The sequence below is a fragment of the Carcharhinus amblyrhynchos genome, chromosome 14 (assembly GCF_965287045.1).
Source record: "Carcharhinus amblyrhynchos chromosome 14, sCarAmb.v2.hapA, whole genome shotgun sequence".
Taxonomy (NCBI): Eukaryota; Metazoa; Chordata; class Chondrichthyes; order Carcharhiniformes; family Carcharhinidae; genus Carcharhinus; species Carcharhinus amblyrhynchos.
Window position 1 is genome coordinate 61,077,150 of NC_137337.1, and position 144,179 is coordinate 61,221,328.

A 144,179-nucleotide genomic window follows, 5' to 3' on the forward strand; every position below is an offset into this window, starting at 1 on the left:
TGTTAGTGTAAAACTGTTGTACCATTCAATAAAGCTTTTTTAAAAAATAACATATTCATGATTGCTTCCTCCAACTCTTTTGTTCCTTTCTTTCCAGTTTTTATCTTATTTTAAGTAGTTGTGCACTCCAACTTGCAGACAATGATTTATGGTTTATAAACTGAGATTTATGGGCTGTCTTGAGGTCTGGTTGACTCACCAGAAAACAAAATTGAGCAGAATGATATATTCACTCTCAAACCTGTTTGCTTTCCCTTTCTCCAGCTGACAATCTTATGAATTGTCTTAAGGACATTAGGTCTTAATTCTAAGCCTAGTAGCAATGCAGCAATGCAGATCTGAGCACTGAGACTGATATGCAAAATCCTGGGGATGTTCTGTACCTTCTAAGTTCTGCTAGCCTGATCCTTACAATAATCAATGGCAAATTGTTGCGTGTACTTTTTATTCTTTTTTGATCTTCAACTATTATTTCCCCATTGTGCTCCCTGAAATACCGTTGAAAGGCATAGATTTAATTCATGTGCATGTGAGCATACAAAATCCCAGCTCACCGCGCACATGCACACACACACACACACACATACACACACACACACTTCAGAATCAACCCTTCACACTTCATGTCACTGCACTCCTTTCCTTTGAATAGGTGCCCTGCAGAGGACGGAGGTGAAGGGATGCCGAATGACTATTTTAAATTCTTCCGTTTGAGAAAAAGGAAAATTTAGCAAGAAAAACACAACTGCCAAAACCTAAACACCTCTTAAAAATTATGTTGGAACAAATTCAATCCCATAACTAGACTTCTTCCATTGCATTCAGCTACACATGCAAAATACATCCCCATTCATTTGGAGCACGTTTTAGCATTCAACTTTTTGGTTGTCTGTAGCCAAAAGAACATTTCTGCACCATCATTTTTGGCTCTCTTTTCGCCTGAAAATACAATGAATGGAATAAGATTCCAGTGGTATCATAGCCTTCCAGTATCTTACATGGCCAAGACAAGAATTTTACCCAACAGTTGCATGGGCATCTGCTTAGCCCAAAGCAGATGGGAAATGGTTCTGTACTTGTATAAAAGTTGCATGAGTATGTGGAGATTTAAAAGTGATAGAAATATTAAGTGGCATGGCATACAATAATTTTTTTCAATTTAAACTAGACTTCAGAGACAAAAAGTGACAAGATACACCCAATATTGTTCACATTTAAGGATTCACGATCCAAAATAGAACCATCAAATAAACTTCATAATCTTTATACTATCATAAGCCAGACGGTGTAGTATGGAAAGGTGTCCCATACCAGTAGTGAACATGCCACTTCTACATAATGCATCACTGAGTATTTTTTGCATGTAGATAAAGGCACACAACACACACAGCCATTGAGATGTGTAAGTAAAAGTCAGGAGCTACAAACTGAAGAATGTTACGAACAGAGGGGTTAGGTAAAAGGAGAATAAACTCTCAGAATGTCACACCTCTTCATAAGAAATTTAAGGCGGATTTTTTTTTTAGCTGCGCTCGCCTCTAAATTGGAAAATTCCATAGACCACCCCTCGCCTGCCCCAATTCCTGTGGCGGGTGGGAAGGTAAAATTTGCCCTTTAATCTCTGGTGAAGTCTAAAAACCACAAATGTGCTTTCAGACTCTGGGGATGTGCTCTTATGTAGTGCAACTGTCTTCCATGAAATGACAAAATTCAAATATACAACTTACACACAGGAAATAGCTTCCAGTTTTTCAGCAACTCCCCAATGCAAGCAGAAAGCAGACATGCCAGTAAGAGTATCTGTACACAATTATTAATGAGGTTAACAATATATTACACAGTGCATATCACATGGCCACTCATCCTCCAACGGTGAGTCAGGTCATGAACTGAAAGTTCATCTTATTCAAATGTCCATGAGAACAAAAAAAGATCTTGCATCCTGATTGAACTGACACACTCACGTCTCTGTGGGACAAACACTGCGGTCTTTGCAGCAGAAATAATGGACCACAACTCCATTGGGGTAACGCGCAAAAGCACTGCAGGAGAAGAAACAACATAAATAACCAGGTGAATAAACAGTTTAAAAACATCATAAGTATGTAAAGGATGTTTGTATGGAATGTCAGATACACTAATTCTCTGAATTATTCTTTCTATTCCAATTTTAAAGTCAAGGAGTTTTCAAGTGTTGAATTTATCTGACGTGCTGGTTCACCCAAACTTGCGTTTTTTTTGGTTGGTGGGTCTATAATACACAAACATTTTGGATTAATTTACTTTTCCCTGTCCCTATATCATTTCTGCACTCCTATCTTTGCTGGTGCCGCAGTACCAGGCAACAGATATGCTACCAGATCTCTAGCAATGTTGGTTCCCCATGTAATTGGTATATGTCAGTAGCTTAAAACGAACTGTCTCTGGCAGGGCTGATCCTTAGCCTTTGCACAACAATAAAGTTGATAATGCCGTTCACCCAGAAGCCAGCAGCTCTACTGAATGGCAGCGCCGCTGGGGAGGTGGTGGCTGCTACCAGTATGACACGTACCTGAGGCCTAGAATAATTGCTAGACTCTGGCTATCTTATTTATACATTGATAAATTCAAGTGAAGAAGCATGATCCATAGTGCAGGGCAGCATCTGATGATCATAGAAAGTGGAAACATTATTAGGAAACTTAAGGAGTATTCACGTCAATACAGGTATTTAAAAACTTGATGACTGCACAGTGTGTAGGTTCAGGAAATAATGCAAAGAACAGATGATTGTATAATGAATCTAGATGTCAAACAAGTGGGAACATAGAAATGAGCATGTGAAACAGTGCATTTAGACTTTAAAATCCTGTCGAGTAAGTTTCTTGTGTAATGTTCTTAATTCATCATTGCTGATTACTTCTCTCAAAGACCCTTACTGTTAGCTAAAATGGTTCTCTACGGGCACAAGTCACACTTGGAAAGTGTAAACATATATTCCTAATGCTGATGTATTTGCAGGACAAATGGATATTTAACAGCATTTTTATTTTTGGTGAAGACTTGTCTCCACAAACTGATCGTTACCTAGGAATCATGTTAAGGTTAGATTTTAATAGGTAAGTATTAACACTGGGGAAAGTATTTGAAGACTGAACCTGTTTCCAATTTTCTTCTTGCAGACTCGGCAGATTTTCTCCTCCGTTATGATGCATTTCACCTCCTGATGATAAATTCTCTGCTCCTGAATCTATCAGATAAAAAGAACAGAACTTGCATTTGCAACAATTATAACTTCAGTATGTTCCAAAGTGATTTGCAGCCAATAAAACACTTTTGAAATGTAGTCACTGGTGCAATGCAGTCAAATACAATGCCTGTTTTCTGCACAGTATTGGCCAATACACCAGGAGACTTCCCTGCTGTTCTTTAAATAGTATCATGGGATCTTCCACATACACTTGAGGAAACTATCTGAAAGATGGCATCTCCAACAGTGCAGCACTCATTCAGAACTGCATTGTGCACTGAAGTATCTGACTAAATTATGTTCTCTTTGTCAATGAACTTCTTAACTGCAGCTGAGATTGCTGGTACTGAACTAAGCCTTACATCAAATAAAGCAGACAAAATGGTTTTAAGCTAACACAGACTTTTAAAACTTTTCCAAGGTCAAGAAGCCACACATGGTCCTGCTTCCTAATCCCATTATTTTTCTTGAAAGTTTTCACTTATCAACATCAGAGATGTTAGTGAAGAAGAGAGTAATTTCATTTTGGGCAACCAGGTTAGCACTAAGCAATTCAAGGTCAAGGATAGCAAGGATGAATGTAGAGTACAGTTTCCTCTGCTTGACCCCACAGTTTAAAGGTAAGAGAATTTCACCATTTAAATGTGACATTTTTCCCATAGAAGACATGGATTTGAGCCAGTGTCTGGCAATTCAACGGGATATTGATAGGCTGGTATATTGGGCAGATATATGGCAAATGGAGTTTAATCCGGATAAATGAGAGGTGATGCATTTTGGCCGGAATAATGTAGGGGGGCGTTATGTGATAAAGGGTATGCCCATAAAGAGTATAGAAACGCAGCGAGACCTGGGGGTGCAAGTGCACAAGTCTTTGAAGGTGGCAGTACAAGTGGAGAAGGTTGTGAAGAAAGCCTATGGTGTGTCAGCCTTTATAGGAAGGGGTATAGAATATAAGAGCTGGAGTCTAATGTTGCAGTTGTATAGAACGTTGGTAAGGCCGCATTTGGAGTACTGCGTCCAATTCTGGTCACCTTACTACTGGAAGGACATGGAGACTCTGGAGAGAGCGCAGAGGAGGTTTAGAACATAAGAACATAAGAAATAGGAGCAGGAGTAGGCCATCTAGCCCTTCGAGCCTGCCCCGCCATTCAATAAGATCATGGCTGATCTGTCGTGGCTCAGTTCCACTTTCCCGCCCTCTCCCCATAACCCTTAATCCCCTCTCTTATCAAAAACCCATCAACCTGTGTCTTAAAAATATTTAGCGAGGCAGCCTCCACCACTTCAACGGGCAGAGAATTCCAGAGATTCACCACCCTTTGAGTGAAGAAGTTCCTCCTCATCTCCGTTCTAAACCACCCCCCCCTTTATCTTGAGGCTGTACCCCCTAGTCCTACTGTCTTTTTTGAGCGGGAAGAGTCTCTCCACCTCTATCCTATCCATCCCATTCATCATCTTATACATCTCAATGAGATCTCCCCTCATTCTTCTAAACTCTAACGAGTACAAGCCTAGTTTATTCAGCCTCTCCTCATAGCTCAACCCCCTCAACTCTGGTATCAGCCTAGTAAACCTCCCCTGCACTCCCTCCAAGGCCAAAATATCTTTGCGCAGGTGCGACGCCCAAAACTGCACACAGTACTCCAGCTGCGGCCTCACCAATGCCCTATACAGCTGCAGCAAGACCTCCCTACTTTTATATTCAATCCCCCTCGCTATGAAGGCCAGCATCCCATTTGCCTTCCTGACCACCTGCTGCACCTGCAAGCTGGGTTTTTGCGACTCATGCACAAGGACCCCGAGGTCCCTCTGCACCGTCGCCTGCTGCAGTTTTTCGTCACGTAAGTAATAGTCCTTCCTACCATTATTCCTACCAAAGTGGGCCACCTCACACTTGCCAACATTAAATTCCATTTGCCATTTCCTGGCCCATTCGCCCAGCCTATCTAGATCCTTCTGCAGACTCTCCACACCCTCCGCACAATTTGCCGTTCCCCCAATCTTGGTGTCATCAGCAAATTTCGACACCCTACACTCGGTTCCCTCCTCCAGATCATCTATATAAATGGTAAAAAGCTGAGGCCCCAGCGCCGACCCCTGGGGCACTCCACTAGTCACCATCCGCCAATCCGAATAGCACCCGTTGACCCCCACTCTCTGCCTCCTATTTGACAACCAATCCTCTATCCACGCTAACACCCCACCCCCAACTCCATGTCCCTCGACCTTCTGCAATAACCTCTTGTGAGGTACTTTGTCAAACGCCTTCTGAAAATCCAGAAAGACCACAACCACCGGCTCTCCTCTATCCACCGCCCTAGACACATCCTCATAGAACTCCAGTAAATTTGTCAGACACGACTTCCCTTTAATGAAACCGTGCTGCGTCTGCTCTATGAAGCAGTTCCCTTCAAGATGCCTCGCAATTTCCTCCTTAATGACGGATTCTAACATTTTACCTACCATAGACGTTAAACTAACCGGCCTATAATTCCCCGCCTTTTGCCTGGCACCCTTCTTAAACAACGGCGTAACATTAGCCGTTTTCCAATCATCCAGCACTTCCCCGGAATCCAGCGACGTCTGGAAAATAACCACCAAGGCATCCACTATCACCTCCGCCATTTCTTTCAGAACCCTCGGATGCATTCCATCCGATCCTGGGGACTTGTCCACAATCAGCCCCTCCAGTCTGTCGAGCACCGCCTCTCTAGTAACAGTAATGTCATTAAGACCCTCCAGTCTTACCACCTTTCCATCACTAACACCCGGCAAATTATTCACGTCCTCCTCCGTGAAGACAGAAACAAAAAAGTTATTCAATACCTTAGCCATATCCCCATCCCCTACCACTAGGTCCCCTTTCTCATCCTCTAAAGGACCAACATTCACCCTAGCCAGCCTCTTCCTTTTTATATATTTATAAAAACTCTTGCCATCCTTTTTTATATTAAGCGCTAGCCCAGCTTCATAGTTTCTCCTACCCTTCTTTATCAACTTCTTTGTCAATCTTTGTTGACATTTAAACCTCTCCCAATCCTCTTCTCGCCCACTACTCTTAGCTACTCTAAATTCCTCCGCTTTTAATTTAACACTTTCCTTCACCTCCTTTGTTATCCACGGCTTATTACCTCTCCTCCTACTGTTCTTTTTGACCATTGGAATAAATTTCCACTGAGCACCAAGAAAGATCTCCTTAAAGATCCTCCACTGCTCCTCAGCAGACCCTCCCTCCAACGCGCTCCCCCAGTCCACATTCGCCAATTCTTCTCTCATCCTACCGTACTCCCCTCTATTCAAACAAAGTACGCGTGTCTGGGAACCCACTTTCTCCTCCTCCATCTGCACCAGAAACTCCACCATATAATGATCACTCTCCCCAAGAGGATCCTTCACCGCAAGGTCCCTAATTCTACCCGCCTCATTACATAGCATGAGATCCAAGATAGCTCTCTCCCTCGTCGGCTCCAACACGCACTGTTCCAGGAAACTATCCCGGCAGCATTCCAAGAACTCCTCCTCGAGCCCACCGCGTCCAACATGGATCGACCAATCAATATGCAGATTGAAATCCCCCATAACTATGGCCGTCCCATTCCTGCACGCCGCACTTATTTGCGCGTTAACAGCCCGCCCCACCTCCAGATCATTATTCGGGGGCCTATAGACGACACCCACCAGTGTCTTCCTCCCTTTGCTGTTCCTAATCTCCACCCACAACGATTCCACGTTCTGCTCCTTGGCTCCAATATCATCCCTTGCTACCACCTTGATGCTATCCTTAATCAGCAAAGCTACGCACCCCCCCTTTTCCCTCCTGCCTATCCTTCCTAAACACTTGATAGCCCTGTACATTCAGCTCCCAGTCCCTGTCACCTTGCAGCCACGTCTCTGTAATGGCCACCAGATCGTATCCATTTGTGTCGATCTGCGCCACCAGCTCATCCACTTTATTCCGAATGCTTCGTGCATTCAGATTTCGTGCATTACCAGGATGTTGCCTGGTATGGAAGGACTGGGTTATGAGGAAAGATTGAACAAATTGGGGCTGTTTTCCCTTGAAAGACGGTGACCGAGGGGGGATCTAATAGAGGTGTATAAGATTATGAAGGGTATAGATAGAGTAAACACAGGCAATCTATTTCCTATGTTAGAGACACAGAGTACGAGGGGCCATGGGTTTAAGGTGAGGGGGGAGAGGTATAATACAGATATTAGAGGGAGGTTTTTCACACAGAGGGTAGTGGGGGTATGGAATGCTCTGCCAAGTAAGGTGGTGGAGGCAAGCACGCTGGAGTTGTTTAAGAGCAACTTAGACAGGCACATGAGTGGGTTGGAGATGGGAGGATATAGGAGATTGTTTTAAATAAGGTTCATTAGCATTGGGACGTCCCTGGTAATGTAAAAGGATATGGTATGATAATAATGTTTTTTCTCTTTTAATTCACAGGTTTTAAGTCAGTCCGCCTTGTTGTCCGACGAGGGGCATACACGCGATGGGTCGTACTTGGGCTGCTCTTGAATGTTCGAGATTGGCCTAGTGCTTCATGTCGTTAGTGTGTGCTTAAACTGGACCAGATGCTGGGCAACACAACAGCTCAGTGACTATCACTGTTTGCTGTGCAGACACATGGATTTGGGCCAGTGTCTGTGGGAGTTTGCGCATTCTCCCCGTGCTTGCGTGGGTTTTCTCCGGGTGCTCCGGTTTCCTCCCAGACCCCAAAGATGTGCTATTAGGCTGATTAGAAGTAATAAATTGTCCCTAAATTAGTTTCCCTCAATGTGGATTGCCATAAAACAATAGATAAGGGTCATGGGTGGAGGGGGGAACTGGTAATGTTAAAATGGCGGTGCAGGCTCGTTGGGCCGAAGGGCCTGTTTCCCGGGGTGTTTTTGTTCTTTGTTCTAAGACATCCTTTATCCTTTAGCTTGTCCAAACAGATTGCCAAATTAGGGGCACTTGTGCAACTATGCCTGAACTCATTTCTCTCAAAATTCTTGCAGCTGGAGGAGACTGCGTTTTTATTAGTGTGATAAGAACACAGTCTCCTCCAAATGCAAGAATTTTAAGAGACTAGTTACGATTTTGAACTAGTCTCAGAGCTGAATGGCTAGTGATTAATCTATTGCTTCAATCTGTTCCTGCTAAAGATTTTATAACAGGACAAAATAAAATGAAGACTATTAGCCTAGTTAATCAAAGGTGCTCAAAAATGCACTAGATTAGGACTGAATGGGAAGTGATTTTACTCACTAGAGTTCGATTAAATGCACAAGTTCAAGATATAGCTTAGCCCACTGGAAATAGATACAACAGCAGTAATGGAACTCGTTTTCTTGTCACTGGAATTTGACACAGAAATAGGTAATGGGAAGTACTTTTGTTTGTTGGGATGCTATTATGCTTGAAATAGGAATGTCTATCTAAAACCAGTACATTTAATCTTTAGGTTCTAGTACTTACACGAAGGAACTCTGCATGAAGGAGACTTTTCATAACTTGACTGCAGCGGTGTCTCTGTGCATTTCCTTCAAGAACATTCTCCAGAAATACTTGGATCTCCCGGATTTGGGTGTTGGCAGGAAGCAGATTCAAAGTCTACAGAAACATTATTTTAAAATTACAGAAAGGAAAAACATCTCTGCATATAAACCATGAAGTACAGCTTTGTAAATATAACCTAACACAATATTTACAATAGTGTAACACTCTTCCCAGTACACAATAATAGTCATCTACACGGTCATCGGGATCATTGAAAGATCTTCAATGCACACATTTGATACTTTGTGCATGTTGGCCTCGACTGATACATGCTTGGATAAGAAAAGGATTAGGCTCAGCTCTGAGGCCTTTGCTAACTGAACTGGTTGATAAACTGACCAGGCTCACAGGAATCACAGCCAGTTAGGGGACTGGGATTTTTCTGAGCAGGCAATGGTTTGAGGGTTAATTTATAATGATCTTATAGCGTTTGTGCATTCTAGGTAACTTTTATTGTAAATTATCTGAACTTTAAAGTTTGGATCAGGATTCAAAGAGCAATGACCCAATCTTCCAAGATGAGCTTTCCAATTTTTCTTGATATTTCTTTATCAGATTTAGATGAACTCCAGGAACTATCAAATAATTTCAATTTGTTCCCCCAAAGCAACAATTCTCAGCACTGCACAACAGTACTGGGTGCACTCTTAGACAAGTACAATTCATTAAATCATACACAAACCATGTACCATTTCTCTGAACAAAAATTAAAGACATTTAAACCAACCTAATATATAATCTTATCAACATATTCATTCTTGTGAACATAAATAGACTTGCAAGAAACTACAAAAAGCTGTTTGGCAGATTGATCAATTTCAACATCTAGAAATGGAGCCAAGCAACTCATGGGATGCCAGTGCATCTCAGCAAAAATCTGGATACAGTTACAAAAATGAACTAAAGTTCCAAAGAACCATATACATTCATCATTCCACTTTTTCATATTGGGTGCCCAAGAGTGATAAATATTCAGAGCATTGTTCCAGTTAAAGCGGTAGAATGAAACATTTACCTTTACCTTTCTGTCCTCAGTATTGGATTTGGGGGGTGGGGGGGGGGGGGGGGGGGTGGGGGGGGGGGGGAGGAGGAGGAGGAGGAGGAGGAAACACCCCAAAAATGCTCTGAGGAATACCTCTTTAAGGTTCCCAAGTAAGGGTTTACCTGGCAATTGTCCTGACCAATTGTATTGGGAACTATCTGACAAAGCGATTTACGGCTCTAAACTTTGGATGCTGCTGCTAGTAATACACCAATCCAAAAGAGTAGAAAGAATTAAAGCACATCTAACTTTAACATAACTAGTTTAAAGACCCAGACCAAGCCCAGCAAAGGACACCTCAAACATCCCCAGGGGACTACCCTACATCCCACCAACAAAACACCCCAACCCCCTTCTAAATGGGACTCACCCTTTTCTCCCCAACCACCGACCCAGGTCGTATCCTCTCACCGATGTCCCAACTCTCTGCCCCCACCCCATTGTCTGACTCTCCTCCCCAGCCCACCTCCAACGTCTGACTCTTTCACCCATCCAGCATTCACTGAACTTAACACTTAGCTTTTCCGTGGCCTGTTGTTTGCAATTGGACATTTAAACTCACCTGCTTTATTGCTTCAATCTCACCACCTAAGTCAGAAAGATCAGGGCGAGGCAGGCACTTAAGAATTTTAGTGAAGACAAGTCACTGATTACCAGTTGCAAGTCTGTTGCTGACTGTCACTCGGAGAAAATTGTGGCTCAATAAGTGTGTACGATTGTTACCAAAAGTGACTTTAGTTCTTCAAACTTTTGCTGGGTAACTATTGGTGACTGTAATGCAGTTGGAATCATCTGAAGTTTGCAATTTATATCACATTTTCGGATGGTTCCCAATGCATGCCAATTGCCCAGGGGAAGTGTGCATTTTTGGTCAATTGCCATGCAAACCTTGTGTGGGAAATTTCAAAGGGGATTCTTCAGCAGATCTTTGGGGTACCTCCCAAAACAACGCTGGGAGCTCTGAAATTACAACCCAATAAATCTGAAGAAAACAGTAATCTTGTTTTGGTGCCCCTGGCCATGTATTATGAGACTCACAGTCACTACCAATGACACATCCTTCCGTTCAGTACAGAAATGTTGTTCTCTTGGGAGTATCCTCTCCAATAACTCTACGCTCCTGACAAAATCAACCATTGTCTGCCAAAAGCAAGCTTAGCAATCAGCAGGCTCACTTACAAACTTTGGAAACAGCATGGAGTTTGTCTCAGAACAGAAATCAAAGTCTACCAGGCTTTAACATTGCTTCTTTATAGGTGAAACTTGAACAATCTATCAGCATCATATAAAACAACTGGAAGCATTCTTTCTTTGTTGTCTTGAGGTCTATTTGTAAACTCAGATGGCAGAACAAAATTTCCAACAGTGAGGAAATATAGGCCGGAATTTTACTGCCTTGCTCACCCTAGAATCGGGGTGGGTCAGGCTTGCAGAATGGCATTCTCTGTTGGCCTCGGGCAGGATCTTACGAGCCTCGAGTGAGCAAGGCGGTAAAATTCCTTGCAAAGTGTTGCATACCTGACATTAAGAGTATGGTCTGTCATGTGGTTTACAAGAAGGATTCCTACTTATCAAAGAGAGTTACTCTACAACTAGCGCAGCATGGTAACCCACACCACAGGATGTTCCAAACTTAGATGTAAAGACAATCTGAAAATCAGCCTCAGGGATTGCAAGCTGGATCCCAATGCAGGGAAAGAAATAACCTTGGAGAGATCTGTCATCAAGCAATTTTAACATTTGAGGAGAATAGCCTTCACAGCAAGCAAGCTAAAGTCAACACCTCCAAGCATTCCACCAATGATTTCATATGCGTATTTGCAATCAGTTATTCAAATTGAGACCTGGCTGAACGTCACACGAGACAACACCAACCCAGGCACAAACCATTTTTAACTTGCCAAACACTCATCTGTTGAAGTGACAGGAGAACCCATTAGTACTTTGTAGACATAAATCTTCCAACGTCACTATCTGTTTTTGTTTAATTATGTATGATGACATTCTATTTGTCCAAAGGGTGAATTAATTATAAACTTGCATTGGGCAGAGAATGGTTGTGAGGAAGCGAAATACTACATAGTTCCACAACCGAATATTGGCTACGTCATTTAACCATGAGCTGTTCAGCTCTGAAAACATTGGAGTTACAGAATCCTATTCAACACATTACCCATTTAGCCAACTGAGCTCATATACATATACATACACTCAAGTATATATTTGTCCTTACTAAATTGAGGTAACGTAATATACATGTTGCTTCTTTATTGTGGAATAGCACACTCCAAAAATAGTTAACTTGCCTCATATAAAATTCAATGTCAGCCAAAGTTCAGTGCAATAATTCTATTATGCACTTTCGTATTGTTCACAAACAAAAAATTGGTGCTGCTGATTCCAGATTTGGATTTTCTGACATGTATGGTTTTGCCTGTGTAGATGTAACTTTGACAATACCTTTGTGGTGTCCAGTTTACTGTGGTGCAGCTCCAGTACTTGCAGCGCAGCCTGCAGATTTGCTTGTGGCTCGGGTATCTCCATCCTGATTGGTCCTACACAGTGAATGTCAGGTGGTGACAGGTACATACGTAGTAGAGAAAGGTACACCTAAATGAAACAATGACATTGTTTGTAAATCATTCACCTTTCAACCTTCTATATAAGCTAGATTAAGCAGCAAACTTTAAAATATTTTAATACATCTCTGATTGACTTAACCAACTATATATAACACGCAAGTACACAAAAACCTGCTGCTCTCTGTCAACAAATTCACTAAATAGTATGGTAACCAACTGCTGAATACAACAACAATGACCACTGTTTAATGATGTGTGCCCATCATAAAGGATGGGCACACATCCTCCTTCTCTTCCACTTAAAGTACGGCAGGCAATAGCTAAACTGTTCATCTTCATCTCACTAGGCTCTCAACTGAGGGACGGGGCATGTTTCTGCTCAGCTTTTGTGTGGCAAGTGTTGTTGAGCAAGAGCTACAAGGCTGTTCTTTACAATTTGAAACAGTAATCTCTGCTATTTGAGCTCCACATGAAATAAAACCCTGGAACTCTGCAGGGAGGATTACTAGTGTGTGTACTCACGTCTTTGTTGCCATCCCTGTTCTGATCGTAATGTTTGTGACAGTATCTGAAATCAAACAGAATAGGCACTCATTAAAATCAACAGGTGTAAACTAAGTCCAGTTTGATTTAATTTGATAAGGATGTAAGTGAACTCAGTCCAAAAAACTATTTTATAAAATGAACAGAACTTGCTGAAATTAGTTAGAAATCAATCCAACAGGCAGTGTTCCAATATATTAATTGCTGGTACCTTGCGCTGATCATGTGAAGATCCAAGTAAAAACCTGAGAAAATACATCTATTTTCCCTCTGGCCCTAATTCTCTCTTCTCCTGGACACTAACTGTTGGTCAGGTACAATTCAACAAGTGGTAGTAGCCTCAAGCAGCCAGTTTTCATGTGCAAGCCAAGACAGCAAGAGTTTTTACTTGAAGCAAAACCACAAAATTGTAACCAAAATGTAATAGAGATGTGTTGATGATATTACATTTCACACTTGCACCAAGATTCATTTGGATAATCACAAACTTAGAATCTGCGCATTCAGAAATCGTAATAAAACTTAATTGCTTCTTTTATGCATTGCAAAGTAGTCACCAATGGTCATGCTGAAATACACAGATGCATGGCCACACAACAGCCCGAAAGGTACAGTGCAGGTTTTGTTCTGTGATAAATAGCACACGTGGTGGACAAAAAGGTAGAGAGACCGAGCACCAAAGAAAAAGTAGGCAGTGCACAGCTTACTTTGGTGGCAACCTGATATAGCCCACTTCAGTTTCAGTTTTCTCTTCCTGCACAGATGTCTGTACCTGGTCCAAAGAATTTACTTTGCTGAAGCGCACCCATTCCCAATCTGTGCACATGCAGAAATCCATAGCGTGTCAAGGGTTGGAGTTCACGACCTCTGCTCTCAACTCTGATTTTTCTTAACATTTGCCACTGACAGGAAGATCTAAATCCATGCATATCAATGGTGGTCAGTTTAGCTTAGGCATGGAGGTGACCCAGGCTGAAGAGTTTTCCATCGAATCTGTGTCTACAATCTTGCCAAGTTTTGTATCATTTGCAAACTGTCTAATACTGTTCTCTACACCCGAGCTTAGGCCACTTAATGGACGCACAACTTATTCTTGGGGAACATCACTTCAAATCATCTCCCATTCTTAAAACATCCAACGCCAACAGCCTTTGTTTTTCGATTTTGTATCAAACATTTGCCTGTTGAATTCTACAGACTGTCATCTTCCTAACACTAATTAGTTGCTTAGTAATTTAAATATATCTGATTTGAAAATAGTTTTCAAATGTGCCCACTACTCGACTCACCCCTAGGAAAATGAACACAATTCAAAGAGTATTCCTGAATTAGTGTGCTCTCAATTTCACCCTGGAGAGTGACCAATTTTGTGGGTGGGACCAGGATTCATGCAAAATGAATATTGAGCCAGTAAAAAATGACTGCAGAAAACACTTTTTGGTATAACACAACTACATTGAAAGCACTGGATTTGAGTACAGGACAAATGTAAACCGCTCACCCTCACCAATACTCAGCAGGTTTGACCTCCAGATGTAGATGCAAACAAATGTTCAAGAGGTACATCAAACTCATTCTGCTCTCACTTGGTGGAGCAGCTAGGCACATTAATTAGTTGATACTGGATTTGAACCCATGGAACCCAGCATTGCAGGCCCAACACTTACATATTTAAAAGCATCCAGAAACCCTCAAAGTAAAAAAAGTATTAAACGCAGTAATTTAAACTCCTGAAATGGATTGTGATATACTTACTCTTCTGCCATTTTAATATTCTTCAGTATGTGAACATAAATAAAAAGGGCTTGTTCGTGTAGGCCCATCTGACCCATCAGCAATGCTCGTTCCTCCAGCAACCCTGAAACGTAATCAGAAAGGTCATTCAGAGCATTCACTTTCGCCCTCCCTTTCCCACTGAGCAGTCCAAAATGAAGACCAAAGTGCAGAATGTATGAAGTTACCAGGATTGAAGAGAAAAGATGGGATAAATTAGAAAGCAATATGAATCAATGTCAAGTTTTGATTTCAGGAATTGAAGATCTATGAAAAGAATAAACTACAACAGGGAATGGTACAGAGTGTTTTGTGACAGTAGGAAGCAGGCAGATCTCTTAGGACACAGAAGAAACTGACAATAATTTTTCAGAAGAGCAATAAATATGGCATTGTTAAAACAATAAACTAGGGCAGAAAAAATCTGAAGGTCAGATAGGGATTGTGAATCAGGCCAGCAGCTTGCTAATGTACAAGTACAGGTATGCTGAAACAAGGCTAAAAGATATGGGAGCAACATTTATATCTCTTTTCTAATTAGTTGAGTTTCAGAAAGAAAGTTGAATAAATAGTTTCCAGGTGAGGTGTATCTGAAAGCAGGGGATAATAGCCCAGAGTATGCGTGCACAATTAAGTTTCTACTTTAACATTACATATTTTGTCTTAATGTAACACTTAAGTAGTAGAAGCGGTTGCAACACTGTCACGACAGACCCACTAAAGGTGGCGCCACAGTGATATACAGTGAAGAGGGAATTACCCTGGGAGTCCTCAACATTAACTCCAGACCCATGAAGTTTCACAGCATTGGGTCAAACATGGGCGAGGAAACCTCCTGCGGATTAGCCCTACCATCCTCCCTTGGCCAACTATCCTCCATACTGAATATTAGTTTAAGAAGCACTGAGTACAGAAAGGGCAGAAAATATATTCTGGGTGTCAACTTCACCAAGAACATCTCAGTAGCATCATTACTGGTTACGTTTTCCAAGTCCTTTTATTTTTGTCCTAAACTGGGTGACTTCTAGACTGGGCCTGTGGCTAGTTGTGAAGGAACCAACAAAAGGGAAAAACCTATTTGGCCTAATCCTCACAATTTGCATTTTGCATTTCCATTCCTCTGATAGTATAGGGAAGAATGACCACTGTGCAGTCCTTGTGGGGATGGTGTCCCATCTTCACACTGAGGATATGCTCTATTGTGTTGTATGGCATTAATGTCACATGAAATGGCACAGATTTAGAACAACTCCAGCAACTCAAAACTGGACTACCAGGAGGCACTGCAAGCCATCAGCAGCAGAACTATATTCTACCAGAAACTGTAATCTCATGGTCTGGCAAGTCGCTCACTCTACTATTAACATCAATGGATCAACTTTGGTTCAATGAAGAATGGAGGAGGACCCGCCAGGATCATCATACCTAAAAATAAGGTATCGGCCTGGTTTAACAGTACTTTAGAAGAAAACTCATATTGGACTTGAAACATTAATTCTGTTCCTCTCTTCGCAAATGCTGCCAGACCTGCTGAGCTTTCCCAGCATTATCTGTTCTTATTACTACACAGGACTACTTGCATGTCAAACAGTGGAAGCAACATGCGATAGACACAGTTGAATGATTCCACAACCAACAGATCAGCTCAAAAGGTCTTCGGTCCTGCCACATTCACTCATTAATGGTGGTGGATAACTAAACTAACTAGAAGGGAAGGCTCGACAAATATCCCCATGCTCAATGACAGGGACGCACAACACATCAGCACAGAAGTCAAGGCTGAAGCATTTGCAATCAACTTTTGCCAGAAGTGTCGAGTGGATGATCAATATCAGCCTTCTCTTGAGGTCCCCAACAGATGCCAGTCTTCAGCCAACTGTATTTATTCCACATGACCTCAAGAAATGGTTGAAGGCATGAAGTATTGCAAAGGCGATGAATCCTGATAATGCTTCGGCAGTGGTACTAAAGACACGTGTTCCAGAATATGCCATGCCCCCAGCCAAGCTGTCCCATTACAGCTACAACACTGTCCAGTAATGTTGTAAATTTCCTTGGCATGTCTTGCCCACAAATTGCAGGACAAATCCAATCCAGCCAGTCATCACCCTGGTCTCAATCAACAGCAAAGTCGTGGAACATGTTGTTGAGTGTAATCAAGCGGCACTTAAACAGCAACAACCTGCTCTTTGACACTCTGTATTTGGGTTCTCAGGGGCCTGTCAGCTCCTGGCCTGATTAGAGTTTTAATCTTGACATCAAGGCAGTATTTACCCAGGGTGTGGCATCAAGGAGCCATAGCAAAACTGGAGTCAATGGGAATTGGGGAAAAATCTCCACTGGCAAGGGTAATATACCACACAAAGGAAGATAGTTGTGGTTGTTGTCAATCATTCAGTCTCAGGACATCAATACTGGAGTTCTTCAAGGGAGTCATCAGTTAATTCACATCAATGATTTTTCTTCCACCCTAGGGTCAGGCATGGAGATGTTCGCTGATAATTGCACAATGTACTGTACCAGTCACGACTCCAGAGATATCAAAGCAGGCCATATCCACATGCCTCAAGACTTGGACAATATTCAGGCTTGCATTGATAAGTGATAAGTAATATTCCCACCACAGAAGTGCCAAGCTATGATCACCTCCAAAAAGAGAGAAACTAACCATCTCCCCATGACATTCAATGGCAGTACCATTGCTGAATTTCCCCACCATCAACATCAGAGGGATTACTTTAGACTGCAAACTGAACTGGACCAGCTATGTAAATATTATGGTGACAAGAGCAGGTCAAAGGCTGCGAATTCTGCAGCAAATAACTTGCCTCCAGACTCCCTAAAGCCTGTCTACCATCTACAGGAGTCAGGAGAGTGCTGGAATATTCTTCACTTGCCTGGAAGGTGCTGCTCAAGAAGCTCGACACCATTTAGGACAAAGCGGGCTGCTTGATTGGTATCCCATCCCTCACTTAAGCATTCACTCCCTCCATCACTGATGCACAATGGCAGCAGTGTGCATCATCTACAAGATGCACCTTCCAAATCTGTGACCTCTACCATCAAGAACAACAAAGACAGCAGGTGCATGGAATCACAACCACCTAAAAGTTCCCCTCCAAGCCACGCATATCCCACCATTCTGTCACTGACACTGAGTTGAAATCTGTGAAATTCTTCCCTGGTGGTTTGGTTGTACCTATACCTCATGGACTGCATCAGCTTAAGAAGGTGGCATACTACCACCTTCTCATGAGCAACTACGGACAGGCAACAAATTCTGGTCCAGCCAGAGATATCCATAGAACCACAGAAACCCTGCAGTGCAGAAAGAGGCCAGTTGACCCATTGAGTCTGCACCGACCGCAATCCCACTCAGGCCCTACCTCCACATCCCTACATATTTGCCTGCTAACCCCTCTAACCTATGCACCTCAGGACACTAAGCGGCAATTTTAGCATGGCCAATCAACCTAACCCGCACATCTTTGGACTGTGGGAAGAAACCAGAGCACCCAAAGGAAAGCCATGCAAACACGAGGAGAACGTGCAAACTCCACACAGACAGTGACCCAAGCTGGGAATCAAACCCAGGTCCCTGAAGCTGTGAAGCAGCATTGCTAATCACTGCGTTACCATGCCACCCATCCTGTGAAAGAATTAAAAAAAAAATCAATATATCCTCATAGGAGGATCTGGGAGGCTCAAAACTGTTGGTCCACAAGTGTCTCAGATTGCAGTTATACCATGAAGGGTTTGCATAAGTAGCTTCTGTAATAACCATGGAAACAGGAACTTATGATGGAAAACTTGATTGAAAAAGTTATGACAATAAATTAATAGAGACAGTAAGAGACTAAAACACCTAGAAGTCTTTACATCTTAATTCTCTTATTTTGACCAAAACTAAAGTTAATGTTAAAAACTGTACCCTACACAGGTTTGGACTTACCCAAACACGTTGATGCTCTTCAGGCTTCAGCTGGCCTGAGCCTGTTTAATCTAGTTTTGCTGCATGGAACCTAACAATGCCACTATATATATCAAAATCTAGATGAGTGATGTCTAGAGTACTGTTGATAAAAACCTAAATTTGTGCACAGTGCAAGACCCTTGGAAGGTTCAAAGATGTAAAACAGATCAAGAAAAATTGGGAAGCTTGACTTGAAGCTAATAATTTGAAAGGCTGGACAGTGCAGGGAACAACACATCTGTTATTGATGAATGTGCCAGTATTATTTCTAAATAAATCGCTAATGTACCTAAAGGAAACACAGTTTGGAATGAGTAAGAGATGATCAGTACCTGCTATGGAACTTCATCAGTTTTCTCCAAATTTAATTCTTTTTAAAATTATATAGTGACACGTGCTCGCATTAGGATTAACACTTCATTGCTTTTGCAAATTATATTCAGAAATTTAACAAAACTTCATAGTAGGCACAACCAGCTACCTCAGATACTTACAATGCATGCTTTACCAAAGCAATGAAATATCAAACATTATTATTAATATTTTGTCCAGAGATTTCACCACTCACCATCAAAAGGAAAGTCACTGATGAGTTTGCTGGGTTGATAATGCGTTGAAATTTCTAAGAAACATAACAGCTTGTTCCTATGCTCTCCCAACTCTCCTTCCTCCATTCCAGCAGGAACAGGAATTTCATCTAGAAAAGTAACCAAGGGTGATTATAATGTAATTTTTACAAACCACATCAAAGCATCATAAGTTTATTTTTTAAAAGAGCAGTTCACTGATGAAGCTTTTTGCAATATGTTTAAAAGGTTGAGATAGGGGAGAAGATGGGGAAGAGGGGGGTTAATTTTCCCACCCCACTGTGCTAAAAACATTAGTGCAGTGGGCCGGGAGAATCTTGCGGCACACATGCAATCCCACCGCAACAGTGTCTCCCAGCGCTGGATTTTTGGTAGTGTCTGCTCCGTGTTGGTAATTGGTGGAAAAGGATTTAAATCTACATTTTAATCTCATTTAAATATCATTAGCAGACCTAGGACTGAAGTCTCCAGGCCCAGTAGCATCTCCCTCACCCACCACAGTATTTCGCTCCAGCAGGGTTTAAGTAGCTTTCCACTTGCAGGTGGCCAGTGGCCTGACCCTACTGGGGGGGGGGGCAATTCAGACACCCCCAGAGGGTCAGGTGATTGGGGCGGGGGGGAGCTCCTAGGCCCCCCTGGTATTGCCCAAAGGGCAAAGTAGCTAGGGCACCTTGGCACTGCCCAACAGGCATGGAGCAGTGCCAAGGGGATTGGGCATATGGGAAGGGTGGGGGCCTGTTGGGGGTGATTAGTGGGGCTGGGCCCACTGCCACTCTGCCTAGGGATTGGTGGGGGAAGGAAGGAGGCCAGCAATTGGGACAGTGATCAGCCTACTAGGGGGTGGCTTCTGGACTGCGGAAGGAAGGGTTGGGAGGGGCTGGAGATCTTGGAAGGCTAGGGATGGCCAGCAATCGGGTGGCCATCACTGCAGGGACAGTATGCATGTACCAATTTTGGCACATGTGCAGTGGCCTGCTCAGCATGCTGATTTCAGCCTCTCCGGTGGGAATAGGCACCGCCCCCTGAAATTTAATGATAAATCATGCTGGTGGTCTCTGAAGTGCACAGAATGTGGGAGATTCTTCTCTGAACTCCCACTGCAAAAAAAAAAGTCTGAATTACTCCAGTTTTTATGCAAATTTCACACTTAGAATATTTTGGAGAGAATTCTGCTTAGAACCCTATCAAATAGGCTGCTCAGAAATAATAAAATGAATTAGACAAAATATGTAGGTGGACAGAATTGAATACTGTTCTCAAGGTGTGATCTGATCAGATCATTATACAGTTTGAGCACATAATAGTTAGAACTGTATTGCTACGACCATACAGAACTAACCCTTGCACTAGTTGACTGCTGTTCAACCCTGGTTGCACATATTCAGCATCACCAATACAAGACTCCTTGGCCTCTTTCAATTTCATCCTGAGCAATAATGCAGCAATATTTTATCCTTAGTTTTCCTGCAATACTTTACACTTGTCTGTATTAAATTTTATTTTCTGGATAACGACAGCAAGTACCTAGCCAAACCAACAAATGACTGCATTTAAAAAAATAGGGAACATATATCGAATGAATGGTGTTGAAAAAGTTAAGGAAGTCAAAAATAAACTCAGTCTTACTGAAGAAAGTGCATGAAAAGGTGAACACAGGTTTGAACCAACGGATTACAAATTTCAAACTAATTTCAGGAGACGTTTTTGCAAATAAGGGAAGGGCAATACGTGGAATGTGTTCCAAATGGAATAATGGAAGCAAAAACTCTGGAGTCACTTAGGAAACAGTTCAATGTTGCAAAGAAGGGACTGTAACCTTTTATTCGATGGAAGATTTTAAACCCAAGAACACATGTAATTATTTTGTAAACTGGATCCGAAAGCGTCAGCTTCGTTTAATAGCACTTGTTGTGCGTTTAAGCATCACTCCAACAATGCAGCACAAAGTTTAGCCTAATATTCCAGTGCAGTACTAAAGGAGTTCTGCATCACTGATGGGATCTTCAAGCAAAGCTGAAGTGCCTGTTTAGGCAGATGGAAAAGATCACGAGGCACTTTTCCAAAGAAGGGAGTTTTGCCATGGCTTCTCATCAATTTTTATTCCTCCAGCAATATCTAGAAAGCAGATTTACCAGTCTTGGCTTAATACTTCAGTCAGTTTTCATTATCATCATCATCAAAACCCACCCCCTTGTTCCCACTCCTTTTGCAGCATTGAGAATATGTGGACTTTTTATATACTCTTGAGTGAGATCCAATCTATTCTATAGGTGTTCCGGATCTCAAACAATGACAGTAATTACTAGAGAATTGACTGGAGCTGGATTATTGATCTCCTTGAGGACAGCATAACAGAGAATCTGCAATTTCTTGTGACCGCACAGGCCATCGGGTATCTTGATCATAGTAATAGTTCATGACCTGGGATTCAGCACCGAATCACTGAGTTATGCAACTTAAGTTTATTTCGAGATCCATATACGTTTTGCCTTCTGTAGCCTGACTATAGTCAGTGCAGCCCTTCTTGGATGATAAGCCACTAATGATAAACAATCACTCCTAAACATAAACTGCCACTCCTGAACAGTGCTATGAGCCAAAATCTTCATGTCCTTATGATGGGGCCCAGGCTCCCCACACAGGTCTTAAGCTTTTTTTGTTCAGCCGTTTCTTCATTGTCAGGATTAGCTGTGAAGGGCTCTGTCATCCATCTACTACAAAGTGACATGCCAGTACTTGAAAATGAGCCACAAAGTGACTGCTTCAAGAATGAACTTCAATGTGCATTTAATTCAAAAGCACAAACCTACAACGATTGGGATGAGTCTCCAAATGCCATAAATTGAAGTTTCACAGCACGGCTCGGAACATATTACCAATGATACAGTCATAACTGTCCAAAGTAATTGCTACAGCTATACAAAATGCTTTTAATTTGCATATAGTAGCAATAATTTGCTAGGAAGTCAGCAAATGTAAAAATCTGATGACAAATTGACAGAAATCTGAAAAATTATGGTTATGACACAAGATGGAATCTAATTCTCCAAAAATGTTTAAAATTGTATTACAAGCCGTGGAGCTTTGATTAAATGTGATAATTGCCTCTTCAAGGCCAGCATTTTTAGCCATTTTCTGGTTCAGTATTGGTTGGTTGTGCACAGGTTGCTGGCAATCTTCCTGTATTACAGTAGGGTATTCCTTAAAGAGCTGAATGTTAAGGCAACATCTAAGGATCACAAGATTGTCAGAAGTAACTAGTGGAATTCCAGGTTTTATCACAAGGTATAGAACATAAAACCAAGAAAGAATAAGCCCATAAACAACTCTGAATAATGTCTGTAGTACTGGACTCCATGTTATAGTAAAGCTTTAGAAATTATAAAATACAGATTCATCAGGTGCTGCCTGGAATAAGGAAATACCAAAAAAAACTTCAAAATTTGGGTCTCTTTTTTATTAAAAGAGCAGATAATGGAGGTTTTATGATAGAAATGTTTAAAATTATGAAATATGGAACAGGATAGAAAACAAAAAGATCATTTTGTGTCCCATTATAGGATACTGTGAATGAGCCTAAAGAGTGGTGCATACTGAACTGCTTAAGCAGCGCCTATGTGATGAACATTTTTGGTAATGCAAATAGTTAATGTCATTTGCCAAATAGAGTGGAGTAAATGGGGATGCTGCGAGCTATAGTGGCACAGAAAGAGGCTGTTCAATCTATCAAGTCCATCCTGGTTCAGTGTAGAGAAATCCAGTCAGCTTTATTCTCCAGCTCTGGACGTTTATTTCTCCCAAATGAGCTTTGAAATCATTCATCATCTTTCCTTTCCAGCTCAACAACACTTGCTTCAGATAACATTTCTTCCTCACACCCCGCACATCTCTTTCCAAAACCTAGCTCTCATGCCGTCAACAATTGGGAACAGCGTTTCTTTGTCTACCCTAACTAAACCTGCCACAATCTTGTGCCCCTCTATCCAATCTCACAGATCATAGAATCCCTTATAGTGCGGAAGAAGGCCATTCACCCATTGAACCTGCACTGACAACAATCCCTATCCCCTTAACCCCACGTATATACCCTGCTAGTCCCACTGAAGTGGCAATTTAGCATGGCCAAACAACCTAATCCACATATCGTTGGAGTGAGAGGGAAAACCAGAGCATCCGGATGAAACCCATGCAGACACGGGGAGAAACTGCAAACTCCACAGAGACAATGATCTGAGGCTGGAATTGCACCTGGCTCCCCTGTGCTGTGAGATGGCAGTGTTAACCACTATGCCACCATTGCACCCTCATTCTCCTCTGCTCCAAGGAGACCAATCCCAAATTCTCCAACATAATCTTGTAGCTAAAATCCTTCGTCCTTGGAAAGATTCTGGCATCTCTTCTGAAACCTCTCAAATTCTTCCTAAAGTGAGCAGAATTGGTCACAATATTCTAGTTGTGTTCCTAACCAGAACTATATATGGGTTCAGCATAGCTTTCCTGCATTTGTAGTTAATACCACAATTCATGAAGCCCAAGATGCCATTTGCTTTGCAAACTACTCTCTCAGTACAACATACCACCTTGAAACCCAAGTCCCTATATACTCTTTGGAACTATAGTCTATGTTGCCTTCATCCTGATGGCTACACCTCCAAATTTGGCATCACTGCCAAATTTTACTTGCATTATTCAATTTCAAGTCATTTGTATATAACCAAAAAAGTGTTCACTTGGAGATCACCACTCAATACCATCCGTCTGAAAAACAACCATTTACCGTGACTTGCTCTTTTCTGTCCTTAACTATTTATGTTTTATCCAAGTTGAGACTAACTGTCTAAGTTGTATGCACTGTATCTGGTTCTATTCAATCATATTGCTTGTTGAGACAAATAGGACCAAAATTGATCATGGAGTGTAAAGATGGAGGATAATGGAGGAAAAAGATTAAAAGGAAAGGAAGACAAGCCATTGGAGAAATCAAAATCATTAACAAACTTTGTCCAAATGGTACCAGATTTGATGCTGTCACACAGTAACAATATCATTGAAATAATCTGTGAGATTTCTAGGACAAGGAAGCAGAAAAGACAATGTGACAACTCATGTTGCTGCTGGTGTGATGAAGAGTGGGCTTTTTTGTTTTCTTCCTTACAGCCTGATTAAACCAATAGCACTGAAGAATGTAAAATGGCAGGATAAGGTTATATACTCCTGCCTTCAATAACATGCAATGAAAGCAAGGGAGGCCAGTGCAATGGCCCTATGAAGCAAGGTCAGTGAAATACTCCAAGCAGAGGTTTTGAGGGGAGATGGGGAGAAATAAATTGCAGAAAAGACTGGTCAGATAAACCAAAACATGTTTTTCATAACTCAGAAGAAAATACCCTGGTCTGCAATGTAGAAACTTTGCAGGCATAGGCCTTACCCTCAGGCAGAGAGTTGAGATATTCCTTCATGAGACCTTGCACCTTCTCACGGTACAGCTGGATCAGGCAGTTGTGGAAGACTGGCCCTGTTTCATCCCAGATATAAATAATGTGTTCCTAGGAGGGAGGAGGACAAATGCAGTTATCATTAGGTGATTAATAAGGATCTCTCATAATAGCTGACTAAGGAATATCTCAGTTCCATGGACCCTATGATAAAATGCCCTGTCAACACTTGCTGTCACTTTACAAGAAGAATAGAGTGCGCTGGAATCAGTGATCAATGCCCAGTACACCCTCAGAAGAGTTGAGGAGAGCAGACAAACGGTGGAGCTCCCTCTTAAACTGCAGTAGCACCTCCAGATATGTTTCTTGGTTTTCATTTAGTTTTATTCTTTACTACAATCTGATTTATATGAGGTAGTTAAACAAGAAATGATAGCAGTGGAACAAGGTGAGATGCTCAGAGAAGGAGGAGATTCCACAGAACTAGAGGGACAGCACAAGGAAATGATCTGTTGTGAAGAGTCAGTTGGTACTTTGGTAGGGCAAGTGGTATACGACGTAGCCAGGAGGAGGGACTTCACTAAAGAGGAAGGATTCTGCAATAATCCACAATAAGCTCAGGATTGCAACAACCTGGTTCATAAATGAACAAACATCCTGCAGAGACAGACCCTCTGCCAGCACGCTGGATAGGAATGTCACAATGAGATTAGGATTGGACAATTGGGGTTGTTGTACATAAGGAGACAGTGAAGAGTGTCTCAATGGGCTCTTCAGAGGATGCCAAAAGGACACAGACAGAAGTTGTAGACTTATTTAAGTGGGAATCAACCTGGGAAGGTAGCCGGAGAGTAGGATGGTCGAGAAGTGTGGAAGGTTTGGGTAGGTATTTGTGAGAGCAGAGCTTCTCAAGGAGAGAAAATGAAATGAGATATGACAACAGGAGGCCTGACAGGGTTAGAGAAAAGGAAAAAGGTTAAAAAGGAGAAACAGCAATGACAGACTGAATGGACACAAGGAAATTCCAAGTTACACAGGCACAGGTACATAAAAAGATTAAGATTGATAAGCCCGATTAAAAAACAGGAAATGGAATGAAAACTATAGGAGTCAAGAGTTTGAGTCAGAAGTTGTGCGATATTTGGGCAAAGTACCAGAGGACTGTGCAATTAATTGAAGAAGAGATTTAGATGGGACAGCAAAGGGGATTGGGAGGAATGATCATTGCTTGTGACAATACAGAATGCATATTTTTTATAATACTATGTTACTTGTTCAGAACGATCAAACGGAGTTTTGACGTTTTAAACCCAAATCACCTGATCACTCTTCACCTTCCTCCTCAACTAAATATCCAGTGGCTGAAATGTTTTCAGAAGAGTGGTAATATAGAGGGTAACATCGCTGGTGTATAATATTAGGGCAGCTTACAAACAATCATGGTTCTTACCAGATATGGAATAGCAAGCTCCTTACAGCTTTCCTTTAAGAAGTCCAACACTTTGTTTCTTGGTAGGTTTTCCACCTCAGGCAGATCCTCTGTAAATATCTATACACAGAAGGAAAGAAAAATCACAAATTCAAAATCAATATGTTACACTATTTGGAGCATTCAAAATTCAAGTGAATCTGCTCCCAACAGTTAATTGAAGGAAAGATGTAGATGAAGCATGCTTCTTCTTTTCATGTCACACACTGCTCCGTCCACAGGACTTCGTTCATCGCTCTGCTAAACAGTCCCTCTCATCCAAAAATACTGTTCAAGCCAGCATTAAACATCACTTTCATGAAGTACAAGTGTATAGAAAGGTGCCTGCAGAACTGTGCCTGATAGATTGGAATTGATTATCACAACGTAGTCATGAATTTTAATTAAAAATAAAACTTTAAAGAACGTTCTGAATCCTTACCTTTAACCCATCCTCCGGACATGCTTTCAGGACCCAAAGAGAAAATTCGAAAATAATATTCAAGTTCTCTTTCCCTGATTAAAAAAACAGAAACAGGTCAGGGAATACAGATAAACAAAAGACTCATGTACAACAACACTTGCAAGGGTATTAACCGATCAAACCCCAAATAGCAAAACTTCAGAGTTTCTGGAAGACCTCGAATGACTGCCTAAATTCTGATGCTTTGAAGGGCTTTCCACATCAGTTTTCCCAATTATCACATTTCAGTTTTAATCAGCAGCATGTGTAAAATGCCAGTGCTGACAGAACGTACGTCCCTCACAAATACAGCTTAACATCAGAATCTGAGCTGCAAATGCTTGTGACAATGCATCAAAACAACCCTGATCTATCACCCTATATAAATACAATGCAAAAATCAAAGTATCATGATAAGCCACAGTTTTCTTCTTCATAGTCAGTAAGTGGTCAACTGCAACATTATCACTTTGCTTTGGCTCAGATTGGGTAATTCACCATTGTGCAGTGATTAAGCTCTCATGAATGTTTGCCCAATGTCTGTACTAATTCAGTTTCCAGGGTTGTATATTACAGGGGACAGTTAGGCATTGTGCATATTATATGATCATAGTAACTATTACTAACCCAGTCTTTGGAGATACTGCACAGTTCGCTCATGGCCTTTCAATGGCGAATTGGCTTTTTTTGCCTGATCTAGTAGAACCTGCAGGGCTACAGTAGAAAACAGGGATGACAATCATTACTTTACATGAATAATAGTGAAAAGCTGGAACACTTTCCCGTACAAATCCCACTCCCCCCAAAAAATGTTGAAATTGAGAGTCAATTGAAAATTGCAAAGCTAAGGTTAACACAACTGTGTTCAGAGAGGGTATTAATGATTAGAAATTGACAGGATTCAAAAGATACAGGTCAACCTTGGTCTACCAGAATAATGGAGTAGAATTAAGGGTTTGAATAACATCATCCTGTTTCTATGTGCCTAGTAAGGAAAATAAAATAATGAACAAACTCTCTCACCTTTCTCATGCAGGCCCTTCTTTTCATACAGAATGATCAGCTCACTATACTTGTGCGCTTTTTTCAGTACGTGTTCGCTCTCTTCAATGTGACAGTGATTGTTCTCCAGTCGTAACAAGGGGGCCACGAGTGCCACATTTGTCTGAAACACACAGAACCAGCAAAGAACATAAATTATCAAGAGAATTCTGAGTGGAGAGACCATTGTCTGATTATCCCTTCTATTTGTCATCTACACGCTGTTCTTCTTCAACATCATCTGAAAACAAAGGTCAGGTTCCATATTTGCCAATGATACCTTACACAGCTCTCTTTGACTCTTCTACAGTGTCTGATTCGGCTTGCTATTTATATGACATTCAGGACAGATTCAGTGTGTATTTTCTTCAACTAATGCACTGGGAAAACTAAAACTATTGCCTTTGATCCCCAACCAGTAAGTTCATCCTTTTCCCTGACAATGATCTGAGGCTGAACTAGGCCATGCTTACACCTTGGTGTCCTATTTTGCACAGAGGCCAATGACCCCAATATTGGTTTCATTGTCAAAACCACCCAATTCCATACCAACATCTCTGACACTGCCTCAGTTCATCTCTATTGAGACCCTCATCCACACCTTTGTTAATTCTCTCCTGGTAAGCTGTCTACCTTCCATCCTTCATAAACTTGAGCTCATCTAAAACTCTGCTGCCTGTATCGTTACTTGCACCAAGTTCAGTTTATCCCTAATCCCTGTGCTTGCTGATCTACATCGGTTCCCAGTCCAAAAAGCCTGGATCTTAAAATGCTCATCTTTGCTCTCAAATTCCTGCAGTCTTGCTTCTTCTTATCTTTGTAACTTCCTTGGGCTTTATAGTTCCCTACGGTAATTGACTTCATTAGTTAGTATAGAAGACTGTGTGCCAAAGAAGCACACAGTTTCCAACCGGAAACCATGGATGAATAGGGATATCCACTGCTTGCTGAAGTCCAGATCTGAGGCATTCAAGTCAAGCGACACTGACCTATGCAAGAAAGCCAGATGCGATTTAAGGAGATCCACCAAAGATGCCAAAAGAGAGTACCAGACCAAGCTAGAGTCCCAGACTAGCCAGTGATCCTCACCGACTATGGCAAGGTCTGCAAGACATAACAGGCTACAAGATGGATGCATGTAAAAGTGCCAGCTCCAATGCAACCCACCCTGATAATCTCAAAGCATTCTACACATTTTGAGCATGCCCTCCACCCTGGAAGCCCTAGATGAACCTGTATCTGGGTTCACCATAGCAGATGTCAGAGAAGCTTTCTTGAAGTTCAACCTGGGGAAAGTGACTGGCCAGGATGGGGTACCCAGAGGAGCTCTTAGGTCCTGCGCAGATCAGCTCATGAGGGTATTCAATGTCACTTTACAACATTGAGGTCCTTATCTGCTTCAAGAAGATGACCATCAAGCAGCGTGCCTTAATGTCTATCGGCCAGTGGATCTGCCATCCGTCATTATGAAGTGCTTTGAAAGGTTAGTCGTGGCACAAATCAATTCCAGCCTCCCAGGCTAGCTGGATCCACTACAGTTTGTCTACCGCTGCAACAGGTCCACAGTGGCACCATTTCTCTGGCCCTGCACTCAACCCTGGAACACCTAGATAACAAGGACAGCTATGTCAGACTCCTATTTATTGATTACAACTCAGCCTTCATAAGTGGTATTTTCTGGGTTCAAAGTGCACAGGAACAGCAAGAGATTCTGCACTCAAAGCGCCCAAAAACCCAAGACTCAGTACAATACTCAAGGAATGCTTCACTTTTGGAAGTACTGCCTTTCTGATGTGACAGTACTTTCTGAGTGAGCTCAGAGTGCTCACTCAGATATGCATAAAAAATCTTGTGGCACTATTTTGAAAAATGGAACAGTTATCCCAGTAGCTTGGCTGATATTTATCTTTCAATCAACATCACAAAAAAAGATTATCTGGTCATTATCAAATTGTTGCTTATGGGAGTTTACTATGTGTAAATTTGTTGTTATTTACACACCTTAGAAGTACTGTATTGACTGTAAAGCACATAAGAGGCACTACATTATTGTCCTATTTTACTCTCAATGTCATACTGGTCAATATAGTTATAGTAGGATAAGACTATATAGTAGGATAATGTGTTGCTGGGAAAAACGTGCAAGAGGGAGGAAGAAGAAAGCACAGGCCGAGGGCACGAGTGAAATACTAAATGAGGACTGAGCATTTGACTTCACAAGAGGATGTTGCAAATGTAGTAGTAAAGGAGGAGGCAGTTGCAATATTGGATAGGATAACAATTGCTGAACACGTACTCAAAAGAAGTCACCTGGTCAGGATGGAATGCATCCTAGATTACTGAAGGAAGCAAAGATGAAAATTGTAGAGTCGCTTGCCACAATCTTTCTCCTGGATATTGGGTGGTATCACAGGATTAGATGGTACAAACGTTTCATTTCTTTTCTCTTCAATAAAGTGGGAGAGGGATAAATCCAGCAACTACCCAACTTAATGTTGGAAATGAGGAAAACTTTTAGAGATAATAATCCAGGACAAAGTTAATTGGCATTTAGAAAGCATAAGTTAATGAATGAGTCAGCATAGACTAATTAATTAATGGTTGATCATGTCCAATTAACTGATAAGAATTCTATGATAAAGTACTCCACTCCATTAATAAGGATATTGTGCTTGATGTGTACACGGACCACATAATAGACATTAACAAAATTAGAGCCCATGGGTTTAAGAGATAGTGGCAGCATGGGTATAAAATTGGATTTAATATATAGAAAGAAGAAAACATAGTGAATGGTTGTTTTACAGGCTGGATGAAGGTACAGCAGTCTTCTCCAGGGGTCAGTATTAGTACCTACGTTCTTTACAATATATATTAAGGACTTGAATATTCAGTAACACCTTTATGGGTAAATGGACCATACATAAAAACATAGAAAATAGGAGCTTGCTCTGCCATTCATTATCAAGGTTAATCATCCAACTCAACAGACTAATCCTACCTTCCCCCCATATTCTTTGATCCTCTTCGCCTCAAGTACTATATCTAACTGCTTCTTGAAATTATACAATGTTTTGGCCTCAACTACTTACACCATCTGATATGGTACCAGGTTACACTGACCAATCGAGTGTAGGTTATGAATTAGCTGATCTCAGTCTTGCTTATACCAATCGTTTAGATTTAACCACGAAGAGTGGTTAGCAGGGCAAGTGTCAGAAGGAAGCTTACCTCACACAAACCACACTCATTACAAGTTCAGAACTTAAGAAGAATGAAGAAAATGCAACATTCGTTCTTGTCTTTAAAGTTGTCTGTACTGTCCCAGTGAAGCAAACTACTCACGTGAAGGTAACACTTCAATAATGTTGTGTCGATGATTTGGAGCAATTTTTTCTTTGACTTGATGATTGGAGTTCCTTCCACAAGGGGTGATGTTGTAGACGGTTCTGAGTCATGCAGCTGTTTTACCAAATGGGCTCGTTTCTTGAAAGAACGACAAGAATTAAAAATAATATATAAAAATAACAAACAAAATAACATATAAAAATAACATAAATAAATAAAAATACCTGTGTCAAGTAGTCTATGAGTGCTAAATGTGCTTTCTCCAGTTCTGCAGTAGATAGTGTGGGAAGAGGATTTGGGTATTGAAGTTGTTTCCTGTAGTCAGCTGGCAATAGGTCTGGGTACAGCCCAATTACATGAGTGGGATCTAAAAAAATCAAATGCAGTACAAGTTAATATAAACCACACACATTGAATTTATATCAATAAATTTATTGATATAAATTTAATGTTGATTTATTGAATTTATATCAGTTGCAGATGGAAACAAAGACTATCCACTAATCTCAGCAGCGATCAAATAATTAAAAACTGGAATCAAAACCATTAAACAGTTTCCAACTCCATATTTCTCCTCAGGGCTTCGAAACGACGACACTGTCTTACTTCTTTCACTCTCTCCCCTTCATCAAAACTCAAGTTTGGCGTAACCAATCACTAACGTATGATTATAGAAAAGGAAGTAAGAATTATAAATATTAATTCAACATGGGCATCGACCCATTGTATTTTCTTTTGAATCTCAATTTTGTACCCCGCACTGTGGATCATAGATCATCAACAATTAGATAACCATGCTCTCACCTGTGCCGAGTTTAGCGAAAACCTGCATGGAGTCATCAAAGCGCTTTTGGCAGAACAAATTGAAAGCAAACAGGTTCTGAATATGGTGAATCTGCTGCCACTTATCACTGTCTGAGTCATCTTTCATTTTCTGAAACACACATAGCAACTCTTTAGACAAATATTCAAGGATGGGTAGGTTGTCACTTCTTTTCATTAGCAAAGTATTTTAGGACATCTAGTACCCAAAGAAAAAGCAATTTAATTACGGAGATTTTGGATTGGAAACAGTAAATGCAGGAATCAGCCTTCCTTTGTTCACATTTCACAAACTCCAACTTGGCCCAAGTGCTGTCTGCATCCTACTCCATAAGCCCTATCCTGCATGATATGTCCACCAGAGGACATCTAACATAATTAATTTCCTACCAAACATCACACAGCGGGAGACAACGAGTATTGGTGCACTCCCTAGAGCATATACCCATGGCCACCGAGTACTTCACAATTCTGTAGCAGCAGAGGACAGCATGTGCACTATTTCCATTTTCCTGCCTCACTGCAAACAAATTCTTGATTGTCATGCACTCCACACTTGCACAATTGATTTTATCACCCCATCACTGGCAGCCATACTTTCAATTGGCAAGGCACCAAACTATGCATTTCTGCCTCTCAACCTCTGATTCCTCCTTTAAGGTATTCCTCAAAGCCTACACATCTGACCAAGCTTTTGGCCTAATATCTGACCTAATATTTGGTGTAATACTTTTTAAAATATGGTGTCCTGTGAAACTCCTTGGAGTGTTTTAGCGAACTAATTATGTTAGATGTCCTCTTGTAGGTGTGTCATGCAGGGTAGGATACGGACAACACGTTTTAAGAAAGTAGGTGTTATGAGGCACGAACAAAGGAACGCAGAGAACAATCTGAAAAGTAAGTGACTTGGAACATTTTATTAAATTTATCTAGCACCTTTAACATAAGTTATTGCTGTTCATTTACATGGGTAATAAGAGATGTAAAAGCTTCAAATATTATGTATCCAATTGGGTGAGTTCTGAAACCAACTTGTTTTACAGAAAGTAAAGTTCAGTTTATCAGGCAAGTGTACAAGGGATAAAATGAAAGCCTGTAGCTCCTTGGGGAACAGGTGATGCCACCAGCTTAAATCATTCCAAGCACAATCAGATATTTTCCTCAGGCAGGAATATTCAAGGTGGCAACTAGTTGCTAAGTTGTGGCATAATTCTTAAGGTACTCAACCAATAAACCAGAGAACAAGAGTTCAAACCCCATCATGACAGTTTGAGATTTCGAATTGAGTTTTTAAACAACGAAAAATTTAAATGTAGGATTGCTGCATAAAAACAACTTAGTTCTCTAACATCCTTTAGCTGGTCTGGCCTTTACAGAGTTCCAGCCCCACACTGAAATTGTTGATTTTGAAGTGGCTTGAAAGTCATTTAATTCTATCAAACCAATAAAGAACAGAACAAAACCTGCCTGACAGTCATACTCAAAGAACACCATTCCTACCAGGCAATGTCACTATCTCCAAAAGGGCAGAGCCATCAGAATCTGCACAAATGCTGTACAACCATGTGGGACTAGCCAAAGGAGTTCTTAGCAGTGACTATGCACCCCATGAAATATCACAGCTTCAGGTCACAGGCAAGAAAACCCTCCACTGATTATCACCGCCTTCAGTTGATGATTCAGGATTCCTCCATGTTGAGCATAATGGTGGAACTAGTAAACATATCAAGGGCACAGAGTATACTTCATCAATCTGAGTGGTTCAGTAGTATCACTACTGAGCGAGTCCTGACATAGCTGTCAGACTGGACTTGCAGCTGGCAGTGAGACAATAAACAACAGAATAATCTACTTCACTTTGTCCCGCCAGCCTACTTGCCATGTATTCATCTGTCCACTAGTAGAAGTAACCAATGCACAGTCCTTGTGGAGACTAATTTTTATCTTCACAAGGAGGAAACCTTCATACTGTTGTGTAGCACTACTGCAATGTTAAGTGGAATAGATAAAGAACAGGGTTATAGTTCAAAACCGGGCACCTATGAGGTGCTGCAGGTCATCAGTCATCTGCAGCAGAATTGTATACAACCAGACTGTAACATCATGACCAGGAATATCCCTCTCTTCTCATCACCATCAAGCCGATGACCAACCCTGGCTCAATGAAAGTGTCGAAGAGCAATGCAGCAGCAACATCAGGCATACCTGAAAATAAATTGGCAACCAGATGAAATTACAACACAGAACTACAAGCATGCTGAACAGTGGAAGCAGCAGAGTTACAGAGTTAAGCAATCCCACAAATAATGGATTTGGCTAGTTTTACCACATCAGTAAAACGATGGACAATTAAGCCAGTGACAAAAGGAGAAGTCTTCATGAAAAGCACCATCTTCAGTAATGGTGGAGTTCAGCACTTGAGATCAAAAGACAAAAGCTGAAGCATTTAAATTATCTTCAGCAGAAGTGCAAAATTGATCAATTTTCGCCTCCTCCTGAAGTCGTCATCAATTCAGATACCATTGGTACTATTGAAGATGATGTTCCAGAATTAACTGTACCTCCAGTCAAGCTTTTCCAGTGAATATCAGCAACTACTCAATAAGATGGAAAATTTGCTATGTACAATTTGTCCACAAAAAGGATGAATCGGGCAATTATCACCCTATCAGCCCACTCTCAATCAGTGGCAAAGTCACTAACAATGCTATCAAGTGTCAATTGCTCATCAATAACCTGCTGACAAATGTCCACGTTGGGTTCTACCAGGATGACTTGTCTGAAGAGCCCATTACAGCCACAGTCCAAATGAGGATAAAAATGCTAAATTTCAGAGGTGAGGGGGGAGAGTGATTACCTTAATGACAGCATTTGACTCAGTGTGGCACCAAATAATCTGTGTAAAACTGAAATAGAAGCTGGAGTCATAATGAAGACAGCTGCTGTTGGAGATTAATCCAGACCATCACAAATGGACTCCTAAAGCAATATCCAAGGTCTAATTATCTTTGACTGCTTCAATTACCTTTTCTTAATTGTAAGGTCAGAAGTAGGTTTGTTTGCTAATGATCACAGTGTTCAGTTGCATTTACAATTCCGCAATAATGAAGCAGTCCGTGCCCAGATGCAGCAGGTTGACGTAATAGGAAGAGGACTGTGCCAGGCATCACAATGGAACTAATTTTGACTCAGAGAAAAAGACCCACCAAAATTTTTGCAAATGAAATAATAATTCCTCTGGGATAGTTTCGATCCCAGGATAGAAAGGAATGAGGTGATAATGCTGCAGTTGTTTTAATTATCTTCAAAAGTCTTTTCAAAAGTTTTCTCAATTCAGGAACTGCTCCTTTAGATTGAAAAAAAGGTTCATGTCTCTCTGTTATTTAAGAAAAAAGACAGAGGGAAAGTACAGAATTATTGACCAATTAGCCAAATATGCGTATTGCAAAATTGCTACTCTATAATTAAAGGCAAGTTCACTGTGCACCATGAAAACTTTCAGTTGATTGGAGCAAGTAAATGTGGATTTACATAGGATATGTCAGGTCTATCTTAGGAAAGCAAATAGAAAGTTGAAATAGTGACATTTTACTGCATTTTTACAGGGTCATGGTGCGATCACATCAGGAGTATCGTGTACAGTTTTGGTTTACTTACTGGGGAAAAAAAGAGATAATCACTTTAGAAGTAGTTCACAGAAGCTCACTTGACTCATTTCTGGTTTATCTGATAAAGAAAGGATGAACAGGTTGAGCTGAAATGCCTGGGAGTTGAGAAGAATAAAAACTGATTTATTGAAATATACAAGATCCTGAGGGCACCTGACAGGGTGGATACGAGGAGGATGTTTCCACTTGTGAAAGGAACTAGTACAGTTTTAGAATTGGAGATCTACCATTTAAGACTGAGATAAGGAGACAGTTTTTCTGTCAAAGGGTCATTAATATGTGCAAATGTCTTCCCGAGAAAGCTGGGACATTGAATTTATTCAAGGCAGATTAGACAGATTTTTCATAGACAAGGGTGTTAAGGGTTAGGGAGGGCAGACAGCAAAGCAGTTGAGACTATAACCAGATCAGCCATGGCTTTATTGAACGGCACAGCAGGCTCAAAGGGTAAATGGTCTAATCCTGCTCTGAAATCCTATCTTTTTCCTAGGCCCAACATACTGCCTAACTGAATTTTCTTGAAGACTCAGAGCTACTTGACTATCCAAAGGCCTCCCATGGCCGAGGTTCATGTTTTGTCTGTCTTGTATACCTTTTATGTTTAAATAAGTTTTTAGTTACTTCTTGAACCGAGGCCTTTGTGAGTTTAATTCTTAAGATTTTAAGAGAATCAGGCCGCCGACAGAGAAACCCCCAATAGCGTTGATATATTGAGTATTTGGACTCCTACAGAAGCAGAATTAGAAGAATGCATCAGTATCCTCAAAAATCATTAAATATAAAGCTACAACAGACAAAACATTAATTTCCAAGATTTAAAGATTATTTAAATATATAGGGTATTTAAACTGACACAAGAAAACAATCGACAAAAGCTAGCAACCAAAGATTTTTTCCAAAATAACCGACATATACTATGACACACACAAAAGCCATCATCCTGAATACATCTTGTGTGGTGAGGTCACTACCCTTTTTACTGCATTTCGGATTCCAATTCAACAATTGATCCAGTACTGATTTTGTTCGAGCATCAGTTGACATTTGCAAAATCAGGCAACACAGTGACTAGCACCTGCCTCGCATTGCCAGAGAGCAGGGTTTGATTTTAACTTTGGGTGACTGTGTGCAGTTTGCATCTCCCTGTGTCTGCGTGGGTTTCCTCCGGGTGCTCTGGTTTCCTCCCACAGTCCAAAGACATACAGGTTAGGTGAATTGGCCATGGTAAATATGTGGGGTTATGGGGAGATAGGGCAGGGAGATGGGCCTGCGTAAGATGCTTTCAAAGAATCGATGCAGACTTGATGAATTGAATGGAGTCCTTCTGCAATGTAAGAATTCTAGGGTTCTAAAGATTAAAGGAAGGCCCAGATTGTTTTACTGGGAAGAAGTAAAGATCAGGACATAATGGCAACAACATCTGATTTCACAGTGTCAGGCTGTGAGGATCCAAAGTCCAAAGTATTTTATAGTAAACAATTGTGCTTTAAACATCCATTTGATTCCAAATAGAATAAATTTTAGGTCTAAACAATAGCTGATCAGTATTTCTACCTAGGTATGAGGGCCATGTAATTCAAGTCACCATGCTGATGGGCTATTTCCATGTTGAAAGGAAAAAGGTTCAGAAAAAACTATTGTGCTATCAGGTTACAGGCTTTCCTAAAACGTTATGAGATATCCTGTACAGGTTACTGCCAGAGTCTGAGAGAGACAACAATTAGAGGCCGAAATCTATGGTTCACTGTGCACGAATGTGGTTGGGAGTTTATGCTAGGATTGAAAGATCAAATTTGTGAGAGTTTGTGATGAGGCTGGAAGATTCATCTAGCTTGCACCAGAAGAAAAAGCCTCACCGTGAAGTACAGTTCTGAAATTACCAGTCACCAACGAAAAGAACAGAATTAAACTTTCAGGTGCTAAAAATCACTGCTTCCTCAAAAAAATTGTAAAGTATACCCACCAAACGTATTTTCTTCAGTTTTATTAAAAGAATAAAATGAAAAGTTCTGTTCTGTGGTTATACTGTAAATTGACGACAAAAGCGAATAGTCAATAGTGCTTTCTTCTCTCCCCTTGTTTAGTCTCTTCACATCTACATTGTGATTCCTCTGATGCCCTATGTCTTATTAGTTTAATTTCTCTCGCCCTAACTGCCTCGTCTTTACTATAGATGTCTAATTTCTCTACACCTCCATTCCCCACCAACAGGATCTGAGGACTATTCACTTCTTCCTTGAGCAGAGGCCCGAATAATCTCTGTTCACCACCACTATCCTCCATCTGCCTGAATTGGTTCTGTCACTCAACAATTTCTCCTTTAACTTGTTTCGCTTCCTGCAAATATAAGGTGCGGCCACTGCATAGGGCTCAGTTGTGCCTGTCTTTATTGGATTATGTTGAACACTCCTTGTTCTAATCTTACTCCTGCTCACTCCCGTGACTCTTTCTCTCCAAGGGAGATCAACGCATGCGCACCACCATCATCAGCCTCCTGATATCTTCCCCAACAGTTTCCACCCCCCCCATCCCGATTGCTGTCCTTCCCCACCTTTCCCCTCAGGCCCAGTGGACAGTGCCAGGGTCAGGCTGGCACTGTTTAAAGAGCACCACCCCCCGCTCCTGATCTTTTGGGAGTGCCATCACAAATGGCCTCCATTGCTGAGAACCAGCTCTAATCTCCGCTGGAGAGAACCTCCCCGGTGGGGTCAGAAACATTAGTGAGCCTGAATGATACCATCCCAGGCTCACTAACGAGCTTCAAATGCTAATCATAATATTGTAATCAGCCTCGCGCTGTTTCCTGGTTAGGCTGCATTTGGAGTATTGCGTGGAGTTCTGGTTGCCGCACTACCAGGAGGACGTGGAAGCTCTGGAGAGAATGAAAAGAAGGTTTGGCAGCACGCTGTCTGGTTTTGAGGACGTTGGCTGTGAGGAGAGGTTGAATAAAGTAGGAAAATGGAGGCTGAGGGAAGATCTGATTGAGGTCTACAAATTATATGAGGCATAGACAGGGTGGATAGTCAGAGGCTTTTTCTCAAGGTGGAAATGTCAATTACAAGGGGGCACAAATTCAAGGTGTGAGGGAGAAAGTTTAAGGCAGATGTGTAGGGGAAATGTTTCATGCAGAGTAGTGGGTGTCTGGAACGAGCTGCCAGGGGAACTGGTGGAAGCAGGCAACTTAGCAACATTTAAGACGCATCTGGATGGATACATGAATAGAGAGGGAATAGAAGGATATAGACTGAGTAAGGGCAAAAAGTTTTTTTTAGTTAGGGCATCATCATTGCCACGGGCTTGAAGGGCCAAAGGGCTTGTTTCTCTGCTTATCTTTTTTTGTTCTAAAGGCTTAAATGTGAAATCTCATTGGGCCATAACTTCCTGGCATTCCAGGGTTGCATTTGTGAGGTACCCCAAAGAGTTTCTATGTAATCGTTTACCCACCAATTGTCCAGAAGGCCTAATTTCCCCTGGACAATTATGCTGGGCAGGAAAACATTCAAAGAGATCTAAATTGCTAACCTTAAAATTTCAAATGGTTCTGCCAATTTTACACTTCAGTACTTTGAGATTTGGAAGGAAAAAGACACATCTAATTTTAGAGTAATTGCTACGAACATCCAAATGAAGCCCACACGGGAGACCCCTCCCCTCCCCTGGGAAGGCATTACAATTCCTTGACTATGCAAACAATACTGTATTCATCAACCATAACCTGCAAGGGATTTCCCGACCACAACCCACCACGACGTGACTGGGCCTGGCCACAAACCCTCCTGAACTGAATGACACCTATCTGACACCCTCCCTGGCCCATATGACACTCCCCTGACCAGAACAACAATCCCACTCCAAACGACATCTCCGACCCCACAACACTCTCCCTAACCCCAGACTCAAACAACACCTCCTGCGCCCTCCTCCTGCTCCAAACAACACCCCTCCTGGACCGAAATGGGTGGCATGATAGCACAGTGATTAGTTAGCATTGCTGCCTCACAATGCCAGAGATCTGGGTTCAATTCTAGCCCCGAGTCACAGTCTGCGTAGAGTTTGCACATTCTCCATGTCCATGTGGGTTTCCTTCAGGTGCTCCAGTTTCTTCCCACAGTCCAAAGATGTGCAGGTTAGGTTGATTGGCCATGCTAAATTGTCTTTTAGTGTCAGGGGGTTTAGTAGGAAAATATGTGGGGTTATGGGCATAGGTCCTGTCGGTGCAGGTTCAATTTGCCAAATTATTTTCCTTCTGAACTGTAGGAATTCCATGATTCTACGACATCCAGTCGACTGCTGATTGCCACGCCAAGCAAGCTATAGATCAACATATTATCTTTACTATTAACTGGAAGTTTGAATTTGAATTTTCTTTAAAGTAATCTGGTTCTACAGGGATCATAATTACATTAAACACTTGGTATGAAACCAACAATCACATTTGCCTACTGATATCTTTCCCAATTGCACTCTTTAAAGATCTCTTTTATTTGCATCCTTAGACTTTTATTCTTCCATTCTATTACAACAAAATCTTCTCACTTTCCTTTCACCAGATTGTGCTGCTTCACATTTCTCTGCATTGGATAGCATTTGCCACCTATCTGCCTTGCATATTGCTTGGCCGTGTCCTCCTGGAATATGCATTATTCCAATTTTTAGGCACAAAATTAAAACAATCGCAGCCAAAGACCACACCATTTTCTTCATGTGCCAGTGAAAATTGTGTAGAATAGTTTAGCATATTTTACAGCTCTCAACAGAAGGAACAAAATACTTTTTAACCCAATTCACATTATTCGATGTGATATGTTTAAAACTGCAGTCAAAAGGTCATACCACAGTCATGATAATCTCACTTTCCCATTTCAGGAAGGCAAGTGGAGCAAAAATTTTGCATATAGATGGTGCTTTTTGAAGTCATTTTAAAAAGCATACAATATTGAAAGCTATCTCTTGTAAGTACTTACAGCAAGCTGTAATGCCAATTCAAACTGCTTGTCTTGAAGAAGTTGTCGAATCTGAGTTGCAATTGAAACAGGTACCAGTCGCCATACAAAGTGATTGCTGGCCACATAAACAATGTTAGGCCTGGGAAGTGAAGTTGGAGCCCAATGAGAGAGAAAGAGAAGGAAAAAGATCAACTTCCATTTTATCATTCATTACAACTGCCCAATTAGCTGGTTTAATCATAAATGGCAGGAGGTGCAACTTTGTTTGATCATTAAATTAAAATATTTCTGCAAGAAAATCAACTATCTTCTTGAAAAAAAATGGAGATCAGATAGAACAAGCTAGCTACTTGCATGCTTCTAATGCACATCAACTCATTACTGTCATTATTGCATGTCCTTTCATTACAACGAAGTCACTATAAGTAGAAACAGACATTCACAACAGTGTTTCTCTTTTATTGGTAAGACAATACAGGTCTTATGACTGAGGGGAAAGAATGGCAGAAAATATCCACGAAGTGAAGAGGGCTCAGAGATTACCACAAGTATTGTGAACAGAGTGGTGTTATCAGCATTGAACCAGGAAGAAAGTGATGGGTATATAAGAGGTATCAAAAGTCAGGTGACATACTTTAGTTAAAAAACGTAATACAATTAAGCTTAAACATTGCAGAAGCACGCAAAGATTTGGTACATGTTCACAGGGCACTGAAAGCAGATTCTGGGCTCAATAAATTAAAAAATGTAATGGAATTCGAGATTATAATCACAAAAGATATAGAATATAAAAACAAGGGATAATATGGAGTCCTTACAATACCTGAATAAGTTTTCAGTTCAGTGCTGCACACAGTATTACACCCCACACTACAGGAAAGATATCACGTTCATATAAAGAGTGCCATCTGCTGTGCATATTTAACAATTTCAGCTGCATTAACATGCAGCCTGCATGCAATGGTAACATCATGTACAAGCAATATTTCTACTAAGTTGAGCATGTGCATGGCTGCAGGGGAACTTGGAAGATACATGTAAATCTGTCATATTAAATAACGTAGCTATAAAGGTACCACACATTGAATAAATTAGCCGCAGACAAAACAAAACCTTAAAATGAATAACAGGGAGAACATTTTTTCAGTATTTTGTGGCCATGCACTCAAATCGCAATGCCACATGGTTTACTTCAATCTTCCAGCTTCAAAATGTTTTCGTTCCCAGGCAAGTGAAGTAGAATTGTGGAAAGATTCACTCCCTGATGGCCTTTTTGGTGTAACATGGGCGAGTTTTTGCAAGGCAATGGACTGGTATGAAGGTATGTTCACTTACCCTCCTGAAGTGATAAACCGCGGCCTTTGCAGCTCCACACTCTGTACTAACAGGCGTGGCTCAAAAGTACGAATCTCTACATATCGTGGCAGCACTGCGATGATATAAGGGGACTGATGCTCTATAGGAGACAATCAAATAAAATGGATATAGTTGTTGAGAAACATTAGCTTTCTCTGAGCAATTATGGTCAATCTTTTTCAGTTCCTGTAGAAAGATCTATTCAGTACATTTTTATTTCCGGTTTCCCCCCAGAAAGTACTCTCACTGACCTGACAGCAGGTTCAAAATCAATTCTCACGATAAAGCCATTTTCCTAATCTCAGCCAAAGTATTTCTGGTGCTAAATTAGCTGCAACATGTTCGAACAGTGAGCATGGTAAGCAATGCCTGTGGGAAGTATCTAAGCAAAGAAGGCAGGAAAAGAGAAAAGAGTAGGATTGGTGATAGAAGCCAATTTCCTCACACTGAAATATGTGCAACCACCTTCACTGATCTTTTTCAAAAAAGGTAATGGAGAGAATAAACAAGGATAATGTAATAGATGTAATGACCAGAAAGACTTTGATAAGGCACCACATAATAGACTGACAAGTTGGAGCATGTGAAATTTGGGGAATAAGTGACAGAATGAATAGACAGCTTATTGCAAGCAGAGTAGAGAGTAAAATAAGCTTTTCATAAGGGCAGAAGATAGCAAGTCATGTCCCACAATGATCAATGCTGTGGCCATTACTGTTTATAATTTACAAATATGATCTAAACTTTGGAATCAAAAACACAATTTCTAAATTTGCGATGACAAAGAATTGGTGAGCATGGCTAGCTCAGTTGGTAGATGGGGCAATGTGGCACAGTGGTTAACACTGCTGCCTCACAGCGTCAGAGACCCAGGTTTGATTCCCCTTGGGTGACTGTGTGGAGTTTGCACATTCTCCCCATGTCTGTGTGGGTTTCCTTTGGGTGCTCCGGTTTCCTCCCACAGTCTGAAAGAGGTGCAGATTAGGTGCATTGACCCGAACAGCAGAAAGAATGTAGCGCCCAGAGGAATTTCACAGTAACTTCATTGCAACGTTAATGTGAACCTTACTTGTGACTAATAAATAAAATTTAATTTTAGACAATGGAATTTTTTTAATAAGAAGCACTGGGATAAATTACAGGATGACATTAATAAAAATGTAGAATCTAAATTGTGTAGAGTAATCAAGGGAGCTGGGAGCACAAATACAAAAATCAGTGAAAAGTAGTGACATAGACTAATAGGGCCATATAAAAAGCGAACCAAGCACCAGGGCGTATCTCTGGAGGGATAGATTTGTAAAGTAAAGAAAACAATAATGTAGACAGGAGCAGAAAGTTGCAATGGCAGACTGACCAAGTGAATGGACATTATGGGCAGAATTTTACGGCCTTGCTCATCCTGAAACTGTAAACCCCACCCGAGGTCAATGGACCTTCCCATGCTCCGCCCCTCATCCATTCTGATTCCCGCGGCGGTGGACGGGGCAGTACAATTCTGGCATGCATCAACTTCAAAGTCAGCAAGTTTCGGATCTTGGTATGGCAGTATTTGGAGTACTGTGCACAGTTCTGGTCAGCATATTATGAGAATATACAAAAAGGATTTACAGAGATAGCAAAACCACAAATTTATGCTGATCAGGACAGAACAAACAAGTTGGGTCACTCTTCTTTAAAAGAAAAGAACGAGTGACCGAACAGCGGTCTCTGAAATTGTGAAAGGTTTGATAGAGTAGACAGGAACATTCTTTACCTATAATGATAAAATGCTTATCCCTAGCGTCACTGCTTTGAAAACCACATTAAGAGATGAATATAAGATAGTCACCAAGAAATCAAATAGGTGAGACAGTAGACAGAGTAGGGATTGACTATATACTCATATTGGCAGAATGTGCATAGTGATGTATCCCCAGGATCTGTGCTAGGGCTTCAGCCTTTCATTATATCTATCTAGAACTTAAGATAAAGGAATTTAGAACTATGTATCCAAGTGTGCTGACCACACTAAGCTGGCACAATAAATAGTGTAGATGGAAGCAAGGTGTTGCAATGGTACATTGCTAGATTATGTGAATGGATAACATCATGGCAGATGGAGCTCGACATACATTCAATCACTTTAAATTTTAAATAGGCCAGTGTATCTTCTATATATTCAGTTAGGAACCTGGAACACAAATTTAGGGGTCCAAGTACATAAATCACTAAACATATAAACTAGGAGGAGCAGTCCATTTAGCCCTTCAAGTCTGTTCTGTCATTCAATAGGATCATGAATCATCTGATTGTGGCCTCAATTCCATATTCTTGCCTACCCCCGATAACTTTTGACTCCCTTGTTAGTCAAGAATCCATCCACTTCTGCATTAAAAAAAAAATGGCTCTGCCTTCACCATTTTCTGGCGATAAGTGTTCCAAAGATAATCAACCATCAGAGAAAAAAAGTTCTCATCGCTGTCTTAAATAGAAGACCCTTTATTTTTAAATGAAAGGCCTCTTACTTCTAAACTGTGTCCTCCAGTTCTGGTGTTTTTTCCACATGGTTTGAAAATAGTAGTTATGGATTGGAAAATGGCTTATGTCACTCTGCTTTTTAAGAAGGACTAAAGACAATGCCCAAGGCGTTACAGACCAGTTAGCCTAACATCTGCGGTGGGGAAATTGCTGGAGTCTATAAGCAAGAATAAGGTAACACCTTGAAAATTTTGAGAGAGCCAGCATGGATTCGTGACAGGTAGGTCATACTTGACAAACCTCATTAATCTTTTGAAGAGGTGCCTAAAGAGCAATGCCTACAGATGTTATTTATGTGGACTTCCAGGAGACCTTTGATAAAGACCCATATAAGAAACTGTTAACTAAGACGGAATTAACACCGAATTGAGGGCAAATTTCTAGCATGGCTGGGAAATTGGTTAAGTGGCAGAAGACAGAATGTAGGGATAATGGGTAGGTACTCAAATCAGCAGGATGTAACTAGTGGATCTGAGTTGGAGTCTCAACTGTTCACATTATCATTAACGACTTAGAAAGGCATTGCATCTAAATTTGCTGATGACACAAAGTTAGGTGGCATTACACATTGTGTAGATGGTAACATAATTTTATGCTATCATAGGTAGACTAGGTAATAGGCAAAACTCTGGCAGATGGATTTCAATCTAAGCAAGGATGAAATTATTCATTTCGGACCAAAAAGGAGAGATCAGAGTATTTTCTAGATGGAATGAAGTTAACTACAGAAGATGTCCAAAGAAACTTGGGGGGTTCGGGCAAACAGGTCTTTAAAATGTCATGAACAGGAGCAGAAAATTATCAAGAACGCAAACGGAATGCTGAGTTTTCTGTCCAGAGGACTGGACTATAAGAATGCAGAAATTATGCTGCTGCTATACAAAACCCTGGATTGACTCCACTTGGATTATGGAGCACACCTTAGGAAGGATATAATAGCGTTAGAGGGGGTGCAGCATTTGGGTTTACAAGAATGATATCTGGACTTCAGGAATTTACTTATGAGGAGAGGTGATACAAAATAAACCTGTTTTTTCTGGAATTTAGAAAATTAAGGAGTGATCTGATCGAAGTCTTCAAGATACTAACAGGAAAAGACACGGAATATAAAGATAAGCACTTCTACACACAAACGTGATAGAAAGTTGGAACTCTCTTATGCAATGCTAGACCATTTGCTATTTTAAATCTGTGACACATAAATTTTGTTGTTATTGAAGGATATGGACTGAAGGCAGGTGTACGGACTAAGGCCACAGATCAGCCATAATCTCACTGAATGGCAAAACAATGATGATGGGCTGAATGGCCTCCTCCTGTTCCTATTAAGGTGTGATCTAATTTAAGACGTAACATTGTTAGGTAGAAATTACAGGGCCAAGGAACACACCTGAAGGCTGAACAGCCTAATCCTAATTTCACACTCCAAACTGACATTGCTCCTCTCCATATTGGAAATGCCTGCCTTCCTTTCTGCATTTTTCCCTGATAAAGCTGTTGAAATTAAGAATTCAGCCTATGTCGCACAAGAGACATTCACTTTACACACAGGCCTGTATTTGATAATCTTGTACAGTGAGCTACAATTCCAAGATACTGTTGCATCCCACTTCCAGCATAATTCAAACATGGGCAGTTAACAAATTCTTTACCAAAAGATGAGATAACTGATCGTTAATTTTGATTCGATATATTATTGTCACATGTATTAGCATACAGTGAAAAGTATTGTTTCTTGCATGCTATACAGATAAAACGTACCTATCATAGAGAAAGAAACAACAGAGTGCAAAATGTAGTATTATAGTCATAGCTAGGGTGTAGAAAAAGATCAACTTAATGCAATGTAAATCCATTCATAAGTCTGACAGCAGCAGGGAAGACGCTGTTCTCGAATCAGTTGGCATGTGATTTCAGACTTTTGTATCTTTTTCCTGAAAGGTGGTGGAAGAGAAAATGTCCAGGATGCATGGGGTCCTTAATTATGCTGGCTGCTTTGCCGAGGCAAAGGGAAGTATAGGCAAAGTCAATGGATGGGAGACTAGTTTCTGTGATGGATTGGGCTACATTCACAACCTTTTGTAGTTCCTTGCAGGCTTGGGTAGAGCAGGAGCCATACCAAGCTTTGATACAACCAGAAAGAATGCTTTCTATGGTGCATCTGTAAAAGTTGGTGAGTCATGGCTACCATGCCAAATTTCTGAGAAAGTAGAAGCGTTGATGGGCTTTCTTAACTATAATATCAGCATGGGGGAGACCAGGACAGGTTGCTGGTGGTCGGGACTTCTAAAAACTTGAAGCAACATAGATAGGGGATGTTCTGCTTTATGCTTCCTGTGGTTGATGAAATCTCCTTCGTTTTATTGACATTGAGTGATTATTGTTGCTGCATCAGTTCACCAGATTCTTTATCTCCTTCTCGTACTCTATCTCGTCATTGTTTGAGATCCGAGTGATGTCATCAGCAAACTTGAAAATTGAATTGGAGGGGAATTTGCATCACTCTGTTTGATTTATTTGAAACTAAATCCTACTTCGGTTAAAACCTTAGCATTGTTCCCCACAGAACTAAATAAAAATCCTTGGATGAAAGTGCAATTCATTTTGGCAGAATGCACATTCAGTGCCACTGCCAGTGTATGTCTGGTTTTGTTTTCCCTCTCCTGGCTCCAGAAACTGAAAAGGCCTGCCCGAGGTCAATGGATCTTTCCATGGTCTGCCCCTTGCCTGCTTGAATTCCTGTGGCGGTGGGTGGAATGGGAAATTCACCCTAAAGTCTCCATTGTGCATTTACACAGTGGGTGGAAGCCAATCAGAAAATATGAAGTTGAGGGTGGCAGAAGACGCGTGGGGGTTAGGAACTTGTTTGGCCATATTTCCGTATAATCTAAAGAAGAGCAATATAATTTATGAACACAGTTTTGTCACTGTAAAGTTTTTAAAGTGACAATGTAGGACAAAGTATACAAGATGAAATACTGGGTGCTTGTGATAATGGGAAGGCAATACTCATAGGTTATTTTTATAGCCTGCATGAGGACTTCATTGAATGTTTTTGAGATAGTTGTTTGGAGCAGCATGTTCTGGAACCAACCCAAAAACTGGTTATATTGGACTTGATATTGTGTAATGTGACAGGATTAGTAAATGACCTCAGAGTAAGAGCACCCTTAGGTAGCAGCCATAATATGAATACGCCTGGTTTAAAAGGGCAAAGAGTGGGTCCAAGACTAATATTTTAAACTTAAAAAAGGCAACCATGAGGGTATAAAAGCTGAGCTAGCTGAAGTTAACTGGGGTACTAGGCTAGGGGATTGATTAATAAAGGAATGGCAAGCGTTTAAGCAGATATTTCAAAATTCTCAGAATAGGTACATTCTCTCGTGGTGTAGGGGGTAACACATTAGCATGGATTGAAGATTGGCTGGCTGGCATAAACAGGTCTTTGTCTGATTGGCAGGAGGTGATGAATGAATTCCTAAGGGGACAATGCTGGAGCCTCAATTTGTTACAATTGCATCAATGACTTAGATAAGGGGAGTGAAGGCATGATAGCTAAATTTGCAGATGATACAAGGATTGGTAGGAAAACATGCTGTGACAACATAAGGAATTTGCAGACAGATATAGATAGGCTGAGTGAATGGGCAAAAATCTGACAGTATAATCTAAGAAGTTGTCCACTTTGGCAAAAAGAATAAAAAAGCAGAGTATTACTTAAATGAAGAGTGACTGCAGAATTTTGAGGTACAAAGGGTTCTTGGTATTCTAGTGCATGAGTTACAAAAAGCTAGTGTGGAGGTGCAGCAGGTAACCAAGAATTTTAATGGAACGCTATCTTTCATGAGAGGAACTGAACATAAAAGTAAGGATGTTATGCTTCAGTTATGTAGAGCATTGGTGAGAGCACATCTTGAAGTGTTTGCACAGATTTGGTCTCCTTATTTAAAGGAGGATGTAAATGCACTGGAGGTGGTTCAGAGGAGATTTACTATATTGATATCTGGAAAGAGCAGGTTGTCTTATGAGGAAAGATTAGATAAACTGGGCTGGTTTCCACTAAAGTTTAGAAGAGTGAAGGGTGATTTGATGGAAGAATATGAGATCCTGAAATGGTCTTGACAAGACTGACGAGGAAAGTATGTTTCCTCATCTGAGTGAGCCCAGAACTTGGGGTACTGTTTTAAAATTAGGGGCTCCCCTTTTAACTCAGATACGAGAAGAATTTTTTTCTCTGACGGTTGTGTGACTTTGGAACTCTACCTCAGAAGGTGGTAGATGTGGGGTCATCGAATGTTTTTGAGGTGGAGGTAGATTGATTCCTTTGCCTAAAAAGAATCCATGGTTATCGGGGTAGATGGAAATGTGGAACTTGCAACACAAACAGATCAGCCATGATATATAGAGAGCAGGCTGGAAGGGCCAAATGCCCTGCTTCTGCTACAAGCAAAATACTGCAGATGCTAGAGTCTAAAAAAATCTGAAATGTTGACTCTATTCTCTCTCCATAGGTGCTGTCAAACCTGCTGTCAAACCTGCTGAGATTTTCCAGCATGTTTCTACTTTCCTCTGCTCCTATTTCATATGTTAATTTGTATAAATAGTTTTACAGTTTGCACTGACTGGGCTCTACCATCAATTAATAATCATTCGAGCCCTCAAAAGTATGAAAGAGAAACATACAAGTATCCTACAAATTATTCACAGGAATTCTAGAGCAGAAAAATCAATTATAAAACAAGAATAGATTTGAATTTTCCATACCCATGGCAAGAGGGATGTCTGTCCAGTTCAGGGCACATTTCTGAGTGCAGACTCCATCCTTATTCAGAACCACTGTTAAATCGTCTTGCCCGACTGCCACCTTCTGGTCCTCCAAGGGAGTTACAAGGGGCTCCAGTTGCTTCCCAGTTGGGAAAAGCTCTTTTATTGAACCCTTTCCATCCAACTGTTTAGCAAGGAGAAGAAAAGGTTACTTGAGTGGACATCACTGATTTAAAATCATTTAACTGACAATGTAACAATATAACCTTAGCCTCTGAGGAAGATAGCTTTTATGTATTTTACGCATTTATTATTTAACAAATAGTTTATTTAATAAACTCTTAATCCATAGTAATCTACTGTAGAAATTACAAGGGTACACTTCTGCAACCACATTCTTTCATGTGTCACATTTCCAATAGCTGCCTGTGCAATCAAACAGTGAGATTACATTGTATTTTGGGAAATGGCTATCAGTTGTTTTAAATATTTCACAGGATGTGAGCATTGCTGGCCAGGCCAACATTTATTGCCCATCCATAACTGACCTTGAGAAGGTGCTGGCAAGCTACTTTGAACTACTCATGTGGTGCAGGTACATCCATGGTGCTGTTAAGAAGGGAGTTCCAGGAATTTAACCCAGAGGCAGTGAAAGAACGATTATATAGTTCCAAGTCAGAATGGTGTGTGCCTTGGATGGGGACTTTTAGGTGGGGTGTTCCATGCATCTGCTGCCCATGCCCTTCTTGGTAGTATAGATCATGGATTTGGAAGGAGCCTTGGCAAGTTGTTACACTGTTTCTTCCAGATTGTACACACTGCTGTTCTTGTGCGTCATGGTGGACAGGCTTTGGAAAGTCAGCTGGTGAGTTACTTGCTGCAGGCAACCTCCATTACAGCACAACCGTTCAGAAGACTTAAATCAAGGGTATTTTGTTTAATTCGAGTATGGTAAACTCCTCCCTAGTGACCATGACAGATAATTTTAATGCTGACACTCTGGCACAAACAGCTGGAGAAGTCCATGTCACCATTTTAATACATCCTAGAAATGGAGATCCAACAACTATGGGATGGTGGTGGTGGCTTCTGAGAATTGTTGCATCATTTTGTAGATAGTAATACAATTATAGATTGAGGAAGAACAATTAATATGGGAATAGTTTTAAGTTTACAGCAATGCTGTTATATTCACCAATATTTGGTGCATGTATTTATTCTGTTTTATTCACCCACTGAGAAAGGTTTTTAACTCATGAATTGTACTCAACTAAAATATATTAGCGAAGAAGTCAAAATAACTTCTTCGATCGGGGGATAGCCCGAGTCTAACTGATCAAGAAACTTGTATAGTTATCAGAAGCAACAGATTGGTCAACCATCCAGTGAAGCAGTTGACTTTAATGACTTGGAATAATAGCTTTAATCACATTTTGCTTCACAGTTGTAACACCGCTTTACCTTCAAACTGAACTTTAAATGCTTGTATGTTTTGAATTAACAAAGATTAGTAGACAAGTAAATTAAGGCAAGTTTTCCCATTTTCTGTAATGTTATACTATCTTTGTAATTCATTCGTTTATATTTAACTGTCAGAGGCCATTCTAAATTTGATAGGTCGCAAATACACAATGGAAAGCATGAATTAACTTCATTGCCTCTTTGCCACATGTTTCTGCCATTCCACTGGGTTTTGAATTATACACTTCAAAAAATTCACATCCAATTTACAGGCATGCTAGCAGTCCATCAAAACTATTTTATTTTGCAAAAATCAGTGCTACTGAAGCTTCAACCTACATACCCGAATGAGATAGTAATCCCTCTTAAAGCCCACGCAAATGGAGTTCTCACACCAAGCCATGGATTTGGGAACATCAGGAACACTGAAATCCGCCTGTAGCAAAGACTGGTTATAATTAGCTTAGATTGCTTCCTTGAGCTTTGAATGTACTTAAGCTAATAAAGATATGTGCAGAACCAGCAGCCAATTGTAACTCAGCAGGTTGGCTCTATAATTTAACAAAAAACACTTCCTTCATACACTCTTTTTCCTTATGCATTTAAATCATTTCTTTAATTTATAACAATAATAATAAAATTTATCAGCACTATCTGTCTTTGCTGCCTTGTTGAATGGTCTGGTTTGTACACCTATGTGAACAACACATGCAAAAAAAAAGACCATCCTATAAACAATGAACAGTTTTGCTTCATTTTGGATGTGTTTTAGTTGTATAGGGCTGGTATTAATATAGCCCGTTGTGGTGGGAATCATGGGAGCCAGGCATTGCAGAAGAGGCCTTGCAACTGTCTCTCAGTAGAGACAAAAACTCATGCATTTTCAGAAGGGCTCATGAAGGATTCTTGTCTGCCAGTTGAATTTCAAGTTGAAAATGCCCCTTTTCCTTATTTGTTTCTTTCCCATTAACAAATCCTCTATCTATAATATTACCCCAAATTCTAATACCCCATCTTGCACATTAACCTTTTGTGTGGCACCTTATGGAATGTCTTTTGGAGATCCAAATAGTACATATCTACTGGCTTCCCTTTATCTACCCTACTAATTACAGCTTCACAAAAACTGCATAGATTTTTAAAATTCGATTTCCCTTTCGAAAAGGCAAATGTTGATTTTGTCTAATCATACTGATTTTGAAGAACTGAATATAATAGTAAGGATGTTATGCTCTAGGTATGCATGCCATTGATGAGACCACATCTCAGATAGTGTGCGCAGATATGGTCTCCTTATTTAAGGAAGAATGTAAATGCATTGAAGGTGATTCAGAGGTGGTATACTAGATTAATATCTGGAATGAGCAATTTGTCCTATGAAAAAAGGTTAGACAAATTGGACTCTTTTTCATTGGAGTTTAAAAAGAGTGAAGGGTGATTTGATTGAAATATACAGATCCTGAATGGTCTTGACAAGGTGGAAGTGGAAAGAATGTTTATTCTTGTGGGAGAGTCCAGAACTTGGGGGTACTGTTTTAAAATTAGTGGGTCACCCTTTTAAGATAGGGATAGGGAGAACAGTTTCCTGAGGGTTGGGAGAACACGTCCCTGAGGATTGTGCAGCCTTGGAAAGGTGGTAGAAATTGGGGGGGGGGGGTCACTGAATGTTTTTCAGGTGGAGGTAGATTGATTCCCTTGCCAAACAAGAATCTAAAGTTATCAGGGTTGAAGGAAACATAGACTTCAAACAAACAGATCAGACATTATCTTATCAAATGACAGAGGAGGCTGACTTCTGTGCTTGTACCATGGTACAGTACTTCTGTACAATGGCCAACTTATACTCCCATTTTTTGTTTACATGATTGCAATTTCCAAGTGTATTGTTGAGACTTCTTTCTTAACAGATTAATTTCTTGACAGGCGATGTCATGTTAATGGATCTGTGGTTTCCTGTTTTCTCTCTCCCTCCTTTAGCGAGTAGCAGTGCTACGCTTGCTTATTTCCGATCTGCCGAGACTTCATTAGAATCTTGGGAATTTAGAAATAATATAACTAGCATCTCTGCAGCTAACATTTTTTGAACCCTGGGACATATGCCATCAGGATCTGGGAATTTGCCAGTTTTTTGTCATAGAACCATAGAACACTACAGCACAGAAAGAGGCCTTTTGACCCTTCTTGGCTGTGCCAAACCATTTTTTGCACCTGGATCATATCCCTCCACACCCCTCTCATCCACGTACCTATCCAAGATTTTCTTAAATGTTAAAAGTGAGCCCTCATTTACCTCTTCATCTGGCAGCTCATTCCACACTCACATCACTCGCTGTCTGATGAACCCCCCCACTATTCCCTTTAAACTTTTCCCCCTTCACCTGTAACCCATGTCCTCTAGTTTTTTTTCTCCCCTAGCCTCAATGGAAAAAGACTGCTTGCATTCACTCTATTGTACTCATCATAATTTTATATACCTTTATCAAATCTCCCCTCATTCTTCTACGCTCCGGGGAATAAAGTCCTAACCTATTCAACCTTTCTCTGTAACTTAGTTTTGCAAGTCCCGGCAACATCTTTGTAAGCATTCTCCATAAATGCATCATCTGCCCTTCATCTTCTTGGAGCTTCCCTCAATTGAGGACACCTCACCTGGGTTTCATGAAACTCTCGGTCCCGCCAGTAGTAAAGCTGAAGTTTCTTCTTCACAGCTACACACATATTGAGAATCAGCTCATCATCATCAGATCGCTGAAAACAGAATGCATGTTACCAACTGATCCAAAGAAACACGTAGTTCGTCCGATGTAGAATATATATATTTTACACACCTATTCATATGTAATATGGTGTACCATGTAGTATAATTTCAGGAGTTAAAAATTCAGTTTAAAAACTGCATTATTTACATTGAAGCTACACCAAATTTATTTTTCACTATTGTAACAGTGATTGCATAATAAGCACTATAGCCAGATCTTCTTTTCCTACAATCAGAAGCAACATAGCAAATTAATATTCAACTCCAAAGGTCAAACTTGAAGTCAACTTTAAGGTGGGCCATACAACCAAGTTTAATGAAACAGTTATGTATTGGGATTTGCTGATCTCAGGTATGAGGGTGATTTGATTAGCATCTGTACCTGAGTTAGAAAAGGGGAAAAATGGAAAATGACCCCTACTTTTGATACATGAACATTTGTTGTGTACCATGGATGATTAATTTGGCAGTTTCTAGGCTCATGCAAAAATAGTTCATTGGTTTAATTACCAGAGGTGACTGGTAACCACAAAAACATAACCCACCTAAGAATCAATGCCTCTAGAAGAGAAGGGGCCGGTCAGTTAAACACTAAAATTAACGTACTTCTTTCCTTCGTCTTCAGAATATTGTCAATTATGAATTTCCAAGTGACAGATACACTGAGCCCAATAAAAGCAACGGAGGAGTGCAGGAGAACATGCCAGGAGTAGCTTTAACACAATTAGGAATGAGCAACAAATGTTGCCTTGCCAACAATGCTCATTACCCATGACTGAACATAAAAGCAGAGAAATCTACCTGTCGGTTTTGTGGATGGAGGATATAGCTCTTGGCTTTTAAAAGGCTATCAAGGTAAGAGATGAATAAGAATGTGTTAAGAAAGAAGAAACTGCAGTTCAGTTTACTGGATTCCCTATAACCTGATTCATAATCTTATCTGCCGCAACATTGAACCAATTTCTCATTCCTTTCTCAGGAAAATGAAGCATAAATACTCAAGGAAGGCAAAATGACAAGGAATCAAAATTAAGAGGGACAGCATGGAAGAAATATAAAAGTTTAATGAGGTAGCAAACATTAGCACTTAGCGTAGCATACAAATGTATTTCAAAGTAAAGACACCCCATAGGCCTCGGCTTTTTAAACAATGATTGGTTGTACTCGGATCACTTCCTAATAACTGATTGTCTATGGCAAATTAGCTGTTCACATCCATACATTCTGTGCCAGTATACCAAAATATAATAGCAAAATACAAAGCAGCATGGGTTCATGAAGGGAAAGTCACGTCTAACTAATTTGGTGGAATTCTATGAGAACGTTACATGTGCAGTGGACAGTGGGAAACCTGTGGATGTGGTGTATCTGGATTTCCAGAAGGCATTTGACAAGGTGCAGTACCAAAGACTGCTACATAAGATAAAGGTGCATGGTGTAATGGGTAATGTATTAGCATGGACAGAGGATTGGTTAACTAACAGAAAGTAAAGAGTGGGGGTAAATGGGTCACTGGTTGGCAATCAGTGACTAGTGGTGTGCTTCAGGGATCAGTGTTGGAAAAGCAATTGTTTGCTATTTACATAGATGATTTGGAGTTGGGGACCAAGTGTAGTGTGTCAAAAGCAGGTGACACTAAGATAGGTGGCACAGCAAAGTGTGCAGAAGACGCTGAAAGTCTGCAAAGGGAATTAGATAGTCTAAGTGAGTGGGCAAGGTCTGGCAGATGGAGTACAATGTTGGTAAATGTGAGGTCACGCATTTTGATAGGAATAAGAGCAAAATGGACTGTTATTTAAGTTATCTGCTGTTGTGCAGAGGGACTTGGGTGTCCATGTGCAGGAATCTCAAGGAGTTGATTTGCAGGTGCAGCAGGTAATTAAGGCAGCAAATGAAATTTGTCCTCATTGCTAGAGGATAGAGTTTAAAAACAGCGAGGTTATACTGCAGCTGTATAAGCTGCTGGAGAGGCCACTGTACAGTTTTGGTCTCCTTACTTGAGAAAAGATATACTGGCACTGGAGCGGGTGCAGAGGAGATTCACTAGGTTGATTCTGGAGTTGAGAAGGTTGGCTTATGAGGAGAGACTGAATAGACTGGGGCTCTACTCATTGGAATTTAAAAGAATGAGGGGAGATCTTATAGAAACAGACAAGATTATGAAGGGAATAGAGAAGATAGAAGCAGGGAAATTGGTTCCACTGGCGGGTGAAATTAGAATTAGGGGGCATAGCCTCAAAGTAAGGGGAAGCAGATTTAGGACTGAGTTGAATGAAACTTCTTCACACAAAGGGTTGTGAATCTGTGGAGTTCCCTGCCCAGTGAAGCAGTTGAGGCTACCTCACTGAATATTTTTAAGGCAAGGATAGATACATTTTTGAACAGTAAAGGAATTAAGGGTTATGGTGAGCGGATGGGTAAGTGGAGCTGAGACGACAAAAAGATCAGCCACGATCTTATTGAATGGTGGAGCAGGCTCGAGGGGCTGGATGGCCTACTCCTGCTCCTATTTCTTATGTTCTTATATCCTCTCTCTTTAAATTATTGTTGACACCTAAGAGAAAGAGTGCAAGTTACCCCAGCATCAAAATTACCTTTAGGTTTTTTTTTGAGAGAGAGACTTGCTGTACTCATGAAAACCATTAGCAACACCACAGTTTTGCCACGTACCTTCAAGTCACAGGAGAACAGAGTGGCACCTTTGGCCTTTGTAACCATTGTAATTTGTTGGAATGTCAGCAAGTCATGAACATAAATATTATTTTCTGCAGGGAGAGAAAATATTGAAAAGTAATTAAAAACCACCTTTTTCCACTAATACCACTGCCAACAGTGGTACTTGTTGGCTGCCTTTATTTTGTAAGAAAACCTCACTCCATTCAATGCGTATTAATGTTGTGTGATAATCTTAACTATTTTGCCAAGCGTTAATGCTCAAGCACTCACTCCTTTTTCAAATGTCAAAAATCCATAATTATACTACTGGCTGTTTTTCATAGTATAAGACAAATGCAGAACAAAACTGACACAATATCAACCAAAATCCAAATTAAGCCTACACAAGTGCATACACATCAAGCTGACTGCAGCATCTCCTACTCAGTTTCCAGAATCTCAAATATCCTCACCACCTCAGTTTTCCCTGCTCCTACAAGAGAACAATTAAAGCAATTTCTCTACTTCCTGATGTCCGTCACTATGATTTTGCCACTTTATATTGACTTCTCAATAGTACATTTGTTGTACAATGTTTGATTTCACACATGCTGGAAGATACCATAATGGTCTCCGACAGCAATAAAATTAAACTCTTATTAACAAGAAAATTGTATTATTGTATTCATCCTGTGCAAACATTCATTTGCAAATAGGTCAGAACTGTTAATCCATGAAATGTTCAACAGAACAAAATAAAACATGATTCTATAGCTGTGCTTTAGCATATACTCATGTGCACATTCACAATGAGGACTGTTTTAAATTTTTTTTTAGGAAACTTCACTTATCCTACATTTTGTGGAGGGGAAAGGGGAAAATGTACTGGTCAAAGATGGGTACCAGTTTATTGTTTTAAGCCAAGTAATGGAATATCTCACTCAAGCAGTATCAGAGAACTTTCAGGCACATTTCCAGTCACCAGATTTGTATCACTCACAATGTGGTCTGTTTGTAGCAATACCGCAAACCATTGTCACATGATCATAGGAAGTCACAGAAATTGAAGTCATGTTTGTTACATATTTGTGCATGGAAAAAAAGCTGGATTTTGTGCAGAATCGTGATTACTTTTGTTACATAAAACTCAGTTTCCAGAATCTTATGTATTTCAGAACGTCTGAAATACATACAGTATTTTTGTTTATATCCAATTCAATCCAAAGTCCAATTCAAAGTCTCAACAAATGAGACATTCCAGATCCAAGCTGACAAAACAGGCTCACCACCTCCTGTCTTGGGCTCGGCTTACATGATCCAAGCTAATTGGAGCAGACATTGCACTCCTCTAAGGCTTGATCTCATTTGCATCTCAGCCACAAGGCCTAGATGCCATTTTAAAAAGACTGCTTCAAATAAAGTTTCAATGTAACGTCATGACTTCAACCAAGCAAAACTATACTTGATCTTAGTCAAAAGGCCCAGACCAATATGATCAGACTTAAGGGGACAGAGAAGACATCACGTGAATTAGCTGGTCAAAGCCATCTGCAACAGAAGGCCTTGAGCTCAATTTTTAGTTTGTGCTGGCTGAAGTGGCAATTAAGGAGCTCAATTAACTTCACCTAAGTTGAGTGTCTATTTCTAATTGCAATCTAATGACTTTGGTTGGAAATGCACATGTGAACATTTGGTGAGGACAGGACTGGGGTCAGGCGTTGTGTAACAAATTCTCATATAATTTACCTATGCATCTAGTTCTTAAGACTGACTAGGGCCCATGCAATTTTATCAGAGCCCAATAGCAGTCACTGTTTCCAGAAGGGAGAAAAAAAAACAAATCAAATGTAAGACTGCCTTCCATCAGAGTCCTGGGCTTCTTATTTTCAATAACATGCAAGTTTAAATATTTCATCACTTTTAATATTCCAAAATTTCATTTAACATACATGTTGTGTTAGACAGTAACCGGCTTGCTTTCCAATATTAAAGGGATAAGTATGAGGGCATGTAAGATAGGACGCTTTAGTTATGTAAGAAGACCTCAGAAGACCTTTCAGAAGTAAAAACAATCCTTACTAGATTAAAGTCATATGCACACAATACCCAAGCTACAACACAGAAACAGACCTTCAGCCCAAACAGTCCCAACTGTTGTTTATCCACATCAGGGGCAAATAGTCCTAATCACACTTGCCTGCCCTATCCCCATAACTTGCACTGCTCTATTCAACTGAAAATGTTGCCTTAGGTTTGACTTCAACTAATAATCCTGGAAGTGACTCCTACAGCCAAACACCCTGCCTTGTGAAGAGGTTCCTGTCTTCAGTATCCAAAACGTTTAATTTTCTATCTATGGTCCCTTATTTCTGACTCATTTTGACTCCTTGGAACATTCTACTCAGTCCCAACTTTTCATAAGTTTAAACACTTCTTTCACAGTGCCCTGTAAACCAAGAACTATCTCAGGTATTATCACCACAATTTCTTACAAAGAACACAAAGGACAAAGAATAACAGTTAAAAGCTGAACCACATTGCCAAGGACAAGTGGTTGAGGCCAGAACACGATAACAGCTTCATTCAGAAACGGCTGAGTGCATGAATGGAAAGCAAGTTAAGTTTAGCATTTTTAAGAAAAACAAAATGATCACTTGGATTGGCTGGAATCAATTTCATCTACTTCATAATATGTTGTAGAGAATAACTTCATACTTTGCAGTATACTGAACTGAGAGTAACTTCATACTTTGTAGTATACTGAACTAGTAAACCTGGTATGTCCATTAAAAAGTTATTGAAATTTGTGATGTTATTTCAAAATATTTAATTACTGAAATGTTTATATGCGTTAATTACCAGGACATGGGTATATACCCATTCCTCGTTTAATACAGCAAATGCGTTTCTAAAAAGCGATGTGCTAAACAAAAATCATTTTCCTGTAAGAAAACGTACAAGGGTGAGGGGTTACTTTCCTGACCTGTAATTTTTACATTGAAAACCTATTGGCTGCCTTGAACCTAATTACCCAAAAATCCTCTTGCTAATTCCAACTTACTAATTCTTAGTAAGTTAAGAACTCTTTAAAAACTTACAAACTCTTTCTTCTTACCACTGATTCCAATCTCCAGCTTGCTGCTTTCCACTTGCTGCCTTCTTTCCTGACCTGCCTCCTCTCCAGCTTCCTGTACCGATACTTTTGCTCACTAGTCCACTGCTTTGCTGCCTCTCCCATTCACCAACTCTCCTCATCATAGAGTCGGAGATTTACAGCATGGAAATAGGCCCTTTGGCCCAATTTGTCCATGATTTTTATAGAACCCCTAAGCTAGTCCCAATTGCCCATATTTGGCTCATATCCCTCTATACCCATCTTACCCATAAAGCTGTCTAAACACTTTTTAAAAGACAAATCGTACATTCCTCTACTATCATCTCTGGCAGCTTGTTCCAGACACTCAACACTGTGTGTGAAAAAACTACCTCTCTGGACCCTTTTGTACCTCTCCTCTCTCACCTTAAAACTACGCTCTCTAGTTTTGGACTCCCCTACCTTTGAGAAAAGACATTGACCATCTAGCTGAACTATGCCCCTCATTATTTTACAGACCTCTGTAAAATCGCCCCTCCACCTCCTACGTTCCAGAGAAAAAAGTCCCAGTCTATCCAGCTTCTTCTTATAACTCAAACCATCAAGTCCCAGTGGCATCCTAGTAAATCTCTTCTGCACTCTTTCTATAATGGGGTGACCAGAACTGTATTCCAAGTGTGGCCTAACCAATGTCTTGTACAACTTCAACAAGATGTCCCAACTCCTGTATTCAGTGTTCCGACCAATGAATCTAAGCATGCTGAATGTCTTCTTCACCACTCTGTCCACCTGTGACTCCACTTTCAAGGAGCAATGAACCTGTACCCCAGGATCTCTTTGTTTTGTAATTCTCCCCAGTGCCCTACCATTAACTGAATAAGTCCTGTGCTGGGTTCAATCTACCAAAATGCATCACCTTGCATTTATCTAAATTAAACTCCATCTGCCATTTGTCAGCCCACTGGCCCGACTGATCAAGATTCCATTGCAATCCGAGATAACCTTCACTGTCCACTATGCCACCAATCTTGATGTAATCTGCAAACTGCCTCCTATATTCTCATCCAAATCATTAATATAAATGACAAATACCAGTGGACCCTGCACCGATCCCTGAGGCACACTGCTGGTCACAGGCCTCCAGTTTGAAAAACAACTCTCTACAACCACCTTCTGGCTTCTATCATAAAGCAAGCCAATTTTGTATCCATCTAGCTACCTCACCCTGATCCCGTGAGATTTAACCTAATGCAACAACATACCAAGTGGTACCTTGTAAAGGCCTTGCTAAAGTCCATGTAGACAATATCAACTGCATTGCCCTCACCTATCTTCTTGGTTACCCCTTCAAAAAACGCAATCAAATTTGTGAGACATGATTTTCCACTCACAAAGCCATGCTGCCTGTTCCTAATTAGTCCTTGCGACTCTAAATAACTGTAGATCCTATCTCTCAAAATACCTCCCAACAACTTACACACCACAGATGTGAGGCTCACAAGCCTGCAGTTTCCCTGCAACCCCTTTGAAACAAAGGCACAACATTTGCCAACTGTTTGCTGCTCTTCCACTCACTCTTTCCCATACCTGACCTTCCCATTCACTCTTTCCCTCGCTGTGAGTGAGTGCTAGAGAGGCAGCAAGAAGGTGACATGGGTGAGAGGAGCTGAGTACAAGGGAGGGAAGGTTGGAGAGAAGGAGGTAGTGAGAAAGGCTGGGAAAAGAATGGGAAAAACAGGAAAAATGGTGAGTAGAACAGTGTTGGCAGAGGGAAACAATAAAGCAGCACTTTGGGCATGCTTAGTAACCAGTATAAAATGAAAATGGAGGCAGCGCTATTTGGAGCACATCCCTAATTTAAAGAACCCACTAAAACGAAAAAGCGCTTTAGAACGCACTTTAAACTTTATACCTATGCAGGGTATAATTTCACAACTTGCAGATGACATGGAATTCTGAAATATGGTAACCAATAAGCAGGTTTCACTAGGACATTGACAGACCAGAGAAATGTAAAGGCACATTTATTACAGAGAATTGTAAAAATTACTAATTTTAGTAAAAAATGAAGAGATGCAATATAAACTAAGGAAGCGAGGGATCTGGGGATTTACAAACACAAAGTTTTGAAGATGGGAGGACAAGTTCATAAAGAAAGGAAGTTCTATCCTAAATTTTTATAAATTATTGGTTTGGAATGAGTTCACGCTCCATTTTGGACACCACACTTTAGAAAGCTTTGAGCAGAAAGCAGAGGAGATTCACTTGACTACTACCATGGATAAAGGCCCTTCGGTTTTATGGGGAAAGTAGATCAGCTGCAATTATTCTCCTAAGAGTAAAGGTTTAGGGGAGCTTTAATACAGGTGTTCAGCTTTGAGTTTTAATGCAGTAAATAAGGAGAAACTCTTACATTCCCAGGTCAATTAGTAACCAGAAAACACAAACAAAAGGCAAAATTACCAGTTGGGGAAGATTGTGTTTTTTTAATGCAGCAAATTACACTGCCTGTATTGGACCTCTACTTAAAAAGGAAACATTTGCAGGGCTTGGAAAAAAGAGAATCGGACCAATTGGGTAGTTCTTTCAAAGAACTGACACAGACAGGATGAGAAGAATGGCCTGCTTCTGTGTTATATGGTTCCAACTTCTTCATTTTGGGGGATATTCAGTTTTACGGAATACTTAAGATCAGAGCACACTACACACAAATTAATGGGAATAATGTATAGTACAGTTCCCAAAAACTACTGATGCGAAGCAAAAGAGAAAGAACTGTGTAGTCAACATGCCTGATTACAAGCAATTTTATACAATGAGCATAACATGGAACAGCTGTGATACTGGAATGGAACATAAAAATTAATATTCCATGAATGGCATACAATAATGCCACTGACAATACAAAATACACAAAACCATGAGATATCACTTGCCTGGCATAAAATATTCTGGAATATTACAGCAAAATCAGTACTTCCTAACTTCGCAAAAATATTTTAAAAAGGTTTGTGATTTCTCAGTTGGCAAAAGTGGTGTTTAATCCACAGGAGAACTTAAATCAACTAGTGGAACAGAATCAAAATGATTTTAACTCTTAATCAGATGTACATAATTACAATAGATGCACATAAATATTTCAATGCTATATCCAATGTACACACAAATCCCATTTTAATCATGCTAATGGAGCAAGTATCAGTTACAAGTCCATTCAGCATATTCAGAATGCATATTCCATCACTGCACTCTCTTTAGAATCCTGCTCTTTATCATACCCAGAAAAGATACTCCATCTTTACATGCTCCTTAATAATCACTTTATAAATTGTACTTAGAGCAGATACACAATCTCTGGATCTTTCGTAATAACTTACTCTATCACTCCACTCAGTAAGTATAGACTATTCCTTTAGTACTGTGTCTAAAACGAACATTTAAACATTTAAATCTCCTTTAAATTTGTAGTAATCACGTTTTTCTCAAACAAAAACACCCGTGACTTCACTATCCCAGCCATTAAGATGAATTATGCTGCTTCAGTAATAGGGATTGTTGTGTACAGACAAAATGGCACTGATAATAAAACAAACTGCTACAACAGATCATGCACAAGAAACATGACCCAGATACATTTCTTAAAGGCACAGCATCATCACAAGCATTTCTTAAAATCTATTTCTTTGACCAAGCTTTTGATCATCTGATCCAACATCTCCTAGTGTGGCTCAGAGCCGCATAGAACAGTACAGCACAGTACAGGCCCTTCAGCCCTCAATGTTGTGCCGAGCTATGTCCAAACCCAAGATCAAGCTATCCCATGCCCTATCATTCTCGTGTGCTCCATATGCCTATCCAATAACCGCTTGAAAGTCCCTAAAGTGTCCAACTTCACTATCACAGCAGGCAGTCCATTCCACACCCCAATCATTCTGAGTGAAGAACCTACCTCGGACACCCCTCCTACATCTTTCACCATGAACCTTATAGGTATGCCCCCTACTAACAGCTACAGCCACCGGAGGAAATTGTCCCTGCATGTCCACTCTATCTATCCCCCTCATCATCTTATAAACTCTATTAAGTCGCCTCTCATCTTCCTCCGTTCTAAAGAGAAAAGCCCCAGCTCCCTCAACCTTTCCTCAAGCTAGGCAGCATCCTGGTAAATCTCCTCTGCACTCTCTCCAATTTTGTGATACTCCTGTGAAGCACTTTGTGATGTTTTATTAAGTTAGAGGCATTATGTAATTGTTTGCAGTTTTTGAATGCAAAAATCAATTATTGCATCTATTCCCATGGCCAAAATAACCAATCAGCTGCTCGAAATAACAAACTCTCTCAAGCACAACAATGCATTATTCCAGAATGCACAGCACAAATAGTTTATTACACCAGAAACATACACGCATTTAAATAGTATGTGCATGTACCACCACTCTAATCTCTTTGGGTACTTTAAGCACTTTGCAATGAATCCAATGCTTGATGCTCAAGGCTTCTTGTCCTTCTCTTGCTAGATTCCTGTTATGAATGTAGGTCTGCCATGGATACATTCTCGGATAATATCAGTTGTTCCTATCAGTGGTCTGGGTATCATACTTGATGGATTTTGTTTCAAACTGCCCCTTATCTTTGAAGGTAGCTCAGGCTGACAAAGGATGAGATCACTTAAGATGCTTAAATTGTTAGACTTAAGTCAGCATACCAAGTTTTAATTATGATAAATTCACTTGGCTCAACACAATTTATCTCCATAACACAATAATGAAAATGCTATGTTTTCACATCTCACCATGTCATCTAGCCTGCATGAGACAAGAAGGGTAAGGATTTTCTGGACACACTCACCCCAAGATCAGAAAATCCCACCCAAGGTCAATGGAACTTTGCATGGTCCGTATCCTGCTGGCTACAATTCCTGTGGCGGATGCAATGGGAAAATTCTGCCTGAGGACTCCAAACTTCTTTTTATGCTTTTCATCTCAATGAAAGACCCCACAGCTTTTCCCTTGGATTTCCCTTGCAGCAGTCCTGTTTCCAAATTCTGCTTATCTAATTTCTTAGTCCCTACTCATCAACGGTAGCAGAGTACGATTCTGAAGATGGCAACTTTTGGCGGATGGAGTGTGTCAGGGAGAGAAATGAAGCCAAAAGAAGCGAACAGTACAAATATTTGTTTTTTTTTGGATCTTTGCATTCTGACAATTTGAAATAAAGCATCAAGGACATCATTACTTTTTTTTTGCAAAGAAAATCTTGATGAAATAAATTTGGCCATTAAAGTTCATCAGGTAATGATGCATAGATTGTTATATATGAGGGGACTGTTTTATTCCAGAAAGCTAGTTGATTAAGGATCCATCTGCAGCCCATACTTATATACTTTCACATTTATTTACAAAGTTATGTGTTACACCTCTCAACTCAATAACCATAGTTTTAGCCTCCCTATTTTTATAGGGGCTCAGGTTTAATGGCAACCACGTGCTCAACTTTTAAGTACAATAATTAAATTGCGATAAACTAAATTTTCTAAAATTACTGCACTGGTGTAAAAAATTTATGGCTGTGTCCATACTGGTTAAACGTTGATAATTCGTTTTCACTTACCCAAGAGAGAGATTAGTATTTTAAATTGGGATACAACATACAGCTGAAAGACAAAAAAAAATGAAAACATTTCAGGATGGAACTGTGCAACTAACTCACACACATCATGCTTAAATACAACACTATGCTTAGCTACTGACATTAAAGATTCTAGTTTAATTAGACATGTGCATTGTCACATGAGGAAAAGGGAACAATTGAGGAAAGAGGCAAAGCAAATTGATTGAAAGGACTCTCTGGTGATGTTTTGATGCAGTCGACAAGCAATGTGAGGCAAAGCTGCAAATCCCTTCATAAAATGTCAAAAGAAGAAATGTGCATGTGGATGACAGCAAGTTCTCACACAACTAATGCACTAACAATGCTCTTCTGTAAAATGAGATAGGGGAACATTTTGTGTGCGTAATTACATTGTTAATGAAATAATTAAACTTGGTATTATAGTGGCAGTGATTGAGGGCAGGAAATGTTTTAACAACAGCATCATGTTTCGTGAGGGCAAACCAAGAAAATGTAATTATTTCATGTTCTAAACCAGGATTTCTCAAACTTTTCCTGCCACAAAGTCCTCTCGACCTCAAAAGTAACATAGAAAATAGATGCACGAGAAGGCATTTGGCCCTTCAAGCCTGCACCACCATTCGGTATGATCATGCACATTCAGTTTCCCACTCCCACTTTTTCTCCATACCCCTCGATCCCTTTTGCCACAACAGCCAAGTCCAGCTCCGCCTTGAATGTACCCAACAAACTGATCCCAACAGCTTTCTGTGGTAGAGAATTCCACAGATTCACAACTCTAACTGAAGAAGTTCTTCCTCATCTCAGTCCTGAATGGCTTATCCCTTATTCTTAGGCTGTGATCCCAAGTTTTGGACTTCCCCAACTTCAGGAACATTCTTCCCACATCTAGCCTGTCTGCAGTACTGAAGGAACCCATGAGAAACATTTCTTATTGTGCTGAAGAGTCAAAACACAAAAACAATGATTGTTCTGGCATAGTGCAATAGATGCAATTAGCAAAAACGTATTTTATAGGAGTTTTTTTCTATTACTTATACATTTACTATAATTTACTCACAGACCCACCTCCCTCCCGCCACTCCCCACCTTGTTTCCCTAGGCCCTGATCTCCTCACTCTCAGGCCCTGATCTCCCCCAATTGATACTTTGGCCACTGACTGGATGAGCTGGAAATAGCATAAAACTCAAATTGCAGCGATCAGCTTGGCATGCTGCAGACTGCCTTGGAGACTGGAAGCCAGCTAGGGAACCTTGGTTCTAAGCCATAGTGATTGACACAATTTTCATATTGTGGGAATTGATTTCAGAAACAGGGAAGCTTTGTGCGAAATTAGCTGAGCAGACTGGAAGAATAAGGCTCTGTTCAGTGTTAGTTCAATCATTTAACTTACTGAGACACAGGACTTAATTCTCTCACAGTATCTCATTACAAAGCCCATTTTGCAGATGGATCTACACAGCCTTCTGCTCTTAAGTCACACCAGAGGGAAAAAAAATACAACTTCTTTCTTCCCAAGGGAGATACAGTATTAAAAATCATTGAGAAATGAAATTTGGGTGACAAGAGTAACAGCCTGCATTTATTTAATGTCTTTAACGCAGCAAAATATCCCAAGGCACTTCACAGGAGAATAATCACACAACAATTGATACCAACCCAAAGCAGCTATTAGGACAGGCGCTAAATGGTCAAAGAGGTAGATCTTAAGAAGCATCTTAAAGGAAAAAGGGGGAGGGAATTCCAAAGCTTGATACCTAGACAGCTAAGGGAATGGCCAGCAATGGTGGGACAAAGGAAATGGGGCATACATATTAGGCTAAAATTGCAGGATCACAAAACACTTGAAGGGCTGTAGAAGGATACTTGGAAAGGGATGGCTAAACCCTGCAGAAAGTTGAATGAGATAAGAATTTTAAATTTTAAGTATTAACAGACTGGCAGAAGGAATTGTCTGGAAGTTCCAGACCACAAACTCAAAAATTATTCTTGTCCGACATTCCTCTTGCAGGATTTCTTAGCTAACCAGCAAGGTAAGCATCCACCTCTGAATTCTATGATTGTGGGCAGATTCTTCTTGTGAGAACACAGCTTTTACAAAGGTATAGGACAAGCAGTAAGAGAAATCACGAGCACAGAGCATGCTTTAATCAGGATAATGTGCAGCATCTTGGAATGTCAATTATGACACGTTGACAATAAATAAATACACCACTGTCAGTTATTGTTTTCAGAGGAAAGAGTAAAGAATTCAAGAGGAAACGTGAGTGAGCCAAAGTGATGTATTGGAAGATATTCACTACAGGCATCACCGCCAGTTCCTTGCAAATGCTCTAATGAGGAACGCTCCGCATACCTGTTGAATTTTCTTTGAAAAGTTTTTGTTGGACTTTTCTAGTAAGACTTCAAACCTGTTGCTACCTGTTAAATAAAAGAAAAAAAGACTTACAAAAGTCAGATTTCAAACATACTAACAATAATTTCTTAACTTCCTAGTTGTATCTAAAGTATTTGAGCCTTGCTGGAATTATGTCCCTGCCTTAATGATTAGATTCTGATCTATGAGCAAGATCTAGAATTTCCACTTTTTTATCCTGATTTCAAACAGTGCAATTTACCCAATATTGGGATAACCAAGTGCAAAAGATTTCAGAATTCTGAATGCAAATTGTGCACAGTGCAACTGAACTTCACTTCTCAAAAATGCAGAAACTGTGCCCAAGTGAGCAACTCTATCCCACCTGACGTTTTTCTTTTAAATATGGAATTAGCACTGCTACTAGGATTTTGGTAAATAGTAAGATATGGGATCCTCATTATTTATTATGTTATTTAAACTGCACCGTTATTATAGATTTATCTTTGTAAACTGTGTGTTTGGACAGAGTATTCTCAATTATGCAAAATCTGCGAGAAGTAGAGGTAACTATAGAACTATCATAGTGGTGGGAGTAAACACAATTTAAGATGAAGAATTAAAAGTAAACGTGAGAAGTATAGGTACAATTATTAAAAAACCTTTTGTTTAAAGTAAAAATTACATGGGTGACATTCTATTTGGACCTCTACCGCTCCAGTGATACCACGGATCAGAAATATTCTGCGCCCTAGAGAATCTCCATTCATTTCAATTGGTAGATTCCGACTTTGGAATGGAATAGGAAATAGTCACAAATTTACTCCATATTTTTGGGCAACTTAGGCATGACTTGATCAGCTTTATTCAGTGGCAGGAGATGGCACTGAAGTTCAATTCAACCTTCCATTGTAACAATTCAATCTCTTGCTCTATTGGTATTAATACTGTTATGAAAACTACGCTAACCTCATTGGTGTGGGGAGGGAGAAAGAGATGGGAAGCGGGTAGAGGAAAGAGGAAAATCAGGAACTTCAGCTCCAATAGAATTTGGGGTTTTTGTGCATGCACAGTTCTGCCAAGTTCTTCAGATCCAGAACAGGCCCAACATGCTTACGCATAAAGAAAGTGAAAATAGCACAAAAACCAAGTCAGACGACAGAGTGGAATGTCATGGGGACAGGAAGAGATCCCAAAAGAGTCACAGAGAGGGGATGGGAACAGAAAAAGGTCCCAGTTTAGCTTTTTTAAAAAACAGAAACAGGAAGAAAGTTGCAGGGAATAGACCCAAGACAAGAACGAAACCCTGTGAGGAGGACTTTTGTTGATGTTGTTTGAGTTGGAATGATATTTGGAGAGAATTCCCAGGGTAGATCTTTATTTATTTTTTAGTGTCACAAGTAGGCTTATATTATCACTGCAATGAAGTTAGTGTGAAAATCCCCTAGTCACCACACTCCAGCACCTGTTTGGATACACTGAAGGAGAATTTAGTATGGCTAATGCACCTAATCAGCACGTTTCAGACTGTGGGAGGAAACCAGAGCACCCGGAAGAAATCCACACACACACGGGGAGACCATGTAGACTCTGCACAGACAGTGACCTAAGCCAGGAATTGAACTCGGGTCTCTGGCGCAGTGACACAGCAGTGCTAACCACCGTGCCACTGTGCAAAGACTGGAATTCCTTGTGAGAGAAGCAAAGTTTCAGTGAGATTGGTTGACTCCACGTTTACTGATGTCTAGGTAGGTTGTTGAGAAATCCATAGTCTCTGCCCTGGTCTGTTCCGTGGTTTGTGTGGTGTGGTGTCTTTGACCACAGTTTATCTGTTGATTCACTTGTGCCTCATATGAACCCTGAATGCCAGATATTGTAAATTGTTTTATCTGACTTTGGGTAGAAATGTTTATTTTTGTTTGTTCAAAACCTGTGAAATCTTTTGGCTTTATTCTCTGAGCAAGTGTCTTAAATCTCAAACTTTTGTCTACTATAAAACAAGACACTATTGGTCTGTAACTGAATCTTACCAAAAACTAGGGGTCTGGTCAAAGATCATAACCATACTTTGGAAACAATCAACAGCCACAAACATGATTTGATTTTGATTTGATTTATTATTGTCACATGTATTTCTATACATTGAAAAGTATAGGTTCTTGCATGCTATACAGACAAAGTGAAGGAGAGGGTGCATAATGTAGCGTTACAGTCATAGCTAGGGTGTAGTGAAAGATCAACTTAGTATACGGTAGGTCCATTCAAAAGTCCGATGGCAGCAGGGAAGAAGTGATAGGCAGAGAAACCAAGGACCAGAGCCAGATAAGGAGCGAATAAAAAAAAAGTAAGAAATGGAAAAGAAATGTTAAAAGTGCCCATGTTAAGGTTTGTACCTGAATGTTCAGACCATTTGAAACAAAATGGATGAATTAGTTGCATAGATTGATGTAAATGGGTATGATATAGTTGGCTCCAAGGTGAGCAAGGATGGTAACTAAACATTCAGGGCTATTCAATGTTTAGAAAGGATAGATGGAAAGGAAAAGGTGGTGGAGTTGCATTGTTGATTAAAGATGAAATTGAAATGATATTGAGCCAAGATAAAGCATAGAAGATGTAGAATCTGTATGGGTTGAGTTAAGAAACAAGGGGCAAAAACATTGGTGGGGTGGTGGGAGGGATACACACTACCAAACTGCAGTGGTAATGTTGGGAAAAGTATGAGGAAATTAGAGATGCATGTGAAAGGAACATTTGAGATTATGGACAAATTTAATCTGTATCCAAGATTAGGAGAGTCAAATTAATCACAATAGAGAAGGAATTTCTGGAATGCAAACGGGATGGTTTCCTGGAGCAATACGTTGAGGAACCAACAAGGGAGCAAGCCATCTTGGACTGGGTGTCATGCAATGAGAGGGGATTAGTTGGCAATCTAGTTGTGAGAGGACCATTGGGGATGACTGACCTTAATATGGCAGAATTCTTTGTCAAGGTGGATAATGATGTAGTTAATTCTGAGACCAGGGTCCTGAATCTGAATAAAAGTAACAATGATGGGATGAGGCATGAATTGGCCATGATGGAGTGGGAGATGTTACAGAAAAGAAAAAGTGGATAGATAATGGCAGGCGATTAAAGAATGAATAGGTGAACTCCAGAATTGATTTATTCCTGTTTGGTGCAAGAGTGGTAAGGTAATTGTGGCAAAACCTTGGCTTACAAGGGAAATTTGAGATAGTATCAGATTCAAGGAAGAAGCATTCAAATTGGCAAGAAATAGCAATAGGCCTGACAAATAAGGGAAAAAGAGAGATGAAAGTAAGCCAGCAGGGAACATAAAAATTGACTGTAAAAGGCTACAGATATGTAAACAGAACAAGATTGACAAAAACAAATGCAGGCCCCTTATAGACAGAAACAGGAGAATTCAAACCGGGGAATAAAGAAATGGCTGAGGAATTGAATTTGCACTTTGCTTCAGTCTTCACAAAGGAAGTCATGAATAATCTACCAGGAGTGCTGAGGGAAATATGTTTTAGTGAGGAGCTGAAAGAAATCTGCATTAGTAGAGAAATGGTTTTGGGGAAATTTATGGGATTGAAGATGGATAAATCCCCAGGTCCTCATAATCTTCATCCCATAGTACTTAAGGAAATGGCCCTGAAAATAGTAGAGTCTGGAACAGTTCCTACATAATGGAGGGTAGCAAATGTAAGCTCGCTATTCAAAAAGGAACGTCGAGAGAAAACAGATAACTATAGACCAGTTAGCCTAATGTTGGTACTGGGGAAGTTGTTCGAGTCTATTATCAAGGATTTCATAACTTGGCATTTGGAAGCTGTGATATAACCAAAGTCAGCATGGATTTACAAAAGGGAAATCATGCTTGACGCATCTATTTTCTGAGGATATAACTAGTAGAGTTAATCGAGGAGAACTAATCGATGTGGTTCATTTAGACTTTCAGAAGGCTTTTGACAAGGTCTTATATAACAGGCTAAAGTACATGGGATTGCGGGTAATGCCTCGAGATTGATAGAAAGCTGGTTAGCAGATAGGAAGCAAAGAGTTGGCAGAAATGGCTCTTTTTCTGAGCGGCAGTCAATAACTAGTGGGGTTCCAGAGGGATATGTGCTAGGACCCCAACTGTTCACATTATATATTAATGATTTGGAAGTGGGAACTAAATGTTTCATTTCCAAATTTGCAGATGATACAAAGTTGGGTGGGAGGGCGAGCTGCGAGGAGAATGCAGAGATGCTTCAGCATGATGTGGACAGACTGAGTGTGTGGGCATCTGCATGGCAGATGCTGTATAATGTGGATGAAAGGTTATCCACTTCGGTAGCAATAATAGGAAGACAGATTATTACTTGAATGTGTGTAAATTGAGAGAGGTGGATACTCAACAAGACTTGGAGTCCTCATGCAGCAGCTGCTGAAAGTAAGCACACAGGTACAGTAGGCAGTAAAGAAGGCAAATAGTCTGTTGGCCTTCATAGCAAAAGGATTTGAGTGTATGGATAGGGATGTTTTGTTGCAATGGTGAGGCCACACCTGGAGTACTGAGTGCAGTTTTGGTGTCCTTATCTGAGTAAGGATTTCCTTGCTATAGAGGGAGTGCAGCAAAGGTTTACTGGGCTGATTCCTGGGATGGCAGATCTGTCATATGAGGAGAGACTAAGTTGGGTAGGATTATATTCATTGGAATTTAAAACAGTGAAAAGGGATCTCATAGAAACTTATAAAATTCTAACAAAGTTGGACAGGGCACATTCAGAAAGAATGTTCCTAATGGTGGTGAAGTCCAGAACTAGTGGTCATAGTGTGAGGAAAAGGCATAAGCCATTTAGAATTGAGAAATTTCTTCACCCAAACGGTGGTGAATGTGTGGAATCGTTGTCTGATTTCAAGAAGAAATTAGATATAGCTCTTGGGCTAACGGGTTCAAGTGATAAGGAGGAAAGGGGGGATCAGTATATTGAATTCAACGATTAGCTGTGATCAAAATGAATAATGAAGCAGGTTTGAAGGGCCGAAGACCTGCTCCTGCTTCTGCTTTTATGTTCTATGTTTCTATATTTCTATGGGATGAAGGAGTACAATATCAAGGGTAGGAGTCTTAGCAGTGTTGAGGAGCAAAAGGACCTTGGGGTCTGGGTTCATAGGACTCTTAAATTGGTCTCGTAGGTGGAAGATGTGGTCAAGAAGGCGTATGGTGTTCTGGCCTTCATTAATCGAGGGACTGAGTTTAGGAGTCAGGAGGTAATGCTGCAACTTTACATGACCCTTGTCAGACCCCACTTGGAGTACTGTGCACAGTTCTGGTCACCTCACTGCAGGAAGGATGTGGAAGCTATTGAGAAGGTGCAGAGGAGATTTACATGGATGTTGCCTGGATTGGAAGGCATGCCTTATGAAGATAGGTTGAGGGAGCTAGGGCTCTTCTCCCTGGAGACGGAGGTTGAGATGCGACCTGATAGAGGTTTATAAAATGTTGAGAGGTATAGATAGGGTGGATTCTCGGAGGCTATTTCCCAGGGCTGAAATGGTCGCTACGAGAGGACACAGGTTTAAGGTGCTGGGGAGCAAGTACAGAGGAGATGTTAGGGGTAAGTTTTTCACTCAGAGGGTGGTGAGTGAGTGGAATCGGCTGCCGTCGGCGGTGGTAGAGGCAAACTCGCTGGGGTCTTTTAAAAGACTTCTGGATGAGTACATGGGATTTAATGGGATTGGGAGTTATTGATAGTTCTATGGCCTGATAGATATGGATATGATCGGCGCAACTTGTGGGCCGAAGGGCCTGGTTGTGCTGTAGTGTTCTATGTTCTAAGAAGCTGTTCTTGTGTCAGTTGGTACGTGACCTCAGATTTCTGTATCTTTTTCCTGACAGAAGGTGGGAAAGAGTATGTACTGCGTACGTGGGGTCCTTGATTATGCTGTTTTTCTGAGGTAGTGGGAAGTTTAGGCAGAATCAATGGATGTGAGGCTGGTTTACATAATGGACTGGACTTTATTCACAACCTTTTGTAGTTTCCTGCAGTCTTGGATAGAGCAGAAGACACACTAAGCTGTGACACACCAAAGAAAGCATTCTTTCTGGTTGTATCTATAAAAGTTGGTAAGAGTCAAGCAGACATGCCAAGTTTCCTTAGCCTCTTGAGCAAGTAGGGCTTTCTTAAATATAGCGTCAGCATGGAGGGACCAGGGCAGGTTGGTGGTGGTCTGGACACCGAGAAACGCGAAGCTCTCAACAATTTCCATTTCATCGCTGTTGATGTAGACAGGGGCATGTCCTCCACTATGCTTTCTGAAGTCAATGACTATCTCCTTCGTTTTACTGACATTGAGGCAGAATTACTGTTGTCACACCAATTCATTAGGTACTCTATCTCTTTCCTGTATTATGTCTCATCATTGTTTGAGATTTGACCCATTACAGAGGTGTCATCGGCAAACCTGAAAATCAAGTTGGAGGGGAATTTGGCCACACAATCACAGGTGTACAAGGAGTATAGTAAGGGGCTGAGGACACAGCCTTGTGGGGCACTGGCGTTGAGGATAGTCATGGAGGAAGTATCGTAACCTATCCTTACTGACTGCCATCTGTGGGTCAGGAAGTCTAGGATCCAGTCACAGACGAAGGAGCCGAGTTCTAGGCCACGGAGTTTGAAAATGAGTTTAATAGGAATAATGGTGTTGAAGGCTGAAGTGTGGTCAATAAATATTAGTCAGACCTAAGTGTCTTTGTTATCTAGGTGTTCCAGGGTTGGATTCAGGGCCGGGGGATGGCATCTGCTGTGTACCTGTTGCGGCGACTGTAATTTGCAGCACTTTCCAGTGCAGACTATCTTATTCCAGCGCATCCTTTAATGACAATTCATTTTAATTGATGCTTTCTTTATATTCGTAGATTTCAAATCAAGTACGTTGTGCAAAGGAATGATCTGGGTGGAAGAATGAGGTGATGCAATAGGTTTTCCCACATCTGCAATTCATTGTTTCTGAATGAGGAACAATCAGCAGGAAATCCTACACAAACAGCTAAATGAAAATATTATTCAAATGACACAAACTTGGGAGTGAAATGGTCTACTTGCCTAATTCCTTCTTGATCCTGTAGAGAAGCAGGTGTCCTGGCTTGGTGCCAACAAGAAGCCAATCCTCTGAGGGGAAAAAAATAAAAGATAACAGGGTTGAGTTATCTGTTAAGTGTTCAAAGTTAGAAAATATTTGAAAAAAATAGTCTACAAAGAAATCCAGGCCTGAAGTGCTCACTTACAGCTGTGCTGTTGCTTGGGTTCAGTACTATAATCATGCATTTTTAGTGAATGAGCAATGCTCCCTCTGAGCTGCACAGTGTGCAACAACCCAGAGGTTCCCATGCACATTCTGTGTTTTTAGAATTTATTAGTGGCACAAGTAGGCTACGATGATGTTACTATGAAGACCCCCTTGTTGCCACACTCTGGCGCCTGTTCGAGTACACAGAGGGAGAATTTAGCATGGGCCAACCAGCACATCTTTCAGACTGTGGGATGAAACCGAAGCACCTGGAGAAACCAACACAGACACAGGGAGGATGAGCAGACTCCACACAGACAGTGATCCAAGCCGGGAATTGGGTCCCTGGCGCTGTGAGGCAGCAATGCTAACCACTGTGCCACCATGCCGCTCCCAGTACTTCAGTCCAGTGCTTTACTGCAAATAGAGTTTGTGGTTTTTGTCCAGAGTTTAAAACAGAGTCCATAATTTTACCACTGGTTATTTCAAAGTGCAAATGACAATTGGTGTGAAAATTTCAAAGTCACGAGTTGACTGCAACCCTAGCTGCAACATTTTGCAACATACAAAGACAACTAGAGATTGACAACAAATACAGATTTTACCAGAACCTTCCACATCCTGACATGAATAACAAAAAATGGGGCCACTCAAATTCATTTCAAAAGCGGGACCTTTCACTAGCGTCATTCATGGCTCAGTTTTATCACTTCTTGTTTGGTCAGAATGCCCCAGGTTTAAGTCCCCTACAATAGAGAATTGAGCATCTAATCACACTTCAGAGTTATTTCTTCTAGATAGTCAGAAGACTTTGGGAAGTCAGCAGAACTCACAGAATATCAACCTCCAATCTACTCTTGTAGACACAGTATTTGTGTGGCTTGTTTGATCAAGTTTCTGATCAGTCAGAACCCCCAGAATGTAACTTGTAGGAGGTTCAGTGATGGTAATGCCATTGAATGGTGTGTGTGTGTGTGTGTGTGTGTGTGTGTGTGTGTGTGTGTGTGGTGGTGGCGGCGGTGGAGGAGTCAGCATCTGAAAACAAAGACCAGTCTTCCCACTATATAACAACAAGTCTTCCCACTATATAACAACTGATACAAAATGGGGCAAGTGCCAATGTTTTATTAATTAAATTAAGATTTAATGACAATTGTATTAAGGTTACGAAACAAACAATGGGTATTTGTACATCTAGAAATGGGGATGGCTGGGAGTCTGGGTGTGGGGTTCCTCAATTGTAAGCTGGAATGTTTCATCAGCCCCAAAACATTTTGATTAAATTTTCTTTAAAAAGAGTAGGATCTGAGGGCACAGCCTCAGAATAAATAAAGGGATGACTCTTTAGAACCGCGATGAGGAGGAATTTCTTTAGCCAGAGGGTGACGAATCTACAGAATTCATTGCCACAGAAGGCCATGGAGGCCAGGTCATTGAGTATATTTAACACAGAGATAGATAGGTTATTGAATGGTGAGGGGATCCAAAGCTTATGGAGAAAAGGCAGGAGAATGGGGTAGAGAAACTTATCAACCATGATTGAATGGCAAAGCAGGCTTGATGGGCTGAATGGCCTAATTCTGCTCTTATGTGTAATAGTCTAAGATTTTGTCTTTTATTACAATACCCCTTTAAAAGGGCTGCTTCGTTAGTCAATTAGTTTATTTTATTGGATTACTATTGCTTTAAAAAAGAGAGCCAATGGAGCGCTGAAGCAATGTTGATTCCCTTAACAATCAATAACCTATCTATCTCTGTCTTAAATATACTTGATGACCTGGCCGCCGTAGCCTTCCGTGGCAATAGTTTCCATAGATTCATCACCCTCTGGCTGAAGAAATTCTTGGGGCTATCATTGACCAGAAACTCAACTGGACTTACCACAAACACAGTGGCAACAAGAGCAGATCAGAGGCTAGGAATGTTGCAGCAAGTAACTCACCTCCTGACTCCCCAAAATCTATCCACACAAGTCAGGAGTATGATGGAATATTCTCCACTTATCTGGACGGGTGCAGCCCCAACAGTCAAGAAGTTTGATACCAACCAGAACAAAGTAGCCTGCTTGATTGGCACTACATCTGCAAACATTCAATCTCTCCACCACTGATGCTCAGTACACACCGATGCTATTATCCACAAGATGAACTGCAGCAATTCACTAAAGATCCTTAAGACAGCATCTTCCAAACCCACGACCACTTCCATCTAGAAGGACAAGGGCAGCAAATACATGGGAACACCATCACCTGCAAGTCCCCCTCCAAGCCAGTCATCTTCCTGACTTAGAAATATATTGCTGTTCCTTCACAGTTGCTGGGTCAAAATCGTGGCATTCCCTCCCTAACGGCACTGTGGATCAGCCCACAGCGTGTGGACTGCAGCAATTCAAGGCAGCAGCTTACCACCACCTTTTCAAGGGCAATTAAGGATGGGCAATAAATGCTGGCCAGACAGTGACGCCCATGTCTCACAAATTAATACTTTTTTCTCCAAAAAATTCCCTTGCAAGTGAACAAGGGGGCAGTTTTATTATCCTGGGGCAGATAGAAGAGGTAACTAAATTGGGGCATGGAAGAGGGTGAGGGTTGAGAGTGATATGAGGAAGTGATTAGATTTGGAGACATCAAATCCTTATAACCATCTTAAATATCTCAATTAGATCAAATGAATAAAAGTGTATGTAACATGCTGTAATAATTTAACCCATGTATCCCCATTCTTGTTTTTGTATCAATCGCTCCAATTGAATGTGCATAATACGACTTCAAAGGTCAATATATCCTTGCTGCCTGCAGTGCCCAAAACTGAACACAGTACTCCTATCTAACCAATAACTAGTATAACTTCAGTTGCTTTGTATCAAGCCTCCTTGAAAGGAGAGCCAACATTCCATTCAACTAATTTTTTGCATCAGTACATTAATTTTGGATTCTGTACAAAGTCCACTAAACCTCTCAGCAGCTTCACTGTTCCTACTTTCTTACCATTCACGAGATACTCTCTAACTTAACTTACTTAGGTCCAAGGTGGATAATCTCATACTTCCCCACACTGAATTCCTTCTGCCCACAGTTTTAACTGTTCATTTAATCCATCAGTGTCCATTTGCAAATCTGTTTCCAACTCCAATATTTACTGTGCTATCTAACACTGTCATCAATAAACACAGTTAGATGACTCTTTATTCTTTCTTTCTTGGGCTCATTTGCAATGCTGCAACAGCCTTACTCATTATCAAGGCTAATACAAGTAACCAATCACTTCGGCAAGATAGTGATAGCTCAAACCAGACTCTCAAAACAAAACTCCTCTTAAAACTGTAAGTCAAAATAGAACCATAATTTTCCCCATATCTGCTGTGAATCACCAAGATTTTACAAAGCTGCAAAAATAAAAAGTCATAAAATGTCAAACACCTGATTTGTGCAGGTTGAAAATATATTCTAAGTACTGTAACAATTTAACATAGCAAATATTCAGATACTAGAAGTGAAGAAGACACTCGAACTCATGATCCATTTCTAAAATAATAGCTTTGATAAACATTAATGACCAAACAGATAACCTCAAAGAAAATCCACCTGGATTTGCTTAACACTTCTTAAAAGGATATGAACACAAACTTACACAAATATTTGGAAAAGTTGTACTTTTAAAATCAAAAGTGTTCTTTGTGAAATGGCAAAGAAAATACTCTCATCTTCAAGAAAGTTAGTTATCTAACAAACGTAGAATTCAATATTTGAGTGTGAAAGGTATATTAAAAATATAAACAACTTATTATATTCAACCTATAAGTTTATAGTATCTGAAAGACATGGGGTTCGATCCCATCGCTCTATGCCACAATAATTTTATTGATATACCATCTTGAATGTAATAAAATATTCCAAGACACTTTGTAGGAGTACTATAAATAAACTTGAGCGCAAGAGGGGTTTTAAAAAAAAAGTCAAGGCTTAGAGCCTTGACATCTAAAGCACAACCAACAATGGTGAAGGAATTAAAATCAGGCATGTACAACAGGCCAGAATTTGAATACAGTGGATATCCAGGAAGGCTGTGAAGCTGGAGAAAATTACAGAGGTAGGGAAGGAAAGGCCATGGAAGGATGTGAAAAAAGGATGATAATAAGCAGCAGCCAATATGGGTCAGCAAGCAAAGTGGTGATGGGTGAATTGAATTTGGTGCAGGTTAGGACAAAGTTTTGTATAAACAAAATGTTCATCTGAAGTACAGGCCAACATGACCCCACAAACAATACCTAATAATTGCAGATAATATTCATCTCATTGCTTTACATGGAATCCTGTTCTGCGCAAATTGGTTGCTGCATTGATCATGAAAAAAACTTGTAAAATAATTGACTGTCCTTGGATCTTTTTAAGATGTAAAAGTAAACTTGTGTTCAGAACAAGCAGTTTGGCAAGGTATTTCAGACAAAAAAAAATTAACCAGGTGCCAGAGGCAAGCTTCATGTGCCAAATGGTTTTTCATAGTATGGACTATTCTTCTAAACTCCAACAACATTCAAGGAGCTTGACACCATCCAATATAAAGCAGCCCATTCAAGGCACCCCATCCACCACCTTAAACACTCATAAGAACATAAGAAATAGGAGCAGGAGTAGGCCATCTAGCCCTTCGAGCCTGCCCCGCCATTCAATAAGATCATGGCTGATCTGTCGTGGCTCAGTTCCACATTCCCGCCCTCTCCCCATAACCCTTAATCCCCTCGCTTATCAAAAACCCATCAACCCGCGTCTTAAAAATATTTAGCGAGGCAGCCTCCACCACCTCAACGGGCAGAGAATTCCAGAGATTCACCACCCTTTGAGTGAAGAAGTTCCTCCTCAACTCCGTTCTAAACCGCCCCCCCTTTATCTTGAGGCTGTGCCCTCTAGTCCTACTGTCCTTTCTGAGCGGGAAGAGTCTCTCCACCTCTATCCTATCCATCCCATTCATCATCTTATATGTCTCAATGAGATCTCCCCTCATTCTTCTAAACTCTAACGAGTACAAGCCTAGTTTATTCAGCCTCTCCTCATAGCTCAACCCCCTCAACTCCGGTATCAGCTCACTCACCCCTTCATCAGTGGCAGCAATGCATACAACGAGCATATATAAAGTGCACTGCAGCAACTCACCAAGATCCTTTCAACTGCACTTTCTAAACCCGCAACCTCTACCACCTAGGACAAGTGCAGTAGACGCATGGGAGCACCAACACCTGCATATTGCCTTCCGAGATTCTCACAATCTTGAGGTGGAACCATAATATCAGATCTTCATTGTATTTGGGGCAAGATCCTGGAGCATTCTTCTTAACAGTCTGTGTTGTACCTACAACTCATGGACTGCAGTGAATCAAGGAGACAACTTTTCCACCATCTTCTCTAGGGCAATTAGGGATGACCAATATATGATGCTTTTAACTGTGACATTCATATCCCAAGAACAAGCTTAAAGCTGTTAAAACAGGGTCTGTCAACCTATTCTATTGAACATTAAAAATCCTATTGCTCTTAAGAGCAGTTGGGAGTTTTCTGGTGTTTGTCACTTTAATTTTAACTTCCCAAATACTGATTGGAACCTTTATAGATCAAATAGTTTGGATGGGACACTTTTTGTACAGCGTGTGCAGGAGGGTTTCCTGACACAATATGTGGATAAGCCAACAATAGGTGGGGCCACATTGGACTTGGTACTGGGTAATGAACCGGGCCAAGTGTTAGATTTGTTTGTGGGACAGCACTTTGGAGATAGTGACCACAAATCAGTGTCCTTCATTATTGCAATGGAGAGGGATAAGGTCATGCAGGGCATGGTTCATAATTGGGGCAGAGGTAATTATGATGCGATTAGGCAAGAATTAGGGAGCATAAGATGGGAACAGAAACTGTCAGGCATGGGCACAAGTGAAAAGTGGAGCTTTTTCTAGGAACAAATACTGTGTGTCCCTGGCAGGCTGGGAGGAAATGGCCAAGTGAGGGAACCACGGTTCACAAATGAGGCTGAATGTCTTGTCAAGAGGAAAAAGGAAGCGTATGTAAGGGTGAGAAAACAAGGTTCAGTTGGGTCGCTTGAGTGTTACAAGGTAGTGAGGAATGAGTTAAAAAAAGGGCTTAGGAGAGGGCATGAGAAGTCCTTGGCGGGTCAGATAAAGGAAAACCCAAAGGCAACAAAAATGACCAGGGTGAGGTTAGGGCCAGTCAAGTATATTAGTGGGAACTTGTACATGGAGTCAGAAGAGATAGGTGAGGCGTTGAATGAATACTTCAGTTGTCACTAAGGAGAGGGGTGATGTTTTTGGACGAGAGTGCGATACAAGCTGATAGGATGGAGGAGGCAGATATTCTGAGGGAAGTTGTATTAGCAATTTTGAAAAACCTGAGGGGTCGATAAGTCCCCTGGGCCAGATGGGATACATCCTGGGATTCTTTGGGAAACAAGGGATGAGATTACGGAGCCTTTAGCTTTGATCTTTGGGTCCTCACTGTCCATGGGGATTGTGCCAGAGGACTGGAGAGTGGCGATTGTTGTTCCTCTCTTCAAGAAAGGAAATGGGAACGACCCTGGTAATTACAGGCCAGTTAGTCTTACTTCGGTAGTCGGTAGGTTAATGGAAAGGGTCCTGAGAGACAGGATTTATGACCTTTTGGAAAGATGCAGCTTAATCCAGGATAGTCAGCAGTTTCGTGAGAGGCAAGTCCTGCCTCACAAATTTGATTGAATTCATTGAGGAGGTAACTGAGTGTGTCGACAAAGGTAGCGCAGTTGATGTCATTTACATGGATTTTAGTAAGGTGTTTGATAAGGATCCCCATGGTAGGCTCATGAAGAAGATAAGGAAGTGTGGGATAGAAGGAAATTTAGCCGATTGGATAAGTAACTGGCTGTCTTATAGAAGCCAGGTGGTGGTGGTGGAGGGAAAATTTTCAGACTGGAGGCCAGTTACCAACGGAGTACCACAGGACTGAAGGGTGGGTTAGTAAATTTGCTGATGACACCAAGATTGGTGGAGTAGTGGATGAGGTGGAGGGCTCTTGTAGGCTGCAAACAGACATTGGTAGGATGCAGAGCTGGGCTGAAAAGCGGCAGATGGAGTTTAACCCTGATAAGTGCGAGTTGATTCATTTTGGCAGGACAAATTTGAATGCAGATTACAGGGTCAACGGCAGGGTTCCAAGGAATGTGGAAGAACAGAAAGATCTTGGGGTTCATACCCACAGATCTCTGAAGGTTGCCACTCAAGTGGATACAGCCGTGAACAAGGCCTATAATGTGTTAGCATTTATTAACGGGGGTTTGTAAACTCAAGCCAAGGGGTTATGCTGCAACTATACTGGACTTTGGTGAGACCACATTTGGAATACTGTATGCAGTTCTGGTCACCTCACCATAAAAAGGATGTGGAAGCATTGGAGAAAGTGCAGAGGAGATTTATCAGAATGCTTCCTGGTTTGGAGGGTAGGTCTTATGAGGAAAGGTTGAGGGCGCTGGGGCTTTTCTCTTTAGAGCGGAGGAGGATGAGAGGTGACTTAATAGAGGTTTATAAGATGATGAGGGGGATAGATAGAGTGGACGTGCAGAGACTATTTCCTCGGTTGGATGTAGCAGTTACTAGGGGGCATAACTATAAGGTTCATGGTGGGAGATATAGGAGGGATGTCTGAGGTAGATTCTTTACTCAGAGAGCGGTTGGGGTGTGGAATGCCTGCTATGATAGTGGAGTCAGGACACTAGGAACTTTCAAGCAGTTATTGGATAGGCACCTGGAGCACACCAGAACAATAGGGAGTGGGATAGCTTGATCTCGGGTTTGGACAGCTCGGCACAACGGGGCGCCGAAGGGCCTGTACTGTATTGTTTCTAAGTCAACATCAAACAAGGCCAAAAATACCAATTAACTGGTCATTGGTCACACTTTCTGGGATACTGCTTTATTTATCTAGATCAATGTTACTTCTCAACACAATTCAGTGCAATCAAAGCTCTTTGGGATGTTTCCAGGACTCAAGGTACCACCACATCATTAAACGTCCCATTGTTGGGAATACAAGATAACCGCAAGACTGCTACAGAAGTACGGCTGATGCTTTTAACCGTTCCTCACAATTGGCAGACGTTGTTGTGACAGGAGATCATGAATAGTTAGATAATTTACAAATGGGAAGGAGGTACACAATGATGTTCAGATATGCAAGATACGAAATGAAAAAACAACTTTTTTTTCCAAGGTTAGATGATGTATTTAGTCCTGCAAACAGGCTATACTCAAGAGGACGGATGAGTTAACATCCCAATCTATGTTTTGAGGGTGTACTCTAACTTTGGTCTGGCCACTGTGAGGTCATCAAGAGGCGACCAAAAGTTTCTCCCTGCCTCTCCCCTGGGATTTAAACGCAGTTTAACAGTTTTTAAACAGTCTCCCTCCCTTCCCCATTCTGGCAACCCGAAAAGGCTCCGACTCCATTAATCAGGGGCCCACTCGCCGTTCCTCTGTCAGCCTTCGCCTCTGCCTGGGGCGTCACATACATATATATGCATATTATACATATTTAAAATAACCGCTTACCCCAAGCCGCCATACAATCGATTTGCAGCGGCAGCTTCTCCAGGATCGGCACTGGCTCGTATGCGTCGTGCATCCCGGCGAAGTAGACGACCCCTTAGAACAGCCGGACAAACTCCTCACAGCAGCTCGAGCTCCGGCGCCCGCGCGTGCGCCAAATCCCGTGACATCCTCCAACGTGCGGTGCGCGCGCTTTGCTCAGTATGTTTATGTGGATCCGGGTCCAGCCTCCTCAGGGACGCTCTACCGTTACACTGGGAAAACTGTGAGTTTAATATTTCATCTTCTCGGAAATCCCTACTTGCGGATTGCTGGCTGGAAATGATATGTCAATAAGGTCTCCCGCTTTTCACTGTATTTTCACAGTAACTTCATTGCAGTGTTAACGTAAGCCTACTAATAAATAAACACTAATAAATAAACTTAAAAAACTTCAGGGCAACAGCCATATTTGTCAGGATCTCCCCCTCTGTTCTGGCATTCACACATTCTGATCACAATGCACGCTTTTAGCATCTTTCTCAGCCTCCTTCTTCGTCATTTACATTTCATTTGTCCAATTACAACCCACCTCCCGACCCTCATAGCATAAATCTTTTCTGATTTTCTTTGCTCTCAGCTCCGATGAAGGTTATCCAGACTGTCATTTTTCTTGAAATCACACATTTTGGCCTCACCTCCTTTCTGTGGCATTGAATTCCACAGATTCACCATTCTCTGGGTGAAGAAATTTCTCCTCACTTTAATCCTAAAAGGCTCATCTCTTATCCTCAAACTATGACGCCTTGTTCTGGACTCCCCTACCATCAGGAACATTCATTCTGAATCTACCTAGTCTAACCCTATTAGAATTTTATAAGTTTCTATGAGATCTCTTCTCACTCTTGTAAACTCCAGTGAATATAATCCTAACCAACTTAGTCTCTCCTCATATGACAGACCTACCATTCCAGGAATCAGCCTGGTAAACATTTCCTGTATTCTCTTTATAGCAAGGACATCCTTCCTCAGATAAGGATACTGAAACTTCACACAGTATTCCAGATGTGGCCTCACCAATGCCTTAAACAGTTGCAGTAAAACGTCTTTATTCCTGTAATCAAAGCCTCTAGCTATGAAGGCTAACATACCATTTGCCTTCTTTACCACTTGCTTCCTTTCAGCGACAGATGCGCACAGACACCAATATCTCACAAGTATCTATCTCTCTCAATTTATACCCATTTAAATAATAATCTGCCTTCTTCTTATTGCTACCGAAGTGGATAACCTCACATTCATCCAAATTATGCTGCATTTGGCATGCATATGCTTGCTCACTCAGCCTCTGCAAATCATGCTGAAGCATCTCTGTATCCTCCTCACTGCTCACCCTCCCACCCAAATTTGTGTCATCTGCAAACTAGGAGATAATACATTTAGTTTCCTCTGACAAATCATTAATATATGAAGTGAACAATTGGGGTCCCAGCCCAGATCAGCATGGTATCCCACTAGTCACTGTCTGCCAATGGAAAAAGACCCATTTATGCTAACTCTTTGCTTCTTGTATGCGAATGAGATTTCTATTCTCTCAAAACACCACCTGCAATCCCATGCGCTTTAACTTGACGCAGTAGTCTGCTATGTGAAACCTTGTTAAAAGCCTTCTGAAACTCTAAATAGGCCACATTCACCAGTTCTCCTTGTTCAACTTACGTCCTCAAAGAATCCCAATAGATTCATCAAGCATGATTTCCCCTTTGTAAATCCAAGCTGACTTTACCTAATTATGTTATTGCTTTCCAATGCTGAGCTATAAAATCCTTGATAATGGACTCTAGCAACTTCCCAGTACTGATGTTAGGCTCACTGGCCTATAGACCAGTGGCTTGTCAGAATGTCCTTTAAAAATATATTTAAAAAGTCTCCATGAACTTACTTGTATAAATTGCTTGTCTACATTTATATCGAAAACTGTCTGTAAACTTGTCACACTGCAATTCTAATTTTCTGCCAGTGAATACTTAATGCTGGAGTCCTGGGGTTTGAAACTAATCTCACCTAATAAAGAGATTATATTATTATATAAAATTATCTCAGGTTTGGGTAAAGTGGTTTGCAAGAGTTCTCTTGAATTCAGTATTTTGTGAAAAAACTTCAATAAGTGTATAAATTATGTGTTCCTGTCCCAGCTTCTCTGAAACTGTTCCTGAAATGTATTTTTTATTTTCAATTAGCAACATTTAGCTCAAAATTTCTGCATCTCTTAGCGAGTGGATGGGAGAGCTTGCAACTACCCATCTTTGAATGGTCAGCATTGATACTGGTAACACCTTTATAGTTGTGATTGTCCTCAAATGTATACATCAGTCATCCCCCTTTCAATAATACAATTTGAATTTTTGCTTTGGTCCTTATTAATTTAAGTGTTTACAGTTGGGTGGATTCCAACACAAATCATGTGATCCCTCTCGTTTAAAAATACAGCCCCAAACCGTAACACTCTTACAAATCAAAATCTAGTCTTAAAATAATTATCAAATAAACTTCACAATTGTAATAAAACCATTTTCTGGATTTGCTATTCAATTGTACATAATTAGAGTTATCATCTCACCAATTCCAGCTGCGAGAAGCAGTAATTTTCTTTTAGTAAGAAGGTATTCCTAATTATCCCACTGCCATTGGCTCACTCAGTATGCTTTCTAAATTTAAAAATGAAGTTAATGTCTGTAATTTAAATCGACTGTTAATAAATGTTAGATTGTTTAAAATTCAAGGATAAAGATAGGCAGTTGCGGTCATTACCCTCTCTAAAGAGAAAAATATTATGTGTGCTGGAAATCTGAAAGCAAGATAGAAAATGCTGAAAGTAACAGGTCTGGCAGTATTTGTGGAGAGAGAAATGAGAGTTAATGTGAGTTGGTGACATTTTATCAGAACTCTTACCATAACTGTCTGTTGTATTTAAAGTGACTCTCAGCCTGCCTCAGTTCTACATCATTCGCAGCTTGTCTTTGAAATACAATTGATCAACATATAATTCTTCCTGAATTAATTTGAAATTCATCATCATCCAGCTTCTTTAAAGAACAATCAAGTTGATATTGCTGAGAGGTCAAAAACCATGTGGGCTGACAAAATGCTACTGATGCTTCCTGGAAAACTTGCGGCATACACCCACCCACTTAACATAGCATCTGGCTTCATCTAATAGATATGGGTCCTAATGCAAAGAAAAAACTCAACAGCAGACTGAGAGGCTAAACCTTCAAGTAAAAGCATTAGTGAAGTTACGCAAATACTTTATAGTTAAGTTCAGTCATCTTATTGTGAGCTATTTATGTTACAAATCCTGCTTTGTATATTAGAAACTTTAGTTATTGAAGAAAATATCACATTTTTTGAGTGATTTGATTTTTTTTATTGTATCTTCTCCTGACTGGTCATTCAGGATTGGTTATTTTCATAAATAACATCGTGGCTGATCTGCATGTAATTTCAACCCTGTATTGCTGCCTACCTTAATAACCTTTCACCCCCTTATTAATCAAGAATCTATCTAGCTCTGCCTTAAAAATATTCAAAGAATCTGCTTCTGTTGCCTTTTGAGGAAGAGGGTTCTAGAGACTCATGACCCACATAGAAAATTTTTCTCCTCACCTCTGTCTTAAATGAGCAACTGCTTATTTTTATAAAAGTGATCCCTAGTTCTAGATTCTCTGACAAGAGGAATAATCTTCCTTGCATCCACCCTGTCAATGTCCCTCCGGATCTTAAAGATTTTGATCAAAGCGTCTCTTACTCTTGTAAACAGGCTGAAGGACCTGTACTGTGCTGTACTGTTCTATGTTCTATGTTCTGAACTCTAGTGGATACAAACCTAACCTCTCCAACCTTTCCTCATATGACCACCTGCCCACTCTTGGTATTAGTCTAGTAAACCTTCCCTGAACTGCTAAGGAGACCAGTAATGTACACAATGTCCAGATGTGGTCTCGTCAATGCCCTGTACATTTGAAGCATAATCCCCTACTTTTGTAATCAATTCCCCCAACAATAGATAACATTCTATTAGCTTTTCTAATTACTTGCTGTACCTGTATGCCAGCCATTTTGTGATTCATTAACTAGGACACCCAGATTGCTCTGCATCACAGAGCCTGCAATTTCTTACCATTCAGATAATAAGCTTTTTTTTAAATCTTCCTGCCAAAATGGGACAATTTCACATTTGCCAAATTATATTCCATTTTGACTCACTCACTGAACCTAAGTCCTTTTGTACCCTCCTTACATCCTCTTGACAATTATCTTTGTGTCATCAGCAAATTTAGTAGTCATTTCACCCAAATCATTTAAATAAATCGTAAATTGTTGAGGCCTCAGTACTAATCCCTGTGACACACCATTCATCACATGCTGCCCACTGGAAGAAGACCCATTTATGCCAAATGTTTCTTTTTAGCTAATTTTCAATCCATGCCCTGTGCAATGAGATATTATTTTACACAATAACCTTTGATGTGCACCTTATCAAATGACCTCTGGAAATTTAAGTGCAGTCCATCCGCTGGTTCCCCTTTATCCAATGCATACGTAACTCCTTCAAAAAACTCCAATAAATTGGTTAAACATAAGCTTCCGTTCACAAAGCATGGGCCTGATTCACCAAAAAAAAACTAAGTGCTGAATCGGTGAGGAAAATGGTGCAATATTTCCAGAAGGTGTTCAGTAAGGTGCCTCACGAAAGGTTGCTGCAGAAGGTTAGGGTACACGGAGTTGGGGGTAAAGTGTTAGTGTGGATTGAGGATTGGCTATCTAACAGGAAGCAGAGAGTTGGAATCAATGGGTGCTTTTCTGGTTGGCAGTTGGTGACTAGTGACATGCCGCAGGGATCGGTGCTGGGGCCTCAACTGCTTACCATACACATAGACGAACTGGAGGAGGGGGCTGAGTGTACAGTAACAAAATTTGCTGATGACACGAAGATGAGTGGAAAAGCGAATTGTGTGGAGGACGCGGAAAGTCTGCAGAGAGATCTGGAAAGGCTGAGTGAGTGGGCAAGGACCTGGCAGATGGAGTAGAATGTTAGCAAATGTGAGGTTATCCACTTTGGAAGAAATAATAGTAGGATGGAATATTATTTAAATGGTGAAAAGTTGCAGCATGCTACTGTGCAGAGGGACCTGGGGGTCCTTGTGCATGATTCGCAAAAACTCAGTCTGCAGGTGTAGCAGGTGATCAAGAAGGTGAATGGAATGTTGGCCTTTATCGCGAGGGGGATAGAATATAAAAGCAGAGAAGTCGTGCTGGAACTGTACAAGGTGCTGGTGAGGCCACAACTGGAATACTGTGTGCAGTTTTGGTCACCTTATTTCTGAAAGGATGTATTGGCCTTGGACGGAGTACAGAGAAGGTTCACCAAGCTGATACCGGAGATGAGGGGGTTAGCTTATGAGGAGAGATTAAATAGACTGGGCCTGTACTCGTTGGAGTTTAGAAGGCTGAGGGGGGATCTTGTAGAGACTTACAATATAATGACGGGGCTAGATAGGGTAGAGGTAGAGAGATTCTTTCCACTTAGAAAGGAAACCAGAACTAGAGGGCATAGCCTCAAAATAAGCGGGGGGGCGCAGTTTAGAACAGAGTTGAGGAGGAACTTCTTCTCTCAGAGGGTGGTGAATCTCTGGACTTCTCTGCCCATTGAAGTGGTGGAGGCTACCTCGTTGAATACGTTTAAATCACGGGTAGATAGATTTCTGATAGGTCAGGGAATTAAGGGTTATGGGGAGCAGGTGGGAAAGTGGAACTGATCCACTTCAGATCAGCCATGATATTATTGAATGGCGAGGCAGGCTCGAAGGGCTAGGTGGCCTACTCCTGCTCAAATTCCTTATGTTCTTATGTTATGTAATTCACGATTGTTTTTTCAGTGGGAGCTCAGACTCTCATCTCCCACACTCTGTGCAATATAGAAGTCACAATCGTGAATCACATTAAAAGCTCAGGGGGTGGGGCTTATTCCCATTGGATTCTGACTGTTCTTGAATTGTGCGCGTGTAGTTTGCTGGCCAACACTATGACTGGCCAGCCAGGGAACCCCACACTGCTGCCACGTGATATCCCCATGGCCTGATCGCAGATCACCCCCAGACACTCCGATTGCGGGCCTCCCTCCAGCCCAACTGATTCTATCTGCAGAGTGGCAACAGAACCTGCCACCGATTGCCCATAACTGGCCTGGTCCTTGACCCCACCCACAATAGGCTCCACCCCTTGGTTCTGCCCAGTGGGTAGTGCCAAGGTGGCCCCAGGCATGGGCACTTTGCCTCTTGGGCAGTGCCAGGGCACAGGCTGGCATAGCTAGGGTGCCCATGCTCAGGGAGTACACGTGGATGCCTCGATTGATCGCCCCTTCATTCCAAGGGGATCTTCCACTAGTGGGGAGCTACTCTAAACCCTGCCTGAGTGAAATACTCCTGACAGGATGGGAGATGCCATCAGGCCCAGAGAATTCCATGCTGGGCCCGATAATGACATTTAAATAAGATTAAAAACAGATTTAAATCACTTACTTGTCTTCTTGCCTGTTTGCAGTGTGGTTCCGATTGTGCCTGCTCCCCGGCTGTGTGAGGTGCACGTGCATTGGGTTTGCATGCAGGAATCCTGCAAAATGGTCGACATGCACATCTTGCAACCCGACATGCCAAAACACATGTGCGTCGGGATGGGAGAATTGGGCCAGTTGTCTCTGCTTAATTGCCTTGATTTTTGTTTCCAAGTGTCCTACTATAACATCTTTAATGGCTTCTAACATTTCCCCTGTGGCAGATGTTAGGCGAACTGGCCTCTTCAATTTCATATTATTTCAGGAACTTGCATGATTTTGAACTGATGTCTTAAGATTAATGTGCTGAAGTGAGTTGTTTAGCAGCAGAGAGATGGGAAATTGCACAATTACTGCATTGCTTTTGTGCATCAATTCAATGTATCTGAAATTAGTATTTTCAAATTAAAGGGAATTATTAAGTTTTGAATCAAAAAAGTAAAATTTTAATGGCATTCACATTTTTCTTAGGTGACATTATATATATAAAATCACTTTTATAAGATTGTGATCTTGAAAATCAGAAATGTTTTAACTAAATATTCCTTTGAAAGCTTCAATACCTTCCTTGGACAGCAGGGTAGAACTGGAATCTGATTTGATTTGATTTGTTATTACCACTTGTATTAGTATACAGTGAAAAGTATTATTCCTTGCATGCTATATAGAAAAAGCACACCGTTCACAGAGAAGGAACTGAGTGCAGAATATAGTGTTACAGTCATAGCTAAGGTGTGAAGAAAAATCAACTTAATGCAAGGTAGGTCCATTCAAAAGTCTGATGGCAGCAGGGAAGAAGCTGGCCTTGAGTTGGTTGGTACGTTACCTCAGACTTTTGTATCTTTTTCTCAACATAAGAAAGTAGAAGAGAGAATGTCCGGGGTGCACGGGGTCCTTGATGATGCTGGCTGCTTTGCCAAAGCAACAGGAAGTGTAGACAGAGTCAATGGCTGGGAGGCTGCATTGTGTGATTGGGCTACATTCATGACCTTTTGTAGTTTCTTGCAGTCTTTGTAATATTTGTAACAAGTGACTTACCATTTGACCCCTTCAAAGTCTTTTCATAATCCACAAAGCTCAGGTCAGGAGTTTGTCTAGAGGAGTGCATCCACAGCAACCATGAAGAAGCTCGACAGCAGTCGGGGCAGAGGAGTGAACTCTCTATCTACCTGCTCCCTTGCTAATGCAAAATCTGCATTGTGCACCATGAAACAGTACAGAAGGAGGCCCTTCTGGCCTGTCAAGTCTGCATCATCTCTCTGACAGATCATCTTACCCAGACCCAACATGTCACCGTCCTAACACCATAAACCCACATATTTACCACGGCTTATCCACCTAACCAACACACCTAGAGACACTAAGGGCAATTTAGCATGGCGAACCCACCTAAGTTGCATATGTTTGGACTGTGGGAGAAAAGTGGAGCACAAATGGGAAACCGAGGCTGAAATAAACCTGAGTCCCTGGTGCTATGTTGCCCTGCCTTCATGGAAGGTATTTTTTTAAATGCAAGTTTTTCACTGAATCCCTACAGTCCAAAAGGAGGCAATTCGTTGAATTGAGTCTGCACTGACAATAATCCCACCCAGGTCCTATTCCTATAACCCCTGCCGATTGCCCTGACACTAAGCTGCAATTTAGCATGGTCAATCAACCTAACCCGCACATTTTTGGAGTGTGGGGGGAAACTGGAGCACCCACAGGAAACCTGTGCAGACATGGGGAGAATGTGCAAACTCCACACAGACAGTCACCCAAGCCGGATGTGTATGCATTGCTGATGATATTATGGTAATTGACAAACCCAAAGAAGAGCAAAACTGTAATTTACAATCCCTGATGGCAGCAGTTCTTTGTGAGGGAATCATCTTCAACAGCAAGAAATGCTAGGTGAATTTAGATTAACTTTGTTGGCATTACTTATTCCAATTCTCTGATTCATCTTGACCCAGGTGAACTCCATAGGACAAAGAGGAATTTCAGAGATGCCTTGGATTTTTTAACTTCTTCACTCATATGGAAGGATGTTTCATATGTATGGCAGGAGGGACATCAACATGTGTTTCAGTCCCTTAAACAGGCATAGTTAGAAGAGAGATGTGTTCTGCAGTGCTGCAACCCAAGAAAAGAGGTCAACACTTCTTAAAAAGGGTTAGGAACATTCATCATGCAAGATGGCAAACCAATAGCATTTGGCTTCAAAAGTGTTGCAAGTACAATGCAATTATTTGAACTCAGAGCATAAGACATTCCTCTGGAATTTGATAGCACAAGCTTCCACATATATCTATTTGGTAAATGATTCATTGTGGAAACTGATTACAAACCATCTGAAACTATTTGGCACAAATCACTGACAAATGTATCACCCATACTACAGTGACAGCTGATAAAAATACATGGATATGACTTTGAAATCTGTTACAAACTGAGTAGGAAAATAGTTACTTCAGACATACTGGGCAGTGACCAAATCCAAAAAAGACTGCAGGTTTTCTGCTAGACCTACAAGTAGGCAGCATAGACATTGAAGTAGAAGATGTACTCAATGTCAGTCTGCTGAGATTTGGTCAGCACAAGAGCAACCAACTTTAGGAAGAAGCAGCAAATGATCCATGACAAAAGTTTATTATGGAAAGTTATTGTAGAAGGTTGACCTGATTTGTTACAGAAGTGCCAGACACTTCTGTTTTGGCCCTACAGAAATTAAGTAGGTATTTTCAGAAAACATAATTTTCAAAGGAAAACAGGTGCTTATGCCTGAATCTCTTGACTTTGACAAAGCCGCAGTTACACCAGGGGTATATGGGTGTAGAGCGAACAATGCCTCTGACAAGGAAACGGTATTGACCGGGGATCAACAATTATATTGAAACAGTAGTGGGGTGTGTAAAGCATGCCAGAGTGATCAACCACAGCAATACAAAACCTCTACACTCTCATTCCATCATACCCTTCGTCTCAATTGCAACATTTTATTCACTATGCGTGGCAACAACTTTCTTCTAGTCATTGATTACTTTTCCAAGTTTTCAATGATTAGACAGTTGAAGAATATCTCAAGTGTATCCAAGAGGGATACAATGAGGGCAATATTCAAAATTGCTGAAAAAAAGACATGCTATCAAAGCTTTTTGTTTTGTATTCATCAAGACAAATTGCAAGAAATTGCCACCAGTATAAGGAATAACAATTTATACAGCATGAGAAGAGATTGCTGATTGGTTGACAAGTGAAATTTGAACATTACCAGTGGAGAATGCAGCATAGAACAGTTAACTGCCAAACTTAATTCTAATTCAAACTGGGCATGCTGACCTTGGTCAAGGCATTGGGGAATGAACCAGAGAATTACTGTTCCCCAAGCTTTTGTTCATTTGAAAAAGGCGCAATATGTGGACATTTTCTTGGTTTTTGCAAATGACAGGACCCGGCATGTAAATAAATGTGGCCTCTAGCACGCATAAGTGAGCCACACTGTGAATATAACTGACAACCTTAAATTGGTTATCAGAATAATTCTTTGCACCCTCAAGATAATTTTACATGTGTTGTCTATTCGTGGAATTGCATCTAATGTTGGACACTATATTATCAGTTTTACAGTAATGGGCTGGTTAGGTACAGTTAACACTTTGCCTGTTACAAATAGCTGCAGGGACATGTGTTTGATATGATCTGCCAGTTGTTAACATTTATGGGCTATATATCTGGCATCACACCAGCACTGACATTCATATACTACATTACTTGTTTGTGTGATAGAACAGCATTTAGGCTTGTTGGCAGCATCCTGTTAATGGAGACTTTGTTGCTACTGCAGTAGTTTGGTTCATTACAGCGATTTGGCTGTGCTTGTTCGTTCTTGTCTCTATATGAAACTTTTCATATGGTTTTCTTTCATAGGAACTTACTTTTTAATGGTTTTTACTAGAAAGCCAAATGGCTGCTGCGTCAAAATGCCAAATCATGCTCCATGTAAGGCAAGCAGTAATCCCATTTTGCAATTTAAAGTCTCTTTAACACACATAAGAACATAAGAAATAGGAGCAGGAGTAGGCCATCTAATCCTTTGAGTCTGTCCCACCATTCAATAAGATTATGGCTGATCTGCAGTGGATCAGTTCCACTTTCCTGCTTTCTCCCCATAACCCTTAATTCCTTGTCTGTCAGAAATCTATCTACCCGTGACTTAAATATATTCAACGAGGTAGCCTTGTGGGCAGAGAATTCCAGAGATTCACCACCCTTTGAGTGAAGAAGTTCCTCCTCAACTCTGTTCTAAATTTCACACACACACCCCCCCCACCCCGTTTTGAGGCTGTGCCCTCTAGTTCTGGTTTCCTTTCTAAGCGGAAAGAATCTCTCTACCTCTACCCTATCTAGCCCCTTCATTATCTTGTAAGTCTCTATAAGATCCCCCCTCAGCCTTCTAAACTCCGAGTACAGACCCAGTCTATTTAATCTCTCCTCATAAGCTAACCCCCTCATCTTCAGTATCAGCCTGGTGAACTTTCCCTGTGCTCCCTCCAAGGCCACCTTTAAAACCATTATCAGTTAAAGCCTTTGTGTTTGAAGTAAAGCCATCAAATTAATTAATTTGTTTTACTCTTTGAATTTTGAATGTCTCCTCTTCAACAGCAACAGCAGAAATGCTGGAAAAACTCAGCAGGTCTGACCGCACCCATGGAGGGAGAACAGACCCTTCATCTGAGCTCTATCTCCACAGATACTGTCAGACCTGCTGAGTTCAGGCATTTTCTGTTTTTGTTTCACACTTCAGCATCTACAGTATTTTGCCTTTATCTTAATGTCTCCTCTTTGTCTGGTTAAGGGTTTCCAGACTGAACCATCAAGGTAACTCTCGGATGAACTGAGGTGACTCGCGAGTTCATTTTGTAAATAGTTTTCAATTCAGTCCAAAGTTTAAAAATGTAACCTTTAAAACAACTTTCTAAAATCAGTAATATTATGACTGCACATTGTAATGTTAATGTTAATTCTCTGAGGTGGACAAGTTAGAAAGCCTATTAGGAATTTCAGTAGGGCACTAGCCTAGTTCTGTAAGTGAACGTTAGGTATCCTAGCCAGCATGCTTATATCCCCTAAAATCTCCCCATGATCCCTCCATACCCCTCCCCCAGTATCCACGATGGATAGAACTCAAACCCTCACAAGGCTGTCAAAATGAACAGCATCTCAAAAGCCTCAATCCTATTAACTGCTCATAAAACTTAGTTAAAGCAAAGCTCAATCCCTTTGGCAACTGTACCACTGACCCTCCCTGACGAATTCTATTATTGGGCTTTGGAGCATAGCCAAGCATTCATATTAGATCACATTACATAGCTGTGTTAACAAAACATCTGGAGCTGAATGCATTCAAACCTTTGAAGCAGCACAACAGATGGCAATCTATTGCATTGCTGTAAAGGCTGAACAGATGACTGCATTGTGAAAAAAACTAAATTATGGGGAAATTAACATTAAAATCTGAAGCTCAGTACTGTTTAGTGCATAACTGGATAACACAATATAATGTATCTGAACACTTTCACAATATTGATCAATTTAATGGTCACACCTTATCTAAACAACTCCCCATCATTACTATGAAATACATAGAAAAACTAAAGCACAAACAGGCCCTTCGGTCCACAAGTTGCGCCAAACATGTTCCTACCTACTAGGCTTACCTATAACTCTCTATCTTACTATGTTCCATGTACTTATCGAAAAGTCTCTTAAAAGACATATTAACATATACACATTATCTGACACATAGGGTAGGATTTTGTGGTCTTGCTGGTCCTGCTTCAGATCAATGGACTTTTCCATGGTCTGCTCCTTGCATGCTCTGATTCCTGTGGCAGTTGGGATGGTAAAATTCTGGCCATAAAGTTGTCAACATATTTGAACTCATCTGTCAAAAGGTTCATGACTCTGCTTCCTGCCATAATTCACAATTTTTCTGAGCTGCCATAAAGCATATTTCTGACTAAAATGGGCCTGGCATTTTGGAAATAGTGGAGATGGGGGTGTAAAATACCTGCCCTATCATGGAGTAGGTAAGGGTAGGATTGCTCCATGTGGCCCCAAAAATCCCACACAATAGGAATAGAGACAGGAATACCAGAAATAGGATGGGAATCCCAAAATTGAATGGAGGCATGGAAATCTGGTCCCTGATATTGTGATGAATCTCGAATACTTTCGTTATAGGTTGGGAACTCTGGTTCTCAATGAATCTTGGGCCTACTGTGCATGTGCTAGCTAGGAGATGGTACAGATGCAGTTGAATTGTTGTGTGTTCTTCAGGTCAATAACTGGTCCTGTGCACAGAGAAGAATGGTGTGAAAAGGCAGGTTAGATGACCTGATATTGAGTGCCAGGATCTAGTAGATGTTCTGGGGCAGGACAAAACCTGGGGGGGGGGGGAATAAATCTTGGTTAGGGAATAAAGACGGGGATCAAGAATAGGTCCCGTAAGCAGTTATTAGAAAGGAGCAGAGTAATAAGCTCAAAATTATGCGCTGTAGACAGCAGACTTTTAATGAAGTGATCATGAGGGTAGCCTTGAAGATTTGAGAAGGTAGCCAAGAGTTGGTGACTCCGTGCTGTGGGCTACTGCAGCATTGGTATCCCTTTGGAGTAGTGACGTTTGGCTTGGCACTGCTGAAGATCTAAGATTATGTATGGAAGATCAAGTTTGAATGTAGTGGAGATCTGGTGGAAAAGAATCTGGTGATGAAAACCCTGCAAGGTGGGTCCTGGTTGAAGATGACCCACAAGATCTTCAAAGGTAGAGATTGGATACCCTTGTCAGAAAGATGAAGTTTCAGTGATGTTGGTTGGCTCACAATGTCTAGATGGGTTGTTGAGAAATCATGTAATTAGGATTGTTCGCATCTGTCATCTATTGTGTGTCTGACCACAGTTCATTTGTTAATAAATGTACTTCATACCCTAACTTTCAGGGTAAGCAAAAGATAGATATTGTAAATCATAAAAATCTTTCTAAATTTGTATAATTATATTTATTTTTCTGAGTCTTGAAACTCAAACTTTATTTACTTTAATCAAAAAGCTATTGGTCCTGAATTGGATTCCCTGGCTCATGTCTAGGGTCTAGCCAAAGATCATAAACTCCTGGCTAAGTGTGCATGTTGTTATCAGACAGCAATCAGTTACAGGATCCCTGTCTGATATTTTCCTGTCACTCATTGTGACACTAACTCACTTGAGGTCAGGAATTGAAAATGGCCACAGACTATTTTATGACTTCACAGACTAATTCACAGGTTGAACACTGAAATAACTGTTATATTTTAGCAACAAAGTATTTCCTTTTGCAAGGTTGCATGTGTCAAATGTTTCCCACCTAACACAAATAAGATGCCACTGGTGGGTTATATAAAAAAAATTCATGGGATGTGACCATCAAAGCATTTATTGCCCATCTCCAATTGCCCTTGAACTGAATGGTTTGCTAGGCTATTTCAGAGGGCATTTAAGAGTCAACCACATTGCTGTGAATCTGGAGTCATGTGTAGGCCAGGCGCAGTACAGATTTCCTTCCCCAAAGAGCGTAAATGAACCAGATGTTTCTTAATGACAATGGTTTCATCATTAGACTTTTAATTCCAGATCTTTATTGAATTCAGATTTCACCATCTGTTGTGATGGGATTTGATCCCCAGAATATTGCCCAGGGCTCTGGATTATAGTAAAAATACCACTGTGCCATGTCCCTTACTTATGTAGCATGTTTGAGGAAAAAAATGTTCCAAGGTGCTTCAGAGATATAAGGGATCTTAACATGCTGTTGCTTGTTGCTGCACCTAGCATGACCAACTTTGGCTATTTGGAAAGCCAGGGCAGGAAAGACTGCTTGGGCAGAGTGATGAAGTGATTAATACAATGGAACAAAATTATCTGCTTTGGAGAAATACATCTTTACGATTTTGAACTCTGCAGAAATAGTGCAAAAAATTAGATAAATCCAGACTTTGTTTTCTGGTGAACGTTTGCCTATATGTGAAAGGTCATGCCTGTGAAACCTGGGAGACTTTTTCCTGGTTTTCAGTCTCTCCAAATCTGAAATTAGTCCAATTTGAACGCTTAGTAGACTTCTTGGAACTGTCCATCCTCTCAGAGCTGCACCTCCTGCAACTGCAAACCACAACCTTTGTTGGCTGCCAAATGCTCTTGCCATTATCATTCCAACTGCTTTTTAAATTAATTCCACTTAATATTATAAATACTATTTCTTGTATATATTTAATGACAATGTAATTGATTTCACAAACCATAATACAAAGTTTTTGTATCATTTGGAACTGCCAAGTTGATCAAACAGACGGACTGAAAGTCTCTCGAATGTACTAGAGAATATGTTAAGTACTAATCTTACTAAAAGAAATTTGAGGGATTGCAAACCAGTTCTCAGCAGGGTATGGATCCACAGTAAAAACCCTCTAATTTGTCACTGATTTGAATCTCACATTGAGGAAACAGTATGCTTGATGTGGAAAACAGAAAAAAATGCCACCCTGATGCAATGCTTGTGTTTATCTGAGATTAGGAATTAGGCAATTATTGGGGCAGACTAAGAGGAGCTCTGCATCTGCTTTTGTCATGCCTTGATTCTGATAGTGCGTACTAAATGGAACCTTTAAGTGCACAAACTCACGTCAAAATCATAAAAATAGTCTAAATGAGTACATGCTAGATCATGGAGATATGCTGTGCTGCCATGACTGGAAGCTGACAGTTTTAGCCTGCAGTTGTTTACAGGGAAACGGGAGATGGAAGTTACAATCTTTGGAACTTAAATCAGAGGTCAAATATAGGAGAACTGAAACGTTGGCACAGATAAGACTGGCAAGAGGAATAGTGTATGGCTTACAGTTGAAAGAGGTGCAGCTTCAAAAGGTTCCTTTGAATTTTACACAAAATTATAGATTACATGATGCTATGGATGAGGAGGACTAATTTACCATATGACACAAGCAGAAAAAGAGCCCTCATTACACCAAATGCTTAAGACTGTGATTAGCTGAGGCCTATGGACTAGAGGATGCTTGATCTGAGCTAAAGTAGCTGATTTTAGCCCACAGGATGGTTGGATGCTCCTGCTTTTATTGAATGACAGAGGGAAAGCACACTTCCAGGAACTCCTCTGTTTAATGTTATCTCATGAATCTTGATAGCAGCTGAGAATAGGTTTGACCTTAGCCATGAAACTGCTTGAAAGACTTGCTGCTATTTTCCATCTAAGTTCTTGTGAATGTGCTTGTAAATTAGTTACACTGGTCAGGCTCAAAGGGATGGAAAAAAATGAGAGAAGAAAAACCCAGACATTGAGATAATTAGGAAATACGTTTAAACAATCAAATGCGACAGCCTGGTACGTTAATCTCCAAGATTGAAAGCTAAATTTCTGAATGATAAGTTTGTGGGAGGGGAAAATTGATACAGTGATGTCTATGGACTGAATGCTCAGACTTTAAATCAACTGAATAGAAACAAAACGTTCCTAAGTTAATGGCCTTTCCACAAAGGAAAACCTCCTGACAAGTAAACATACTACTTCGATCCTTGCTCTCTTGTTATTCTCTGATTATCTTGTTGATGTTTTTAATTATACCATATGTCTCTTCTGACTATATGAAAAGTTGAAAAGACATACATTGAAAAAGCTATGACAATTACAAGAAAATAATTCCAATATTGTTCTCAGTTTAGCAGAAATCACTAATAAGTGAAAGTATGAGGATTTTCACTTTAACTAATTAAATAATCTAAAATTATAACATGACACAATAGATGTATAATTTCATCCATATAATTTTATTTAATTTGAAAACAAGAAAATCACAATAAGGCTGCCCTGATAGTTTTACTAAACTCTAACACCAGGTTTACAAGGCTCCATTTTCTAGCCAAATGGCCACTCCAGGTGCCAGCACTGCTGGCAGTCAGTAACTCAAGTCCAGCTGTACAGGCTTGCATCTGCAAAACAAACCCTTTTTCTGGAATTATACACAAATAAAACTTGGGAGGAACTAACTGAACTAAGTATATTAGAGATAGAGGAAACAATTCTCTGGAGATTGCAGTTAGTCAGTGGCAGAACTATGTCTCCAGTATATTGCACCCTTGTTTCAGGCAGTGAAAACCCTGGTGCTGGAATACAAAGGCGACCTTGCTTTTCACTTCATTTGGGAAAGTGGGGTTGGAAAGGAAGAAAGAACACCAGCAGGATCATATTAACTTGCAGCCTGTTCTGTGTAACACTGCTTAGAAATAGCAGCAGACCAGCCATTTATTTTACAGGAACAAAGAGCATAATTTAACCCAAACAAGACATCTATGGCAAGCACTAGCAAAATAACTTATTTGTTTAAAAAACATAATTGTACTTGAGCAAAGTATAAAACACTCCTGCCCACCCAAACCCAGTGAAGCCATGTGAGACTATACAGTTTTGGTGCATTGTGCAGACTGAAGTCATTTTGTCCTGGACAGTTGTTACTTCAAAAACAAGAGTGATGCTTTCCAATCATTTCATTTTCACTCCATTTTTGAAATCTCAAATTTTGTCGTCATAATTTCCTGCAAAATAAGAAACTTATTAGTACAGAACTTGAATATTGCTGAAGAGACATGTTGCCAAAGCTTTTCATCTTGCACTCATCAGCACAAATGCAAGAATGCCAACTTTGAAATGATCACAATTTATGCATGCAAGAAAAGGGTGCTGATTAGGTTGGCAAGTTGACCAAATAGCTGAAACATAGCCATGGAGAAAGCAACAAGTTTTTTCTTATAACTACTCACCTCCAGCATTATCCTGGTGAAATTACATTCTTACACACTATGGGCATGATTTTCTGTCTGCGCTCGCCCTAAAACCAGAAAATCCCACCTGAAGTTAACGACCGTTGCCTGGTCTGACCTCACCTGCTACGATGTCCATGGCAGATGGGATGGGAAAATCCCCCCCCCCATAGCTATAATGCCCTTTCTCTAATTAGGCACCCAAAGCCACTGAAGCCCTTTGTTGTGATCTCTCCAGTATTTTGCATAAACACAATCAGTTCTCCATTGTGGCATTCTATATGGATTGAATGGTCTCTTTCTGTACTGTAACTTTTCAATGGTTCTATAAAGATTCAAAATCCTAATGGCTTTTTCCAACTTGATGTTCACCTTCAGGAAATAATGTATTTGAAACTCTTTAGTTTATTTTTTAATAGTCAGTGAGCTATTTTTGTCCCCAGTTCCTTTCCTAAAGTATTAAGTCCTGTTGGATATATACGGATCTTATTTGCCCTCTGGCAGCTTAACAAGCTTTTGATTTTTGTGAGCTGTAATCAGTCTCTCCATGATATCCACAGGTAATATGTAGGTTCCAGCAGGCATCATTAAATAGTGGTCAAGTGTGATAAAAGCCCAATTGTTTTTCTTTTGTCTTGGGTTTGGAAGGGGCAGGGCACCCCAAGACCAATATCAACTTCTAGCTGAAATCATATGATTCAACATAAACCAAAAATAGAATTTGGGACTTTCCAGGTCTGGATGGGTCAACAGTAATCGTCCTAATTAAATTCTGTATAGTTGAACATTCAGTCATACTGAGTTTATCATCCTGCTTAGAGCTTGATCCAAGAAGAACAGCAAATGTTGGAAAGGTGAAAATGTACAACTGATCAATGGGTACCTGAACGGATTGGGAGTGTAAATGTACTTCAGGATGGGTAATTTCAATTGAAGTGTGACTTAACCTTGCTGTTTCAGATGCTGACTGACTTTCAGTACATTTTCAGGTCAGATTCCAAAAGTGGGGCTAGACACAATCATGTAAATCTGGATTTTAGATTAGGGGTCTCCAAACTATGGCCTTTGGGCCACATCTGGCCTGCAGTGGTTCGCCTCCAGATCAGAGTTTGGAGACCGCTGCTCTAGATACTATAATGTTCCTAAACTCAAAACATTTCAATGTTCATAGAGAGAAATTGACAAGTTTCAGCCCAGCATTCAAAATGCAAGGGAGTTACTACAGGTTAGAGTGCTACATAACTGCAATCCCACTGATATTAGCCCTTCTAACATGGGCTCAGTAGCTCTTCCTCCTCTGCACTCATACTTTTGATTGTATTTCAAGTGAATATTCCTGCCTAATCAGATTTATAGTAATTAGCTATTAGTTCAAGCATGTATTTATATCAAGTCTCAACGTATCTCAGGTATTGCAAAGTACTATTTTTAGTGCAACTACTATAATTTTGCGAGCAAAAGAAGTTCAAAGTATGGTATTTCAAACAGCAATTAAAGTTAGCTAATCTGTTTTTGGTCATTTTGATTGAGAGAATATTGGTCTGGAAAAAAGTCTGACACTTTGTTCTCCGGTCATCAACCTGAGTGGTGTAAAGTTTCATTTATTGGTCACCTCTAACACTGCGCTGTCAGTCAGATTAAATGATGCAGTAAAGCTTAAACTCAGAACCTCCTGGCTTACAGATGAGTGTACTTCCAACTAAAGAACTCAAGGCTACAAATCCCTCAGTTAGTGATGGAACATGCTGCTGCTGGCCACGGAAATATAGAACACAAGCACACTTAAGATCACCAAACATTAAGATCAAATCCTTTCCCAATATTCAAATTTGAGGCTTTTACAAACATCTCGAAGGAGAATTAAGTCTATGTTGAAGATCGTGTACATGAACACAACAACCTCGCATCAGCATACACCCTACAAACTTCCTTCCTCCCAACACCATCAAACACCCTCAGGTACAAGAATAAATACACTTACAAACAAATTGAATGAATCTGCTTATTACCTCATCTGAGTCTAGAAGGGCTGGAAGTGCACTGAAAGAAAATAAATTAAGGTTAGTTTAAGAAAAGTAGAAAAGTATTGTATCATTATGCTAGTATAGCTAGTGTCAGTGCTAACTAGACCATTGCCAATAGATGGCCAAACACCATTTCTACATTGCAACAGCAGTGGTGAAATTGCCAAAAATAGCCTGGTTTTTCACTTCTTGTTTTCACACCGTGAATCTTAGTCTGCCAGTGAGCAGTTTGAAACAGGAAACCAGTTAGAAGCACTTTGAACGACATGGATCTCCTCCACCATTTGTATCCATAGGCAATGGTGGATGAGGATGTGACAACACATCCCTCATTGCTTCACTGTGTAGCTGCTGATAGTCCAATATAACATAGTTGGCATTGATGGACACTAATTGCAGAATCTAAAGCCAAGAAATGCTAATGCTTAATGTATTTTAAAAATAAATCTGCCACAATGCCCCAGTTAGCATGCTTTACCAGGGGTCTAGGCCAAGTAAGTCACTAGGATCATCCATCAATTATACTTCTGAATTCAAGTTTCTTTCAACTCAATCTGTTGAAAAATATTTGATTTTGGATGCTTGTTTTAAAGACTAAACATATCAACTTTGAATGAAATGTTCTAATTGTAAGAAAAGAACTCAGCTGTTACGTGCTAATAAAATAAAAAGGAGCTCCTGAAGTCGGTAACAAGAAAAAAAAATGCAATTTCAAAGAGAATGAAACAGGGCAAACTGTTAAGGCGTTATTTGATATTTGAATATCAACTTTATAAAGAGAACATATTAAACAACTCAATATACAAAGTTTTTGAGGAGAACTGCAATTGATAACAGAGCAAGGAATAAAACCATCAGTTTTTCTCCAAGACAAAAGGTTTGATCATTTCTTTGCACACATGCAAGGAAAGGTTGTATGAAAAGATGCCATTTATTTATGGTACAACTGTTATGCATCTCAGATTAAATTCTTTATAAGTTAGAAAATGATTAGTGTCTTTCTTAATTTTTATTCATTCTGAACAAGAGATAAAAATAATTTTACATTGTAGTGTAATGAATACTTCATTCTGACATTTTGTTCATCAACTCATGGGTTTTTTCACCATCAACAAACTTCATGGCAGAGCTATCATCCAACCCTGTCTATTCTTCTGATGATCATTCTATTCTTATGTTTAACTTCTTTCAGATTGTGCTGACAACTTTGTTCTTTCCATGAAGCAATGAAAATATTTCTTGTTTTAGGACTTCTTTAAAGAGAAAATTTCTTCACATCTCCTTCAAGTTTACTGAACAGCTATCACTTGTCATGATTTCAGTCTTTGACCTCCTTTGGCAGTCTTAATCTATAGAGTTCAAAATTAAACTGTTGCATCAGCGCCATTGCTGAAGCTTACGACAAACTTGATCACACAAACTACGTATTTTCCCATTTACTTTTCAAATTGTGCAAGCTTGCACATTTACAGGACTTAAAGTTGCTCCTTTCTTTGGGTAGGCTCCTCTGCACTCTAGGACAGAATTCAAGCTAAAACCGGTGATCATTTTCTCATCTCTAGTCTCATAAGAACATAAGAAATAGGAGCAGGAGTAGGCCATCTAGCCCTTCGAGCCTGCCCCGCCATTCAATAAGATCATGGCTGATCTGTCGTGGCTCAGTTCCACATTCCCGCCCTCTCCCCATAACCCTTAATCCCCTCTCTTATCAAAAACCCATCAACCCGCGTCTTAAAAATATTTAGCGAGGTAGTCTCCACCACTTCAACGGGCAAAGAATTCCAGAGATTCACCACCCTTTGAGTGAAGAAGTTCCTCCTCAACTCCGTTCTAAACCGCCCCCCCTTTATCTTGAGGCTGTGCCCCCTAGTCCTACTATCCTTTCTGAGCGGGAAGAGTCTCTCCACCTCTATCCTATCCATTCCCATTCATCATCTTATACGTCTCAATGAGATCTCCCCTCATTCTTCTAAACTCTAACAAGTACAAGCCTAGTTTATTCAGCCTCTCCTCATAGCTCAACCCCCTCAACTCTGGCATCAGCCTAGTAAACCTCCTCTGCACTCCCTCCAAGGCCAAAATATCCTTGCGTAAGTACGGCACCCAAAACTGCACACAGTACTCCAGCTGCGGCCTCACCAATGCCCTATACAGCTGCAGCAAGACCTCCCTACTTTTATATTCAATCCCCCTCGCTATGAAGGCCAGCATCCCATTCGCCTTCCTGACCACCTGCTGCACCTGCAAGCTGGGTTTTTGTGACTCATGCACAAGGACCCCGAGGTCCCTCTGCACCGTCGCCTGCTGCAGTTTTTCTCCACGTAAGTCATAATCCTTCCTATCATTATTCCTACCAAAGTGGACCACCTCGCACTTGCCAACATTAAATTCCATTTGCCAGTTCCTGGCCCATTCGCCCAGCCTATCTAGATCCTTCTGTAGACTCGCCACACCCTCAGCACAATTTGCCGTTCCACCAATCTTGGTGTCATCAGCAAATTTTGACACCATACACTCAGTTCCCTCCTCCAGATCATCTATATAAATGGTAAATAGCTGAAGCCCCAGCACCGACCCCTGGGGCACTCCACTAGTCACCATCCGCCAATCCGAATAGCACCCATTGACCCCCACTCTCTGCCTCCTATTTGACAACCAATCCTCTATCCACGCTAACACCCTACCCCCAACTCCATGTCCCCTGACCTTCTGCAATAACCTCTTGTGAGGTACCTTGTCAAACGATCCTTCTCTCTGCACTAACATCAAGATTTGTCACTTTTTCCCCCCAACTCCAATTAATTCTGTTCCAGGGCTTCAAAATTGGAAATTCTCTGCCCTTTCAACCTTACTTTTCACTTCAGTCTTCAGCATTTTAAATCTGTTACAAAGGCCACGGGGAATCATTGATAGGACCTGTGGGCCTTACTGAATATAAGCTCCCCTATTAGGTAAGAGGAGGTTTGCCCAATAGGGAAGGTGCAACACCAAGGTTTAAAACCAGCTGGCTCTACTCAGGCCAGCTGTTGATAAACTTGAAACCAATCTGCACTTTGCACTGCTGAAAACATCAAGCATTACTGTAAATAAAAAGGTGGTTGGTGATGGAAGACTAGTCTCAGTAAGATAATTACATTTAATTTGATTTACTGTCACATGTACTAGTATAGTGAAAAGTATTGTTTCTTGCACCACATACAAAGCATATTGTACATAGAGAAGGAAAGGAGAGGATGCAGAATATAATGTTAGTCATAGCCAGGGTGTAAAGAAAGATCAACTTAATATATGGTGGGTCCATTCAAAAGTCCGATGACAGCAGAGAAGGAGGTGTTCTTGAGTTGGTTGGTATGTGACCTCAGTTTTGGTGGAAAGAAGGCGGAAGAGAATATGTCCAGGGCATGTGGTCCTTGATTGTGCTGGCTGCTTTTTTCAGTAAGAAACCTCACAACACCAGGTTAAAGTCCAACAGGTTTATTTGGTAGCACAAGCCACCAGCTTTCGGAGCGCTGCCCCTTCATCAGGTGAGTGGGAGTTCTGCTCACAATCAGAGCATATAAAGACACAAACTCAATTTACAAAATAATGGTTGGAATGCAAAACTTTACAGGTAATTAAGTCTTAAAGGTACAGACAATGTGAGTGGAGAGAGGGTTAAGGACAGGTTAAAGAGATGTGTATTGTCTCTAGCCAGGACAGTTAGTGAGATTTTGCAAGCCCAGGCAAGTCGAGGGGGTTTACAGATAGTGTGACATGAACCCAAAGATCCAAGTTGAGGCTGTCTTGTGTGCGGAACTTGACTATCAGTCTCTGCTCAGTGACTCTACATTGTGTGTGTCGTGAAGGCCGCCTTGGAGAACGCTTACACGAAGACCGGAGGCTGAATGTCTGTGACCACTGAAGTGTTCCCCAACAGGAAGAGAAATTTCTTGCCTGGTGATTGCCGAGCAGTGTTCATTCATCCATTGTCGTAGCATCTGCATGGTCTCACCAATGTACCATGCCTTGGGACATCCTTTCCTGCAGTGTATCAGGTAAACACAGTAAGAAGTCTCATAACACTAGGTTAAAGTCCAACAGGTTTATTTGGTAGCAAACGCCACTAGCTTTCCAAATAAACCTGTTGGACTTTAACCTGGTGTTGTGAGACTTCTTACTGAGTTTACCCCAGTCCAACGCCGGCATCTCCATATCACGTGTATCAGGTAGACAACGTTGGCCGAGTTGCAAGCGTGTATACTGTATACCTGGTGGATGGTGTTCTCACGTGAGATGATGGCATCTGTGTCGATGATCTGGCACGTCTCGCAGCGGTTGCTGTGGCAGGGTTGTGTGGTGTCATGGTCACTGTTCTCCCGAAGGTTGGGTAGTTTGCTGCGGACAATGGTCTGTTTGAGGTTGTGCGAAGTAGTAGGGGTGGCCTTGATGAGATGTTCGTCTTCAGCAATAACATGTTGAAGGCTCCGGAGAAGATGCGGTAGCTTCTCCGCTCTGGGGAAGTACTGGATGACGAAGGGCCCTGTCTGCCGTGTCCCGTGTTTGTCTTCTGAGGAGGTCAGCATAGTTTTTTGCTGCGGCAATTGATGAGTCACACGCCATATCCTGTTCTTATGAGGGCATCTTTCAGCATCTAGGAGGTGTCTGTTTTAATCCTCCTTATCTGAGCAGATCCTTTGTATAGGAGGGCTTGTGCATAGGGAATGGCTTCTTTAACGTGTTCAGGGTAGAAGCTGGAGAAGTGGAACATAGTGAGGTTATCCGTGGGCTTGCGCTACAGTGAAGTGCTGAGCTGACCGCCCTTGATGGAGGTGTGTGTGTGTGTGTCCAGGAATGCAACCGATTCCGGAGAGTAGTCCGTGGTAGGTCTGATGGTGGGATGGAACTTACTGGTGTCATCATATAGTTGTTTCAGTGATTGTTTAGAGATGAGTCCAAAGGAAGAAAATGTCATCGATGTATCTAGCGTATAGCATCGGTTGAGGGTCCTGCGCGGTGAAGAGGTCTTGTTCAAACCTGTGCATAAAGATGTTGGCATATTTAGGTGTGAGTTTCGTCCCCATGGCTGTTCCATGTATCTGAATGAAGAACGGGTTGGTGAAGGTGAAGACATTATGGTCCAGGATAAGCGGATGAGTTGTAAAATTGCATCTGGAGATTGACAGTTGTCGGCCTTGAGTACTGAGGCAGTTGCAGCAATGCCATCGTTGTGGGGATGCTGGTGTAGAGTACCGAGACATCCATTATGACGATGAGCGCTCCTGGTTCAACTTCTCCATGTGTGGAGTGTCTGTAAGAAGTCTGCAGTGTCGCAATAAAAGCTGGGGATTCAGGGTCCCATTGCCTGATATGATGGGACAGCCGGGTGCATTTGCCTTGTGTACTTTCGGGAGGCAGTAGAGATCTCCATCATGGGGAGCACGTGGGATGAGAGCATGGAGGGTGCTCTGAAGATCTCAATCAAAGGTCTTGATCAGTCTGTTGAGTTGATGAGTGTGTTCTTTGGTCGGATCTGTGGGTAACTGTCTGCCTCTGGCTACGTTGAGTGCATCCTGAAACCCATTGTACAAAGTCACGACTCAGCGCAGATGAAGCAACTGAACCAGAAGCACTCATCATCACAATGAATGTCTTGGCACTGTACACCAGCATCCCCTACGACGATGGCATTGCGGCAACTGCCTCAGTACTCAAATGTTGACAACTGCCAATCTCCAGACGCAATTCTATCCGCTTCATCCTGGACCACAATGTCTTCACCTTCAACAACCAGTTCTTCATCCAGACGCACGAAACAGCCATGGGGACCAAGTTCGCCCACAATATGCCAACATCTTCATGCACAGGTTCGAACAAGACCTCTTCACCGCACAGACCTTCAACCGATGCTATACACTAGACACATTGATGACATTTTCTTCCTTTGGACTCATGGTGAACAATCATATGATGGCATCAACATGTTCCATCCTACCATCAAACTCACCATGGACAACTCTCCGGAATCGGTTGCATTCTTGGACACATGCATCTCCGTTAAGGATGGTCTCCTCAGCACCTCACTGTATCACAAGCCCATGGATAACTTATGATGTTTCACTTCTCCAGCTTCCATCCTAAACACGTTAAGGAAGCCATTCCTTACAGACAAGCCCTCTGTACACACTGGATCTGCTCAGATGAGGAGGATCACAACATACACATCCAGACGCTAAAAGATGTCCTCATTAGAACAGGATATGGTGCTTGACTCATTGATCGACAGTTCCGACGCGTCACAGTGCAAAACTGCACAGACTTCCTCAGAAGACAAACACGGGACACGGCGGACAGAATAGCCTTCGTCGTTCAGTACTTCCCCTGGAGCATTCAACATGTTATTGATGATGTTATGTTCTCCGGAGAGAACACCTTCTCAACATGCTATCTTCTCCGGAGCCTTCAACATGTTATTGATGAAGACGAACATCTCGCCAAGGCCACCCCCCCACCCCCACGTCTTGCCTTCAAACAACTGCACAACCTCAGACTATTGTCCGCAGCAAACTACCCATCCTTCAGGAGAATAGTGACCACGGCACCACACAACCCAGCCACAGCAACCTCTGCAAGACGTGCTGGATCATCGACATGGATGCCATCATCTCATTTGAGCACACTATCCACCAGGTACACAGTACATACACTTGCAACTCAGCCAACGTTGGCTACTTGATACGCTGCAGGAAAGGATGTCCCAAGGCATGGTGCACTGGGGAGACCATGCAGACGCTACAACAACGGATGAATGAACACCGTTTGACAATCACCAGGCAAGAGGGTTCTTTTCCTGTTGGGGAACACTTCAGCAGTCACGGGCATTCGGCCTCTGATCTTTGGGTAAGCATTCTCCAAGGTGGCCTTCACGACACAACAATGCAGAGTCGTGAGTAGATGCTGATAGCCGAGTTCCGCACACGAGAGCGGCCTCAACCGGGATCTTGAGTTCATGTCACACTATCTATAATCCTCATGGCTTGCCTGGGTTTGCAAAATCTCATTAACTATTCTGGCTGGAGACAATACGCATCTCTTTAACCTGTGCTTAACCCTCTCTCCACTCACATTGTCTGCACCTTTAAGACTTGCATTCCAACCATTATTTTGTAAATTGAGTTTTTGTGTCTTTATATACCCCGTTTGTGAACAGAACTCCCAGTCGCCGGAGGAAGGGGCAGTGCTCTGAAAAGCTAGTGGCTTGTGCTACCAAATAAACCTGTTGGACTTTAACCTGGTGTTAACCCAAGTCCAACGCTGGCATCTCCACATCATGCTTTTCCGAGGCAGAGTCAATGATAGGAGGCTGGTTTGCCTAATGGATTGGGCTTTGTTCACAACCCTTGGTAGTTTCTTGTGTCATACTAAGGTATGACACAACCAGAAAGGATGCTTTCTATGGTGCATGAAAGTAGAGGCATCAACATGGAGGGACCAGGACAGGTTGTTGATGATCTGGATGCCTAGAAACCTGAAGCTCTTGACCATTTCCAGTTCATCCCTGTTGATGTAGACGGAACATGTCTTCCACTATGCTTCCTGAATTCAATGATTATCTTCTTTGTTTTATTGACATTGAAGGAGAGATTATTGTCGTTGCACCAGTTCACCAGATTCTCTATCTCTTTCCTGTACTCTGTCTTATCACTGTTTGAGATCCAGCCACTACAATGGTGTCATCAACAAACATGAAAATTAAGTTGGAAGGGAATTTGGCTACACAGTCATTGGTGTGTAAAGATTATCTTAAGGGGCTGAGGACACAGCTTTATGGGTCATTGGTTTTGGGGATTATCGTGGAGAGGGTGCTTTGTCTATCCTTACTGATTGAGGCCTGTGGGTTAGGAAATCAAGACCCAGTTGCAGAAGGAGGAGCTAAGCCCTAGACCACAGAGTACAATATTGGTATTATTCCAGCTCAACTTCCTAGTTCGTAAACTATGAATCTAAATTTGGAAATTATGCCACCCACTGACATTCCAGTGCACTTGTACCATTGCTGAATAGCTGAATTCTATGATTGTTTTCTATGATTCTAAATAAATCATGTTTTACTTCCTGAATTCTCACCTGAACATTACAGTGGCACTCCAGTCTGTTCCCAACAATCCGCAGTATGTAATATGTAAATGCCAATGAAAACAACTGTATATGTAGAAACAACACTGAATGCATTTGAAAGCTTATATAGGCAGTCCTCGACATTAAGACATTCGAGTTACACAGAACGGCACTTTTTAAATTCTACTTACATACATATATATGTTATATTCTTAAACACAGCCTTGTTGGAAATAGAGTCAAATAATCCAGCATACAATAGTACTGTATTGAGTTGCTGACCCTGATTGTGCCCAGGAAAGATGTGAAACCTGTTGAAATACTGGGCTCTCCCTTTACTCATCAGTATGTACTCCATTTTGGAAGGTCAGATTGATGCATGTTTATCAGCTCGTTAGAGGTCTTGCCCAACTAAGGAGAATGTTTACTGTGGCTTGCCGGCAGAATATTGTCTGGCAGAGCTACAGCCCAGAAAGCAGAACAGTTTTTGGCGAATGATTTTGACGTGCTGAACCCTGGGATTGCTAGCCAAGCTGAAGTCAAAACCAATTTGACCACACATTGGGAGGCTTCTGGTAGAGATCTGAATGCAACATGTCTAAATCCTGTGGGAAATGAGCTCACCATACCTGGTAAAATGATGCCTTGCCCCACTGATGGAATTGATTGCCCATTTTTAACATTGTTCTGATGGGAAAATCGGTTCCTACTTGTGACATGGTTTCCAAGAATCATTTGTGTTGCAAGTTGAGGACTGCCTGTAGTGCAACAATAAACCTGTAGCTAGTATCAGTGAAAGCCACTTACACATCTGCCATGGAAGATGGAACATTCTCTTCGACCCACTTCAGATCTTCATCCTGTGAAGAATGGCAAGGGTTTTGATGAGTTGTGAGCCTGACTAATTAGCAATGAAAAGCAAAGTATTACAAGGTTATCTCTTCAACAAATGTGCTTATGCACGTGGTCTTGATCAGACAAGAAAGAGAACACAGGACGTTTGGGGAAGGCAGGTGAAGGAAAGAGGAGAGGAATGAGCAATGATTAAAACAAACAGTGGATGCAGATCACAAGAATTAATTAATTAATCTGTTAACAACTTTAACTAGCTCTTTTAATCACTTCTAAGCTCCTTCAATTTTTTATTTACTCATTTTTCTGTAGTAATTCCCTAATTTTCAACTTTTACCTTTGGTGATATGCTTCTGAGCCAGAAGCCCCGAGTTCAAGTCTCACTCCAAGACTTGTTGACCACATAAGGAGTGTTTATGACCCAATTCAACAGGTTCAAAATCAGCCTTCTAATTTTTCCAACACTTGCCCATTATTATACAATGGTAAAGAAGTGTGATGATACAAAACAAAAGATCTTTAACAATTTCCTAAAACCTGACAATTCTGAATAAATACCTCACCAATCTGTGACTTATTTTAAATTTGAAGACAAAGTTCCTTCTTCCTTCACCAGTGTGGAGATTAGTCTTTGAATTATTCTCAAGACTCTATTAATAGCACGTACTGAAGTTGTTAATGAGACATACCGGAGTGACAGAAGACTGATCTGGAGAAACTCAAATGACCTCTCAGGCAAAGGGGTTTTAATTCACATCTACCTACATTTCCAGTAAAAACAAATAAATGATATGGGAAGCAGGAATTTGGGAAGTTAAAAAAAACAGTTATTTCACACTGTCTCGTAGACTAGACGGGATTGAGGTACATAAGGAGGAGGTGTTAGCAATTCTTGAGAGTATGAAAATAGATAAGTCCCCTGGGCCGGATGGGATTTACCCCAGGATTCTCTGGGAGGCTAGGGAGGAGATTGCAGAGCCTTTGGCTTTGATAATAATAGTAGGAGGGATTACTATTTAAAGGGCGAAAAGCTGCAGCATGCTACGGTGCAGAGGGACCTGGGGGTCCTTGTGCATGAGTTGCAAAAACTCAGTCTGCAGGTGCAGGAGGTGATCAAGAAGGCGAATGGGACGCTGGCCTTTATAGCGAGGGGGATAGAATATAAAAGTAGGGAGGTCTTGCTGCAACTATACAGGGCATTGGTGAGGCTGCAGCTGGAATACTGTGTGCAGTTTTGATTGCCGCACTTGCGCAAGGATATTTTGGCCATGGCGGGAGTGCAGAGGAGGTTCACTAGGCTGATACCGGAGATGAAGGGGTTAGACTATGAAGAGAGATTAAATAGACTGGGTCTGTACTCGGAGTTTAGAAGGATGAGGGGGGATCTTATTGAGATGTATAAGATAATGAAAGGGATGGATAGGGTAGAGGTAGAGAGATTCTTCCCACTCAGAAAGGACAGCAGGACTAGAGGGCACAGCCTCAAGATAAGGGGGGGGGGGGGCAGTTTAGATCGGAGTTGAGGAGGAACTTCTTCTCTCAAAGGGTGGTGAACCTCTGGAATTCTCTGCCCGTTGAAGTGGTAGAGGCTACCTCACTAAATATATTTAAGACACAGGTAGATAGGTTTTTGGTAGACACAGGAATTAAGGGTTATGGGGAGAAAGTGGGAAAGTGGAACTGAGCCACTTCAGATCAGCCATGATCTTGTTGAATGGCGGGGCAGGCTCGAAGGGCTAGATGGCCTACTCCTGTTCCTACTTCTTATGTTCTTATGATCATCATGTCGTCATTGGCTACAGGTATAGTGCCGGAAGACTGGAGGATAGCAAACGTTATCCCCTTGTTCAAGAAGGGGAGTAGAGACCATCCTGGGAATTATAGACTGGTGAGCCTTACTTATGTTGTGGGCAAAGTTTTGGAAAGAATTATAAGGGATAGGATTTATAATCATCTAGAGGGAAATAAATTGATTAGGGATAGTCAACATGGTTTTGTGAAGGGTAGGTCATGCCTCACAAACCTTATCAAGTTTTTTGAAAAGGTGACCAAAGAGGTGGATAAGGGTAAGGCAGTTGACGTGGTGTATATGGATTTTAGCAAAGCGTTTGATAAGGTTCCCCATGGTAGGCTACTGCAGAAAATGCAGATGCGTGGGATTGAGGGTAATTTAGCAGTTTGGATCAGGAATTGGCTAGCTGATAGAAGACAGAGGGTGGTGGTTGATGGGAAATATTCAACCTGGAGTTCAGTTACAAGTGGTGTACCTCAAGGATCTGTTTTGGGGCCACTGCTGTTTGTTATTTTTATAAATGACCTAGATGAGGGTGTAGAAGGATGGATTAGTAAATTTGCTGACGACACTGCAGAGGGACATAGATAAGCTGCAGAGCTGGGCCAAGAGGTGGCAAATGCAGTTTAATATGGAAAAGTGTGAGGTGATTCACTTTGGCAAGAGTAACAGGAGTACAGAATATAGGGCTAATGGAAAGACTGTTAGTATTGTTGACGAGCAGAGAGATCTCAGGGTACATGTGCATAGCTCCCTGAAAGTTGGCACCCAGGTTGATAAGGTTGTTAAGAAGGCGTATGGTGTGTTATCTTTTGTTGGTAGAGGGACTGAATTTCGGAGTCGTGAGGTCATGTTACAACAGTACAAAACTCTGGTGCGGCCGCATTTGGAATATTGCGTACAGTTCTGGTCGCCGCATTATAAGAAAGATGTGGAGGCATTGGAAAGGGTGCAGAGGAGGTTTACCAGGATGTTGCCTGGTATGGTGGGAAGGTCTTATGAGGAAAGGCTGAGGGACTTGAGGTTATTTTCATTACAGAGAAGAAGGTTACGAGGTGACCTAATTGAGGCATACAAGACAATCAAAGGATTGGATAGGGTGGACAGTGAGAGCCTCTTTCCTCGGATGGTGATGGCTAACACGAGGGGACATAGCTTTAAATTAAGGGGTGGTAGTTATAGGGCGGATGTCAGAGGTAGGTTCTTTACTCAGAGGGTGGTAAGGGCGTGGAATGCCCTGCCTGCAGCAGTTGTGGACTCGCCAACTTTAAGGGCATTCAAATGGTCAGTGGATAGGCATATGGATAACATTGGAATCATTTAGGTTAGAGGGTCATTAGATTGGTTCCACTGGTCGGCGCAACATCGAGGGCTGAAGGGCCTGTATTGCGCTGTTATGTTCTATGTCTACATTAGAAAGCAGGAAAACCCCCCAGAAATTTAAGTACTGGGCAGTGGCAGAAATGAAACTATATATCAATTATCTTCAATAGAAAAAGTTGCAGATTTGGACAAGATCCAACAGTCTTTTTATGGTCTAATATTATTTTATTGTAATAGATTTTCCCATTTCTCTCTCTGTCTGAACCTGACTATTCACAACCATTCCATCCTATTGACAAGAGTTCAGCTTCCAACTATTATCCTCTCCATCCCATGAAATTACTTATACCTCTGCAACACTATCCACTTCTGCTCTTGCCTTGGCATCTTTGCTTCTGAAACTCTCATTCATGCTTTTGTTACCTCTAAACACCAATGTTTCCAATTTCTTCTGGTCAGCCTCTCACCTTCCTTGAACTTCAGCACATCCAAAATTCTCAATTTGAGATACCAGAAGATTGGAAATTGGTCACTGAAGGGTTAAATGACATACCTAGAAATGTCAGACTCATATGATCAACTTATATCCCAAAGAACAATCTTAATGAAGCTCAACAATGAGAAACAACACATTTAGATTCAAAGGAACCACAACTGCATAAATATATGGCAAATGTAGATAGTATTTTAAGTGAAATAGAAAGTCCCTTTGATCATTATTACCATGCTTGCTGATTTAAGGCTCCATCCAGCAACACCTAAATTTTCGTCCTGGCTTTCAAATCACTCCATGATCTCGACTTTCATGATTTTCTGCAAATTCTTTCAGTCATATAACCTTTAGTGATCTCTGTGCTCCTCTGATTTCTCTGATTTTTGGCCCTAAGCTGTGGAAATTCCTTCCTAAAGCACTCTACCCTTCTCTTTTATGATGCCACCTTGCTTGAGTACGATCTCTTGTGTCAAATTTTGTTTCACAATGCTCCTGCGAAGCATCTTGGAGAGTTTCACAATGTTAAAGGTGTCATAATAAATGCAAGCTACTGTCAAGATTGAATATCAATATAGTAAAGTCAAGGAGTCACTGAGTTGGAGGAAAAGCTAAATAACTACAAAACCAAGAAGATGGAATCGCTATAATGAAAACGTTTCAAATTGTAACAGGATTACAAGTGGAGTACCTCGGAAATTTTGGAACTGTTGTTGTTCAAAACATATTGATGATTTGACTTTCTTTTAAGCCAAACATTCATATTTGCCAGCACCACAAAAACAGGAAATAGGAAGCAGAGTAAATTAAGAGGAAACAATACAACCAAACGAGAATGAGAAGGAACTTTTACGGAACTGGTCCAATAGGTGGCAAATATGGGTAAATCTAAAGTCATCTGAATGGAAGGAGGATAACCAAAAGTAGAAGTAAGAGTTAAATGGAACAGTCCTAAAATGCACTGTTCATGAGGAAGAGGACAGATTATTGTGAACAAGTTTATGTAACTATCTATTCACAAGCTGATGTGATCATGGAGGTCTCCATTTCTCTATCAAAGAGACCTGAAAAGTCTCAGTTTCAATCTTTTGTTTGTCTTGAGTTTGCTGCTCTCAATCAACCATGTAACAGCAGGAGCTCTTTTAATTGATTTTAACATTGCATATTGTTTAGATATTGTTCTCCTAATTTAATAGTTTGACATTGGACAATTCATTTGTGTGATCAGCTCTTCAGAACCATGGTCTGACTAATAACCTTTCTGATTGTATTTGAATATTATGAGTGCTTGGGAGATGCATCATTGCATTTGATTGGATTGCTTATATTCATCAGGAAGCTGCAACTATCGGGTAGGCAGTAATTTTAATGATGTTGGCATGATATCAACTACAAGGATATCACACTGAAATCTCTTTCCTAGACCTCACATGATGTTCATGCACTCCAGCTTTATAGCAGGATTCACCAGAAGACAATTAGAACGAATTCTTGTTAGAACAGCTTTTAAAACTTCAGTTTCAATGAATCAAATTAGGCTACACCGGTCTTTTCTCTTAAAGAAGTCTCATGTGCTGGATAAGAAATACACTGATAAAACCCACCCTATGTATAACTGATAGATTTAGGTGTCCAGACAGTTGTGCAAATTGATCTTAAAACGCATTAGCCTAAAACATATCTCAACTACTTTGTTCTAAGTCCATACAGCCTCGAGACGCACTTTTAAACCAGCATTGTCTGCTATCTTACCACTTTATTAAGCTTTGCAGTGCCATTGGACTCTGCTTTTGTACCTCTCATCTTCATTCCCTCTGCAGAAAATATATGGAGATACAATTTACATAAATTATTGTAACTGAATATAATCTCTTCCTCTTATTTTATTTCTCACTGAAAAGGTCTTCACTTAATAACTGAGTAAGTATCTTGCAACCCCACTTTAGGGATTGGGGCGGCATGGTAGCACAGTGATTCGCACTGCTGCTTCACAGCACCAGGGACCCAGGTTCGATTCCTGGCTTGGGTCACTGTCTGTGTGGAATTTTCACCTTCTCCCCTGCGTAGGTTTCCTCTGGGTGCTCCTGTTTCCTCCCACAGTCTGAAAAGACGTGCTGGTTAGGTGCATTGACCCGAACAGGCGTCAGAGTGTGGCAACTAGGGGAATTTCACAGTAACTTCACTGCAGTGTTAATGTAAGCCTTATTTGTGAATAATAAATAAACTTTAACTTTTTTTTGAGTTAATCCAGCAAGCCACAACATAAATGGTCAACATTTTTATTTCCTCACTCCCTGCCACAATTCAAAGATCTAATTTACTCAATTTAATTCTTAATTTATCTAATTATATATTTTACTCTAGAATGCAGTTACTAAATCATCAGCTTTACTCACCAAAAGCTTCATTGAGCATTGGTTCCTTCAGTTCATCATCATCATCCTCATCTGCAAGAGGAGAAAAAGCAAACCTGCAAAACAAATAGTTTTGGCACAAATTCAATGGCATGGCTCAGTGAATAGGAGATTACGTTATTTCAAAGGAAGGTATTGGGTGGATGCATATCTCTATCTCTACTGAAAGGGCAAGAGATCTCCTTAGAAAGGATGTTTAGTTCTTGAAAAATCAATATTTTTCTTACCGCTGCAGGTAACAAAATAGATTTGTTCCTCTCATACTACTATTAAATCAATAAATGTTGACATTTAGCAAGGAAAAAAGTTATACTTTCCAAATGCAAACAGTATGTTTTTTATAGCAGGCACCAAACAATAAATAAAATTAAAGAGTGAACAAATTTGCATCCTCCTTTATCAATTATCTCTGCAACAATAAACTGCTGAAACAAACTTTGAAACAACTCAGAAACCACCAGCACCCTTCCCCCGTTGAATCATCGTTATTCTTTTGAAGAATAAATAAAATTATGCCATTATTTTCATTTTTAATTGCAAAATTGCATTTTTCACAACTGTAACATGCCATACTAATTAAACAAATATCTGAAAATACTAAGTGAATCATTTTTCAGCTGCACAGCACAAGAAGTTAAAAAGTTCATATTATCTTGTTTTGATGTTTAAAACTAAAAAGACATTCAGTTTTATTACTACTAAAAATGTTTTCCTAGCTGTCTATCCTTCCACTGCTGCCCCAGTGCTGAATGGGTGAGGGGCAAGCAAGTCCTGGCTTGCTGTGTCTGACCAGCCTTGCATATGAGATCTAGCTAACAGTTTATGTTGGGAGATAAAGTTTGTTTCTCTCGAGTCCTGTAACTTGGTAGTTGATAGCTCTGCTAAGTCTACAAACTCAAAACTAGGCTCTAAGTTACACAGACATCCAACAAAAAAAAAATACATTTTAAAGACACGATGCTGTTGTAATGTTCCAAAGAAGCCATAGACCTGGAATGTCATGTTTCTTCTCCACAAATGTTGCCAGACTTGATCAGTGATTCAGCTGTTTCTATTTCAGATTTTTAGCACCTTTACTATTTTATGTTTGAGATAAATTTAATCATCCCTTTATAATCATCAATAGTAATTACAAATCTTAGCTTTTAGCAATGAATGTCAGTTTGAGAATTCAAAATAGGTACTGCAACAATTTCCAAAAAAAATTAGATCAATTTTGGAATCTGCATTTATTAGGTTGTTTTCATTTATCCTTGGAGACTGATCACTGCAAACAGAAACCTATTTATCTATTTTTGATTGGTATGCTAAAGTAGAATTGACACTTCCATGAATATGAAGTTCCAGTCAAATAACAAATTTGTAGATTTGTGGAGAAATATAGCCACTGAGGAATGATGGCAGAAAAGGGAACTAAACAGAAGGTGCACATGGATTTCGAGAAACCTCAAGGAAAGGCTAAGACACCAAATTACAGGATACCATTGTTGAAAAGAGCTGGAGAGGCAAGATGAGTGAGAAAGTTACCGATTCAGCTACAAGTTTAGACATGAAGGAATGTTGATTGTAGGGGAAGAGAAATTTTTTAACGCAAGGGATCCTACAGTTTTGACAGTAGGACAAAGATCAACTTAAAGAACTGTGACTTCAACAAAAGGAAGATGCAGGAAAAAAAAAATACACGTACAATGCACATTTGAAGCTTAAAACAAGGGAGAGCAGATTAGGGTTAATGTTCATAGCAATTTATTATAAAACATGAGAAATTAAAAATTATATCTGGGGGCGGCAGGGGGGTGGAAGGCGTGGAGAGGCTGGCCCCTGCACATTGAGATGGGAGTTGAAGGGGGAGGGGGCTGGCCTCCATAAGTTGCAGGGTACAGCCCCTGCATCTCCAGGTGAATAGTGGCCAGGTACCCCGTTCCTCCAGACAAGCGGAAGCCCAGCCCCACTGTGCATCTGGACAAAAAGGGGCCCAGCTCCCAATGTCTCCAGATAAACGGGAGCTCAGCCTCCCTGTGCCTCCAAGCAGATGGAAGCCTAACCTAGCCGTGTTTCTGAACAGGTGGGAGCGCGTCCCCACTGTGCCTCTGGATAGGTGCGCCCAGCCTCCCTGTGCCTCTGGACAGGTGGGATCAGGACAGGCAAGGAAGGGCCCCTATTCCTTAGGATGGGCAGGGAAGGGCCCCTGTTCCTCCAGATGGGCAGGGTCTGTATCCCTATAAGCTTCAGGTGGGGGGGAGCCAGGTCTCTATAGCTCCAGATAGGCATGGCCTGGTTTCTGTCACCGTTTATCTTTGCAGACCACATTATCACATATTACATTTCTGAACGGGCAATCTAGTCACCATCTCCTCAAAAAATTACTTTGCACTCAAAAGAACACTTTCAGCAGATTTTTATGCTGGCACCAAGTTAAAATCTGTCTGAGATTATGAAATCTTTTCTGGGACAATGAGATCTTCCACTTGAAAAGACAAAATCATCTGCAGCGTATGTGTATTTCTCAGTGTATTCTCATAAAATTTTATAACAAGCTGCCAGACATTTGAGTGAAGGGGATAATGCTACTGTTAAATTCACCTCCTTCACGACATAAGCTATCCACTCTGATATATATTGTTCGCGTTCCCTCATCAAACCTGTTCATCTTTAGCTAGGGCAAGAGGGAAAAAAGATTTGGAAATTTGTGCCAAAAAATCCACTAAAACCTTTGATTGTTTGCTGATGGTCTCCACAAGATCATTATGACCAGTAGAATGACGGAGAACAGCAATCGCCAGAATGCATCATCTATCCACCGCTCTCTCCAGTCCTGCATAAAACATGGAAGAAAGGAATCAAAGTGCTATCTAATACATGTATTTTCATTCAGTGTTCCTTCTTGTCTTCTGAAGAAGTTTTTTCCCAGGTCGGAGGTGACAAACACGAGGGGTCACAGGTTCATGGGGGGGGCGGGGGGAGGACAAGGTTTAACTCAGATATCAGAGGGACGTATTTTACACAGAGGGTGGTGGAGGCGGACATGCTGGGATCATTTAAGACTTATCTGGATAGTCACATGAGCAGACTGGGAATGGAGGGACACAAAAGAATGGTCTAGTTGGACCAATGAGCAGCGCAGGCTTGGAGGGCCGAAGGGACTGTTTCCTGTGCTGTATTGTTCTGTGTTCTCATTGAAGTACAGTACTTAAGTCCCTTGCAACATTTTACTCAGGCATATTTTCACAGGTATAGTAGCAATCCCCCACCACCCCGTAACCCGCTGCTTGAGTGCAGTACCAGAGGCACAAGCTCAGTACAAAGCCCAGTGATTGATTATATTGGTCAGGTAGATTTCAATTTCTAATAGGTAAGATTTGAGGTAGCTGGGTTTATTGCTGAGTTATTCCAGTTTCCTCAATCTCCCTTTCTCTTTAGGGATCAAAGTGAAAATCCTCACAATTTGTCCAAAATTGGTATCAGTTTTTTTTTGAAACCTCTCTTCAAATTGCATGATTTGGTTGTTGATTATTTGGACTGCATTGTCTAAATGGTTTGCCTTTCCCATTTCATACTTTTGTAGGAATCGGGTAGCCATCAGAAGTGAGAACCCTGAAAGATGTACCCCCAGTTCTTGACTCAGGAACAACAAAACAGTGGAACAGCAAATTGTGCTGAGGGTGTAGAAAGTCTGCAGAGGGATCTAGATAGGCTGAGCGAGTGGGCGAGGACCTGGCAGATGGAATACAATGTTGGCAAGTGTGAGGTTATCCACTTTGGTAGGAATAATAGTAGGAAGGACTACTACTTACAGGGCGAAAAGCTGCAGCATGCTACGGTGCAGAGGGACCTGGGGGTCCTTGTGCACGAGTCGCAAAAACCCAGCCTACAGGTGCAGCAGGTGGTCAGGAAGGCAAATGGGATGCTGGCATTCATAGCGAGAGGGATTGAATATAAAAGTAGGGAGGTCTTGCTGCAGCTGTACAGGGCAATGGTGAGGCCACAGCTGGAGTACTGTGTGCAGTTTTGGTTGCTGCACTTGCGCAAGGATATTTTGGCCTTGGAGGGAGTGCAGAGGAGGTTCACTAGGCTGATACCAGAGTTGAGGGGGTTGAGCTTTGAGGAGAGGCTGAATAGACTGGGCTTGTACTCGTTAGAGTTTAGAAGGATGAGGGGGGATCTTATTGAGATGTATAAGATGATGAAAGGGATGGATAGGGTAGAGGTGGAGAGGTTCTTCCCGCTTAGAAAGGACAGCAGGACTAGAGGGCACAGCCTCAAGATGGGGGGGGGTGTTGCAGTTTAGAACAAGAGTTGAGGAAGAACTTCTTCACTCAAAGGGTGGTGAATCTCTGGAATTCTCTGCCCATTGAAGTGGTGGAGGCTACCTCTCTAAATATATTTAAGACGTGAGTAGATAGGTTTTTGGTAGGCAAGGGGATTAAGGGTTATGGGGAGAAAACAGGAAAGTGGAACTGAGCCACTTCAGATCAGCCATGATTTTATTGAATGGCGGGGCAGGCTCGAAGGGCTAGATGGCCTACTCCTGCTCCTATTTCTTATGTTCTTATGTTTTATGTTCTTATGTAAAACCAGTAGTGGCACAAATGGTTGATAGCAGCTGACTCGGCCCAGACCAGAAATAGACCATGGGACCTTGTTAGTCAAAAAGAGCTTGAACCACAGTGGAAAGTGCTTTTGCACACAGGGGAATTACTATGTCCACATTTTGACTTCTGTAAAAGCAGATAGCATCTATTTAATGCAAAACAAAACTAAATTTCAACTTTTATTTAATCATTCTTTAATTTCATAAACGAATGCTCACTTTTTCGGTAGGGCATTCCAAATCCTAAATTCAATGAAAAGCATCTTGTTATTTCCCTTCTAGATCTTTCACCAATGATTTTAGATCTATGACATCTGATTATTGACCCATTTGTCAAATGTAATAGTTTTTCTCTATCAGCCCTACCAAAACATTGAGGCTTGGCAGGAAAGGTCTCCCTGAATCTTGCTTCTGACATCGTTATAATCTTGACTTGAATTTTCAGGGTGACAAATGCTCAATTAAGTGTTGATCAGCAGCAGGCAGGAAGTCCGTCCACACTTGGACAGAAGTCCCATCTTGGAGAGCTACCAGCGAACCAGACTGGCCAACAGTTGTCCAGTCCCTCCAGATGCAGCAGCACTGCAGTAGCCAGAAGAGGTTCTGTATTGCCATGCCTGAAACAAAGTCACACTTCAAATATGCACCAGGAGGTCCTTTGGTGGAAAGACAGGGGATATGCTGGGAGTGGGAGTGATCCCAGTGCTAGGGGAGGGCTGGATTTCTCAGCTCCCTGAAGGGAGGGTACCCCAAATATGAAAGGGCCTTCAGATTGAAGCGCAGCCCCCCCCACCCTACCCAATCTTTCCTTCCCGGGATCAAGGATGAAGACTTTTTCTTTTTCTGTTTGGCACCTGCCAGCCTCAAAAAGAAGATCTACACATGGAGACAGAGGCACTGAATGAGTACTTTGCATCTGTCTTTACCAAGGAAAAAGGTGCTGCCAACGTCGTAGTGAAAGAAAATATAGCTGAGACATTGGATAGGCTAAAAATTGAAAAAGAGGCGATATTAGAAAGTCTGTATTAAGATTGATAAGTCACCAGGGTTAGGTCAAATGCATCCAAGGATACTGAGGGAAGTGAGGGTGGAAATTGCAGAGTCGATGACCATAATCTTCCAATCCTCCTCCGATACAATGCTGGTGGCAGATGACTAGAGAACTGTAATTGTGACACCCAGAATCAAAAAAGGGTGCAAGGATAAGCATTTTATAAAGTCTACAGAGGCTTAAAAATCAAACAATAAACTTGGCTCCAGAGGAGCTTACTTACTGACTGACAGTCCGCCAGCCGGAACTTCTTTGTTGTCCAAATGATGAAAAATATCGATGCTATATACGAGGAAGAAATAAAATGTTTAGGCCAATATAAAATATTTTCTTTCATCTTTGCAGTATACTTTGGTCACACTAAGAATTCATCCTCATGTGAGGTCGTAGCAATAATAGGAAGATAGATTATTACTTGAATGGGTGTAAATTGAGAGAGGTGGATACTCAGTGAGACCTTGGTGACCTCGGTGTCCTTGTGCATCAGTTGCTGAAGGTAAGCACACAGGTACAGCATGCAGTAAAGAGGGCAACTGTATGTTGGCTTTCATAGCAACAGGATTTGATACAAGAATAGATGTTTTACTACAGTTGTATAGGGTGCTGGTGAGATCACACCTGGAGTATTGTGTGCAGTTTTGGTGCCCTTATCTGAGGAAGGATATCTTTGCTTTAGAGTTTACCAGGCTGATTCCTGGGATGGCAGATCTGCCATATGAGGAGAGACTAAATCGTTGAGGATTATATTTGCTGGAGTTACTAAGAGTGCGAGGGGATCTCATAGAAACTCAAACTTCTAACAGTATTAGACAGAGTCCAGAGCTACGGGTCACAATTTAAGGATAAGGAGGTAAACCTTTTAGAACTGAGGTGAGGAGAAATTTCTTCACCCAGAGAGTGGTGAATGTGTGGAATTCACTATCATAGGTAGTAGCTGAGGCCAAAACATGTGATTTCAAGAAGAAATTAGATACAGCTCTTGGGGCTAAAAGGATCAAGGGATATGGTAGGGTGGGGTGGGGTGGGAGTCAGGATATTGAATTTGACAATCAGCTATGATCATAATGAATGACAGAGCAGGCTTCAATGGCCTACTTCTGCTTCGAATTTCTATTCTCCTTTAGGTCAAGAGGATGGCATAGCTTTAGCCATATGATTTGGTACAGCTACTTGAGTTAATTGAGATGTGAACCTTCAACAGCCCAGTAACGCTCTTGGCAATTCAGCTACTGTCTTGGATGGAAGTTGACCATATTCCATTGTTGTACAAATTTCCACTTAACTGGTCAGTTTTCATTCAAGTCCACCAATATGAAAGCATGAGTGAATTTTAGAAAACATTATTAAGTCTCCAATGCTTCATCATACACAATCAGACTACCTGACAACCCTGCATAACACGCTTTTAACTTACCTATAACAGCAAAGATGAGTGTGTTTGTGAAATGTCTATATAAAGAGAGTTTCACAACATTCCTTCTTAGCTTTAGCATCTTCATGGTCTGGGTCAAGCTGATGAAGATGTGACTTTGGTTAAGGAAAATGATGCAATACAAAATTAAAAATCCAGATGTCCCTTCATTGAAAAGACCAACATTTGGCTTAAACAAAAGTATACAAGTTAACAGCTGGGATCAACAGTAATTGTATACTAGTTACTCAAATTTGCTCTAGGTTCCATTTTCTTTTGCCGAATCAAGTACAAAAAAAAGCCCATAAAATCCAAACTTCTAATTCTAGAATGGTATCACATGCTGCAGTGCATGTTACCATAGGGACTGCTTTCATCTCCTGGAGAGGTACAAGTCCTCAGAACATTTACAACGTTCCATTTCCCATCCTAGTGCTATTTGTCATGTATGAAAATCAACCTGTGTGACAATAAGTATGTAGGCTTCATGAGGTGCTATCACAGCCAAGTCATGATCCATTATTTTATATACACCGGGTTGTCAATTTAGCATACCAAGAATGTAAACTTCTCCATCCTTACAACATGGATTACTTCAAAGGAAAACAACAGGATAAAGAACACATGTACTACTCATTTGAAATATGGTTTACCCAATTGTAGAACCCAACAATTATCTCGGGTAAACCATTCCTTAATATTTAATATTAAAGGATGAGCAAAATTTACCATTTGGAGTTCCACATGGCTGAAGGCTCTTCAAACACTGAATTTTTAAAATGTATACACCTTCTAATCATGTAAGCAGAAAAACCAGATGGACTCACTAGTTAATCCTAATCACAATACTAATAACTAGTACCAATGCAAATGAAAGAACCAAGACCAATTGAAGGTTGTAGTCTATCCCTGGCTGTTATAAGGTGCTTGTTCTAAAATCCTTATTTACATGGCTGCCACGTAATCATTCTGAGGTATCCACTACTTAACAAACCTCTGAATGTTGGAGTAAGCTTGAGTTTAAATATATGTCAGTGATTGAATATTGCAGTTCTATTTGACATGATACAGAAAGTACAATTCTTACTCATGGATTCAGAAGACGCCAAACCCTAATTTAGAACGGCTTAGTTTGTAGCTTTCTCACCTGAGTCACAAGGTTCTGGGTTCAAGTTCCACTCCTGTGCTTCAGTACAAAAAGCAAAGCTGGTATTCCAGGGTAGCAGTAGCACTGTGCTGTCAGAGGTGCTGTCTTTGATTGACATGGGAGTCATAGGGTGTAGGGGGTGGACAGGAATATGGAGTTTAGGCCATAATCAGATCAACCATGATCTTATCAAATAATGGAACAGGCTCAAGGAACTGAATAGTCTACTGCTGCTCCTAATTTATGTTCCTACCAGATGAGGTGAATTGATTGTCTCCAAATTCTATCTTTTCTAACCATGAAGGATGTAACAAAACTGCTATTTCACATAATGCAGAACACCATAACAGTTTACACATTTAATGCAGACCTCTAACAGGTGTTAGAACTGCATCATTTCAAAACTAAAACTGCAGGGTAATAAAACCCCATACACGACTTCTTCTTTATCTAGAGAATTCACCAACCCCCACTCCCTGATCATACCACCGCCAGCTCAAATTCTGTTACTTGATGCAAAGATTGCCTTCAATTAGAGTTGTTGGAGCAGGCAACAGGCTGTGTAAAGCTGCAACATGCCCTCTCGGATCTTACCAATGTTCCCAAATTCTTCTTACTTCCAAATACAAAATATGCACCCTTTCCAGAGCCTCTCCAACCCCTAGCATGGTATCATTTCTACTAAAGCAGCCTAACAGTCTCATGCAGAGGGACAAAAGTCATTCTCCAGCTTCAAAAGAAGAAAATTGGAGGCACACAACGCACCAATCTTGTCCTATGTAAAAGTACTTTGGAGATTTGAAAATCAAGTAATAAACATAGCTCCAGAAACTTACTTCCTGACTCTCCAATTAATGAATGTTGATACTACAGGAGGAAGGTCTGTACCTCAACTCTATTTACTGATTTTACTTCCTATCTTGACAGCTCTATCAAGCTCAGTTTTCAGAAGTTCAATTGATCTCGTATTTCCAGTTTTTTTTGGGGGAGCGAGTACAAAATTACAGGAAAACACACTTTCTGATTTCTCTCTTAAATGGTCTAGCCCAAAAAGACAGGTAGAGAGGTATAAAAATGTACGGCAGATTGTCCCACTAGCATTTCTCCTATTCTGTTGCCAGTGCACCTTTCCAGTAGCACAATTGACAGCCCCACGTAAAAATATCTGTGACAAACCAGTTACCTTCAACTCCATGGCATAATGCACAGGCAATTACTGCTGCCAAAGGTAATGCACTTTAGAGCCAAGTCAAAGAGCAGCAAGCTCTTAATGAGAAAAGAAATTAAGCTTCAAATTTTATAAGAGTTGTTACTTAAATGTTTTTTGGTGATCACTAGCTAATGAATATGATTGTTCACCTAAAAAAACTCCTTGTTACTGGTGAAGGGTTCTGTGGGTCCTTATGTGGTTGGTGAGCTTGTCTAGAGTCGCATCTCTGATCGCACACTTAGCAGGTGTTTTCAGGAGGAATTGGTATTTGGGTTTGAGAGTACCAACTCGATTTACAGATATTGCTCACTTCCCCCCTCCTACATAAGGTTGAAGAAATTACAGTAATGAGACATACTTATTCTTAGGGTTATGATAATTTCATTTGCCAAGTGAAGGAAATTCAAATAGGGTCACTTCAGTCATCTAATCTAATCCTACATTCCTCCTCATTCCCACTTTTTAGTATTTGTTGTTTTCTAAACAGCTGTCTGATTTCTTTCCAAATTAATATTTAAAAGCTCTTCACTATTTTTAACAGAAAATCCCACATCCCAGCCTGTAAGTGGAGACGTATTTTCCAGCCAACCCTGCAACTGATTTTTGTGCCCTGTTATCTTGTTGGCCACTGGGATCAAGTCATTATTATTTACCTTATTGTGACACTTCAATCCAACGTTTAGCTACACCAGTATCCCTCTACTTTAAAATATTGCTAAATCAAAGTATAATTTCATTCCCTATTCTTTGTTTATTATTTCACATCATTCTACACATCTATTGGTCTCTGCAGTCTACATCCACCAGTTTCATGACAGTAGCCAATAGTGTCTCAGTTTGTATATCCAAATAATTTACTTGTAAAGCTAGTAAGAGCAGCCTCAACACAGGCATGTGTGGAAAACCATTCACCATATCTTTATATTGCAAGAAACCTTCCACAACATTCACCATTTACTTTCTGGCCTTCAATTATCTCCCTATTCCAGTTGCTTTATTGTCTGAGTCACAAATTATACATCGAGAAAGGGTAGGCGTAGTAAGCAGAATAACCTTTCCTTGACTGAAAATAGAAAACAGATCAAAAATCCTTTTCCCTGGAAAATCCCATACCCAGAAAGGATATCCACCAGCAAAGGGCAGTGTCGAGAACAGCCAGAGGGATAAAGGCTAGGAGGGCCAAGTCGAAATTCTCCTAAAAAAGGAAAGGACACAGTCAGGTAAAAGCAAGGGAAAGAGGGAATGAAAGGAAAGAATAATTTCTTGTGACATTATTAATTAGGAAATGACAGTAGCATAACATAAACCATAGGCAAAGTTTTCACTGATCTGAGAGAAGACATTGCATTGCGTAGAGTCTACAAATAAATTCAAGACAGACAACTTAACTTGTGGTTTCACTCCCCAGGGTGCTGTGTATCCATGCCCATTAAGAAATAGGTTGAAAACGATTTTAACCAGGGCCCCTATAGTTAGTAAACAGGGACTTACATACCAACAGTTTGATCTGGATATAAACTCACATTCCAATGTCCAATTTACAAGTCTGTGTGGCCATAGTCTCTTCACCCTGACACTTGTGACAATTCAGCTGAATTGAGGTGAGAAACATCCCAGATTTGGCAACAGTAAATAAGGACTCCTGTTCTACAGAACACCTTATCACGGACAGTGGGAAGTCTACTAATTAATTACATTTGCTCTTCAAATCTCAGAAAAAAAGGAGTTTCACATCAGTGCCCTGACTGATATAGCCAGCCTATGGTGCTTCTTGGACGTGGCACTTGCTCCCCTCGGCTGCACCAACGCCACGCTCGCTCCCCTCGGCCGCACTAACGTCGTGCTCGCTCCCCTCGGCCGCACTCTTAAGTAGTTAATCAGCAGCTGCAGAGCATTAATGGAAGAATTGATGAGATTTTGCACTTTGTGGTCAGCCCTTCCAAACACAATACACTGGAGAGAAGGACCAAGTATTTGCAAAAAGGTCAACAGAAAGATCAAAGCAGAATACTGGATGTAAATATTACAGAGGATAGCACGCAAAATGAAAGGAAGCATGCCCAGTGTGGGGAAAGCAGTGCTCGAGTTGCAAGAAGCTGAACCCCTCTATCAAATGTTTTGCTGGAAAGAAGCAAGCCTATATAGATGGTTTCATGGCGAGATTTTGGATAGTGAATCTCCACACTTGAGAATCGGTTGGCACCTAAGTCTCAAGGAAAACAAATGTCAGATAGGCACTGCCATTATAAGCAACATGATGAGTTTCACTGGCCTGTGTGAAATTCCTCAAGATAGTAATCTGAAAATTAAGCCATCGAAGGTAAAGTTGCATGAGCATGTGATGGAGCCATGCTCATCTCAAGAGAGTAAACTAAGCTGAGAGCCCAATGCAACAGAAATGAAGAAAAATTGCAGCTCCAAATATTACACGTGAGGCATAATCCACCTGTCACAGCTAAAACAAATCCAAAGCTTGGATTAGTAACCCTCCATGTATCAGGAGAAGTTGCAGTGTTTTATATGGCGCAAAACACTAAACAAATCCAAAAACATTACAGCGATATTTTGCAAGTCTTGAATGTCATTTTGAAATAGATGAGAGCGTGTGATCAATTCAACATCTTCCAAGGAGAACTCCAGCTGCCTCCAGGTCCAGCCTGAAATACAAGATAGAGCAGCTTGAAAAGATGGGAGTAATCAAGAAGTGACAACTGCTATGGACTGGAATAGCAGCATGATAGCAGGATGGGTACTGGCAAGTGAAGTGGGATGAAAATAGCATTTCCTGACTACACTGTGGATGTCATTTAGGAGATACAGATGTTGCATGTGTCATTTTTACTGCTCAGGAAAACTCAACACAGACAGCATGAGATAGTCAATAATCTTCCAGAAGTGGAGGGGAGTATGGATGATCTGCTAGTTTGTGGAAATAGGGATATGATGTAATAAGCCATTGCAGACCATGATCAAAATCTGAGACTGCTAGAGAGCTCATTAGATGGATGTGATATAGAATAAGAAAAAACTGCAACTGAAGATGACTGAAGTCAAGTACATTAATACTTGAAAGGTGCACATCCCAATTCTGATATGGTGAGAGATGTAGCAGAGATGCAGCCACCGACAAATGTGACGGCAGAGCAATCATTTATTGAATTTATGAACTACTTAGCGAAGTTCTTGTCCAATTTGTCACTAGAATGAGAATCTCAATGAAAGCTCATTACAAAGCATGTTCAATGGTATTTTAGGGCACAGGAGCAGCTTTCACTTGTATCAAACAACTAGCAAGGACAAAGTTGTTGCTGAAGAACCCTGATGATATTGATCAGGTCACCCAGCAATGTGGTGCCTGCAAGACAGGACTTGGAGCAAATCTTATGGAGCAAGAACAACCAGTTCCTTTTGCATTCACAGCATGAATACAAACTTAATGATGTTACTTACAGATTATGATTGGGTGCCTGCTTATTGTCTTTGCTTGTGGGCATTTTAAATAGAACCTGCCTGGGAGAGAGAAAGTGATACCAGAGTCTGACCACAAGCCACTTCAAAGCATCTTTCTCAAGGCGTTGCTATGCACTCTAAAGTGTGTGCAAAAGATGTTGTTCCATTGAAGTGAAGTACAAGGGAAGAAAATCTACATCATCTACATGCTGTTAAGAGTTGCACTACTTTACTAGGAGTGTGAAATCTTTCAGATTCAATAAGAAGCAACAGTATGAAATGCCCTGGAACTCCAACTCAGCTCAGATCACACAAACTATGCAACAAGATGCAACTGTCCAAGTGCTTCAAGAAGTAGTGATGAAAGAATGGCCATAAACCATCAAGGGCACAACTGTTGTTATAAGACAGTATTGGGCAAACAGGGATGAATTGATCGCTCAAGATGACATCTTGCACAAAGGAACTAGAATCATCATCCTGAAGGTGATGGGGAAAGGGTATACATCCATGCAAGCCATCAAGAAATCAAATCAAGTCTGGGGAAGGCTCTACCAACCAAATATGAGCAATGAGCTCAAGAGCCATACCAGTCAATGAAGTATTCAGAATTCAAGCACTTCAACAAAGATTGGGAAATTCAGCATAGCACAGTATCTCCACACCATCCCAGTCAAATGGAAAGGCTGGCGCAGCAGTGAAGAAAATCAAGTAGATCCAACACTGATATGTAGAAGGCAACTCTAGAGTAGAGAATCACATCTTCTGAGGGCATGGAAAGTAGTCCAGTTCAGCCTCTAACATCATGCTGCACTCAAAACTACTCTCCCAATAGCTAAAACACTAGTGAAGCCAGAAGTGCTAAGTAGTGTGACAAAATCAAAGTGCCTGTGTGATGATTTTCATTATCGACCATCTATGTATCTGACTGGCAATTCTAAATGAGTATTTTTTATGAAAGAGGAATTTTTTGAAAAGTGCCTTTGCACAATGTGACCATAAACTTGCAAGCCATGTGACTTAATGTCATCTTTAGTGAATGCTCGAGAGCAGAAGCAATTTCATTCACCACTTCAAACATAATCGCTCCCCTCGACGGTATAGGAACCTGTCTCAGTTCCCTCACAGCACAGATTCTGTACTCACTCTCCTCCACAACACTGATCCCATACTTATTTAATCAACAGCACAAACCCCATACTCTCTCCCCTTGACAGCAAATTCCACGCTCGCTTAACTCGAAAGCAGAACCATCCTTGCAGCCAATGACTCCACTATCCATGTAATAGAAGATATGACATTTCAATATAATGTAAAGGATATCCACCAGAGCACACAGGAGTCGATCACTGAGAGACTGATGTTCCCTACGAGAGCCAGGGTAACCAGTGGGGTCTAAATCAGGAACAAAATAGTGTCAATTTCAACTCCAAAAAAAGAATCCAGGCTAACGTGTACCTTTCAACCCGTTGAAACGATCAACCTATTTTGCACTGTCTTTTTTTCTTATATTCAGCAAAAAAACCTACATGGAAACTAGACCTTGAATAAGGAGGTGTTTTGTCACTACACTATTCATTTATTGGGTTGTTAATAAAAAGACTAGAGGTCAAAAAAGTTCAGGAGTTGAAATCAATTGGTATGTTTTGCTGCAAAGTGGGATATTCAGTCGCATGGTAACTGTGGTGTAGCAATAATCAAACATCTCCAAAGAAAGCACATGGTGAAGTCATAGGACATGGATTTGCAGCCCAAGTTCCTGAGGCCGCAGGCCCCAGGAGTCAGTTCAGAAAGCAGAAGCCAGCAAAGACAATTTAGCTTTAATAAATGAAGGCAACCCTGATAAGGCACTTATAATTTCAATGTTTCCTTTATAAAGAAAATGGTGCAACAAGTCCTAGTCTGCAACTGATCTTCAGCACCTCTCCTAAAACACGTGTACATTTTAAAAAATATGCTTACACCAGTGACTCGAAGGATGCCTTCTATTGCGGAGAAAATTAAATAGAGGACTCCGACACCAACAACTCTGTGCAACATGGCTCCCAGACGAGGTCTGTGGCAAAGCAAACACCATTCTCATAAAATTTGTTGTCCAGACTTAACAGTATAGCACACTTTATGCAACACACCACTCATCAGTTGAATAAACAGTGGCATTAGTGTTCAAATACAACATAAGCCAAAATGTTTTTCTTCCCACCAGTTAAGCATTCAAGGTGCCCCAGATCACCAAAGCCTTGATTTTAAAACTCTCATTTGAATTAAGCTTTGAAACATCCCTGAGGCCTGCAACTCTCCAAAGGATATTCATTCCTTCAGCTCTGGTATAATGCACATTCATCTCACTTCCTTAACCCCACTAGTGCTAGGCGTGCTTTTACAGGTACTAAGCTTGAGAATTTTGTCCGTGGACATTTTCCACCTCTTCCATTTCCTTTAAGGCTATTTAAAAAAAGATTTCTTTAACTAAGGTAACCATCTTCTTAGTTCCACTTCAATCTTTTGCTTGTTATCATTCCTGTGAGTGTGGACCATTCCCCACCATAAAGGAGATTTACAAATTTAAGTAGGTACGGTTTCACTGTGAACAAATTTGAATTATCCTACTTTCCAGACATCCTCAAGACAATGGTGGGCGAGGGGAGCGACAGGCATTAAGTGTTGATGGGCACATCAACATCATAGGTTAGTTTGTTGATGGTTGGGTGGTGGTGGCCCGCAGCGGTGGCTGCACGTTGGGAAGGGGGCAAGCGGGAGGAGTTGGCATGTGAGAGAAGAATAGCATGTACTCATACTGGAGGGCAAATTTGAGGGGTGTACAATAATGCTTTCTTGATTACTAATTACTCCTATTCAATTTTAAACCTTCTAATGATTTGGTCATAAAAGTGCTCGAGCTACACAATGTGGGGAGGTGAATTAATGCAATATTGAATAGTGAAATTAATGAGTGAGTGATCTCTAGACTGATGGTTAGATGACAATGCCCGGGAGAGAAATGTCCTCAGATGGCAGCTGTTTAAAAGTAGCTTCTAACCACACTCCTTGTTCTTCACAGTCCGTGGGACTTTTCAAAGGAGCATAAGTGTACTTTGTGCATCTCTTCACTTCAATTCTTCTACTCACTCCACAATACCTATATATAGATTAAAGTTAGATCACTAGTATTGACATTTTGTTAATACTTACTTCACAATTCCATATCCAAGACTGACTATAATGACCAGAACACGAGCCAGGGAACGCTTCAATGCAGAAAGTAATTCAGCAAAAATCACTGCTCCTTGCACTGGGTTAAACAGAAATTAGATAACAGTCATAGTTATACAGGTTGAAATATCTCAGTGACAGCAGCATGATTTTTTCATGCAGCACTTTTAACTTACTGCAAGATCCAAGAATTATGGAACAGGTTTTGATTTGCAATTTTACATGCACTGCAATGTTTACCAAAAAACACAGCCAAGGTCAGTAGATTTCCACAACAGAAGATCTATATCCAATATTCCTGAGTTCCCAGTTTCACTGATGTCAAAGCCAAGCATTGCCCTGATAAACAGAGAATGAAACTAAAGGTTCAGAGTTGCAGAGGGGCACGGTGAGTCAACCATACGACAGCAGCTAGAGTTTGGGCACTGAAAGCACATCAACTGCTGACCATCTCTACTGGGTACAATACACAGCATTGGTTAAATCTAATTCTCGCAAGGTATACTACTTACTACAAGGCAAGTTATTACATTGATACTTTTAGAAAAAGATTCCTCTCAGAAGCACTGTGATTGGCACGTTTTAAGTGACCCTTTTCCACAGAGTAAGAAGAGGTCATCTGTTGTACAGGAGAAGCTATAGCATGAACTCAATTTCTTCGTTATGAATTGTTGTATTGACAGAGATAAATTACGTCAATACAAGAACATGCTTATGGAGGTTTGCATGAAGAACACTTCAAAACTATGCTCACAGTCCTCACAGGGCAGCACAGTGGTACAATGGTTAGTACAGCTGCCACTCAGTATCAGAGACCCAGGTTCGATTCCTGGCTTGGGTCACTGTCTACGCGGAGTCTGCACATTCTCCCCTTGTCTGTGTGGGTTTCTTCTGGGTGCTCTGGTTTCCTCCCACACATCTGAAATCAGCATCCATCTGCACATATTAGGTAGACGTAGGGTTAACTGCATTACGCAATTGAAAATAGCTTCTGCCATTGTTTCCCGCTGGACTCAAGGTGGTGTGTTCAACCAGTAGTCAATAGTCAACTGAAGTGGATGGGGGCACCACAAGATTCATGTGCAGCTGAGGCCTGTACACAGGTACAGGGAAGTCAGGATACAGACTAAAGTTCCTTCTGTTATAGGAAGAGACAACCTCTTGCACCCTAATAGAGCAAATCCAAGTAGAAATTTCTCCACCCATGATCAACTTCCAAAGAAGATTCATCAACTGAGCTGAAAACTTTGTTTTACCACCAAGTTAGCAACGTTTCCTACCTGATTCGCCTTTGTAGCGGATGCTCTGGTACTCAGCATAAAATACAGCTTTTTCCAACATTCCTAGAAAGATGACTGCTCCAATCCAGAACTGGATGCGCAGGAGGTCCCTCCAGTAGCAAGCAGACCAGACCAGCCATAAAGCTCCAAACAGCACGTACACAATGCACATCACCATGAAAAACTGGCAGGGGGAAAGAACAACTCCAATTTACTGTCAGTCTGTACAATCCATCAAGAACATATTTCACAGCTGCAAATTCAATCTAGTAATAAATTTCGACACGAACATTATCATTTAGTCCTTCCCCAAAATGGAATTTTGTCCTTCATTGCTAGACGGATGAAGTTTAAAAACAGCGAGATTATGTTGCAGCTGTATAAGGTGCTGGTGAGGCCAAACCTGGATCCTGTATACAGTTTTGGCCTCCTTACTTGAGAAAGGATGTACTGGGGGTGCAGAGATTCACTAGGTTGATTCTGAATTGAAAGGGTTGGCTTATAAGGAAAGACTGAGTAGACTGGGGCTATACTCATTGGAATTCAGAAGAATGAGGGGAGATCTTACAGAAACATAAAAGATTATGAAAGGAATAGATAAGATAGAAGCAGGGAAGTTGTTTCCACTGGTGGCTGAAACTAGAACTAGGGGGCATAGCTTCAAAATAAGGTGAAGCAGAATTAGGACTGAGTTGAGGAGGAACGTCTTCACACAAAGGGTTGTGAATCTGTGGAATTCCCTGCCCAGTGAAGCAGTTGAGGCTACCTCATTGAATGTTTTTAAGGCAAGGATAGATAAATTTTTGAAAAGTAAAGGAATTAAGGGTTATGGTGAGCGGGCGGGTAAATGGAACTGAGTCCACAAAAAGATCAGCCATGATCTTATTGAATGGCGCAGCAGACTCAACGGACCAGATGGCCTACTCCTGCTCCTAGTTCTTATGCTCTGTCAGACCTTATAACAATTACAAAGATCTCCCCTCTCTTCAAAAACTCCTCACCCAACCATCATTGCAAACTATCTCCATATCGTGACCCTAACTTTTCAACCCATGCTTCTTGACCTTGCTGTCTCCTCCCAAATAGGAACTCACCCACCTCAGAACTCCAAATTCATCCGCTGGCCAGTTCCGCATGCCTCCCATTCACCCGCCAGCTTGCTACTCCCATTAAGCTGCCGGCCCGCTCCATCCACCTCCCATTCACCCACAGGCCAGCACCAATGCTTCTCATTCACCCATGGGCTGATTTCTGCACCCGCAGGCCAGTGCCCACTCCTCCCATTCATTGCAGGTTCACACCCCGCCTCCCATTCATTCTCGGGGCAGCACCCATGTCCCCCATTTGTGGGAGGCTGGTTCGTGTCCACGTCTCTTATTCACCTGCGGGCTCATGCCTCCCATGCACCCGCAAGCTCACGCACTTGCCTCCCGTACGCTTGTGAGCTCATGCCTGTGCCTGTGTGCCCTATTCATTCTCACAGGCGCCTTTGCACTGCACCCATTCTCACGTGCCTATACCACCCATTCACTCATGGGCACATGCCTCCTCCTCCGTTCACTGTTGGGCCCCTCCATCACTCACCCCGATGTTCAGCCCTGATCATTGGCCTCACTCCCTCTGCTCACTATTTGTATGCAGAGTGGCAGTGGGGACCCCACCCCACCTCCCTGATCGTCCCAGAGGCCCTGCCGCATCAGATCCCACCCATGATCAATGGGCAGTGACGACGTGACACTTTGCTCTGTGAGCAGGCTGGCACTGGGCACAAGCAGGCAATGCCAGGGCGCAAATGCTTGGGGGCAACCCCACCGCCCAACCCTCCGGGGGAGACAATTGCCCCTTCTACACTCCAGTGGGGTTGGAGCTGCTATAAACTCCGCTGGAGTGAAATACTCCTGGCCGGCAGGGGGCAGGGTGTGTATGATATTTAAATTAGATCTGCATGCTCCATTGCATACCTAATGCAGCTCTGTCTGTGCCTATTTCCCATGCAGAGCTGATGGCACCAGAAATCTGGCGCTGGGAGACGTGCTCGGGGCCAGACCCCCAGCGTGGATTGCACTAATCCGGCAACAAACTGAGGCTAAATCAGGCTGTTTGCAACTTTGTTATTGTATTACCTGAGTTACTGTATTACCTGAGATGATGCTGTGACCATCATGATAGCTGAATATTTCCACATCTATGAAACCACCTGACTTTACCTGCCTCCTCTACAGCATCTTGGATTTATGTTAACGGTGATATACAAATGCAGGGTGATTGTTGTTAAGTTTAAATCTATGTATTCTGATATTAGTTCCAATTACACAAAAGGAAGCAGGCAGAAACAAGTCTACAATACTTTAAGTGATAGTTTAGTTGCTTGAAGTTGGACGGCTGACGCAGTTCATCACAAGCTCTCAACTGGGAATAACATGGAGGAAAGCACACACATGCACACCATATACTGTCACAGAAATTAAACTTTTACCAGACTGACTGTAGAAAAAACAACTCAAATATTTAATGGTATAACTTACCATCATTAGTGGCCAGTCTGCAGGTGAGATGTAATCATATTGCCCTTTCATTTCCACAATCACTGAAAGACATAAAAGGCATTGAGCATGAATAACACAGACCAGTCCCAAAAAGACTCCTCCCTTACTCATCCTTTTGCTATTTTGCAATATTATGTCAACTTGCGATGTCATTTGAATAAAGACAAACTCTTGTACATGGGTAGGATGCACCACATTAGCACATGTATGGACCATCCTAAGAAGGCTTTTACCCAGCCACCTATCTTTCTCTCTCAGATGCTCATTTTCTTAGTTAATATTCAGCTCGATTCAAGTGACAACTTTCAAGTTAATGAACAGTACTTACTTGTAAGTGACAAGTGATCTTGCTCTGCTCTTACAGCCTTCTTCTTTGCATTTGCCTGCCCTTTACTTTTATTTGTTGTCTGGTTAGTTACTTTTGTTATGGATTTTATGTCTTGGCTGTTTTCTTCTTTCTTTGACTCTTTCTTTGATGCTTGGATTTTAATTATAAATAAATATGGCCCATCTTCCCAACTTGTGAACAAGCCAGGCCTCTGTTTAAGGAAATAAAGAACATGTACAACAATGAGAAAGGAACTAAATTTTCACGTGCTTTCCTTTAGGATGGAAAATGACCAGAAAACAAAAAGTTGCATTCCCTGTCCATACTACATCAGGTACTGGGCCGCATCCAATTAGTTGACGTGGCAAAAATATTTTTTGCTTGGAGTAATGGATAGTCAAGATACGACTGCATACATTGCTCTTCATAATTTTGTTCCATTTCATTTGTAGTTATCCAAGGCTGAAGGGACAAATCACAGCTGTCAGCTCATGCCCCCCTCCCTCTCTTCCTTAAGTCATCAGTTTTGCTGCCGCTATTTAGTTTTACCATTTTCTGGATTATTACGCCATTAAGTAAGATTAGGTTGGTGATAACTCTATACACTCTACAGGTGGATGAAACACTTGGGGAGTTCTTGTTACATGCTTGTTTAGCTACTTTAGGAGAGTGAAAGTGGTACCATTACAAGTGAGTCTAGTAGTTCATGAACTGAGGAAAAACTGGAGTGCATCCAGCTTAATTGGCAATTAGCCCTTGATGCTGGTCAGGAACCATATACTTGATCCTTTTTGGCTTTCAGTTTAACTTTAGTTCAACAGAAGACTGCAGCTATGTTACAATCAAACATGAAAATCAGTACCATTTTTAAAGACTTAAAAACATGAGAAGTAAAACACAGTGTGAACAATTTAACGAATGTGTGACTGAATGTTTTTCTGACTGAATATCCTGTGATAAGACTACAAAGTCAACTAATCAGTGAACTACGGAGAAAGAGTCAACGAAACAAACCAGTCTCTGAAATTTGTAAACAGATAGTGAGAAAGAAAGAAAAAAATTGCAAAAAAATTAAAGTCTTTCTGCAGTACTCATTCACAGATTCGTGATCTGCCCTTTGATTTTCAGCACTTGCATTTAATTTCATAGTATTGCCACAAGACAATAAACATAAAACACAAATACACCAAATTAACCACCGCTAACCCGGACTTGATCAGGATTCATTCCTGAAATTGCAAGAGTTCTTTCAGTGCCCAAGTCCCAGACCTGCCAGACTGTATGTCAATTTAACTCCTTGCTCCCAATCTCAGAGGATTAATCTCAGCAGAAGAACATTACAGAAGATTAATGTGGTTAAAAACACCTCACCGGTTTTGTCTTAGAACTTCATAGTTCAAGGAATTTTAGAGAAACCCAGGAAAAGCCAAGCCTATCACATGACGCTTTACCAAAATTGGTAAAAGAGAGGAGATAAATTGGGAAATAGTACTTAATCAATATACATTTTCAAACTGTATAGGGTGCAAGTTCCACAGGTCATGAGGAAAATTAACATTTTTTTGCATTCTGCCTGTGTGTTTTCGTGAGTTAACAACTGGCTGGGGGTGGGAGAAAGGCGGGAGAGGAGAGGAGGTAAGGGACCGGGGGGGGGGGGGGGGGGGGGGTGGCGTGTGGGCAGATGGGGTGGCAGGAGGAGGGAGGGTACTGGGGATGGGGGGAAGAGACAGACAGGAGAGCTCTGGTGGATTGGAAGATTGTAACATTTAAGGCACTGAATAAACCCATGTACAAAAAGTTGCATACATTACACCTTGCTTAGGAAGGGTGAACCCGCTTCAAAAATTTAAAAAAGTCACAACAGGCGGTGGGAAGTAGTAGATAAGGTGAGTTAGTCCCATGTGGCTGAAGCACTGCTATTGGCTCTATGCTGATGGGAGATTCGGTCTCAGGAAAGCCCTGGAGCTGCTGGTCGCTCTGTATTGCTGAGAGTTGGAGTTCAGGGGAGCCCAGAAGCAATTTTTGGCATGTGTGCCTGAGAAGCTGGGACCTTGCTTGAGTTTAGACAGTGAACTAGTCAATGTGAGCTGGGGTGGTGGAGGAACTCGGTCTTAATAGGTTAACTAAGCTGGAAAGAAGACCAAGAGTGCTGGACCTGTAAGCAAATGTGAGAGAAATGTTGGATAGTGTATCTTTTGCATTAAGACTGTACCTATGGAACCAGTATAGCTGCTGTTGGCTTGGGATCAGATTAACCCTTTGAAGCAGAGGAGCGGAAATCCTTCAGGAGGAAGACAAGAGTTTTAAGGAATTTTTTTGACTCCACAAACAGATAAGTCTGTAGAGTGCCACTGGATTAAGTATCCTCAGTTACAATAGTTAACTGGCCCACTATAATTTGCACTGAAATTATTTTAAACACACAAGAAACAGGAGCAGGAATAGGCCATTTGGAGTTTCAATCCGGTTCTGCCATTCAATAATGCAATAATATTGATTAATCTCCCTGTTCTAGTCTCATATCCCTCAGTTCCTCAAAACACCTTTCTTGGAACATACTCAACTATTGACATCCACAAACCTCCGGGGTACAGAATTCCAAAATTTCACAATGCTTCAATGAAGAAATCTTTCCTCAGCTAAGTGCTGAATAGTCAACTCTTATTCTGAAACTGTCACCCAATGTTCTAGAGTCTTCAGCAAGGAGAATGTTCTTCCAGAATTCCATTCAAACCCTGGAGGAATTTTTATATAGAACACAGAACAGTACAACACAGTACAGGCCTTTTGGCCCTCGATATACTGAGCTATGTCCAAACCCAAGATCAAGCTATCCCACTCCCTATCATTCTGGTGTGCTCCAGGTGCCTATCTAATAGCAAAGTTCCTGAAGTGTCCGACTCCACTATCACAGCAGGCAGTGCATCCCATACCCCAACCACTCTGAGTAAAGAATCTACCTCGGACATCCCTCCTGTATCTCCCACCATGAACCTTATAGTTATGCCCCTAGTAACAGCTACATCCACCTGAGGAAATAGTTTCTGCACATCCACTCTATCTATCCCCCTCATCACCTTATAGACCTCTATTAAGTCACCTCTCAACCTCCTCCGCTCTGAAGAGAAAAGCCCCAGCTCCCTCAACCATTCCTCATAAGGCCTACCCTCCAAACCAGGCAGCATCCTGGTAAATCTCCTCTGCACTCTCTCCAATGCTTCCACATCCTTATAGTGAGGTGACCAGAACTGCACACAATATTCCAAATGCGGTCTCACCAAAGTCCTGCATAGTTGCAGCATAACCCCATGGCTCTTAAACTCAAACCCTGTTAATAAATGCTAACACACGATAAGCCTTCTTCACAGCTCTATCCACTTGAGTGGCAACCTTCAGAGATCTGTGGATATGAACCCCAAGATTTCTCTGTTCCTCCACATTCCTCTGAACCATGGCATTGACCCTATAATCTGCATTCAAGTTTGTCCTACTAAAATGAATTGCCTCGCACTTATCAGGGTTAAACTCCATCTGCCACTTTTCTGCCCAGCTCTGCATCCTACCAATGTCTCTTTGCAGCATACAGGAACCCTCCACCTCATCCACTACTCCACCAATCTTGGTGTCATCAGCAAATTTACTAACCCATCCTTTAGCCCCCTCTTCCAAGTCATTGATAAAAATCACAAATAGCAGAGGACCCAACACTGATCCCTGTGGTACACCACTGGTAACTGGCCTCCAGTCTGAAAATTTTCCCTCCACCATCACCCTCTGTCTATGAGACAACCAATTACTTATCCAATCAGCCAAATTTCCTTCTATCCCACACCTTCTTACTTTCTTCATGAGTCTACCATGGCGAACCTTATCAAATGCCTTACTAAAATCCAAATGCTTCAAATAACTTATTCTTCTAAATTCTTGGAAATATAAGACCAGTCTGTCTAATCTCTCCTCATCGGACAATATTCTTATTCCAGGAATCAAATTAGGTGAGTCTTCATTCTACTCCCTTCAAGACAAATATATCCTTTCTTAGGTCAGAAGACCAAAACTGCACTTAGTAGTCTAGCTGTGACCTTATCAAGGCCTTAAATAATTGTAGTATTTAATAAAAGTTTCTCTATGAAAGTCACCAAGCGAAGTTGCACTTTTCTGCTGTACTCACCTCAAATGTAGTGTGTGGAGGGGGATTTGCTTCAACTGTTGTATTATCTTTACTATCATCTTGAACGCTTCTTGGATTCTGAAAATAGAAAATAAAAATGTTGTTTGTCTATTTCTTCCATTTCCTCTTCTAGTCTTGAAAATTCTTTCAAAGAATCTACATGGTCTTAATTCAACCTACTTCTTCTGTTCCAAATCCTTGATTTCACTCATTCTTGGCTCCTTGTGGACATCCTAGCCCACAAGGAGCCAAGCCTTAAAAATATTACAGCCTTATTCCTCCCTATCCCTACAAAGACATGCTTCTTAACTGGTAGCCTTATCAAAATCTTTGCTCATGCTAGTTACCATTTCCCCATGTGCTAAGCACCTTCAAAATGCCTTTGGAGGCTTTTAATTTTACATTTCCCCTTGTAGCTGAGAGCATTGGTGTGACGTTAGTGCCCCTTTTAAGAAAAGTTTCTTTTATATTTCTCTGCAGCTCTCACAGCTTCAGTGATGTCATTATTGTTGCTAACTTGACTGGAATTGTCCTTTTATTGCTACTTCAAAGCTTAAGTGGGGTTATTTATAGTTACTCAGGGATTAGTTTTACAATCCTACATTGTTAGGAGAAAAGATCATGTGTTTTTGGACAGTTTTTTTACCCTTGTAAGGTTTCAGTTTACAGAGTTTGAAGGCTGCAGTTTAGTTTTCAGCAGGGGCATCAAGTAAGAAAGAAGCTGAAGTCTCTGTCTCCCTATTGTATTTGGAAATTGGTTATATTGGTTATCTCAAGGCAACGTTTTGCCTTCCGGAAGTGCAGCCTTTGAAAAGACTCAATCCCAGTCATGTGAGGTTTTAATCTATGCTGTGTTAAGCCCGTGAAAAGTTTTTGGTTTACTGGAACAGCTTTAATATTCAATTAAGCGTTAATACATGATTGTGGTCGTTTTCTTTGTTCTTTTCGTTTGTAATTATTAAAAGGTATTGCTAATTTTCTTTCTATACATGTTAACTATATTCTTAAATAAACTTTGTTTGATAAAAGCTCTCTAGAGGGTTGTTGAATCATACCTGAAATTAATATCATGTTCATCCTAGTCAATTCAAGATGCAAAAAGATAAGTTGCAGCCAGGAGAGTTCCCCAAATGCAGGCCACGGTGGTTATGTTACTGCACCAATAAGTCAGAGACTAACACTAATCAGAGACATCAGTTCACATCCCACCACAGCGTTGACACAATTAATAGATCTGGAATAAATTTGGATAAGTAATGTGATCATGTAACTGCTCAGTTGTCATAAAAGCACACTTGGCTCATTCATGTCCTTAAAGGAAGGAAATCTGTTGTCCTTAACTATTCAGGCCTATGTGTGAGACTTCTGACTGACAGCAACGTGGTTGACATTTACATGCTCTCCAAAATGCTTTTGTCATTAATGGGCAATCGGGGATAGACAATAGGTGCTGCCTTGCCTATGTCATCCGCATCACAAAAACAAATTCTGAAGTGGGGAAACTGCCACAGAATCAATCCAAACTCACCATAGATATGGACATGCCACTATATTTTCTTATACACGGTTACTTCAAACAACTTGTTAACTTCAGCATTCATTTGTAGTCTATTTAAATAGGGCAAATGGTAGTCCACCGTTTGGGGAAGTAACAGATGAGGCCATAGAACTAACCAAATTTGGCTGTGCTGCAATTGGGCGTGTCCAGATTTTTTTATTCAGTCATGGGGTGTGGGTATTGCTGGCAAAGCTTTCATTTATTATCTATAACTAATTGCGCTCGACAAGGTGGAAGCCTTCTTGAACTTTAGTGTTTCTAGGGACAAAGTTCTATGATTTTGACCCAGCAACAGTGAAGGAGTGGCAATATAATTCCAAGGCAGGATGGTGTTGAGGTGAACCAGCAGCTGGTGGGTTGCAATGCACGTGCTGCCTTGTTCTTCTAGGTGGCTGAGATTGTGGTTTTAGAAGATGCTATCAAAAGCAAATTGTTGCAGTGTTTCTGATTGATGGAACATGCTGCTATCACAATGGATGGAGTGAATGTTTAGGGTGGTGCATATACTGCCAATTAAGCAGACTGTGCTGTTCTGGATGGCATCAAACTTGAATATGGTTGGATCTGCAATTATCCAGATAAGCGGATAGTATTTATAGAGTCAGAGGTTTACAGCGTGGAAATAGGCTCTTTGGTCCAATTTGTCTATGCTGCCTTTTTTTTGAACCACTAAGCTAATCGCAATTACCCACACTTGGCCCATATCCCTCTATAGCTATCTTACCCATGTAACTTTTTTTAAAAAAGATAAAATTGTACCTGCCTCTACTACTACTTCTGGCAGCTTGTTCCAAACACTGACCGCCCTCTGTATGAAAAAAATTGTCCCTCTGGACCCTTTTGTATCTATCCCCTCTAGTTTTAGACT

The 144,179-nt window shown here is 41.0% G+C and overlaps 2 protein-coding genes across 2 annotated transcripts in view; both read right to left on the reverse strand.

The window, feature by feature from the left end:
• Window positions 1–1,550: 1,550 nt before the first annotated feature.
• Window positions 1,551–83,073, reverse strand: vps39 (VPS39 subunit of HOPS complex). Its single transcript, XM_080202980.1, has 25 exons — window positions 82,933–83,073; window positions 74,168–74,233; window positions 67,065–67,129; window positions 64,687–64,729; window positions 55,998–56,092; window positions 53,219–53,317; window positions 50,913–51,005; window positions 49,109–49,292; window positions 41,804–41,924; window positions 40,487–40,607; window positions 31,837–31,966; window positions 31,257–31,399; window positions 31,030–31,170; window positions 27,667–27,808; window positions 27,271–27,357; window positions 26,623–26,696; window positions 26,163–26,261; window positions 24,706–24,823; window positions 19,259–19,387; window positions 14,700–14,802; window positions 12,924–12,969; window positions 12,280–12,429; window positions 8,697–8,831; window positions 3,138–3,229; window positions 1,551–2,042 (listed from the first exon to the last, which is right to left on the reverse strand). The coding sequence occupies exons 1-25, from the start codon at window positions 83,003–83,005 to the stop codon at window positions 1,961–1,963; spliced, it is 2,631 nt and encodes an 876-aa protein (XP_080059106.1). The 5' UTR covers window positions 83,006–83,073; the 3' UTR covers window positions 1,551–1,960.
• A 16,282-nt stretch (window positions 83,074–99,355) lies between these two features.
• Window positions 99,356–144,179, reverse strand: part of LOC145352726 (transmembrane protein 87A-like) — a 67,315-nt gene continuing 22,491 nt past the window's right edge. Inside the window, exons 6-20 of the mRNA XM_080202981.1 lie at window positions 141,754–141,831; window positions 137,583–137,793; window positions 137,234–137,295; window positions 134,709–134,892; window positions 133,408–133,507; window positions 132,178–132,271; window positions 131,539–131,610; window positions 124,412–124,520; window positions 123,221–123,279; window positions 120,067–120,170; window positions 117,338–117,411; window positions 116,694–116,755; window positions 111,292–111,344; window positions 102,376–102,406; window positions 99,356–100,141 (exon numbers count right to left, since the gene is read on the reverse strand). Of these exons, the coding sequence (XP_080059107.1) occupies window positions 100,100–100,141; window positions 102,376–102,406; window positions 111,292–111,344; window positions 116,694–116,755; window positions 117,338–117,411; window positions 120,067–120,170; window positions 123,221–123,279; window positions 124,412–124,520; window positions 131,539–131,610; window positions 132,178–132,271; window positions 133,408–133,507; window positions 134,709–134,892; window positions 137,234–137,295; window positions 137,583–137,793; window positions 141,754–141,831 (1,335 nt within the window). The 3' untranslated portion in view covers window positions 99,356–100,099. The remainder of the gene's footprint in view (window positions 100,142–102,375; window positions 102,407–111,291; window positions 111,345–116,693; window positions 116,756–117,337; window positions 117,412–120,066; window positions 120,171–123,220; window positions 123,280–124,411; window positions 124,521–131,538; window positions 131,611–132,177; window positions 132,272–133,407; window positions 133,508–134,708; window positions 134,893–137,233; window positions 137,296–137,582; window positions 137,794–141,753; window positions 141,832–144,179) is intronic.

Bases quoted from the DNA above. Each gene is read 5' to 3' on its own strand.
- vps39 (XM_080202980.1), bottom strand. From the start codon at position 83,005: ATGCACGACGCATACGAGCCAGTGCCGATCCTGGAGAAGCTGCCGCTG. The intron at 49,293-50,912 runs GTATGTAGGTTG...CTTGCTAAACAG, and splicing joins GGGATTACTATCTCATTCGG to TTGGATGGAAAGGGTTCAAT. The intron at 12,970-14,699 runs GTAAGTATATCA...GTTTGATTTCAG, and splicing joins AATATTAAAATGGCAGAAGA to ATACTGTCACAAACATTACG.